At 39.7% G+C, this 144,179-nt stretch overlaps 1 protein-coding gene and 1 pseudogene across 3 annotated transcripts; both read right to left on the bottom strand.

Annotated features, from left to right (window-relative positions):
- On the bottom strand, nucleotides 48,710-52,935 carry Gm14698 (predicted gene 14698; annotated as a pseudogene).
- Nucleotides 69,467-112,189, bottom strand: Fmr1nb (Fmr1 neighbor). 3 transcript variants are annotated; one of them, NM_174993.2, is made up of 6 exons: nucleotides 111,797-112,189; nucleotides 110,019-110,096; nucleotides 104,935-105,072; nucleotides 101,887-101,983; nucleotides 70,335-70,423; nucleotides 69,467-69,602 (listed from the first exon to the last, which is right to left on the bottom strand). In NM_174993.2, the coding sequence occupies exons 1-6, from the start codon at nucleotides 112,092-112,094 to the stop codon at nucleotides 69,586-69,588; spliced, it is 717 nt and encodes a 238-aa protein (NP_778158.2). In that variant the 5' UTR covers nucleotides 112,095-112,189; the 3' UTR covers nucleotides 69,467-69,585. The 3 variants fall into 3 exon arrangements, with proteins under 3 accessions (NP_778158.2, NP_001160091.1, NP_001160092.1); NM_001166619.1 differs by lacking the exon at nucleotides 104,935-105,072; NM_001166620.1 differs by lacking the exons at nucleotides 104,935-105,072; nucleotides 110,019-110,096.
- Between the last annotated feature and the right edge of the window lie 31,990 nt (nucleotides 112,190-144,179).

Raw genomic sequence — 144,179 nt, 5'->3', positions numbered from 1 at the left:
GGTGGAACAACATTATGATCTAACCAGTACCCCGGAGCTCTTGACTCTAGCTGCATATGTATCAAAAGATAGCCTAGTCGGCCATCACTGGAAAGAGAGGCCCATTGGACTTGCAAACTTTATATGCCCCAGTACAGGGGAAAGCCTGGGCCAAAAAGGGGGAGTGGGTGGGTAGGGGATTGGGGGTGGGTGGGTATGGGGGACTTTTGGTATAGCATTGGAAATGTAAATGAGCTAAATACCTAATAAAAAATAGAAAAAAAACCGAAAATACCTAATAAGAAAAATAAGAGTAAAAAAAAATAAAAAAAGAACTAGATCACTTAACCATAAAATAGAAAAAATACATGATCATCTCTGTGAATGCACAAAAAAAGCATTTGACAAAATCCAAACAAAATTCTTTTAAAATGCTATCTAAATGGGAGCAATTCTTGTACCCTAATAAAAATTATCAATGACAAACGTACTATATAACCGTTATCATCATCCTACTTTTGAGGTACCTTTCTTTTCTTTTTGTTAAACAAGGTTTATATACCCCTAAGCCTGCTACAAGCTTAGTATATACTTAAAAAGTCAACCTTTTACTTGTGATATCCCTGCCTTCATCTGTCAAGTACTAAGATTATGGATGTGTACAGCATACCTTGTTTTAGTGTCTGAATTTCTTGTTGTTTTCAGCAAAATCTCGTTTGTTTAAGTCTTTACCATAAATGTTCTTTCTTGGTGTTGAACAAGGACTGAGGTCACCATTTCCTGCCAATGGCCTTATGCTCTCCCCGAGCCTCATGCTCACGAGCTACAACATGAGAAAAACAGATGTAGGGATATAACTGTAGCCAAGATATACATATGCCCTACCCACTACCCATTCTTTTGTTTAGCCAGAAATGGACTGACAGGCTAGACTCACTGTTGCATAGGAGCAGCTTTCCATCTTGGAGTTATGCCCAGTGTTCAAAGGCAGCAAGGTTTCGGAGAGTCTCCTCTTGCCTATGGTTTGTCCAAACAGCAACAGAACTCTCTGTACTAGTAAGTCAAGAAAGTGGAGGGATCAAGAACACACTCAAAAGTGTTAGTGCAATAATGCTATAGTGTTATGCAATAGTTTCTTTCTGAACCACTTTTCATTCATAAATAAATAAAGTATTTATACCACTTTATATCATCTGATTTATACATATTAATCAACTTCTCTACCATAACCCTCATTATCATTTTGTTTCAACTGATATTGACATGATCCTTTTTAAATGTGACTTTCTAACTTCTTTCTGTACTTCTTTGTATTTTAACATTATTAAGACGGGCATTAACATTATTCATAAGTAAAAATTAGAATCTATGTCAAAATAATTCCAAACCATCACTGGAAACATTCTTAAAGTCAGTGAGGAAGTAATTTTGGGAACTATCTAGTATTTCATTTTTCGAACAAGAAAATAAAGCCCAGACCTGCTAAGACACCAGCTAAAAACTATACAATGAGTCAAGGCGAAGCTACATTCTAACAAGTTTTCCTACCTTCCATTCCTAGTTTACTTTACCGCATTCCAATGCTGAACAGTGCCCAGGTTTATCATACAAAGAAAAGGCAGGATCCTTCCTCCCCCAGTCCTTCCAATTTCCTTTTAGCTATACCTGTTTTAAAACACTCTGATTTCTGTTGGCTTCAGTTTTATGCCTTGCTAATCTTCAGCATGAATCCATTTGTAAACTGTGAGAGTGAAGGAAGGGGTTTTTAAGGGAAGGAGAAAAAAGGAAAGTAAACAATATGGCATGAAAGCAGAAGGGTAGGATACTTGGAGGGAAAAGGACAAGCAAGAGGGGCCAACAGCAGCAGTGAGGAAGGACAGTGGAAGAAGGGGATAAATATAAACAAGAAGAGTGAACATGTTATAACAAAGCCCATTACTTTATGTGTGACATTTAAGCAAAAATAATTAAAAATTTAAAAGGTCTCCTTTTAAAAGATTTTGCTTTTTAACACTCAAATTATAACTTGAAAGATTATCAAGGAATGTCTCTCAGAAAATAAACAACTTACAATATTTTACATATAAATATCTAGACCTGGGAAGCCCATATAGGATATCCAATTGATCATTCTGAAACTGGTCTCAGTTCATACCATGCTCCATGCTTTAGAAATCACTTTCAAGGGTTGAAGATACAGCTCAGAGGTAGAGTGTTCGCCTTAAATGCCAAGGCAGTGGGTTCATTTCCCAGTATTGGCAAAATAATGCACTTTCATTTTAATTATCTCTGGGCTCCTTACCAGTCCTGATGTGGGTAACAATTGCTATTGTCCCATAATTGGATTAGCTGGGCATTAATGAGGCAAATATGTCTTCTTATACCCAACTACATTTTGTAATTTTTAAATATTTATTTATTTATTTATTTATTTATTTATTTATTTACTCTGTAGGAATCTCCAAACCATATAAAGGTAGGCCCTACAAAAATAAATCTGAGTCTATCCTAATAACTTGCATTTTACAGTAAGAAACCAAGGCTTAATGAAATTAAGTAACTTTATTGGAACATTAGAATTTTCCAAAACTTTACAAAGTATAATTCAATTCCACATAGTTGATAATGAAATCTAGATTACTTTGTGTTATAATATTCTAAAATATTCATTTCACATTTTTCTATACAAACAGGCCCTATACATCAAGGGCAAACAGTACCTTACACAGAGCGGGTGGGGGGATGTCTACACACATACAGTGCCTTCACCTGACACAGAGACATAGAGAAGTGCTACCACAGCACAGGCGCCTTAAAGATAGGTGCTGGAGGTGATATGGGCAAAGTGGAACTCTGAAATAAACCCAAATGGTGAAGAAGACAAGGAAGATTTCTGACTACTACTTAGAGAAAGTTACTGGATTCAGCCCAAAAGATTCTTGATGTGAGAAGAGGATGAAGGAGCATGAAGCCAGTGGGGAAACAGCTGTGTCAAAGGATGCCATATAGGAAGTAATGGTGGACAAAGACTATAAAGGTTGGTGTATGCCACATCAAAGGGTGACATCACTTTACCTTGCTCATTCTACCGCATTAGGTAAGCCTGCTTGCATGATAATTTGGGGAAGAGAATGGGAAAAAGAATCTAGATATAAACTACTATTTGAAATAGATGGCTTGAAAACAACCAGGATTATGTTGTGTACCATCTAGGAGACTCGGGACTTAAGAAGCTACACTCTCAGCTCCAAGGGCAGCTGACACTTCTGGACTCCATAGGGAGGGCCACTCAAATGTGCATGCACACATAAACATAGTTAAAATAAAGAAAATTTAAAAAGAAGCTACACTCACAGAAATTGTAGACTAATTTATACAACACTGTTTTATCAGATAGTTTGTACCTACTCTATAATGATTTTTAAATAAATTATTTGCTAGAAGAGCTGATTTAGTAGGAAAGGCTACTGTTTAGAACTGGAAACTCCAACTTTGAGTCCAGGCAGGAATTGAATCTGCAGTCCATTTGCCTCAGCCTCTCAAGTAGCTTGGATTTTAGGTAGTCTTCTGACTTCTGAACTGACTCGGCCAAATAATTTAATGTCTGTGAAATGCAACTTATCCAGGAGATATGGTCACTGTCTTGTCTTCTCCTTTATTCCTCTATTAAAAAATGAACTAAAATCATTAGGAGAAACTATTTTGTGAAATGTAAAGCTCTCTATAATATTAGGTATTAGTAGTAATCATATGTTTATTTTCAGTCATTTTATTGGTTTTAAATATTTATTTTTTATTATTTTTATTATTATTTTGTGTTGGAAGAATATCCGTGTATAAGTATGTTTGTGAATGCCATTGATGTTGGAGCCTAGAGATGTTGCACCCCTGGAGCTGGAGTCTTAGGCAGTTAAGACTCCTTGGCATGCGTGCCAGGAACTAAACTCAAGTCCTCTAGAAGAACATTATGTGCTCTTATGTGCTAATCCACTTCTCTGGCCCCTATTTTCTTTTTTTATTTTGTACTATATCTTTCAACATATTATTATATTTACTATTAGAGAATCATCGATCTTGGAAATATTTTTATGCTATTTTATAGAATGAGTTAATGTTCCATTGCTGAGACAAATTTCTGCTTGCCATTGCTACATTCCTTCACTGATCTCATAACCCAGTTTCTTTAAGGCTCCAATATAGGCTGAATAACAGTGGCTTTTCAGGAATATTCTGGCCTTCATTGTCACAATGGAACTGCTGAGACATCAGCTTTATGTATTGAACAACTACTGGATTCTCAGTCTCTCCACTGTGAGACAGTCAATACTCAGATTGTATTCTGTACGGCAATCTAATAAAACCCTTTTTAATATATACTTATTCTGTTTGTTCTGTTCTAGAACACCATAACTAACAGAATTAGCGTTGTCAAGTCTGTCAGACTCCATTCCTCTTGCTTCCCTCTTATAGAGTTTGTTGTGATTACACTGAGCCTTCCCTGATAAACCAGGAAACTTTCACTATGTCAAAGGTTTTTATACCCTGATTCACATCAGCCAAAGTTTTTGTTGTTGTTTTGTTGGCCTTTATTTGTTGGTGGTGGTGGTGGTGGTAGTCATGGTTTTGTTGTTGTTGTTATTGATGATGTTGTTTTGTTTTGTTGTTGTTTTATTTTTACCATGCATATTCTTTTCAAATAGCATTAAAGATACATTGTGACATAACAGTAATTCATTAAAGATACATTTTGACATAACAGTAATTCATTCTTTCACAATTATAGAGACTAGTTATATGGCTGTGCTCCATCCAAATGCTCTACATACAAACTGAGCTACATCTTAATCTTCTAGTATATGTTATTGATATGTCAGATAGTCACAGACTTGCATCATGGAATCTGGAAAGCTAGGTTGGAAAGTGAATATTAGTCAATAATCAGATTATATAGATAAGCCTCAAAATATAAAGTGGGTTTCTTAATGCTTGCAATAGCTTCAAGAAGCAGAGCCAATATGATTCCAGGTCTTGCTAAAATGTCAATGGAAAATTCCTTTCTACTGAATTTCTTGCCAGAGCCCTTGTCTCAATGGCCCTGAAGGGCAACATGGTATGCTGAATGGACCCATTGCAGAATACATATATGTGTGGCCAAACAATTCCCCTACCACAGAAGTCTACATCCTAAGCCCAGAACCTGTGTGTGTTCTACTTTCCATGATATTACAGGCTGAATTGAGCCATCCCCAAAGATATGCTGTTTGCAAAAGACAATCTGGCTGCATGACTAGCAGTTCTTCCAAAACAGAATAAGTTAAATTAATAAAGAAGTAGGACTGACTACAGCCTTTATATGAATTCCTGCCAAACATCTCCTGGTTCCCACTGCATTTTGCTTTCCTCTGTCTACCTTGCCCAGACATGGTACTTGGAGAGAATTCTAATGCGTGGGGGACACTGAAGTTAATTTGCAGGAGAACTGTAAATGTGTCTAAGCCCTGTAGTGAACATTTTCTTAGTTTCATTTGTCTTATTTCTTTAATTTCATACAGCCTTCTTTAGGTGAGATTGACAAATAACATGGTGGTGTGGTTTGAATGAGAAATGTTCCCAATAGAATTGATTATTTGAACACTTGGTTCCAAGTCGGTATCACTGTCTGGAGCTTTAAGTGTCACAGCCCTGCTGAAGGAAGGGCATCACTAGGGCAGGCTTTAAGATTATATAGTCTCATGTCACTTCCACTTTATTTTGCTTGGTGCTATCAGGTAAAGCTGTGATCTCTCAGCTTTTTGCTCCGGCAGCCTTGCCTGATGCTTGCTGCCACGCTGCTTGACAAGATTACCTCTTACACTCTGCAACCATAATCCAAGGTAAACTCTTCTTCTAAAGTTTCTTTGGTCATGGTGTTTTATGCAACAGAGATATAACTAGTATCAACTCTACACACTTAAGATGTATCAAGTACTGTTTGGATATATGCCTACATTGTGGAACAATTAATCATATGAATTCACCTATTCATCTCTTCACATAGGTTTCAGTGTGTCTGTGTGATAAAGACATGAGTTCTGTCTTAGCACAAATTCCATGTACAAAATGCATTATTAACTAGCATCACCAAGTTGCACTGTTCCCACAGTTCAGCTGTGTTGCTCAGCAAACATTCACCATTTTACCCACTTATTGGCAACATCATCTTCTTTCCTTCTACAAATTAAATGGTAATATGTCTGTCTTTCTGTGTCCGGCTTATTTCTTTTAGAAGAGTCTTGCAGATACTTCCAAATGGTCATAGATAACAGAATTTCCTTCCTTTATGTGAGTGAATACTACTACAGTTCATATACCCCATGTCTTCTTTGTTCATTTATCAGTTAATAAACACTTAAGTTGTTTCTATGCCCTGTTTATGGTTTTAAAAACCCTTGCAATGAATACAGGAGTCCAAATATCTATTAAGTGTAGTGATTTTAAATCTTCTGCATGTATGCCTAGAAGTAGGATTAAAAACATGGATTTAATACTTTCTTACAAAAAGATATAAGATGTCAAATATCACTAATCATTGGGGAAATTTATCTCAAAACCACAATGGAATATCACCTTAATCCATAAGGATGGTTGCTACCAAGAAGACAACAGATAACAATAGTAGTGAGGAAATGGAGAAAGGCTACAAAACTGCAGGTAGGAATGTAAGGTGATGTAGTCATTATGGGAAACAGTATGGAATTTCCTTAAAAAACTAAATATAAAACTACAATAGGATTCAGGCATAAATTTTAACAAAAAGGAAATTTAAAATGCCATTGGTCTCTTTGAATAACTTTACATCTTTCCTTTTCTCCTTGTGTCTTTTGAACTTCAGAAGGACAACTTGTAAGATTTCTCCCGTTCCACCATGTAGGTTCAGGGCATTGAACTCAGGTTGCCAGGCTTGATGACAAGTGTCCTCATCCAGTAAAGCCATCTCACTGGGCCCCATGAACCACATTGTTCAGGAATGAAAACTGAATGAAAGGAAACATCCAAGGCAGTTGAGATTCCAACTTTGCTACTGTTCGACTCTAAAGTATAAAACAATGCTTTGTGCTTGAACATTATGCTTCTCATAGATCAATGAAGAATGCTTTCTCCACTATTCTTAAATACTGGAGTTAATTAAAGAATGAAAGAAGATGCAGAAGAGGAAAAAGGAACGGGAATGTATAATGTATAAGATTGTGCTGGGTTTACAACCTCTAATGGATGGCTCACAGAAATAGTCCACTTGAGGGAATAATTGACTTAAAGAGAGATAAGAAAAGAGGTTCAGTCTGGAAATGGCCAGCAGGCTTCTCTCTGATTGCTCCAGAGAGTCTGGTGCTATGGCTCAGTAAAGCAATCCTAACAACCACCTCATTTCCTATGTTTGGTGACAAATAAACTTTAGCAAAGAGATTATATTAATTTGTTTAGATTGCAAGAACAAAGTATAGCTGACTGTGCAGCTTAAACAACAGGAATGTTCTGCGGGCTCAATGCACAAAACCAAGGTGTTGTTCTACACTTTCTCTTAGCATGCTCCTGTCTTGCATTGTTTGTCATTTGCATTATTCAGTACAATATGCCTCTGTCATCACATAGCATTCTCCCTACATGTGTTCACATAGCCACCTTCTTATCAGAACACTAGTCAAGCTGGGTTAGGCACCATCCTATACTAGTACAGCCTTACCTTATGTATTGATATGAACAAAGGCATCACTTCCAAATAAGGTCAGATTCTGAAAGGCTGCAGACTAGGACCTCACCAGATCTTGATGAGAAGTCACAATTCACCTGTAACACAGTATAATTAGGATCAGTTGATACCAAAAATCCCAAATGCAATCTATTAAAATGTCCACCACGTGCTCTACTGATGGCTTTCAATTGGGCTTAATTTGCAGACCCTAGGTATCCCCAGGGACATTTCAGGCATATATGGGGATACTTTTGTTGTCTAACCTGTTGTTGTTGTGAGTAATTTTGATTATCAATCAACGTTGATGAGAGTTAGACTTACTATGGACAAAAACCTCTAAGCATGTAGATGAAGAAAGAGTAGGTTAGTTAAGGTGGGAAGGCCCACATTAAATGTAGACATTACCATTGCATAAGCTGTGGTCCTAGACTTAATTGGAGAGGAGATAAAAAGATAAGGGGATCTGAAAACTAGCATTCCACTCTCTCTGATTGCTGATTGCAGAAGAAATGTAATGAGCTACTTAATGTTCTTTGTGCTTTTGTCAGGCTTTTTTTTTTTTTGGTAGCAAAAAGAAAAGTAACTAATGCAGGGTTGCTACTGTCATTTAATGGTAAAGAATCAGAGGCACTGCTAAACATCCTGCAGTGCAGAGAACTCTGAAACAAATAATCATCCTGACCAAAATGACCATTATGTCCACATTCAAACTTCTTCTGCCTCGTACAGTATCCCATAGGAAGAGCGTCTCTCTCAATGCAAACTGCTCGCGAAGGATGTTCTCTTTCACCTCTGACTTGGAGCCTGGCTTATCCCCCTACCTTTCTGACGTGCCTGTTCAAGGTAGGCTCTTCAAACTGATGATTTCCCAGGTTTCTCCCTCTCCTGACTGCTTGCTTCCTGCTGACCTGCTGAGCCAACAGATGAAGTTGCAGGGCTGCTGGCTTCTCTGCATCTAATCCTGAGCCTCTGCAACAGCAGGGAAGGTGGCAAATGTTCAATAGCAGTTGTTGGCAAAGAAGCACAGCAGTGGCCAGACCCAATGATATCCCTGCATGTGCAAAAGCCACTTTATCCAATTTTTCCTACGTGGTCAGATTTGCAACCAGGACAAAGCTCTCTGCTGTGCTTTGAGGACAAAGATGCAAAGTAACATTTTCATTCTTTGCTGATTAGTTTGGATGACTGGCTAGGATCCTTTTTAATTTAACTTCTGTTATTAATATTGGTAGATTAATCTGATCCATGAGGTGCAGCCGAGGGGGTGAATATATGTGACAGTAGGATATAAAGCAGAATGTTTCCACAAGTGTGGTTTTAGCTCAAATAAAATGGTTTCTGCATTGATTAGACTCTGGTCAGCAAACCATAATAAAAGGCTGTCCAGTTTGCTGATTTACACTAATTAATTAGTAATTAGGTAATATTCAGAAACTACGAAATGCTGAATAATTTAAACGTTTCTGGTTAGGAAGAAAAGTTATTTCTCCAAGTTTCTATCATTGTCTTCGATTGTGATTATTGCCTTTTTAGTCAACAGCTACATTTTTGAATTTAGTACTTTATTCCACAGTTCCTAGTTGGTAACGCTAAATAGTTAAGACAGTCTTACATTTAATTCCAGAAGGAAATTCTACTCTCAGGATATATGGATATATGGTTGTGCATCTCCCCCTCATTATGGATCTGCCTTGTGTTTGGGACTACAGAACTGGCAGGAAATTCTTGTCATTGTTTGATTTTCAGGCCTGCTGACTAACTGAGCAGGCATTTGCCTCACCTAAATGTCAAAGGGCCTAACAGTCATAGCTTGACGGGACTATCAACCACTTGGAGACTTTGACAAGGGCAAAATACTCTTCCCCAGCAGCCTCTTTTAAGGACCTAACTGGAGGAATTGTGTTATCATGAGGCTGGAGCTTATCATCAGAGCCCATCTCTGGTTCCATTTCCTACAGCTTGGTCCCAACCCCTAAGGGATCCATGACCTTCTAAAAGAGTCAGGGAACAAGTATGCAAATAAATGAAATGGTAGGAAATATTTCACATTCAAACCCTAATACACTTTAAGCTCTAAGCTCATGCCTTTTCCCTCATGCCTTCTTCTCCCTAAAGTAACTGCTCTGTGGAAGCTGTCATGTTGAATGCTGATTTTTTTCTCTATGTGTATGTACTATATACAATATATAGTATTGCTCTAGGTAGTTGTACTTGTAGTTAGTATGAAATTGATCACTTCTACATGTCTGTGCTGTTGTTCATACTTGTGCACAATAATATATGAACAATACAGAACTATTAGTTGTAGTACTATTTATAATATACCCCAAATTAGTGACTATTTATATAAATAATGGGTAAATAAAAGTGTGGTTGGTTTGTGTACAAGAACAGCGTGTAGATGTTAAGATAAATAGAAGAGCAACCCTAGAGGAACAACAATATGAACTAACCAGTACCCCCAGAGCTGTGTCTCTAGCTGCATATGTAGCAAAGGATGGCCTAGTCTGCCATCAATGGGAGGAGAAGCCCTTGGTCTTGCGAAGATCATATGCCCCAGTACAGGGGAATGCCAGGGCCAGGAAGCAGGAGTGGGTAGCTTGGGGAGCAGGGCAGGGGGGAGGGTATAGGGGACTTTTGGGATAGCATTTGAGATTTAAATGAAGGCACAGGAGAGCACACAGGCTGCAGGACCAGGTGAGATCTTGAGATCTCCATCTTGTATCCCCAGTCCCTCAGACACCAGTCTACACAGGAAAGCACACTGGCTGCTGAAGCAACATAGCTTCTTAGACAGGATCCCTTTCTGGCCTTCATCTTCAACCAAGAGGCAGAGCAGAGCTCCAGACCTCTGTGTACTTCCCCCCAAGAGGAGAGCTTGCCTGCAGAGAGTGCTCTGACTGAGACTCAGGAGAGAGTTGGACTCCCAGGAGTGAGGAGAGAGGCTAAAGAATCACAGGATTAAACAAGCTCCAGCCAGAGAAAGCTAGAACAACTAACACCAGAGATTACCACATGGCAAAAGGCAAATGTAAGAATCTTACTAACAGAAACCAAGAACACTCAGCATCATCAGAACACAACACTCCCAACACAGCAAGTCCTGGATACCTCCAACATAACCGAAAAGCAATATTTGGATTTAAAATCATATCTCCTGAGGGTGGTAGACGATTTTAAGAAGGACATTAATAACTCACTTACAGAAATACAGAAGAACACTACTAAACAGGTAGAAGTTCTTAAAGAGAAAGCACAAAAATCCCTTAAAGAATTACAGGAAAACACTGCTAAACATGTAGAAGGGCTTAAATAGGACACACACAAAAAAATACCTTAAAGAATTACAGAAAAACACAAAAAACACATGATGGAATTGAACAAAACCACCCAAGATTAAAAAAGAAAATAAGGAAGTAGAAACAATACAGAAAACCCAAAAGTAGACAAGTCTGGAGATAGAAACCCTAGGAAAGAAATCAGGAAACATAGATGCGAGCATCAGCAACAGAATACAAGAGATGGAAGAGAGAATCTCAGGTGCAGAGGATTCTATAGAGAACATGGACACAACAATAAAAGAAGATGCAAAATGCAAAAAGATCATAACTGAAAGCATCCAGAAAATCCAGGACACAATGAGAAGACCAAACCTAAGGATAATATGTATAGATGAGAATGAAGATTTTCAACTCAAAGGACCAGTAAATATCTTTAACAATATTATAGAAGAAAACTTCCCATACCTAAAGAAAGAGATGCCCATGAACATACAAGAATCCTATGGAACTCCAAATAGACTGGACCAGAAAAGAAATTCCTCCCGACACATAATAATCAGAACAACAAATGCACTAAATAAAGATAGAATATTAAAAGCAGTAAAGGAAAAAGGTCAAGTAAAATATAAAGGCAGACCTACTAGAATTACAACAACTTCTCACCAGAGACTATGAAAGCCAGAAGATCCTGGAAAGATGTTATAAAGACTCTAAGAGAAAACAAATGCCAGCCCAGGCTACTATACCCAGCAAAACTCTCATGGAAAAATCAAAGTATTCCATGACAAAACCAAATTCACACAATATCTTTCCACAAATCCAGCCATTCAAAGGATAATAAAGAGAAAAGGACAACACAAGGACAGAAATTATGCCCTAGAAAAAGCAAGAAAGTAATCCTTCTAATAAGAACATATGCTCCACTATGTTCATAGCACCCTTATTTATAATAGCCAGAAGCTGGAAAGAACCCAGATGTCCCTCAAAAGAGGAATGGATACAGAAAATGTGGTACATTTACATAATGGAGTACTACTCAGCTATTAAAAACAATGAATTTATGAAATCCTTGGACAAATGGATGTAACTAAAGGATATTATCCTTACTAAGGTAACCCAATCACAAAAGAAGTGATTAGATATGCACTCACTGATAAGTGGATATTAGCCCAGAAACTTAGAATACCCAAGATACAATTTGCAAAACACAAGAAAATCAAGAAGAGGGAAGAACAACCTGTAGATACTTCATTCCTTCTTAGAATAGGGAACAAAATACCCATGAAAGGAGTTACAAAGACAAAGTTTGGAGCTAATACGAAAGGATGGACTATCCAGAGACTACCCCACCCAGGGATCCATCCCATAATCAGCCACCAAAGCCAGACACTATTGCATATGCCAGCAAGATTTTGCTGAAGGGACCCTGATAATAGTTGTCTTGTATGAGGCTATGCCAGTGCCTGACAAATACAGAAGTGGATGCTCACAGTCATCTATAGGATGGAACACAGGGCCCCCAATGGAGAAGTTAGAGAAAGCACCCAAGGAGCTGAAGGCATCTGCAACCCTATAGGTGGAACAGCAATATGAACTAATCAGTACCCCCAGAAATCGTGTCTCTAGCTGCATATGTAGCAGAAGATGGCCTAGTCAGCCATCATTGGGAAGACGGGCCCCTTGTTCTTGCAAACTTTATATGCCCCAGAACAGGGGAACACCAGGTCCAAGAAGTGGGAGTGGGTGGGAAGTGGAGCAGGGTGGGGAGATGGTATAGGGAACTTTCAGGATAGCATTTAAAATGTAAATAAAGAACATACCTAATAAAAAAAAGAATCAAAGAAGGAAAAATGATTGAAAAAAAAGAAAGTAATCCTTCAACAAACCTAAAAGAAGACAGCAACAAGAACAGAATCCCAACTCTAACAACAAAAAAAAACAGGAAGAAACAATTACTTTGCCATAATATCTCTTAATATTCATGGACTCAATTCCCAAATAAAAAGACATAGACTAACAGAATGGCTACACAAACAAGATCCAACATTTGGCTGCTAACAGGAAACCCACCTCAAAGAAAAAGACAGACACTACCTCGGAGTAAAAGGCTGTAAAACAATTTTCCAAGCAAATGGTACAAAGAAACAAGCTGAAGTAGCCATTCTGATATCAAATAAAATTGCCTTCCAACCCAAAGTTCTCAAAAAAGACATGGAGGGGCACTTCATATTCATCAAAGGTAAAATCTTCCAAGATGAACTCTCAGTTCTGAATATCTATGCTCCAAATGCATGGGCAGCCACATTCATTAAAGAAACTTTAGTAAAGCTCACAGCACACACTGCACCTCACAAAATAATAGTGGGAGACTTCAACACACCACTTTCATCAATGGGCATATCCTGGAAACAGAAACTAAATGTAGACACAGTGAAACTAACAGAAGTTATGAAACAAATGGATTTAACAAATATCTACAGAACATCTTATCCTAAAACAAAAGGATATAACTTTTTCTCAGAACCTCATGGTACCTTCTCCAAAATTGACCATATAATTGGTCACAATACAGGCCTCAACAGATGCAAAGCTATTGAAATCATCCCATGTATCCTATCAGATCACCATGGACTAAGGCTGATCTTCAATAACAAAATAAATAATAGAAGGCCAACATTCACGTGGAAGGTGAACAACACTCTACTCAATGATACCTTGGTTAAGGAAGAAATAAAGGAAGAAATTAAAGACTTTATACAGTTTTATGAAATTGAAGCCATAACATACCCAAATATATGGGACACAATGAAAGCAGTCCTAAGAGGAAAGCTCATAGCTCTGAGAGCCACCAAAAAGAAACTAGGGAGAGAGAGCACACACTAGCACCTTGACAGCACACATAAAAGGAAGCAAATTCAACAAGAGGAGTAGATGGTAGGAAATAATCAAAGTCAGGGCTGAAATCAACCAAGTGGAAACAAAAACCTATTCAAAGAAACTACCAAACAAGGAACTGGTTCTATGAGAAAATCAACAAGATAGATAAGCCTTTTTTTTTTCCTTTTCCATTTTTTATTAGGTATTTAGCTCATTTACATTTCCAATGCTATACCAAAAGTCCCCCATACCCACCCACCCCCACTCCCCTACCCACCCACTCCCCCTTTTTGGCCCTGGCTTTCCCCTGTACTGGGGCATATAAAGTTTGCAAGTCCAATGGGCCTCTCTTTGCAGTGATGGCTGACTAGGCCATCTTTTGATACATATGCAGCTAGAGTCAAGAGCTCCGGGGTACTGGTTAGTTCATAATGTTGTTTCACCTATAGGGTTGCAGATCCCTTTAGCTCCTTGGGTACTTTCTCTAGCTCCTCCATTGGGAGCCCTGTGATTCATCCATTAGCTGACTGTGAGCATCCACTTCTGTGTTTGCTAGGCCCCAGCATAGTCTCACAAGAGACAGCTACATCTGGGTCCTTTCGATAAAATCTTGCTAGTGTATGCAATGGTGTCAGCGTTTGGGTGCTGATTATGGGGTGGATCCCTGGATATGGCAGTCTCTGCATGGACCATCCTTTCATCTCAGCTCCAAACTTTGTCTCTGTAACTCCTTCCCAGGGTGTTTTGTTCCCACTTCTAAGGAGGGGCATAGTGTTCACACTTCAGTCTTCATTTTTATTGAGTTTCATGTGTTTAGCAAATTGTATCTGCCAGACCCACTAGAGGTCACAGAGACAGGAATTAATTAACAAAATCAGAAATGAAAAGGGAGACATAACAACAGAACTTGAGGAAATCCAAAACATCATCAGATCCTACCACAAAGGGCTACACTCAACAAAACTGGAAAACCTGGATGAAATGGACAAATTTCTAGACAGATACCAGGTAACAAAGTTAAATCAGGATCAGATTAACAATATAAACAGTCCTATATCCCCTAAATAAATAGAAGCAGTCATTAATAGTCTCCCAACCAAAAAAAAGCACAGGACCAGTTGGGTTTGGTGATGAGTTGTATCAGACCTTCAAAGAAGATCTAATTCCAATTCTCCTCAAATTATTCCACAAAATAGAAACAGGAGGTACTCTACCCAATTCATCCTATGAAGCCACAATTACTCTGATATCTAAACCACATAAAGACCCAACAAAGAATGAGAACTTTAGACCAATTTCCCTTATGAATATCAATGTAAAAATATTCAATAAAATTATTGCTAAAGGAATCCAAGAACACATCAAAACAATCATCTATCATGATCAAGTAGGCTTCATCTCAGGGATGAAGGGATGGTTTAATATAGGGAAATACATCAACATAATCCACTATATAAACAAACTCAAAGACAAAAACCACATGATCATCTCATTAGATGCTGAGAAAGCATTTGAAAAAATCCAACACCCATTCATGATAAAATTCGTGGAAGGATCAGGCATTCAAGCCCCATATCTAAATATAATAAAAGCAATCTACAACAAACCAGTAGCCAACATCAAAGGAATTGGAGAGAAGCTGAAAGCATTCCCATTAAAATCAGGGACTAGACAAGGTTGCCCACTTTCTCCCTACCTATTCAATATAGTACTTGAAGTGCTAACCAGAGAAATTAGACAGCAATAGGAGAACAAGGGGATACAAATTGTAAAGGAAGAAGTCAAATTATCACTATTTGCAGATGATATGTTCGTACATATAAGTGACCCTAAAAATTCCACCAGAGAACTTCTAAACCTGATAAACAGCTTCAGTGCAGTAGCTGGATATAAAATTAACACATCAGTGGCCTTCTCTACATAAAGGATAAACAGGCTGGAAAAGAAATTAGGGAAACAACACCTTTCACAATAGTCACAAATAATATGAAATACCTTGGTGTGACTCTAAGGAAGAGAAATATCTGTATGATAAGAACTTCAGGTCTCAGAAGAAAGAAATTGAAGAAAGTCTCAGAAGATGGAAAGATCTTCCATGCTCATGGATTGGCAGGATTAATATAGTAAAAATGGCTACCTTAGGATTAATATAGTAAAAATGGTTATCTTGTTGAAAGCAATCTACAGATTCAGTGCAATCCCCATCAAAATTCCAACTCAATTCTTCACCGAGTTAGAAAGGGCAATTTGTACCCCGGAGCTCTTGACTCTAGCTGCATATGTATCAAAAGATGGCCTAGTCGGCCATCACTGGAAAGAGAGGCCCATTGGACACGCAAACTTTATATGCCCCAGTACAGGGGAACACCAGGGCCAAAAAGGGGGAGTGGGTGGGTAGGGGAGTGGGGGTGGGTGGATATGGGGGACTTTTGGTATAGCATTGGAAATGTAAATGAGCTAAATACCTAATAAAAATGGGAAAAAAAAGGGCAATTTGCAAATTCATCTGGAATAACAAAATACCTAGGAGAACCAAAACTATTCTCACCAATAAAAGAACCTTTGGGGGAATCACCATGCCTGACCTCAAGCTGTACTACAGAGCAATTGTGATAAAAACTACATTGTACCGGTACAGCAACAGACAGGTAGATCAATGGAATAGAATTGAAGACCCAGAAATGAATCCACACACCTATGGTCACTTGATCATTGACAAAGGAGCTAAAACCATCCCATGGAAAAAAGACAGCATTTTCAACAAATGGTGCTGTCACAACTGGAGGTTATCATGTAGAAGAATGCAAATTGATCCATTCTTATCTCCTTGTACAAAGCTCAAGTCTAGGTGGATCCAAGAATTCCACATAAAATCAGAGACACTGAAACTTATAGAGGAGAAAGTGGGGAAAACCCTCTAAGACATGAGCACGTGGGAAAAATTCCTGAACAGAATAGCAGTGGCTTGTGCTGCAAGATCGAGAATCGACAAATGGGACCTCATAAAACTGCATAGCTTCTGTAAGGCAAAAGACACTGTCAATAAGACAAAAAGGCTACTAACAGATTGGAAAAGGATCTTTACCAATCTTAAGTCAGATAGGGTACTAATATCCAATATAGATAAAGAAGTCAAGAAGGTGGACTCCAGAAAATCAAAAACCCCTATTAAAAATGGTGTACAGAGCCAGGTGGTAGTGGCCCACACCTTTAATCCCAGCACATGGGAGGCAGAGGCAGGTGGATTTCTGAGTTCAAGGCCAGCCTGGTCTACAAAGTGAGTTCCAGGACAGCCAGGGCTACACAGAGAAACCCTGTCTCGAAAAACAAAAAAACAAAAACAAAAAATGAAAAAACAAAAAAACAATTGGGGTACAGAGCAAAAGAAAGAATTCTCAACTGAGGAATACTGAATGGCTGAGAAGCACCTGAAAAAATGTTCAACATCCTTAATCATTAGGGAAATGCAAATCAAAACAACCCTGAGATTCCACCTCACACCAGTCAAAATGGCTAAGATCAAAAATTCAGGTGACAGCAGATGCTGGTGAGGATGTGGAGAAAGAGAAACACTTCTCCTCCATTGTCGGTGGGATTGCAATTCTGGTACAACCACTCTGGAAATCAGTCTGGTGGTTCCTCAGAAAATTGGACATAGTACTACTGGAAGATCCAGCAATACCTCTCCTGGGCATATACCCAGAAGATGTTCCAACTGGTAATAAGGACACATTCTCCACTACATTCATAGCAGCCTTATTTATAATAGTCAGAAGCTGTAAAGAACCCAGATGTCCTTCAACAGAGGAATGGATGCAGAAAATGTGTACATTTACACAATGGAGTATTACTCAGCTATTAAAAACAATGAATTTATGAAATTCTTAGGCAAATGTATGGATCTGGAGAATATCATCCTGAGTGTCATAACCCAATCACAAAAGAACACATGATTTACACTCACTGATAAGTGGATATTAGCCCAGAAACTTAGACTACCCAAGATACAATTTGCAACACACATGAAACTCCAGAAGAAGAAAGACCAAAGTGAGGATATTTCGTTACATCTTAGAATGGGGAACAAAATACCCATGGAAGGAGTTACAGAGGCCAAGTTTGGAGCTGAGAAGGATGAAAGGACCATCCAGAAACTGCCCCACCTGGGGATCCATCCCATATACAACCATCAAACCCAGACACTCTTTCATATGCCAGCAAGATATTGCTGAAAGGCCCTGATATAGCTATCTCTTGGGAGGTTATGCCAGTGCCTGGCAAATACAGAAGTGGATGCTCACAGTCATCTATTGGATGGAACACAGGGCCCCTAATGAAGGAGCTAGGGAAAGTACCCAAGGAGCTAAAGGTGTCAGCAACCTTATAGGAGGATCCACAATATGAACTAACCAGTACCCCCCAGAACTGTGTCTCTAGTTGCATATGTAGCAGAGGATGGCCTAGTCGGGGAGGAAAGGCCCTTGGTCTTGTGAAGATCTTATGCCCCAGTACAGGGGAATGGCAGGGCCAGGAAGAGGGAGTGGGTGGGTTGGGGAGCAGGGCAGGGGGAGGGTGTAGGAGACTTTCAGGATAGCACTTGAAATGTAAATGAAGAAAATGTCTCATAAAAAAAGAAAAAAGATAAATAGAAGAGTCCTTCATATACCAACTCTAATAATTAGAAATACAGTGTTGCATTAGTAAGACAAGTGGTACAAAAAATTATATGTTCAACTGAACTGAAAGTTTAAATGATGTATAAAATTTACAGATCCTATCTAACTTTAATCAGCCAAGTTTGTACAAATCTAACTGAAAATTATAAAATGAATGTAAAAAGCGGCTTTAAAAACATAAGTGCAGTGCCCATTATGTACTACATAATGACAGTCTACCTTAAATGATACTATTTAATATATACTTGTATCAAATACTTTTTCTAGTTTGCAAGGCATTCTTTTTTATTATTTTTTATTAGATATTTTCTTTATATACATTTTAAATGCTATCCTGGAAGTTCCCTATACCCTCCCTCCGCCCTGCTCCCCTACCCACCCACTCCCGCTTCTTGGCCCTGGCATTCTCCTGTACTGGGGCATATAAAGTTTGCAATACCAAGGGGGCCTCTCTTCCCAGTGATGGACGGACGGCGAGGCCATCTTCTGCTACATATGCATTTTCATGAATGTAATTCCATTAATAAGGACCAACAGCAAACTGAAGATTTTGTTGTTAAAAGTGCTTTTCCAGGTTATAAGCTCACTCAATCCTAAAGACCCAATGCTAGGATCTGCAAATAAGAGGGTATGTAGTATTTATCTTTCTTGGCACGAGTTACCACATCCAATATTCTGAAGTCTGCAAAGAAGCCAGCAATGTAGACTAGAGTACAATGGAAGGAGGGTTGAGAATGAACTTGATAGATGACAGTAGATGGCAGGTGCTACAGAGGGAGCAATGTGAATACTGACTGTCTCATAGAATTGGAAGGTGCCATGAGAACTGCCAAGAGAAAAATTGGAAGTAAAGCCTATGAATCACAACAACAACTAGACCAGCAAGATACCCACAATGGAACAATAGTAGCATTTTTATCTTTGTAGTAACGAACAATTGTTTACTTGTGCTTAAGGTGGAAAGGGATCTATGTCTGGCACTGTAAATTTAGTTAACTGCCCATAACTGGAAAAGTCATATACCTGAGAGAGAAACCTACAATTGTCACTTCCTAAAACCATTATCATTTCTAATTTTATTCTTAATACTTGTGGTTATACTCCTCATCAAAGAAGACTATTACAGAGATACACAACTAGTCCACATGCAAAGAATAATTGATTGTGGAGTGCCCAACCTCAACTGGTATACCTGCAATGAGACCCCTAATTCTAAGGCTCACAGAATATGATGGGAGAGGATGTAGAAGGATTTTAAAAGCCAGAGAACCAGGATGCTTGCTGCTAGACAATGCACCATACACAGGACAGGAGAAATGACCCCATGAAATCTCAATAGTATGATTTCTTTAAAAAGGACAGCATTATGACAACAGTAGTTAACATGGAAATGTGAACCAGGAAATTTCTTCAATGCCACACCCCTTGTACTGGCTAGTTTTGTGTCAACTTGACACAGCTGGAGTTATCACAGGGAAAGGAGCTTCAGTTGAGGAAATGCCTCCATGAGATCCAACTGTAAGGCATTTTCTCAATTAGTGATCAAAGGGGAAAGGCCCCTTGTGGGAGGGACCATCTCTGGGCTGGTAGTCTTAGGTTCTATAAGAGAGCAGGCTGAGCAAGCCAGGGGAGGCAAGTCAGTAAAGAACATCCCTCCATGGCCTCTGCATCAGCTCTTGCTCCCTGACCTGCTAGAGTTCCAGTCCTGACTTCCTTTGGTGATGAACAGCAGCATGGAAGTATAAGCCGAATAAACCCTTTCCTCCCCAATTTGCTTCTTGGTCATGATGTTTGTGCAGGAATAGAAACCCTGACTAAGACACCCCTAGAAAAACATTGTCAAGTGGCTCCTTTGTAGTTTGTCTAATCCCAGTAGTCAGTGTTGATATATGTACATACCAGCAAGATTAAATTGACCAAGTGGGTCGTGTTTGTGTGTGTGTGTGTTTTGTGTGTGTGTGTGTGTCTGTGGTGTGGTATGTGTATGTATGTATGTATGTATGTGTGTGTGTGTGTGTGTGTGTGTGTGTGTATGTGTGCATATATTGAAGAAGAGTTCACGAATTTGGGAAGAAGGCAGAGAAGCAGGAAATAGGCAATATGGAGGGAAGGGTGGGAGTGATGTAGACATAGTACTCATATATGAAGTTCTCAAAAACAATTTAAAAAGAGAAATTACAACCTTTGCAAAGAGATAAGACATTTGTTATTATGATAGTAGAGACATTTTAGTGCCTGCGATACAATTAAGATAAGTTCATTTCATTTCATTTCAATGCAAATACATTGGATACCCACAAAATATACCCTTTCAATGCTGAATCCATGAACTTCTTATTTGTAGAAGTATGCTATTTACTTAAGAAAGCTATTTGGATGATCTATGTTCTTATCTCTTAGATCATTCTAATTAATATTGAAACGCATTAGCTGACATAAGTACTTACTTAGTTGAAGCTTATAATCAGCCCTCCATGAACCAGTGAAGAAGTGAAAATAGAACTGAAGCCCAGTAAGACGCTCTCTGCACTAGCTTATTAACCTCTCACTCTATGAAGCTACTGGGCAGTTCTTCAGGACTCCTGAAAGAAAAGTGGAACAAACCCTTTGTCAAATTCCTCTAGAAGATAAGCTGATTCAGCCTTTTAAAAATATTTCTAGGTGGGCAGTGGTGGCACACACCTTTAATCCCAGGTCTTGGGAGGCAGAGGCAGGTGGATTTCTGAGTTCGAGGCCAGCCTGGTCTACAGAGTAAGTTCCAGGACAGCCAGGGCATACACACACACACAGAGAGAGATAAAAATGCTACTATTGTACCATTGTGGGTATTTTGCTGGTCTAGTCTTTGTTGTGATTCATAGGCTTTACTTCCAATTAATTGTTTTTTTCTCTTGGCAGTTTTCATGGCACCTTCCAATTCTATGAGACAGTCAGTATTCACATTATGCCCTCTGTAGCACTAGCACTTGCCATATATATGGTTTTTGAGATTATAATATAATCATATCATTTCCCCTTCCCTTTCCTATTCCTAATTCTACCAGGTACCTTCCTTGCTCTCTAAGGACACAGAAAACCCTCAGAAAAGATACTGCTACTCTGTTTTCTGTTATCATTCAAAAGGCAAATCACTTAAATGATGAAAATATATCAGTCATATCTTTTTATTTTTGCATTCTCTCAGGCACATTTTTCATGAATGTAGGTTACCCAGCAAGTGTGCAACGCAACACAGAACAGTTAAGAGCAAGCTGGCCCTGAAGTCTTACTAAACAGTTCTGGCTATGAGCCATTAACCTACCACAAGCAGTTCACCTGCTAATTCACCTCAACTAGTCACTGATTCTTTGTCAGATTTCCACAAATAAAAGGCAAAGATACCCAGTAAATGGAAGGTAAAATAGTTATACAAAAAATAAAAATAAAACTTGCTCAGCGTTTATCAGTAGTTACTATTCAGCCAGGCCCTCTGTGTTTCAGCTTGTGATTCACACTGAGAAACTTATTTGCCTGAGCTGTAGAGACTTTTTGTCTGGAGAAATATGGCAAAGGAAAGTATCATTTCCTATTCTATCATGCCAAAGATAGGGTGGGACCCTTGCCTTTCCCCCTTCTCCAGATGAGACCAGGCTACTAATCCTAAATGCCTTAAACCTGTTCAAGCAACATCAACTAGCCCTTCACACACACACAGACACACACAGACACACACACACACACAGACACACACACACAGTCCCTTCCAAACATTAAGCATGCTTTGCTTAAAAATCTCTATCAAAGTCTGAAGGGAAAAGGTGACCATGTTATTCTTATTCTTGAATTGGTTATTTTATACTGACTGGGAATTGTGCTTTGCCCCACTTATTTTGACTATTTATGGCCCTGTCCTACCTTTAACACTGGAATGATAAAATGAGGGGTGACTACTTGATAAATGAACAGTACTCACTCTAACTAAGATGCCATCATCCAAATGTCAGGCAACAATTCTTATAATTCCATCTTCTTGGTTTTCTAAGAAGCTTTGTCTGGGTTAAAACCCAGTCCAGGTTCAGAAAGTATAGTGAATAAATACATATTTACCTGTCATATTTTTCTTGCTTTAATACATTTCTCTATTTAACCTCTAAGTGGGCAGTGAGCTGTAGATTCCCTTATCGTTTCTGGCTTTGACTTCTCCCAGGCAGTCCTGAAAATGTCAGACTGAAGTCACAACATTGATAAGAATTGCTTTAGGGACGAGTTCAATGGGGAAAACATGATTTGAACATACCCCCCTCCAAAAAAATTCTCATATAGAGAACCTACAACAGAAAATCTAGTAGAATTAAATGTTTCTTCAACAAGAAATATTGAAAGTTCAATCCACCTTCAAACAACATGAGGATATATGAAACCATATTGAATATCCAGTAGTAAGGAGCCTGTCCTTCTCGGCTAGCTCTGCCTGCCTCTAATTAGTAATGTGTCCCAAAACAGTCTGTAGAACTGGTATCAACAACTTACCTTGAGTACCAGCGGAGAGAAAATGGAGGTTTGAGACTCCAGAAAAATGCATATAGTGAACAAAACGTATGCCCTAATACGTCATGTGAGGCCAAACTGAAGCTATATTCCAAGAAAGGCGAGGAACTGGCAAAGCGTCAGAACCTCAAGAAAGTTGCAGCATGTGTAGTAGAAGACTAATATACTTAAAGATGGAACTCAGCTTAAGAGGCCATTTTGGGCAAGAATCGCTGCAAGACTCCTTTATTCCAGCTCTGGGAATTGCTGTCTACTCCCCAGTTCCAAAAAGGCCTTTTTGCTTCAAGCCTGTGTTGTCAAGTTGGGTGTGGTCTATAGCTAAGCACTTCTACAGATGTGACAGCCATTACCTGCAGCTTTACAAAGTTCAGACCTGGCTCCTGGCACACCAAGAATGATTTCTCTCTTACTCTTACTAGCATGTGTTTTCCCATCCTTGGAAGAGAACAAACCGTTCCATGCCCCGAATGTGTCAAATGGAGTAAGATCAGTAACTGTAACAAGAAAGAGAAATACATTGCAGGAGATTACTATATACTACCCTGAAATCTGCCACCTTAATCAATGACAAGGTATTGTTCTAATCTGAAGGAAAATGGGAGAAAGCAACAAGAAGTTTTCTGTATTCCTTCTAGCCTAAAATCCCAGGGCATACATCTGTAGAATATATGCATCTTTTCTATCTCTACCGAGACAAGTGTCTGAGACCCCACAGACAAATCAGCATGCACCTGCTAAGTGCTGTGCAGAGTCCTACCCATCTCCAGTTTCACCTGCTGCTTCAAGTTGGACTTGTTCAGTACTTAGCCCTACAGAAAATGATTTCATTTAATTGGTTCGTTTTATTAGGGTTCATCTTTATAGATTTTTGTGAGAAGTTTGAGTTTCAAAATAGTTAAGCAGAAAGGAGAGTTTCATATACTCATCCAGTTTCTTCTGTTAAAATCTTATAGCTGCACAATAAAAAATGAATTCCAAGAACTACAGGAATATGCATAAGGTACTATAAACACACTCCACAGTCTAGTATTGATGGGTCATAACAAAAGGGAAGAATCAGGGGAATGCTGAGTTTGGTTTTGGGTTTTGTTATATTTTGAAATGGGATCTTCTGTAACTCATTCAAGCCTCAAAATTAGCATATAGCAGAATCTTGAACGCCTGATCCTCCTCCCTCTGCCCGCTGTATTCCTTAATCCATGCCTGTACCACCACACCCAGCTTTGAAAAGTTCTGCTCTGTGGAATTCCCTAGAATAGTCAAGTGTTCAATGACCATAATTTAGAGTCTAGTTGCAAAATTGTGATCCACAAGTTCCTATTTGAAAATATTTGTCTTGGATGTAAGTGCCAATAATAAATACCATTTGGGGCATGCCTTTGATAACAGGACTTCAATTAATTTGTCTGAACATGCCACGTCTAGCACAGCTCTGGGGACCAACCTGATGAAGGAACGGAAATGAAAAAAAAAAAAAAGACACTCAGACTCAGGTACAGTTTAGGGGGACTCTGCTCTCTCACCAAGAAGCTAGAGCACACCAGGTCATCATGTTTGTTGTATAACAACATGGGGAGATGATAGTGCTGAATACAGCAAACAAGGAAGTGAAGTTCATTATATAAGGGCTGAGTCAAGGACACAGGCTTAACTAATCTCCAGAAGAATGGTTTCTATAGAGACTAGTTTTCATGTTGCAAATATTTGAGAGAAGAAACTAAAATGGATACTTTCTGCACACACTATCAACACTCTCACTGTGACCCCTGAGGAAGGCTTTGCTGTCATTCTCAGTCTCACCTGGGGAAGGCTGCTTTCAGTGGGGTCCTTGATATGACAGTGCCCATATCAACAGTATACATTCACTCAAGACTTGGTTTACTCAGAACTTCCTCTATTTTCCACATGAAACTGTATCTAGGAAGAGTACTTCACTCTTCTGAAATAGACGCCATCATCCCAATGACTGGTGAGTCTCAGTGCCCTTCTTCAGCAGTTCCATCCTGAGCTTAGAACTTTGGATTCACTATTGTGTTTGATAGGATTTGTCCCTTGGTATTCCTACTGTTAGCATTCTGTCTGAGCTCCACGGTTACCTGGCAACAGCCAGGTAGGCCTGACCCACTATAAAAGGGGCTGCTTGCCCCCTCCTTGCTCTCTCTTGCTCTCTTGCTTTCTTTCTCCCCATTCCCTTCCCCTTCTCTCTCCACATGCTCATGGCTGTCCTCTACTTTTCTACTTCTCTTCCTTTTCCCTCCCTTAACCTCCCCTCCCCTTCCCTTCCCTCCCCTCCCCTCCCCTCCCCTTCCCTCCCCTCCCCTCCCCTCCCCTTCCCTTCCCTTCCCTTCCCTCCCCCCTCCCCTCCCCTCCTCTCCCCTTCCCTCCCCTCCCCTCCCCTTCCCTACCTCCTTACCCCTTCCCCTTCCCTTTCCCTTTCTCTGCCTCTAAAACCCTCTTGACTCCCCTCCCCATGTCCTGAATAAACTCTGTTTTATACTGTACTGACATGTGGCTGGTCCCTCACAGGCAAGGGATGCCTCAGCATGGGTCCACCGAGGCACCCCCTTCCCCATACCCGACTACACCTCCATAGAACATGTCTCCCTCTATCTTTTTATAAACACATCACCTACTATCCTCACACACAAGAAAGGAACTCCTTTTCTCAGTCTCTCCTGCAACTAGGATTCTAAATATGAATTCTCGTTGGCCCATGGCATGCCTTTGAACAGTGTGGAAAGGAGCTGGCAGGAGGAGAAGGCCATGCTCTTGCTGCTGCTGCTGCTGCTGCTGCTGCTGCTGCTGCTACTGCTGCTACCTCTTAGTCAAAAGTCATGATTATCTGTAAGTTCTGTAAACATGAGGACTAACAGCAGCAACAGCTATAGTGGGATAGGTTTAATTACAAGTATGTTGCTAACTACCAACCTTATTACCCTTCTAGGGGCTTTATAAGTACTGAACCCTGAATACTACATTTCCCTAGGTACATAAAATCCTTTCATGAAAATCCTCTAATGTCAGTGAAACAAACATAAATGCTACCTCCTCAAAGTCTAGGAATTTAGCTCTAAATTAACTCCTGCATACATTAAATTTCTAGAGCTCTCACTATTTTTTGTAGCATGACCCCAGCCAGTTCTGAGGCTGAGGCAGGTTTATTTTTTCCCAATCTGCTTTTATACCATTTTACTTACATGCAAGTAATAAGGTCAGGTCTAGGTTGAGCAATAAGCAAGACAATAAACACAGTCAAGGAACAAGCAAGGCACTAAACAAAGTCCCATGGTCACTCCTGTGATCACTGTTTCTAAGGGTTTATCAGGCTTATCAGATATCTGAGCCTACTTCCTGCCCTAGCCCAAAAGCTTATTCTTGCCTGAAGCCTACTTCTTTGTTCTATCCTAAAATTAGATGCTTGCCTGAACTTACTTCCTTGTCATGGCCCAATGCCAAATTCCTGCCTGAAGCCCACTTCCGTTTCCCTGCCCAATGTCAGATTCCTGCCAAGCAGCCCCAAAAAGCTCTCCACATCTCCCCCTTTTTTATTTCATAAACAAGACTGCACCTATCTTAGGTGGTTCTGACAAGAATGCCTTACTTACCCATCGTGAAATTCTGTCTTAGGTTGGTAAGACTCTGTGCAGAACTTACACATCTCTGACTGCCAGCCTCTTAAATTAATAACTGTCTGGGGGTCCATTTTTAGTTTCAAGCCATGTATTTTGACCGCCAACATGTTGATGTTGTTAAAAGCAATCTTTATTGTAATGGGCAGGAGTAAAAGTATTCCCAGGACAAGAAGAGCTAGCATGGTCAAGCCATATATGCCATTCTTGAAGCTTGACCAAGATGGAAATACTGACCTCAGGCCACGAATATCAAGTTTCCCTTACAACACCAGAGCACAATGACAACTTTGGAAAGCAAAACTCAACCAACAAACAATCCGGTCTTTCCAAAATCAACACCAAGTACATCAGCCCCATGCTACAAAGTTTGGTTCCTGCACACGAACGTATGATGATGCAGCCTCCAATATCTCACCAAAGAGATACTACCCTAAATTCTATCTTTTATAAGTCTCATTTCTATGATAAGAATTACATAAAATATCATCCCAATTTAGACATATCTTTAGAGATTTCCCTGGTTGGCTCACACCACGTGTTGCTGTCTAGAATGACTCCAACCCTGATTTACCAGTTTTAAGCCAACTTTCTGTTACCAGTGTTACAAATTTGTAATCATACCCAATAACTTATAAGCTAATAATCTATAGCCAAGACATGAAGGACATACTTATATTTTTTAAATCAGTCAGAAACAAAAACGAAGTAGCTACACATTTACTTACTTAGACCAGACAAAGTTTTCTTACTTTTTCTCGCTGTAATTTCAAGAGAGGAGCACCTTGTCACCTGCTAAACCCAATAATCACAGTCACAGAGATTAGTGTAGGAGAAATGGCCATCAGCTCCCTTACCATAGAAGCCGAGAAACTGCTGGCCCCTTTAAGAGTGACTTTTACAGTCAATCAGCCCCTGGCAGGGCTTCTCCAGCTGTGCTAGACTCCTAACTACAGGTGCAGGGTTCCAAAGGCCAATTGAGACTGGTTTTTTGTTTGTTTCTTTTTTGTTTCTGTTTTTGTTTTTGTTTTTGTTTTAACAAGTTAAAACTAAATCAAGGAGTGAACAGCCAGCAGATAAAGTCTTAACCTTTTTTTCTTTTGAACATGAAACACAGAACAACATTCAAGCAACAAAATAAAAACACAGATATCAACTGACAGACATGGACAGATTGGTACACTAAGGACAGACAACAGACAGAGGAAAGAGAATTAGATGTCCTGGAGGGACCCAGATATCCTACCTAACGGACCCAGAACTAAGCAATCCTCCAGTATTAGCCAGAGAGGAATTAGGACATCTCCTGACCTTTTCCTGTCCCTAGTAGAGCTCTGAAACAGCTTATATTCATTTTCCTTCTCTTTCACTAAAGCATCCCCTGATAATCAGGGACTGCTTTTCTCAAACCTACTCTCTCATGTCTCAGGGTGTAAACTATCTCTAGTCAGGGTCCAAAGACAAAAAGCATCTATGAGAATTATCTTCTCTTCTCTAGATTTTAGCATAACTCTAAACACAAACACAAAAACACTACCATTACCTTGCCCCATTCCTTTTTTTTCCAATTTTTTATTAGATATTTTCTTCATTTACATTTCAAATGCTATCCCGAAAGTCCCCCATACCCTACCCCCACCCCCACTCTCGTACCCACCCACTCCCACTTCTTGGCCCTGGTGTTCCCCTGTACTGGGGCATATAAAGTTTGTCCTTGCCCCATTCTTATGAGGTTTATTCTCCTTTGGCCCAAATCTTCTTTTACTTTCCTTTGCACAAGCTTCCAATTCCTGCAGCATCCTTCACTGTACCCTGCTTCCTGGAACTCCAATGTTGAGGCGCCATCTGACCAAGCCAGCTCAGTCAGTCAACAGGTTCTTCGGGGCAGGAACAAGAATGCAAAAGACACCATTGCACACACTAGCAAAATTTTGCTGAAAGGACCCAGATATAGCTCTCTCTTGTGAGATTATACCGGGGCCTAACAAATACAGAAGTGGATGATCACAGTCAGCTATTGGATGGGTCACACGGCCCCCAATGCAGGAGCTAGAGATATTACCCAAGGAGCTAAAGGGAACTGCAACCCTATAGGTGGAACAACAATATGAACTAACCAGTACCCCGGAGCTCTTGTCTCTAGCTGCATATGTATCAAAAGATGGCCTAGTCAGCCATCACTGCAAAGAGAGGCCCATTGGACTTGCAAACTTTATATGCCCCAGTACAGGGGAACGCCAGGGCCAAAAATGGGGAGTGGGTGGGTAGGGGATTGGGGGGGGGGTGGGTATGGGGGACCTTTGGGATAGCATTGAAAATGTAAACGAGGAAAATACCTAATTTAAAAAAAAGTTAAAAAAAAGAATGCAAAAGAAAAAAGACAATTAGACAACATTGTAGCATGACCCCAGCCATTTCTGAGGCTGAGGCCTAGAGCTCACATTCTTATTAAATTTATTTATTTTGTGTTGTGCATGTGCCACCCTAGTGCATGTGCCACCCCTAGTGCAGGTGGAGGTCAGAGGACAACTTGAAAGAGGCACTTCTTTCTTTGCTTCATGTAGTCTTTGGAGATTGAACTCAGGTCTTCAGGCTTGGAAGCAAGTGTTTTAACACACTGAGCCATCTCTTCGTCCCTAAGGCTCATATTTTATTTCAAATTTTAATGTAAATGGAACATGTTTCATAATTCATGGCCTTATTAAAATGTTTTAATCTACTTAAATACAAATAAAACATATGCTAGAAAAGACTATGCTTATTGTTTATAAACCTAAACATTGTTTAAGAACATGCAAGCCCCAAGAGCAGGCAAAGGACCATTTGTAATTATAGGTTCTCCAGCAACATACTGGAGATACATTGTGATGCATAAAATCTAAATTTCTATTTTTAATTGAAAATAGATACTTCTTTCATACAATACATCCCAAGCACAGTTCCTCCTGCCTTTACTCCTCCTAGACCCCTCCACCACCTCATCTCTCTCCTGGATCCAGTCCCCCTCTGTCTTCCTTCAGAAAAGAGCAGGCTTCCAAGAGACAACAACCAAACACAATACAATAAGACAAAGCAAAAAACCTCATATCAAGGCTGGACAGTGCAAACCAAGAGGAGGAAAACAGCCCCAAGAGCAGGCAAATGAATCAAAGATGCACCTACTTCCACAGTTAGTAGTCCCACAAAACAGTAAGCTAACAGTCACAACATATACACAGAGGACCTGGTGCAGACTCCTGCAGACCCCATGCTTGTCACTACAGTCTCTGTAAGCCCATATGCACCCTGCTAAGTTGATTCAGTAGGCCAAGTTGTTCTGCTGTCTTCCATCACCTCTAACTCATACACTCTTTTCCTTCCCTCTTCCACTGGAATTCCCAAGCTCCAAGGGGAGGGACCCAATGGAAACCTCCAATTTAGATTCCCTCTCTCTCTCTCCACGTAATGTCTGACTATGGATCTCTGCATCTGTTCACATCTGCTGCCTGAATAAGCCTTTCTGATGACAACTAGACAAGGCACTGGTCTATGAGTATAGCAGAATATCATAGAAATTATTTCACTGATTTTTTTAGACCAGTCATGTTTGGTTCTCCTCCATTACCATTTTCTTCCTTGTATTGGAGTTTTCCTTCTAGCACCTTTTGTAGGGCTGGTTTTGTGGAAGGATGTTGTTTAAATTTGACTTTTCATGGAATATCTTGTTTTGGTTTGGTTTTTTCCATCTTTGGAGATTGAAAGTTTTGCTGGGTATAGGTGTCTGGGCCAGCATCTATGGTTTCTTGTGATATAAAAGACACCTATTCAGGCCCTTCTGGATTTTAAATCTCCTTTGAGAATCAGATAAAATTCTGATAGGTCTTCCTTTATATGTTACTTGGCCTTTTTACCTTTCAGCTTTTAGTAGTCCTTTCTTCTGTTAAGTGTTTTGAATATTATGTGACAGGGGAAATTTCTTTTCTGTTCCAATTTATTTGGTTTTATGTAAGCCTCCTCTTATACCTTTATGGACATATTCTTTTTAAGGTTAGGAAATTTTTCTTCTGCTGGGATCTCAGCCCCAGGCTGCATCCTCTCTGAAGCATCCAGGTGGGGGGTAGTTCATTGATGGGGCCAAGTCTTCTTGCAAAAGAGAGTAAGGTTGCTTTCTGTAATAATGTGTGCCTATCTTGACTTGAAGCTACTCTGAGGACAGAAGCTGCATGTCTCTGGATCTATTGACACTCGTTGCTAATAGTGGGGAGCCTGGGTAAAGGATTTATTGCTAGGGCTCACTTTTCTGGCTAGGCAGCCAGAAGCCTTTCGCTGGCCAGGCTGGGAAAGTCTTTGTGAACCAGAAGGGAAAGAAAGTAAAAGAATTAAGATGTTTTATACAAGCAAATATGCACAGACACATATACATTTTCATTTTCATTTACATTCTCATTCACATATTAACACATTCACATTTTCATTGGACCCAACCACCTGCTGGGAGAATACTCTCCACAAGTATTCATACATGCTTACATATACACATAAGTCTACACACATACATATAGACAAACAGACATATACATATTGATGGATGGTGTTTAGATAGATGGGGCAGAGATCCCCAAGTCAAACCATCCAACAAACCAACTTTGTCTTTTCTCTGGCCTTTTTATAACTTTTGAGACAAAATGTCCTTCAGAAAATAACCTCAGAGTTAAAATGTTATATAAAATGGGAATTACAGAAGGATGTTGATATAAAGTTCAAAGTAGTGTTTCATTCTATATGCTCATTATAAGTTCGAAGCAGTTTTCACATGACCTTGTCTTATCATAGTGCACACTATGACTTTAACCTTGGACCTAAATGTTTTTCCTTGGACACAAATTTGTCCTAAGCCTATTTCTCTTTTTACTGTAATTATGAAAGCTCATTGTATTTCTTATTATTCAGCCTTTACTTACTATTATAAGGAACTAGGCACATTCTATTCTTGATTCTAATTTTATTACATCTTTCTAGCAAAGAAACTAAGGCCATCTCTTAAAACTTTCTTTCTTCCTCCTCCTCTGCTTCTTCCAGCTTTTTCCTAATTCAACCATAGGGGTCAGCAGTTTCTGTCCATTGGTTGGGTGCAAATATCTGCATCTGACTCTTTCAGCTGCTTGTTGAGTCTTTCAGAGGGCAGTCATGTTAGATCCCTTTTTGTAAGCATCAGAAATAGTATCAGGCCTTAGAGTCTCCCCCTAAGCTGGATCATAATTTGGGCCGGTCTCTAGATCTCCTTTCCCTCAGTCTCTTCTCCATTTTTGTCCCTGCAGTTCTTTCAGACAGGAACAATTCTGGGTCAGAGTTTTTGACTGTGGGGTGGCAACCCCACTCCTCCACTTGATGTCCTGTCTTTCTACTGGAGGTGGACTCTACAAGTTCCCTCTCCCCACTGAAGGGCATTTCATCTAAGGCCCATTCCTTTGAGTCCTGAGAGTCTCTCACCTCTCAGGTCTCTGGTACACTCTGGAAGATCCCTCCCATCTACTACCTCCTGAGGTTGCATCTTTCCATTCTTTCTGCTGGCCCTCAAGGCTTCAGTCCTGTTCCAGCCTCCCAATACCTGATCATGTTCCCCTCTTCCCATCCCTATCCACTTTCCCACCCAGATCCCTCCCCCATTTCCCCACATTGTGATTGCTTTCTTCTCCTTCCCAAATGGGATTAAGGCATCCTCAGTTGCGCCCTTCAGCTTGTTAGCCTTCTTGAGTTCTGTGAATTGTGTCCTGGATATTCTGAGCTTTTGGACTAATATCCACTTATTAGTGAGTACATATCATGCATGTCCTTTGCAGTCTGAGTTACCTTATTCAGGATGATATTCTCAAGTTCCATCCATTTGCCTGCAAATTTCATGACGTCATTGTTTTTAATAGCTGAGTAGGATTCCATATGTAAACGTACCATATTTTCTGTATGTATTCTTCTGTTGAGGGACATTTGGGTTGTTTTCACTTTCTGGCTACTATAAATATAGCTGCTGTGAACATAGTGGAACATGTGTCTTTATTACATGTTGGAGCATCTTCTGGGTATAAGTCCAGGAGTGGTATAGCTGAGTCCTCAGGTAGTACTATGTCCAGTTTTCTGAGGAACTGCCAGACTGATTTCCAGAGTGGTTGTACCAGCTTGCAATCCCACCAACAATAGAGGAGTGTTCCTCTTTCTCCACATCCTAGTCAGCATCAACTATCACCTGAGTTTTTGATCTTAGCCATTCTAACTAATGTGAGGTGGAATCTCAGGTTGTTTTGATTTGCATTTCCCTGATGATTAAGGATGTTGAACATTTTTTCAGGTGCTTCTCAGCCATTCAGTATTCCTCAGACTAAATTCAGCCTACTGATTTAGATGCAAATCTTCTCCTGGGAGATCTGCATAGGCACACCCACAATCACATGCAAGCAGCTATCTGGGCACCCCTTTGCCCAGACAACACATAAAATGAACCACCACAACTCATTTTTCCTTTATTCTCACAAACATTTCATGTTTACATGATCTGTGGTCTTCCTTGAAGATTTCTGTCACTTCCCTAGAATGAATTACTTCTTTTCCTTCCTTACTTTCTATTTTTCATTTTTAAAAACTTCTCTCTTTTAACAAATGTTTATAAAGAGAAACTTTTATATTGCACACATATCTAATGAACTAAACAAAAAACCCTTTTTCCTCTGTAAAGGAAAACCAACCAACCAAACAACCAAACAAAAACCACACAGGGAGACCAATGATTCTTTTTGTTATGGAATTGCTTTATGCAACTATAAATATACAGCTAAGTACTTTTTAATCATATCTTTGTGTGTGTGTGTGTGTATTTGGGAAAAGGTTAAAACAGAGTGCAGAACTCTAATTCGCATCATTCTCTAATTTGCATAATTTGTTATTATTTCTAGCCACTTAACAACTCATCATTGCCAGGATGCTTCATTGATCTCAACCAGTTTCAAGAATGTATTTCAAAATAAGGAAGTCTGATGTGCCACTTCCTTGAGCCCCTCAAACATGCCAGTTAGCATCATGCCAGACACCTTAAGATGTGGTAGAAGCTGTGGGTGTTTTTAGTAGAAAAATGTTCAGTAGTACATTTTGGACCTGCTTCAAGACAGACCAAACTGATCAAAATGATACTTATTTCAATAAAAGCAGTTCATTGAGCCATATGACTAAGTTGCAGGTGTGTTCATACAGTTGCATAACTGTTCAGAGAAATGTGTTCGGAGAGTAAAAACATTCCTTTGTTGGATTTCACATTTCCTTTTCAAATCAGAAAATAAGGTCATTGTATAAAAAGGCCACACAAACCCATTCAAAGAATGTGCCTCTACTGCCATCTTGTGGATTTGGGTAAAAAACGAAAATCAGTAATCAAAGGCCACAAAGGATTTTCTTTCTTTTCTTTTTCAGTAATTTATTTATTTGTTCACTTTACATCCTTATCGCAGCCCCACTACCTCCCCTCCTCCCAATCCCACCCTTACAAGTCCCTTGACCCATGACCCCCTCCCTTTCTCTGAGGAGAAAGGGAAGCCTCTCTTGAGCATCACTCCTACCCAGGGACATCTAGTCCTAACAGGACTAAGCACACCATCTCCCACTGAGTCTCAGCCAGACCGTCCAGTTAGGGGAATGTGATCCAAAGGCAGGTAACTGAGTCAGAGATGGGCTCGGCTCCAAATGTTAGGGTACCCACATGTAGATCAAGCTGCACATCTGCTACAAATGTGTAGCATTTGAGCCTACATGCTCTTTGCTTGGTGGCTCAGTCTCTGATGCCCCATGGGTCCAGGTTAGTTGACTTTGTAGGTCTTCTTGTGGTGTCCGTGTCTCCTGCTGCTAGTTCACTTCATCGGAGGTCTGAGGGAGAGAACAAAAACCAGAGGGCAGGGTGGGGCGGGGCTGGTAACTAGCTGGAGACTCTAGCTGAGATTCCTACCATCAGGGTATATGGAGACTGAAGTGGCCACCTCCTTGAAGTTGCCAGGCAGGACTTCCAGTGGAGGGAGGGTGACATCAACTCACCCACAAAACCTTGAACCCAAAATTTCCCTGCCTACAAGATGTTCAGGGGAAAAGATGGAGCAGAGACGAAAAGCCAATCAATGTCTGGCCCAATTTGAGAGCCATCCCATGTGAAAAAGCCAACCCCTATTATTAATGATACTCTGCTTGCTATGCTTGCAGACAAGAGCCTAGCATAACTTTCTTCTGAGGGGTTTCATCTAGCAGCTGATGAAAACAGATGCAGAGACCCACAGACAGACATCAGGCAGAGCTTGTGGAGTCTTGTGGAAGAGTGAGGGATTTTCTTTTTTTCTTTTCTTTTTTTTTTTTCCATATAAGCCCAATAAGGATTCTTGGAGACCTGAGGTTAAAACCTGAAACCTGGGTGATACTGGAGAAATCAGGTGCAGGTTTTAATTCATTCCCCTAACTGGACTGCCTTGTCTGGCCTCAGTGATATTATGTGCCTAGACCCGAAGAGACTTGACGTGCTAAGGTGTGGGGATACCCAGAGGGCCCCACCCTCTCAGAGGAGAAGGAGAAGGTAGAAAGGACTTTGTGAGGGGGGCAGAAAGGGGGGCAGTGATCAGGATATAAAGTGAATAAATTAATGGGGAAAATGTAATGAATAGGTACAAACAAAAGATAGGAAATGAGGCTTTGTCACTGAAGCTGAAATCTATAATACAAAGCCACATGTAACATCTGGAAAAGAAAATAAATAGCTAAAATTAAAATCTCAATAGGTGGATATAAAAACTCATTGGGCAAAGCTGGAAATGGGGTTAATACGCCAAAACAACAGCTGGCAGATAATATCTATGGAGTGGGAAAGGAAAAGGGGAAGGCATTCCAAAAAGAGCAGACAGGCATATGAAAATGGTGAGGAAGTCAAATGTAACTGTAGGAAGAGGACTCAGAGAAAAAAGATAGCAGGGCATGAGCATCCCTCAGGGCATCAGATATAGTCCTTGAGGAATATAAGTCTATAATGTTGACATGAATATTCCTATACTCTTGAAAAAATAAAATCAATTATTTAAATACTTGCTACATGAAAAAGCTAGGTCTAAATGGCTTCATATAATACCCAGAAGAAAACTAATGAAAAAAAAATAGACATGCACTAACAAAGTGAACAGAATGTGCTTCAAAAGACACTAGTAAGATGCTGAAATGGGGCCTGAAGAAATGGTTTAGTGGTTAAGAACACGTGTTGCTGTTGGAGAGGGTGCAGGTTTGGTTTCCAGCACCCACCCATGTGGTAGTTCCCAGTCATCCATAGCTCTAGTTCTAGGAGATCTGATACCCTCTTCTGGCCTCTATAAGCACCAGGCACACATGTGATATATGTTTGTGTGTATGTATGTATGTATGTATGTATGTATGTATGTGTATATACAATCAGGCAAAATATTCATACACATAAATTAAAATTTTAAATGCTACAAACAGTGTAAAGATACTGAAACAACAACCCATACAAAGGAAGAAAATTTTGGCTCATACAGTATCTGATAACAGATTTTCATTAAAAAATACATAAATAATTCTTACAACAAGGCTTGATGACATATACCTCTAATTCCAGAGTTTGGACATCTCAGACAGAAAGATCACAACTTTAGAACCAGCTTGATGTAAACAGCAATCGCTATCTCACAAAACAAGAATTCTTCTAAATCAACAATGAGAAAACAACTCAGACTCCAGACAGAGGCTTTTAATTTCCTCCAGCCCAAAGTACTTAAGATGTTCAACATCAGTAACTATTAGGAAGATGCAAATAAAAAACAAAATGTAATGCCTCTCTCTACTTATTATAATGGCTAGAATCGAAAGAGGAAAACAAGTGTTGTTGGGAACTTGGAGAAAATGAAAGTTTTACACAATGCTAATTTTTCAGATCTCCAAAACATTAAGAATAGCAGCATCATATTATCCAGCAAGTCCATTCCAACTAATATATAGCCCAGAGCTATGAAAACATGTTCATAAAAAATGTCTTGTACATGAATGCTTATAGAAGTGATATTCACTGAGATTAGAACAAACACAATTAACTATCTAATGAATTAACAAAAGTGCTATGTCAATATGGGGAAATGTTACTGAACTCTTAAATGGAGAAGTAATAGTTCTATAACATGAATGGCTTTGGAACTTTGTGTTAAGGGAAAGAAGCCAGGTACTAAAGACCATATATCATATGGCTTTCTGTATATGGAATGTCTAAACTGATGAATTCATAAAGGAAGCAGAATAGAGGTTAAAAGGGGTTTAAGAAAAGAGGAAAAGGATGAGGCACTTATCAGTGCAGTATAAAAATATCCTCACAGACTCATCCACAAATGTGAGAATTAGCTAAAAAATTGCTAGCCTGATCTGGATGTGTGTGGAACCATTCACCAGAGAGACAGGTCCAGATGGGATAAAAAGAGAAACATGAGAGTGGCTGACTGACACAGGCGTTCATTCTCTCTGCTTCTCAGCCATGATGTGAGCTACCATGACTGGCTGAAACCTCAGAATTACTGACCCCAGATAAAGTCTCCCACACTTTTAAGTTGTGTCAAATATTTGTCACAGTGATAGAAAAGTATACCGAACACAATGGTTGTCCTCAATGTAAAACTGAAAATCCAACGCAGTATTCCACTGAATTGTGTTCTTTTTAAATTGTCATATTTTAGCCAGCAAGATGGCTTAGAGAGGAAAGTCACCTGCCACCAAGTTTGACAATCTGAGTTCCGTCCCAAGAACCCATATGGTGGAAGGAGAGAACTGCCTCCAGCAAGTTGTCCTCTGACCACTGGGCATTGTGCTGCATGTGCACTCTCATATGTACAAAACAAACCAATAATAGAAAGATTTTAAAAAATAAAATGGCCATCTTAATGGATTGAAGTGTACTTACAAATACTGTCGCAGACAGTTCCTGAGGGACATCAGAAGCCCCTAGTCTGTACACTATTCCTATTCACCTCCTTTATTCAATCATTTTCCATCAACTTTGGTTTATCTTCCAGTATTTTTTTTTTGTAAAATAAGCAACACTCTCAGTGCTTTTTCTTATACAAAACAATAAATAACATACCACAGAAAGTCCTTTATCTTGCATGTTTCATCTGTTAATACAGCAATGAGATTATGCTCCATTAGCACACAGAGACTACACTTCCTCTGTAGAAGGCCACATAGCACCCCATGCAACAGTTTCATATAAACAGTCATTTAGATTATGATATTTCCTTATTAAGAATACTGCTGCACTAAATAACTTTGGTGCATATGTTGCTTCATTATTTGTGGAGAACTATGTTCTGGCTAATTTACTAGGAATGAGATTGCTCTGTCAAAGTACAAAATATTGCTAAATCTCTCTCCTTAAGAGTCATTATTAATTTCAAGCTCCGATTAGCAATATTCCAAACTCCTCTTGTCCCACAGAATATGTTCTCAAGCTTATGAGACCTCCTCCACTCTCGGCTAACAATTTTGCTTCCTGTCTGCCTGAGAATATTGGTATAGGAACCTTCCTCAGAAATCTACTGATATTCATGACTCCAGTATTTTTATGCCCATTCTTCCTTTGTATATTATTATACTTTTACCTTACTATTTGATTTCTCCTATTAGCATTCAAGCATGTTTCTAGTTGTCCAATAGAATGAGAGACTTAACCCTAAGGAGACTCTTGAACCTGGGAAGCATACTTTCTGTTCTCCAATAAAAGCGGGAGCTGTTCTCTGACCATGATTTAGAAGGAAATGTGCCTGATAAGGGTGCTCTGCACCAGTGGCTCTCAAGCCTTAGTGTGCATTAGTAGCCTGTGAAGAGCTTGTTAAAACACAGAGCTTCAAATTCACTACATTTGGAGTAGGCTCCCCTGAATTTGCATTTCTAATATATCCCCAGGTGGTTTTGATGTAGCACTTCTGAGACCCTTATTTGAAAACTACTGCTTTTTACATTTAACACATCAAGTCTGAACACAATCTGCATTAAGGGTGCATTTGTCAATCAATTTTAAAAGTGGAAATTATTTCCGTTTTAAGATTACAAAATACATTACCTTAAAACACACACGCACGTGCACACACATTTTTTGATCTCACTCTATCCACCAGCTACTACTTGGTTTCTTTGTTCCCTCTGAAAGAAATCTCCTCAAAGGAAGGCCTATCCCAGCAGCCTCCAATCCTTCTAGTCTCACTTAACCTCCCTGCAGTCAGGCTTTCATTCTGACTACTCTATCACCACTGTGCTCAGTGAAATCTACAATGACTTCCATATTGAGAGATCTACCTTCAAGTTTCCACTCTCATCTAATTGAACAATAGGCAGCATTTGACAATGAATCACACCCTTCTCCTTTCTCCTCCTGGCTTTCAGAATACCATACACTTCTGGATTTTCCTCCCATTTCATTTGAGTCTGTCTTCTATGTTGGCTGTCCTTTGTTCCCACCTCAGTATTGGTCCTTACTTCAATAACTTTCCCAGTCACTCAATTGAATGACTTGAAATCTCATTGTTAGGCATATAATCAACTTTAAATTAATCTATAGCCTGACCCAAGACTTCAAACACAAGTACTTACACATCTAATAGTCACATCAAATCCAACGTCACCAATTCACTTTTAAAGTTCTAATGACTGAGCCAGTGAAATGGCTCAGTGGGCAAGAGTGCTTGCCACTAGGCTTAATGATCTGAGTTTAATCTCTGGGCCTCACAAGGAGAGAGAGCAACTCCCCATAATTCTCCTATGACTTTTGCACATGTGCTGGCATGCATAGGCACACAAGCATGAATGTACATGTAAACATATGCACACACACAAAATAAATAAATAACTTAAAATTTAAAATCATAATTATCAATTCATATTGTTTATAATAATGGGTTTTGTGTGACATTTCCGCACTTCTGTATAGAACACTTTGATGATATCCACCTTAATACTTTCCTTTGCCTTGCATTTTCTTTTTTTTTTTTTTTTAGGTATTTTCTTCATTTACATTTCCAATGTTATCCCAAAAGTCCCCCATACCCTCCTCCCCACTCTCTTACCCACCCACTCCCACTTCTTTGCCCTGGCGTTCCCCTGTACTGAGGCATATAAAGTTTGCAAGACCTGTGGACCTCTCTTTCCAATGATGGCCGACTAGGCCATCTTCTGATACATATGCAGCTAGAAACACGAGCTCTGGGGGGTACTGGTTAGGCACACAATTCATATTGTTGTTCCACCTATAGGGTTGCAGACCTCTTTAGCTCCTTGGTTACTTTCTCTAGCTCCTCCATTGGGGGCCCTGTGATCCATCCAATAGCTGACTGTGAGCATCCACTTATGTGTTTGCTAGGCCCAGGCATAGTCTCACAAGAGACAGCTATATCTGGGTCCTTTCAGCAAAATCTTGCTAGTGTATGCAATGGTGTCAGTGTTTGAAGGCTGATTATGGGATGGATCCCCGGGTATGGCAATCTCTAGCATTTTCAACCTCTTGTTCCCTTTTTCTTCCTCAGGGATGGCTCTACTACTTTCAGGAACCTTTATTATAAAAATAACATTTAGCTTCTACATATGAAGGGAAATTTAGTTTGCCTTCTCTGTCATTTATTTTACTTAACATGATGACCTCTAGTTTTCCTTGAAATTAAATTAAGTCATTCTTATTATGGTTAAAAATATCCTGGGCATATACCCAATAGACACACCACCTACAACAAGGACACTTGCTCAAAGATGTTCATAGTAGGTTTATTCATAGTAGCCAGAAACTGGAACCAACCAAAATGTCCCTCAACTGAAGATAAAGAAAAGGTGGTACATTTACACAATGGATAACGACTCGGCTATTTAAAAAATAGCATCATGAAATCTGCAGGCAAATGGATGGAACTAGAAAAAAGTCATCCTTAGTGAGGTAACCCAGACCCAGAAAGGGAAACATGGTATGTACTCACTTATAAGTGAATAGTAGCTATAAAGAACAGGATAACCATGCTATAATTCACAGACCCAAAGACGCTAAGTAACAGAGGACCCAATAAAGGATGCTTGAATCTCACTGAGAAGAGGAAATAAAATAGCCATTGGGGGTGAAGGGAGGGAGGTATCAGTCATGGGGGTGGGGGAGGATGGATAGAGAGTACAGGGAGAGGCTATTGGAATCAGAGGGCATCTCAGGGATAAGCTAGAAACCTATTGCAATGGAATCTTCCAGGAATCTGTGAGGGTGACCTTAGCTAAGACTCCTAGCAATATGGAGCCTGAACCTCCCATCTCATGTAACCAAACAAGACTTCCCACTAGGGCACTTGGGATATGCACCCAGACAGTAACCTTCAACTTACAATTTGTTCCTCCTACAAGACATGCTGGGGTAAATATGGCTCAGAAATTTTGAGAGTAGCCAAGTAATGTCTGCTTAAAATTGAGGCCCATGCCACAAGGCCCATGAAATGATTCCTAATGATATTCTGCTATGCTCATAGATTAGTGCCTAGCCCAATTGTTATCAAAGAGACTTCACCCAGCAACTGATAGAAACTTATGTAGAGACCTACATCCAAACATTAAGTGGAGCTTGGAGAATCCTGTGGGAAATTGGGAGGAAAGATTGAAGGAGCCAGAGGGGTCAAGAAGACAAGAAAATCCGCAGAATCAACTAATCTTGGCTTATAGGGGCACACAGAGACTGAACCACAAACAGGGAGTCTACATGGAACTGACTAGGCCCTCTGCACATATGTTACAGTTGTGTAGCTTTATCTTCTTGTGGGACTACCAACAATAGGGTCTCTGACTCTGCTGCTTGCCTTTCCTCCTGCTGGGTTACCTCATCTAGTATCTATAGGAGAGGAAGTGCCTAGTGTTACTGCAACTTGATGTGCTATGGCTAATTTATATCCATAGGGGACCTGCCCATTTCTGAAGAGAATCAGAAGAGGAGCAAGTGAAGAGGAAATAGGAGAAGTTGGGGGATGAACTTAGGGGAGAGGAAGGAGGGGAAACGGTGGTCAGGATGTAAAAAAAAGTTAATTTTTTTTCAAAGAAGAAATATAATCTCATATATATATATATATACACACACACATATATAATCTGATTTTTCTTATACGTTCATCCATGATTAGACACCTAGGTTGATTCCATAACTAAGCAATCATGAGTAGTGCTGTGCTGAACATGGGTACACAGAGTCTGTACTGTTTGCTAACTTTGAATCCTTTTGGTACATACCCTAGGAGGGTATAAGTGAATAATACAGTAGTCCTGTTATTTTATTGAGAAACCTACAAAGTGAGTTCCATAGTGCTTACTCGAATTTACATTCCTACCAGCAGTGAATAATGGCTCTTGTCCACTACTGAATATTTAATGTGTGTGTGCACACATTTATGTGTATTGAGGATTGTCACTGTATTTGTTACAAGATGAAAATTCAATGTAGTTTTGAACTGTGTTTCTCTAATTGCTACAAAACAAAACAAAATAAAACAAAACAAAAAAAATAGAGCAATTTTATATTTCTGCTTTTGGATAGTATCTGTTCAGTTCACTTGCCTAGTCACCAATCCTTGTTATTTCATTGTTGAAGTTTTAAAAACTTCTTTTATATATTCTAAGTATTGGTCCTATTGAAAGATAAATAGCTATAATTAGTTTTGTTTTGGTTTTTTGTTTTTCTTTTTCAGATGGGCCCCACCCTGTAACCTTGGCTACAGAGATGCACGTGCCTCGTCCTCAGCCTTTGAATGCATGTATTAAAATCATGTACCTGCAGGCCTGGCTTAGCAGAAGACTTAATGGACATAATGCACTCCTGTTTGTCAATTCATATTTTAATTTTCTGAGCTTTGCAGTTCTATTCTGGAAACTATTGCATTGGCAATATTTTAATGAGTTTCTGTCTCCATTTAGTAGGTTCAAAGTCTCAGATATTACCTTGAGAAACTTTATTTTAAATTATTATTATTCTTGTAGAGGATAAAAGATACGGCTCTTGTGTCAATTCGACTGGATTACACATCTTTTTTTTTGTTGTTGTTGTTCCAGGACTATGCTGTGATTATGATGGTTCTGTAATACAGTCTGAAGTCAGGTACTGTGCTACACTCAGCATTTTTCGTTTTTCGTTGCTATGACTTTTGGTATCTTTTGAGTTTCTATACTTTGCTCTCCATCTCATCTGAATTCATTTGATGGAGAACACAAGAAATAAGGAGCTAAGCAGACAGCAGGCACACCAGTAGTGTCTTTCTCAATTTCACTCTGAAGCCTTTTCAGCTCTACTTTTACATTTTCCATATAATTTAACTCATTAAAACACAATATATAACTTACTTATGCCAATTGTTCCATCTTTCTTGTTCTTCCAAAACAGTATAAAGTAAGTTCTTAAAGGACAAGGCTCTTTATGTTTTCTTTCTTTTTTTTTTCCTTTTTTTATTACATATTTTCCTCAATTACATTTCCAATGCTATCCAAAAAGTCCCCCATACCCTCCCCCCCCCACTTCCCTACCCACTCATTCCCATTTTTTTTTGGCCCTGGCGTTCCCCTGTACTGGGGCATATACAGTTTGCGTGTTTTTTTTTATTAGATATTTTCTTTATTTACATTTCAAATGTTATCCCCTTTCCTAGTTTCCCCTCCTAAAATCCCCTATCCCGCGCCCACCTGCTCCTGCTCACCAACCCACCTACTCCCATTCCTAGTCCTGGCAATCCCCTATACTGGGGAATAGAGCCATCACAGGACCTCTCCTCCCATTGATGACTGACTAGGCCATTCTCTACTACATATATAGCTAGAGCCACAAGTTCCACCATGTGTTTTCTTTGATTGGTAGTATAGTTCCAAGGAGCTCTGAGGGTACTGGTTAGTTCATATTGATATTCCTTCTATGGGGCTTTAGTCCCCTTCAGCTCCCTCAGTATTTCTCTGTCTCCTTCATTGGGGACCTTGTGCTCCATGCAATGGATGGCTGTGAGCATCCACTTCTGTATTTGCCAAGCACTGGCAAAGCCTCACAGGAGACAGCTATATCAGGCTCCTGTCAGCAGGATCGTGTTGGCATCTGCCTAGTGTCTGGGTTTGGTGGTTGTTTATGGGGTCGATCCCCAAGAGGGGCAGTCTCTAGATGATCGTTCCTTCTGGCTCTGCTCCGAACATTCTCTCTGTAACTCCTTCCATGGGTATTTTGTTCCACATTCTAAGAAGGAATGAAGTATCCACACTTAGGTCTTCCTTCTTCTTGAGTTTCATGTGCTTTGCAAATTGTATCTTGGAAAGTCTAAGTTTCTGAGTTAATATCCACTTATCACTGAGTGCATATCATGTGTGTTCTTTTGTGATTGGGTTACCTCACTCAGGATGATATCCTCCAGATCCATCCATTTGCCTAAGAATTTCATAAATTCATTGTTTTTAATAGCTGAGTAGTACTCCAGTGTAAAAATGTACCACATTTTCTGTATCCATTCCTCTGTTGGGGGACATCTGGGTTCTTTCCAGCTTCTGGCTATTATAAATAAGGCTGCTATGAACATAGTGGAGCATGTGTCCTTATTACAAGTTGGAACAAATTCTGTGTAAATGCCCAGGAGAGGTATTGCTGGATCTATCAGTATTACTATGTATACATTTTCTGAGAACCTCCAGACTGACTTCCGAAGTGGTTGTACCAGCTTGCAATCCCACGAGCAATGGAAGAGTATTCTTCTTTCTCCACATCCTCACCAACATCTGCTGTCACCTGAATTTTTGATCTTAGCCATTCTGACTGGTGTGAGGTGGAATCTCAGGGTTGTTTTGATTTGCATTTCCCTGATGATGTTGAATATTTTTTTCAGGTGCTTCTCAGCCATTCAGTATTCCTCAGTTGAGAATTCTTTGTTTGGCTCTGTACCCCAATTTTTAATAGATTTATTTGATTTTCTGGAGTCTAACTTCTTGAGTTATTTTTATACATTGGATATGAGTCTCCTATCTAATTTATGATTGGTAAAGATCCTTTGCCAATCTGTTGGTGGCCTTTTTGTCTTATTGACAATGTCTTTTGCCTTACAGAAGCTTTGCAATTTTATAAGGTCTCATTTGTCGATTTTCAATCTAACAGTAAAAGCCATCACTGTTCTGTTCAGGAATTTCTCCCCTGTGCCCATATCTTCGAGGCTTTTCCCCACTTTCTCCTCTATAAGTTTCAGAGTCTCTATTTTTATGTGGAGTTCTTTGGTCCACTTAGACTTCATGAATCAATTCTCATTCTTCTATATGATAACCTCCACTTGTGCCAGCACCATTTGTTGAAAATACTGTCTTTTTTTCCACTGGATGGTTGGTTTTAGCTCCCTTGTCAAAGATCAAGTGACCATAGGTGTGTGGATTCATTTCTGGGTCTTCAAATCTATTCCATTGATCTACCTATCTGTCGCTGTACCAGTACCATGCTGTTTTTATAACAATTGCTCTATAGTACAGCTTTGGGTCAGGCATGGTGATTCCACCAGAGGTTCTTTTATCCTTGAGAAGAGTTTTTGCTATCCTAGGTTTTTTGTTATTCCAGATGAATTTGCAAATTGCCCTTTCTAACTCGGTGAAGAATTGAGTTGGAATTTTGATGGGGATTGCACTGAATCTGTAGATTGCTTTCCGCAAAATAGCCATTTTTACTATATTAATCCTGCCAATCCATGAGCATGGGAGATCTTTACATCTTCTGAGATCTTCTTCATTTTCTTTCTTCAGAGACTTAAAGTTCTTATCATACAGATCTTTCACTTCCTTAGTTAGAGTCACACCAAGGTATTTTATATTATTTTTGACTATTGTGAAGGGTGTTGATTTCCTAATTTATTTCTCAGCCTGTTTATCCTTCTCTATATAAGAAAGGCCACTGATTTGTGTATTTTATATCCAGCTACTGCACTGAAGCTGTTTATCAGGTTTAGAAGTTGTCTGGTGGAATTTTTAGGGTCACTTGTAGATACTATCATATCATCTGCAAATAGTGATATTTTGACTTCTTCCTTTCCAATTTGTATCCCCTTGATCTCCTTTTTTTGTCGAATTGCTCTGGCTAGGACTTCAAGTACTTTGTTGAATAGGTAGGGAGAAAGCCTTATCTAGTTCCTGATTTTGTGGGATTGCTTCAAGTCTCTCTCCATTTAGTTTGATGTTGGCTACTGGTTTGCTGTAGATTGCTTTTATCATGTTTAGGTATGGCCCTTGAATTCCTGATCTTTCCAAAACTTTTATCATGAATGGGTGTTGGATCTTGTCAAATGCTTTCTCAGCATCTAACTAGATGATCATGTGGTTTTTTTCTGAGTTTGTTTATATAGTGGATTACGTTGATGGATTTCCGTATATTAAACCATCCCTGCATCATTGGGATGAAGTCTACTTGATGATGATGGATGATTGTTTTGATGTGTTCTTGGATTCTGTTTGTGAGAATTTTATTGAGTATTTTTGCCTCAATATTATAAGGGAAATTGGTCTGAAGTTCTCTTTCTTTGATGAGTCTTTGTGTGATTTAGATATCAGAGTAATTGTGGCTTCATAGAATGAATTGGGTAGAGTACCTTCTATTCCTATTTTGTGGAATAGTTTGTGAAAAACTGGAATTAGGTCTTCTTTGAAGGTCTGATAGAACTCTGCACTAAACCCATCTGGTTCTGGGCTTCTTTTTTTGGTTGGGAGACTATTAATGACTGCTTCTATTTCTTTAGGGGATGTGGGATTGTTTAAATCATTAATCTGATCCTGATTTAACTTTGGTACCTGGTATCTGTCTAGAAAATTGTCCATTTCATCCAGGTTTTCCAGTTTTGTTGAGTATAGCCTTTTGTAGTAGCATCTGATGATGCTTTGGATTTCCTCAGGATCTGTTGTTATGTCTCCCTTTTCATTTCTGATTTTGTTAATTAGGATACTGTCCCTGTGCCCTCTAGTTAATCTGGCTGAGGGTTTATCTATCTTGTTGATTTTCTCAAACAACAACAACAACAATAACAGGTTCTTGTTAGCTTGATTCTTTGTATAGTTCTTTCTGTTTCCACTTGGTTGATTTCAGCCCTGAGTTCTATTATTTCCTGATGTCTACTCCTTTTGGGTGAATTTGCTTCCTTTTGTTCTAGAGATTTTAGATGTGCTGTTGGGCTGCTAGTGTGTGCTCTCTCTAGTTTCTTTTTGGAGGCACTCAGAGCTATGAGCTTTCCTCTTAGGACTGCTTTCATTTTGTCCCATATATTTGGGTATGTTGTGGCTTCATTTTCATTAAACTGTACAAAGTCTTTAATTTCTTCCTTTATTTCTTCTTTAACAAAGTATTATTGAGTAGAGTGTTGTTCAGCTTCCACGTGAATCTTAGCTTTCTGTTGTTATTTATGTTGTTATTGAAGATCAGCCTTAGTCCGTGGTGATCTGATAGGATGCATGGTATAATTTCAATACTTTTGCATCTGTTGAGGCCTGTTTTGTGACCAATTACATGGTCATTTGTGGAGGAGGTACCATGAGGTGCTTAGAATAAGATATATCCTTTTGTTTTAGGGTAAAATGTTCTATAGATATTTGTTAAATCCATTTGTTTCATAACTTCTGTTAGTTTCATTGTGTCTTTGTTTAGTTTCTGTTTTCAGGATCTGTCCATTGGTGAGAGTGGTGTGTTGAAGTCTCCCACTATTACTGTGTGCCCCTCCTTGTCTTTTTTGAAAACGTTGGGTTGGAAGTCAATTTTATTCGATATTAGAATGACTACTCCAGCTTGTTTCTTCGACCATTTCCTTGGAAAATTGTTTTCCAGCCTTTTACTCTGAGGTAGTGTCTGTCTTTGTCCCTGCGGTGGGTTTCCTGTATGCAGCAATATGGTGGGTCCAGTTTATGTAGCCAGTCAGTTAGTGTATGTCTTTTTATTGGGGAATTGAGTCCATCAATATTAAAAGATATTAAGGAAAAGTAATTGTTACTCCCTGTTATTTTTGTTGTTAGAGTTGGGATTCTGTTTTTGTGGATATCTTCTTTTAGGTTTGTTGAAGGATTACTTTCTTGCTTTTTCTGGGGTGTCATTTCCCTCTGTGTGTTGGTGTTTTCTTTTTATTATCCTTTAAAGGGCTGGATTAATGGAAAGATAGTGTGTGAATTTGGTTTTGTCCTGGAATACTTTGCTTTCTCCATCAATGGTAATTGAGAGTTTTGCTGGGTATAGTAGCCTGAGCTGGCATTTGTGTTCTCTTAGGGTCTGTATAACATCTGTCCAGGATCTTCTGGCTTTCATCGTCTCTGGTGAGAAGTCTGGTGTAATTCTGATAGGTCTGCCTTTATATGTTACTAGACCTTTTTTCTTTACTGCTTTTAATATTCTATATTTATTTAGTGCATTTGTTGTTGTTCTGATTATCATGTGTCGGGAGGAATTTATTTTCTGGTCTAGTCTATTTGGAGTTCTGTAGGCTTCTTGTATGTTCATGGGCATCTCTTGCTTTAGGTAAGGGAATTTTTTTTTCAATAATTTTGTGAAGATATTTACTGGCCCTTTAAGTTGAAAATCTTCATTCTCATCTATACCTATTATCCTTAGGTTTGGTTTTCTCAGTGTGTCCTGGATTTCCTGGATGTTTTGAGTTAGGATTTTTTGCATTTTGCATTTTCTTTGATTGTTGTGTCCATGTTTTCTATGGAATCTTCTGCACCTGAGATTCTCTCTTTCATCTCTTGTATTCTGGTCCTGATGCTCGCATCTATAGCTCCTGATTTCTTTCCTAGGGTTTCTATCTCCAGCATTGTCTCACTTTGGGTTTTCTTTATTGTTTCTACTTTCATTTTTAGATTCTGGATAATTTTGTTCAATTCTTTCCCCTTTTTGGTAGTGTTTTCCTCTATCTCTTTAAGGGGTTTTTGTGTTTCCTCTTTAAGAGCTTCTAGCTGTTTACCTGTGTCTTCCTGTATTTTTTTTTTTTTTTTACAATGGCACAAGAGTTTTAATACAACCACCAGTCTTCACAAAATAATTTTAATACTTTGTGCCCAGGCTAGCAGCATCTTGCACTGTGACATTCCTATACATACATAAGCATTTTATCTGAGTACAAATGTTAAAAGTAGAATAACGTAAGCAATTGCCTATACAGAGGTAAAGAGACACATATGTTACTGTTCTTGAGTCATTTTTGCTGCATAGTAAATTGCAATTACATGTCAGTATCATGTTACTGATTGAGAAAACACTTTGAACTGTGAGGTATGGTAGCTCCCTGTAAGAGAGCAGAACATGTAAACCTGAATATTTTGAGTGATTTTTTTTTTTAGCTGCCATGGATGGGAAAGACAAAAGAATTATCCAGCACTCAAGACTCTAGAAACTTATTTTCCTAATAAAAATAAATAAACAAAATCCTTGAGTAATTCTCAGCTATTTCCTACTATTTGCTCATTGGAGTGTTGTTGAATGGACAAAGATACTGTAAATACTGACGTGAAGTTATGCTTTAGGATTGTGAATTAAACCGGTTATTTAAAAAGATCCATCAGGTAACTGCTCATTTACTTTACATCAAGTTGACATCCTAATATATACATCCAACTTCATAATTCAAGATTGCACTTAAATACTTCTAATTCATGTGAATTCCATAGCAGTTAAACAATTAAGAACCTTATGTTTTATTACAAAGGACATGCTTAGCATTTTCTGACATTACTTCTAGACTCAGATTAAGTAGATTAAGTACAGCCCTACACCCCTTCAAATGAATATTCTGTTCTACAGGCGGTTGAAAGTTGGTAGCAAAGTTATCACACTTGAACATTCCTACTATAGAGTTGGTATAACATCTAATAGACAAGAAACTAGCATGAATCAGTTAAACTAGGAGAAGACTCCCTTCTCCACTCCAGTTTCCAGGAGCTGTCTCAAACTTTCAAATGGGGAGTAATGAAGTTCCCTAAGTTTTGATAAGAAAATGTATAGTTTTAATTATGAACCCAGCTTTCATATTTAATACTGAAACTGGGTGGACATTCATACATTATTCAAGTTGTCTAGAGAATAAATCATGATTGGATAAATTTATCATAGTTAACTTACAAAACATCACTAGAAATGGAACCTAAGACAGCTACTGACAGTAAATACAGAGGAAGAAAAGAAACTTGGAGGCTTCTTATGAAAGGACAAACTTCATCTGTCCACATCAACTGTGCTCAACATGGTGGCAGTCCCTAGTGTCTGAGACTGTCTCCAGTATATCGTGCTGGATAGGCACTTTATGTGAGAAGAAAAAAATGACAGTGGATAGAAAAATGGAAAATTACCAGCTACAAATGAATGTCAATAACCTCTGTTTTTGGACAGACTCCTATTTAAAGAGGAACATGTATTTTTATAAAACTTATTTTAAAAAGTTACTTCACATGTCTCATCTTGAAAATCCAATTTTTTTAAAATAGAGATTGCTTTAATCACAATTTCTGTTCAGTGAGCCATGGATTATGGGTTGACTCCAAGAGAGATCTTTGTTGGCCTGTATGTATACAGGGATTTTTGAATACCCAATGTAATCTTGGCTCTGCTAGACCACCATGCCTGTGACACAACAGAATTAAAAGCAATGCTTTTTTTCAGAGCTGAAAGATAGGAGATGGGATGGGAAACCAGAAGAGGCTAGAAATCAAGGTAACAGTAATTCTGGTTTATATTCAGGCTCCTACTGTGAAGGACAAAGAACCTTTCTATACTGTTGATGTCATAGGGTGGTGAGCAAAGCAAGGAACTTAAGTGCAACCTGTTACCTTACACAGTGCCTCATGGTACCCTGGGAGTGTGCGGGCATCATTCCCAACCGTAAAGCACCTCGAAAGAGGGCTGAGACACGTGAGCTATATATATATAAAGGAGCTGTGTTTGTGCTACCCTAAAGTCATCATGTACAAAAGTTAAAAACACTTCTCTCTTCTGCACATCACATTTACAGTAGTAAAATGTTTTTTGTAGAACAACTTTTATACATATAGATAAAAACATGGAAAACTAAAGAGCCATAAAATGATTTTGCTAATGCAAATTATGGTACAAATTTGAATTAATTTAGGAACAAGTTAAAAGAGTAATCTACAATACACTGAAGCCACCCACAAATTGCTTTCCCCAATGGATACATCTTCAAAGCAAAGCTGTCAGCTGAACCTCAGAGAAATAATTAACAGAAAATAGAAGGAAGTGTCTCATTCCAAATAATTTACTTTCTTCAAGCATCAGATTTAATTTATGATTTTAAAACAAGAAATTACAGAAAAACGTTAATAGCTGTTCACTGCTTTATATACTAATTTAGAAGTCATGAGGATTTGCTTGTTTGTTGATGCAAGGCACTTTTCTTTTGGGGGTTTCATATTGAAGAAACAGTGCTACATTGGTTTGGTCTACTTTGAACCATTTTGGACAAAAGTTAGAAGAGCTCAGCAACTCTGAAAAGACCAAGTCTACATTTGGCTTAAACAGCAAAGAGAAAAAAGTCATGTGGAAAATATAACACTATCCTTATTTTTTGGAGTATCTGGTTTTAGAAAGTAAGACCTCTTTCTTTAATCATTTCAACTTTTCTCATTTAGAATAAGGGAGGCAATTAGAAAGGAAGTATTAACTGTATTAAATTGTAAAGTAGGCTAGTTGGCTAAAGTCATGATTTAAAGATACGGGACCAAGAAGTTTAAAAAAATGGTAATCAAGTTACTGAATTATACTAAAAAATGTGGACAAGTTCTACATTTTGTTAATGTTTTTGTAAGAGGCTTCATCATAAAATTGAACTGTAAAATTACCTTAAATGTAATATATATAACACAAAATGAGTTTTTAGGAAACATTAGGAAATTTTTTTGTTATAAATTATCCAAAATCTATAAACAAATCCCCCTAACTTGTATTTTGTTTAAAGTAATAACTTTATATCATACAAATAAATTTCAAGTATGAAAAGTGCATTATTGCAATAATACCTCTTTGCAAGTCCAAAATTCTTGGTTTATAATAAAACCATAAAGGTTTTTTTGTTTCTTTTTTTCTCTTTTTTTTAAGTAAACCCATCACCCATCAGTGCCATCTACTGCATAAGTCCAACATCTTAAAGTGTTGCAGAGAAACATGTCTGGAAGCAATGTATAATTGAAAAGAAAGTATTTGTGAGTTTACCATTTCACATTATCATCACTAGGATCCTCTCCTTTCCAGATGGAAGCTCACACCCATGTAACAGTCCTCACAGGTCAGCCGTTCTGTGCGGTTGCCACTTGCATGTTTCCAAAGTCGTCATCTTCCTCATGTGTTCTCTTCACACTACCTGTGGTACCAGAATGAACAGCTAAGGACCTTTCTATTTGGAGTGGTGACATCATCTGTATTGTTAATTTTGCTAAGTAGATGGCTTCATATTCCTGAAGTTGGTGGACAAATCCAGCATTAGGATTAATACAAAATCTCCTTTCTTGGACATAAGCAAATGCATCTCTGTATTTCATCCCAAACGTCTCCATGATGTATGCAATGACAAAGGCAGCACTTCTAGAGATACCTGCATTCCCATGGACAAGAACTTTTCCTCCATTTTGTAAGCTTCCATCAATAAACTCTTTAGTCATAGGGAAAAAACGTATTATGTTTTCAACTGGATTATCAGCAATATCCAAAACTAAATATCTAAATAATTGTTGAAAGTTTGGTTTAATAAAGTTTGCTTCAATATTTTGCCGTATGCAAATTATATGAGTTATGCCATGTTTCTGAAGTATAGGTAGCTTGCTTTTCATAGCAGAAGAGTATGGGCCTAAGAACAATCCAGGCAAAACTTCCTGCATCTCTCGTCTCATAGGGTAAGTCCACTCCTCGGCGTCGTCTTTGCACTGCGGGAGCGAGGGGAACTCCAGTTTCACGTCCTCCATGGTCCCAGGGCCCCGGTGGGTGGGCGCGGTGCGCCCGGCCGCCCTCCGGGCTGGCAGAGGCGACAAGGGAAGGAGGGCGGGCGGGCGGTGGGGGGGCTGACGCGCGGCAGGCTCACAGCAAGCACTCGCGGACCACAGGATCCAAGCGGCTGTGACAGGAAGGCGGAGGGCAGGGCGGTGCGCTGCCGGCCGCCATGCTGCGGCCGTGTCCCTCCCGCAGGTCTCCGCGCCCCTCAGAGAGCCGGGATCCGGCCTCCTGTATTTCTTTAAGGGAGTTATTTATTTCCTTCTTAAAGTCCTCCATCATCATCATGAGATCTGACTTTAGATCCATATCTTGCTTTTCTGGTGTGATGGTGTATCTAGGACTTGCTATGGAGGGAGAGTTTGGTTCTGATGATGCAAAGTAACCTTAGTTTCTGTTGTTTTTGTTCTTATGCTTGCCTCCTGCCATCTGATTATCTCAAGTGCTTGCTGCCCTCAAGATATCTGATTGAATCCTGTCCTTCCTATAATCCTGGTTGATTAAGGACTCCTCAGAGTCCAGATTTCTCTGTGATCCTGTGATTCTGGGCTCCTGTGAACCTGAGATTTTGGGTATAACAGAGTTCTTGTCAGTCATGCATCCTCTAAGACACTGAGATCCTTGTGTGACCGAGCTCCTGTTATCCTGTGATCCTGGAATCCTAAGAATGTGGGTGTGTTACAGCTCCTGGAATTGGTGTCTCCTCTGGGGACCATGGGGCTGTCTGGTGTGTTTGAAACCAAGGTAGATCAGCACTGATCAGAAGGAACCTGAGCTGCTGGTCAGGCAGGGCTCCCGTGTCCTTGCTCCTGCTGTGACAGGCCTGTCACAATTGGTTTGGAACAGATGTTGTGTTCCACTCACCAGTTTTCCTAAGATCTAGTGGAGAGTCCTCTGGGAACTGTGGGACCGTCTGCTGAGTTCACGCCCAAGGTGACCTGGAGCTGGTGTTGACCTAAATGGTCTTTATGTTTTCTAATAATGAATTGCAAGCACTCAGATCTGTGTCTGCAATCTAATATGTCCTAAACATATATTCATTGAATTAGGAAATTTGCTTTTTTCTCTTTGAAGTCATTGTTACCACTGCTCACCAACCTACACCTTCCATTCAGCTTTCAGTGTACCTAGCATACACTGTGTTCTGAGAAGAAATGGAAATAGAAATATCTTTATAACCCCAGAGCTCCCAGGGGCTAAACCACCAACTGAAGAGTATATATGGAGGGAGTAAGGACTCCAGATACATATGGAGCAAAAGATGGCCTTATTTGACATCAATGGAAAGGGAGGGAGGCTTGATGTCCCAGCATAGAGGGATGTTAGAGGGGTGATGTGGGAGTGGGTGAGTGGGTGGAAAAGCACCCTCATAGAGGCAAAGGGGAGGAGGCAGAGGAGGATGGGAAGGGGGGGTTGTGGTAACTGGGAAGGGGGATATCATTTGAAATGTAATATATGAATAAAATGATTAATTAAAAAAAGAAAAATGTATAAAGTATAATACAAATTAAAGCATTAAAATTTTTTCTTTTATTTTGACAAAACAAGAATTCCAAAAGAAAATCCATGAAGACAATCAAATGAGCTGGCATTTTGCTCACCTATAAATTACCAGGATTTCCTCTATGAGTCAGAAAGTAAGCCAGAGGCCTGAGGGGGTGAACCTATGGAAATATACACATACATACATCTGAATGTTAGGCTTTGCTTAGACATTTTATTACTGTCTATTAATAATATATATGAATTAGTTTCATTGTGACATTTCTGAATGCGAATATAAGTAGCTTGATCACCTTTACCTCTAGACCTTCTCTTGCATTCCACTCACCTATTGATCCCCTTCCTCTTTCTAACTAGTCTCCTACTTCCACGTCTTTTGCTTACAGGAGCAGGATGGGAGGTTAGAGATGCATGTACAATTTATCATTAGCTGTATCACTAATAAAAAGATTTCCTTTTCCCCTGCCAGTAATTAATGGCCAATAATTTCTCAGAGAGGGATATGAGCGACCACATGAGCCCCTCCCAGCCCAGGTGTTAACCTATAGAAATCATCAAAGAGGGGGAAGCAGGGGGAAGCAGCATAAGCTCCTCCCCCTTTCCTAGATTATGTTGCTACACAGAAAACAATGGCCCCAAGTGTAACTCTGTGATAATGAAACAGTGGGGGAATACTTGTCTAGTGTGTGTGAGACATTGGATTTGATCCTTAGCACTTAGAAAAAGTAGGCAAGATAATTGTATAATTCTTGTAGTTTCTAATTCAAAATGGTCTTGTAACATTTCAACTTAGTTTTAATGGTTAACATGAATTTTAGAATTCTTTTACATTAATTATTTTAATGCTTCTTTGAAAGATGATATTCTGTTTTAAAGGTCATAAGTCAAATTGTAAGTAAATGATGCAAACATTGCTCAGTGTGCTGCCTTACAATGAGCATGCATCTTGTACTGAGTAAAGGACTTGACATTTCTGATTATCCAACTTCTCATGGGGTATTTTCCCCTTCTGGTGAATGAACTAGTCATTTGAACTGTCTAGATAAACCATTGTGTAAGAATGCTTAGCAAAGGAAGTTCTCTAGCTGCAGATGATACTGTGACCTATAGAAAAGGAAAATGAGCAAAAATCTTCAGACTATATTTAGCTTTCCCTAGTCTAACACATTATTAGACAAGGCATATAGGCATCAGTCAGCGCTAGCCACTCCTCAAAGGTTGGTACTGAACTAACACAGAGAAAGCAAAATATTCAAGGAGTCCTTTTCACTTTTCCTAAAAATGATAAATGAAATCTTTTAATGTTGTTTCTATACTTTCTAAAACTGTATTTTGAAATAATTATGCATTAATAAGTTACAAAGATAGAAAAAAAGAAAAAAAATCAAGTTTTTCCAGTGGTTACACCCAACAAACCTACAGTAAAATATTTTTTAAAAAGCTGTAAAATTGTCAGCAATACAATGTGTACTTGCGGTCATACTCCATTTGATCATGTGTAGAATTACATCTTCACAATTCAGATACAGACTCATTCTGCCACTAAAATAGGTTAGCCTCTCCCTCACCTTCAACACAAACTATTTGGGGCTGTGGTGCCTTGGATCACTCTTGGACTCTGACACAAATAGACCTAAAACCTTCAGTAACTGTCCAACATTATTTTCATAGCTACACACTTCTGACAACTTGTCAAACCTGTGTGTGGAACCTGGGCTTTTCTGACATCTGCATTTTACATGTAAAGTCCTTTCTTTGACACCTCTAGTACATGTGAGCCACACCTGCCTTCTTCCCACTTTAACTCTGCTTCCCTCTTTTCCCATACTTCCCTCAGCCCACTCCTTGCTGGCAGGTCCAGGCGAGAGGAGAGCAGGGGTCTCTCCAAGGCTGAGTGATCCAAAAGAAACACAACAAGTGGAGCTGGGAATCTTGTCGAAGCAGGAACTCAACTTTATGGCATCAGCCTCTTGCTTCTGTAAGTTCAGAACATGGGGGGTGGGATTTTTTGGTGGGGTAGGGAGGTGGGGAAAGCTGACAGAGCGTACAGAGTGACTGACAGGGCCAATGGCAAAGGTCTACATCAACAAAGGTGGGGCAGAGACAGGGCCAAACAGGTCTTTCTGAGTCACCCGGATACAGAAGTGATGAGACAGGTCTCAAAACTCGAGCCAGCCTTAGGCTCTCCCACAAGGCGCAGAAACTCGAGCCAGGCCAAACCAGGGCCAAAATGGGGCCCAACAGTAAATAATACTACTCTTTGTTCTAAAAAAAAAATCTACAAACTGAGGTTGAACAATATCTTTGGCAGTTAAGAACACTTATTGTTCTTGCAGATTTGAGTTCGGTTCCTACCACCCATGTGACAGTTCACAACTGTCTATAGGGATCTGATATCCTCTTCTGGCCTTCACAAACACCAGGCATACACGAGGAATATATACATATATGCAGACAAACACTCACACACATAAAATTAAAATTAAAATTAAAAGCTAAAACAGATCTACAAACTCCATTATCTCCACTTAGTATCTAACAGCACAATCCTGGAAATGCAATGCAACAAGAGGACTAATGATAAACTATTTATGACAACTACAACTTGTAGTTGTAGTTGAGTAATTTGTGCTAACCACCCAGCCACAGCAGCACAAGTTCCTCACTACCCACCCCAATGTTCTGGATTCTCGAATGAAAGACACCCATTGCAGCCTTATATTTAATATGTCTTAATCAGCTCACAGGCTGCCAGTGGCCAATGGCTGGGTAGGGAGACAGAGACAGGACTTTACGATTCTCATGCAATTTTGGAAACCAAACTAACATAGTACAAACATTAAATCAAATCCACAGCAACAACTGCCTTTGCTCTAAATAGAAATAAGGAATATAATTCCAAGTGAAGACAATTCACTGTAAGGGTTCGTGTAAAATAAAACACACAAAAAATGGATAAGAGAAAAAACAAAATAACCAAAGTTCTGTCCATCCCAAATATGCAAAACACAGATGCACAAAACACAACTAAGAAAAGGCAAATATCTGAGGTAAGATTCCACTGCAGCAGCACCTCCACAAGTGCACAGCTCCTCACTAACGGGAACGTAAGGCACTGAGACGGCTGAAATGACAAAGAAAGTATTCACTGACTCCTATTGCTTAAAGGATTAATAATCATATTGAGGATTCACATGAACAGATGGAAGACGTAAGGGAAACAATAGAAGATCTAGAAAATGGATGCTCTGTAATTGGAAAGAGAAACTCAAAACCACAAAGGAAACAGTTAACAAGAAATTCAAGACTTAAAAACAAAAATTTCCTTAAGTCACCAAATGTAGTTAATGCCTTAGGCCTGCATAGGTAGGAAGCTAGCAACGGATCAGTGGCTGCACCCCTCCAATTGCTCATTGCCAGTAGACAACCAGGTGGATGTGGGGAGGATGCTAGACAGACAGGTCTTGTTATATTTCTTGTAAGTATCATTAGCTTATTATGATACTTACAGTATATTAGTTTCACAATGATGGGGCTAAATGTTAGATTTACCCAGACTTTCTAGTAAAGGCTGGTTGGATGGGGGCAGAAGTGAAAGATCTTTGGTTTTTTTGACCATTTTGTAATTTCTGGTTTCAAATCTCAATTTGTGCAGTTAGGGGGAGACTGCTAATTCCCAATGTAATATAGTTACATTAATCCAGTTAAGTTCAGCATCACAGCTACTTCTCATTTAGCTAATGTCTTTTCACTTGGATTAGATACAGTAACAGCATGAGCTAAATGAATGTTAATGTTTCTGCATTAATGACATACTTTGGATTTCTCCATCTATCTCTTGCAAGGCTTGATCACATGCAAGACACGATTAGGTGTCAGGGTTGGAGACAGCAGTCTGAATAAGCTTGTTCCATTTCCAATTTTCTGAAAGTCAATTTAGCTATAATTTTTAGTAACAGTGCAGTTACTAAAATGCTCAACCTCTCATCTCTGGTCTGGCATTTGTTAGATGTCACTAATAGTTAAACTTCGATCTAAGACCACATTTTTTGCCCACTACTTGGTTATCTTTGTGAGTATAACCAGAAACTTAGCTTTTAATCCATCAGAGAACAGTGGTAAATGTTCGTTTCTTTCTATCTGCATTTCAGTCTATGCATATCATCTCAGATCACACTGCTATTACAATTTAGGTCTTAAAAAGCACTTTTCCTAAAATAGTTGTTTCACTTAAATCTGCCAAGGAACATTTCTGTTACTCTTTTTCATGTAGTTTCCCATAAGTGCCATTCTTAAAATTTATAGCAGCAATGTCAGAGTCTGGTTTTTTTTTTTTATTATTATTATTGCTTTACTTATTCACTTTATGTTCCACTCACAGCCCCCTCCCAGTCACCCTATCCCACAACCCTTCCTCCATTTCCCTCTCCCCTTCTCCTCTTAGCAGGTGGGGGCCCCTTGGTATCCCCCCACCATGGCACATCAAGTCTCTGCTAGGCTATGCTCTTCCTCTCCCACTGAGGCCAGACAAGGCAGCCCAGCTAGAAGAACATATCCCACATACAGGCAACAACTTTTGGGATAGCACCCACTAAAGGTGTTCAAGAGGACCCACATGAAGAGCAAGATGCACATCTGCTACATGTGTGCTGGGAGGCCTAGATCCAGCCCGGGTGTGTTCTTTGGTTGGTGGAGTTTCTATACCTTTAGGGGCCCCAATCCTTCCTCCTATTCTTCCATAAGAGTCCCCAAGCTTCACCCACTGTTTGGATGTGGGTGTCTGCATAATTCTGAGTCGGCTGCTGGGTGGAGCCTCTCAGGACAGCCATGCTAGACCCCTGTAACAGAGTATCATTAATAGTGTCAAGTATTTTCTGTATCCATTCCTCTGTTGAGGGGCATCTGGGTTCTTTACAGCTTCTGGCTATTATAAATAAGGCTGCTATGAACATAGTGGAGCATGTGTCCTTCTTACCGGTTGGAACATCTTCTGGATATATGCCCAGGAGAGGTATTGCGGGATCCTCTGGTAGTACTATGTCCAATTTTCTGAGGAACCGCCAGACTGATTTCCAGAGTGGTTGTACAAGCTTGCAATCCCACCAACCATGGAGGAGTGTTCCTCTTTCTCCACATCCTCGCCAGCATCTGCTGTCACCTGAATTTTTGATCTTAGCCATTCTGACTGGTGTGAGGTGGAATCTCAGGGTTGTTTTGATTTGCATTTCCCTGATGATTAAGGATGTTGAACATTTTTTCAGGTGCTTCTCTGCCATTCGGTATTCCTCAGGTGAGAATTCTTTGTTCAGCTCTGAGCCCCATTTTTTAATGGGGTTATTTGATTTTCTGGAGTCCACCTTCTTGAGTTCTTTATATATTTTGGATAATAATCCCCTACATTTACACAATGGAATACTACTCAGCTATTAAAAAGAATGAATTTATGAAATTCCTAGGCAAATGGATGGACCTGGAGGGCATCATCCTGAGTGAGGTAACCCAATCACAAAGGAACTCACACAATATGTACTCACTGATAAGTGGATATTAGCCCAGAAACTTAGGATACCCAAGATATAAGATACAATTTGTGAAACTCATGAAACTCAAGAAGAACGAAGATCAAAGTGTGGACAATTTGCCCCTTCTTAGAATTGGGAACAAAACACCCATGGAAGGAGTTACAGAGACAAAATTTGGAGCTGTGACTAAAGGATGGACCATCTGGAGACTGCCATATCTGGGGATCCATCCCATAATCAGCTTCCAAACGCTGACACCATTGCATACACTAGCAAGATTTTGCTGAAAGGACCCAGATAGAGCTGTCTCTTGTGAGACTATGCCTGGGCCTAGCAAACACAGAAGTGGATGCTCACAGTCAGCTATTGGATGGGTCACATGGCCCCCAATAGAGGAGCTAGAGAAAGTACCCAAGGAGCTAAAGGGATCTGCAATCCTATAGGTGGAACAACAATATGAACTAACCAGTACCCCTGAGCTCTTGACTCTAGCTGCATATGTATCAAAAGATGGCCTAGTCAGCCATCAGTGGAAAGAGAGGCCCATTGGTCGTGCAAACTTTATATGCCTCAGTACAGGGGAACGACAGGGCCAAGAAGTGGGAGTGGGTGGGGGAGCGTGTGGGGGATAGCATTGGAAATGCAAATGAAATAAATAACCAATTAAAAAAATAAAAAAACAAAAATACCTGAAATTGTGTAATATATATAGTGTCAGATATTGGTGCTTGTACATAGGATGGGTCTCAACTTGGGCTAGGTTTTGGTTAGCCATTCCCTCAGTCTCAGCTCCATCCCCAATCCCTTTATTTCTTATAGACAGGATAAAGTTTGGGTCAAAAGTTTTAAGTGGTTTGGTGTCCCTCTCTCCATATTGGGCTTCTTGCCTGGCTAGAAGGGGTGGCCTCTTCAGGTTCCATATCCCTAACGCTATGAGTCACAACTAAAAACACCCCCATTGATTCTTGGATGCCTGAAGAAACCTGAAATTAGGCCCTCGGGAAGAAAGCAAGTGCCCTTAACCATCTCTCCAGCCCAGTATGCTACTGATCTATTTTTCCTTGTTACTTTTCTTGAACTTTGTTATGCCATGTAAGAAAGGTATTTTTTGTTGTCTTTTTGTGATGGTGGTGGTGGTGGTTTTGCTTTTTTCTCTTTACTATGTTTTGTTACTTTCTTGTGGTTTGAATTTATAATATCCACCATAGACTTACATATTTGAAGACCTGGTTCTCAGCCAGTGGTGCTATTCCCAGATACTGTGCCTTTATAAACCTTCACTTTATAAGACCTCTTTAACATCATTTTATAAGCAACCTCTGGATCTATATGGAATTAACTTCAGTTTCTATAATTATAGCCTTTCCCCTTTGTAATTAACAAAAATCAATATCTGCTGGAGAAATGCAATCTACTCAGATTACAATGAATCTTGGTAAACTTGAGTGTCAATCCCTTTCAGTTGTCATTGTCCAGGTAACTCCTAGTCTAATATGTCTCTGTTGTTTTCTTCCAAACTTTGTTTTCGGTCAGAGTTACTACAAAGACCTCCATCTAAATCCACATGGTCTAAAGGAATTACTAACAAGCATTTTGATCCCTGCTCCCACCCTGGCACTGCTGATATGGTGCCACCAAGTCCCTATGCTTCTTCCCTTTCTGCTCTACTTTTGGGGTTTACTTTTTAAGCACATCCCTGCCTTCTAGCAATACCACCCAAGAAAAACTCGTGCGCGCGCGCACACACACACACACACACACACACACACACACACACACACTGAGAGGTTGGGAGTGCGGTGGAAAAGATCTGCCTGCTACAGCAAATGGCCAGCAGCTGTTGTGTGGCAGAACAGGCTCCTTGCCGCAGACCTTCTGGGTCCCTGTGTCTGCTTGGAACGGGGTCTCTCGACACGGGTGGGCAAAGCGTGGATGAATAACAGACAGACGCACACAGGAGAGTTCGTGTGGAATCTGAATGTAATTTTTCAAATCGAACATCAGACTTTTTATGCAGAAGACAACAAGGTAGTTGGGTGACATACCCGCAAGGTACAAATGAGGTAACCGGATGCTTAATGACTCTTACACAGAACAGAGGAATGAAAACGCAAAGACTGGCAGGAACTGGGCAATAAAATAACTGAGACAGAGTCAGCCCTATCTAAGGTCAGCTGTAGTCTTAGAAGCCAGGTGTGAGAACTTTTCACTCCTAGGGCAAGGGCTTTCACACCCAAGTCATGGTTCTAACTAGGGAGTTCCGTTCTAGTTAACCATCTCATGAATAATGCAATACTCTAAAACCACAACCCGATCTGCTTCTTAAACCATTGTAAATTCCTGTAAATAGGTGTAACTCAGCTATAATTCTAAGCATCTATTCTGGTTTCCCCTACGGTCAGAAACTTCTTTCTTTCTAGGTGATGGTAAATTCCTGTGAAGGGCAGTGACCTAACTTTTACTCAAAGAGATAGTGTAATACCAGGGGCAGTACTGAATTCCAAGCCCAAGGTCTTGCTAAGGACGAACTCGGACTGTTGGAACACTGGCAGACGGCTTTAGCTATGTCAGAATTCAATCTTAAAAGGCACTTATGATAGGAAAATATTGAAAGAGAGCACGTGGATCCATACACTAGACTAACGCGGGAATGGAACGCGGGAATGAAAAATTACTGTATGGGTAGGGAACGCTAGACTCCAGGAGGAGAGCTTCCTTGAAACTCTTTTGCCTCATGAGTGACTTTTTTTTTTTGTTTTTTTGTTTTTTTTTTAATTAGGTATTTTCCTCGTTTACATTTTCAATGCTATCCCAAAAGTCCCCCATACCCACCCCCCCAATCCCCTACCCACCCACTCCCCCTTTTTGGCCCTGGCGTTCCCCTGTACTGGGGCATATAAAGTTTGCAAGTCCAATGGGCCTCTCGTTGCAGTGATGGCCGACTAGGCCATCTTTTGATACATATGCAGCTAAAGACAAGAGCTCCAGGGTACTGGTTAGTTCATATTGTTGTTCCACCTATAGGGTTGCAGTTCCCTTTAGCTCCTTGGGTAATTTCTCTAGCTCCTCCATTGGGGGCCGTGTGACCCATCCAATAGCTGACTGTGAGCATCCACTTCTGTGTTTGCTAGGCCCCGGAATAGTCTCACGAGAGACAGCTATATCTGGGTCCTTTCAGCAAAATCTTGCTAGTGTATGCAATGGTGTCAGCATTTGGAAGCTGATTATGGGATGGATTCCTGCATATGGCAATCACTAGATGGTCCATCCTTTCATCACAGCTCCAAATTTTGTCTCTGTAACTCCTTCCATGGGTGTTTTGTTCCCATTTCTAAGAAAGGGTAAAGTGTCCACACTTTGGTCTTCGTTCTTCTTGAATTTCATGCGTTTGGCAAGTTGTATCTTATATCTTGGGTATCCTAAGTTTCTGGGCTAATATCCACTTATCAGTGAGTACATATTGTGCGAGTTCCTTTGTGATTGGGTTACTTCACTCAGGATGATACCCTCCAGGTCCATCCATTTGCCTAGGAATTTCATAAATTCATTTTTTTAATAGCTGAGTAGTATTCCATTGTGTAAATGTACCACATTTTCTGTATCCATTCCTCTGTTGAGGGGCATCTGGGTTCTTTCCAGCTTCTGACTATTATAAACAAGGCTGCTATGAACATAGTGGAGCATGTGTTCTTCTTACCGGTTGGGACATCTTCTGGATATATGCCCAGGAGAGGTATTGCGGGATCAAAAATGGGGCTCAGAGCTGAACAAAGAATTCTCACCTGAGGAATACCGAATGGCAGAGAAGCACCTGAAAAAATGTTCAATATCCTTAATCATCAGGGAAATGCAAATCAAAACAACACTGAGATTCCACCTCACTCCAGTCAGAATGGCTAAGATCAAAAATTCAGGTGACAGCAGATGCTGGTGAGGATGTGGAGAAAGGGGAACACTCCTCCATGGTTGGTGGGATTGCAAGCTTGTACAACCACTCTGGAAATCAGTCTGGCGGTTCCTCAGAAAATTGGACATAGTACTACCGGAGGATCCCGCAATACCTCTCATGAGTGACTTTTAAGCCTCTCGGCTTGTCCAGTTGACTCGACCAGAGAGCGTAGCAGCTCCTCCCCCTCCATCTAGGTGAACTGAACCCCACAAACAAAACAAACTGGATGAGATCTTGCTGCTGAAAATTCGGAAAAAAAAAAAACACGCCTGAAATCCTTAACACCAAAATGTTGCTCATGTTTCTCTGTTTAAAACCTTGTTCCTAGCTGGGAGTTTTGGCGCACGCCTTTGATCCCAGCACTCGGGAGGCAGAGGCAGGTAGATTTCTGAGTTTGAAGCCAGCCTGGTCTACAAAGTGAGTTCCAGGACAGCCAGGGCTACACAGAGAAACCCTGTCTCGAAAAACCAGAAGAAGAAAAAAAAAAAAGCCCAAAAACAAAACCAAAAACAAAACAAAACAAAAAAAACCTTGTTTGTCACCCTGGCAGGAACACCTGAAACAATGTTCATGCCTTTTAACCCAAATTTTCCACACTTTTGTTTAAATTCTTATTTTTCTTCTTTAATTCCTGTCACCCTGGCAGGAATACCTGAAACAATGTTCATGCTTTTTAACCCAAAATTGTTGAGATTTTTCAATTTGTTTAAAATTTCTTTTAAGCTTCAAATATCATAGTTAATCTACCTCCCACAGGTCAAACCAACTATGTTAATAACCTTTATTTATTTATTTCCTTTGTTTTTTTTTTTTTTGAGACAAGGTTTCTCTGACTGTCCTGGAACTCACTCTGTAGACCAGGCTGGCCTCAAACTCAGAAATCTGCCTGCCTCTGCCTCCCAAGTGCTTGGATTAAAGGCTTGTGCCACCACTGCCCTGGCCCATTATTTAATTCTTAATTAAAAAAAATACTATCTACTTAAGGCAGTTTCTTTTTACAGAAAAACTATTATTGCCTTTCCCAGATATATAATTAGCATGGTGTAGTGGACAATCCAGAATTGGAATGCTTACCAGTCACCCTTATCTGGAGGCTTGGAGATAGAAGTTTATGATCTGGATCTTGGTATGGAGATCTTGAGGCACAGTGGCTATGGATTCCAGAAGATTAAATCTCCGAGTTCAAGGTCATCTGGGATTAAAGGTGTGGTGGAACACAGCTTTAATCTGGGCTACACCTTCTGCTGGAGACAATACAAGGACATTGGAAGACAGGAGTCTTGTTCTTGCTCCTTCGCCTGCTTGCTGTGTGAGACTGGGTAACTGCTAGATCCTTGGACTTCCATTCAGATACTACTGAACCATTGTTGGGAATTGGGCTGCCGACTGTAAGTCATCAATAAATTCCTTTACTATATAGAGACTATCCATAAGTTCTGTGACTCTAGAGAACCCTGACTAATACACATGGTATTTTCTTTCTCAGCTACCTAAAGCAGATAAACTCTGAACTCTTCCTTCTACTTTACTTAATACAACACAGGTAACTCCCCACTTAAGGATTCCTTCCAGGACTAAAATTTCTTCAACACCCTTGCCTGTTTTCTAGGACCACAGCAAGAGACCACTGATGGGCTCTGTACTGGCTGGTTTTCTGTGTCAACTTGACACAGGATAGAGTTATCACAGAGAAAGGAGCTTCAGTTGAGGAAATGCCTCCACGAGATCCAACTGTAAGGCATTTTCTCAATTAGTGATCAAGGGGGCAAAGGCCCCTTGTGGGTGGGACCATCCCTGGGCTGGTAGTCTTGGTTCTATAAGAGAGCAGGCTGAGCAAGCCAGGGGAAGCAAGCCAGTAAAGGACACTCCATGGCCATTGCATCAGCTCCTGCTTCCGGCCCTGTTTGAGTTCCAGTCCTGACATCCTTTAGTGATGAACAGCAATGTGGCAGTGTAAGCTAAATAAACCCTGACTCTGACTAAGTCAGACGCCCAATCAAACTGTTTTAGACTCAACATATACAGACATTACCCTGCTAGGGTTCTGTTCCCCTGTTATAATTATCCTACTACATGCTTTTTACTTTTCAGCTTCTTTCTCTTTTTTTTTTCATTTTTATTGGTTATTTTATTTATTTACATTCAAATGTTATCCCCCTCCCCAGTTTTTCCTCCACAACATCCTAGCCCCTCCTCACTCTCCCTGTCTCTTTGAGGGTGCTCTCCCACCTGCCCACCCACTCCTGCCTCAGTGGCCTAGCGTTCCCCTATCCTGAGTCATCAAGCCTCCACAAGACCAAGGGGCTCCCCTCCTAGTGATGCCAGATAAGGCCATTTTCTGCTACATATCCAGCTGAAGCCATGGGTACCCCCTTGTGTACTCTGCTACATGTGCAGCTGGAGCCACATCCCATCCCGTGTATGTTCTTTGGTTGGTGGTTTACTCCCTGGGAGCTTTGGTGGGGGGAGTTGGTTGGTTAATATCATTTTTCCTATTGGGCTGCAAACCCCTTCTTCAGCTCCTACAGTCCTTGCCCTACCTTCTTCATTGGGGTCCCCACACCCAGTCCAATGTTTGGCTGTGTTTATCTGCATCTGTATTGGTCCAGCTCTGGCAGATCCTCTCAGGGGACAGCTATACCGTGCTCCTGTCAGCCAGCTCTTCTTGGCATCTGCAATAGTGTCTGGGTTTGGTGTCAGCAGATGGGATGGATCCCTAGGTGGGGCAGTCTCTGAATGGTCTTTCCTTCAGTTTCTGCTCCACTCTTTGTCTCTGACTTTCCTTTTGACAGGAGCAATTCTGGATTAATATTTTTGAGGTGGGTAGGTGGCTACATCCCTCAACTGGGGCTGTGCCTATCTACTGAATATGGTCTCTACAGGTTCTGTCTCCCTTTTATTGGGTATTTCAGCTAAAGTCCTCCATGTTTGGTCCTGGGAACCTCATGGGTCTTCGTCATCTAGGACATTTTAGTGGCTAGCCCCAGTTCCCCCTCCCCCACTGCTACACACCTCTGCTAAAATTCCTGGTCCTTTGTACTTCTCCTCTCTCCACCTGAATCTGACCCTGCACCCTTTTCCCCTCTCCCTCTTTTCTCCCTCCCAGAGCCCTCTCTCCCTCTACTTCCCAGAGACTAGTCTCTTCCCCCTACTGAGTAGGACTGTACCATTCACACTTTGGTGTGATCTTTCTTCTTGGGTTTCATATGGTCTGTGAGTTGTATCATGGGTATTCCAAGCTTCTTTTTGGCTAATATCCACTTAGTGAGTGCATACCATGTGTGTTTGTGATTGGGTTACCTCACTCAGGATGATATTTTCTAGTTTCATACATTTGCCTAAGAATTTCATGAAGTCATTGTTTTTAATAGCTGAGTAGTACTCCATTGTGCAAATGTACCACATTTTCTGTATCCATTCCTCTGTTGAGGGACATCTGGGTTCTTTCCAGCTTCTGGCTATTATAAATAAGACTGCTATCATCATAGTGGTGAACGAGTCCTTGTTATATGTTCAAGCACCTTTTGGGTATATGCCCAAGAGTAGTATAGCTGGGCCCTCAGGTAAAATTATTTCCAATTTTCTGAGGATCTGGCAGACTGATTTCCACAGTGTTTGTACCAGCTTGGAATCACACCAGCAATGGAGGAGTGTTCCTTTCTCCACATCCTCACCAGCATCTGCTGTCACCTGAGTTTTTGATCTTAGCCATTCTGACTGGTGTGAGGTGGAATCTCAGGGTTGTTTTCATTTGTATTTCACTGATGACTAAGGATGTTGAACATTTCTTTAGGTGCTTCTTGGCCATTCAATTTTCCTCAGTTGAGAATTCTGTTTAGCTCTGTATCCTATTTTTAATTAGGGTTATGTGTTTCTCCGGCATCTAACTCTTGAGTTTTTTGTGTGTTTTGGATATTAGTCCTCTATCAGATGTAGGGTTGGTAAATATATTTTCCCAATCTGTGGATTGCTGTTTTGTCCTATTGACAGTCTCCTTTGCCTTACAGAATCTTTTCAATTTTATGGGTCCCATTTGTCAATTTTTGATCTTAGAGCATAAGGTTCAGCCTTTAAAGGCTAGGCTCACAACCAAAAATATCCTACATGCTTATCTCTACAAAAGGGGAAAGATAGCACTGCTACAGGCCAGAAGGGGACAGACCCACCATCTCCTCGGATCTGCCTTGGGGGATGAAACTGCCTTTGTCCAAAAGCATCCTCTGACTATAGACTTTTGAGACAAGCACGTGCTGAGATCCACAAATTACAATCTTGGGTCCATTCAGTAACAGATGAACTCTCTTCAGTAGCTTGAGGAAATTTCCATGATAGTAGGGAAAATGTTATATCTATTCATTCCAATGTTGTTTAAGACCAATGTTAATAACCTCACAAACTCTGTACAAAATCTACTGAGCAATTAATTGGTTCAATAATCCCTTGGCTTCCCAGCCACCACCCCTCACTAACCCTCTGGCCTGTGTTATGTTTTATTTTACACCCCACCCACTCAAAATTTGTACTACAAATAACATGAGATAGTCACTCCAATGAAACCTCCCCTTTATAAAAAGAAAAATGAGGAGTTGTGGGGCAAGTGGAACCATGTCACCAGATAGAAAAACTGGTAAGGTCAGGCACATTAAGGAATCCCAGCAGCTCTCATACTTGAGAACAATAGGCTTGGAATCTGCTCCCTACCAGGCTCCATGATACCCTAACTAACAAGATCATGTCAACTGGTCACATAGCATGGAACCCAGAGTTCTCCATGCTAGTGAGGTATCTTGAAGATGCCCCCCCACCCCCACCCGGCCCCAGTGTTTGGCCAATAAGCTTCCCTTCCTGGACATTCTTTCATGTAAAAAGGTATTTAATCTCTGGTCCACCCTGAGTAAGTTGTATGCACCCATTTTTCATGATGATTAAACAGTTTGGACAAGCAAGGACTGTCTTTCTTATCAAGAACAGCCATGGGGAGAAAGCCTTTGTGTGACAGAGGCCCCCACCTACCTAAGTCTCCAGCAGAAGGGCCCTCTGACACTCACCCACTCACCCTGAGCTAAACTGGATTTCCTCCTCCCCCAACGCTGGGATCATCACCAGCCTGAGTCCCCCACCCCCATTCTCTTCACTGTTCCTAGCATCTGGGTGTCCTCAGCCTCAACCTGTGACATTACTCATCTAGAGAGACAGGGGCTGGAATCCCCATCCTAGGCTGTGTTCTGCCTCCCCTGAGTGGTATGTTAGCATGTCCCACAAGCCCAACATCCTGATGGCAGCAAGGATGGAATGTAGCCTAGCACCTCTGCCCCATGTCTGCCCCAGGGGCACACACACCCCAGCAGCCAGGCAAATCACAGACCCACAGGTTACAGTTAATTTTATAAAGAAGAAAATGATCTTCTAAAGTTTTATTTTGTGTATGTGTGAATGTGTGGTATATGTGTTGGGGGTGTATGGATAAACACACCCTATGAATGTGAGGAGGCCAACAAAAGAGTTTCAGGTGTCATGTTCTGTCACTTCTGGCCTTATTCTCTTTAGGCAGGGCCTCTCAGTGAACTTGGAGCTAGACTTACAGCCAGCGGGTTCTAGTGACTGTCTCCAAGTTCCTCCCTCCCCAACAGAGCTGAAGTTAGCATGTGCAGCCAACCATATTTCTGAGTGTTGGGGATTTAAACTCAGACACTCATGCTTACACAGTAAGCGTTTGAACCACTGAGACATTTCTCTGGTCCCAGATGGAGTACATTTTTTTTTAACAAAAAGAATCCAGATTCTGATTTGATGCATGCAATGGAACTTTAATTTGATTTGAAACTACAATAAAAGTTGCCTTTCAAAATTTAATTAGATTTGGATGACAAAGTCTCCTCTCTTCTGCCATGGCAGATCTGCATTTTCAATGGGACAGTAAAGCTATGAGAGAAAAACAGAACAGAGTTAAGCAACTTGAAAGGACTAATAGACACATATATCATAATGTATTATAAAAGTAAATGACCGCAACTCAAGTTTCAAACTAATAAACTGTATATAATGATCAACATGTCTGATAAACACATGGATCTTATTTTGCACTTTTACCTGTTTTTTATACTACTGCTCCTTAAATATGCACAATGCAAAATTAAAAGGAGTAGAAAAAGGGGACCTCACCTCATAATTATTTTCCATGAACTCACATAAAGTCTTAAAGATGTGCCAGCCTTTCCTTCGGTAAGTATTATGCTCAAGACATATTGGTAACTGTGGCCATGATAAGTTATTGAATAGCATGGAGAATTAAGAGTCAAAACAGACAATTCCATTTCTTTATTTACTGCGAATAAAGTATTCTTTAGCAAAGCAGCACCCAAACACTTGGTACTTCTATTCACTATTTTACTGTCATCAAATATCCCTAGTTGTCATACAGTTTCAGGTGATAAAACTTTCTGAAATATTTGCCTGTAAAAATAAGTGTAAGTTCCAGGACAGTCAGGACTACATAGCATAGAGAAACCCTGTCTCAAAAAAATAAATAAATAAAATAAAAAATAAGTGTCAGTCAAATATATTAATCATAGACATAAAAAAGTTAGTAACATCAGTGAGCACTTATATGTTCCTGTCAGTTAACTCCGACCTCCTGCCTCCTCCTATTATTACCTCTCTCTTCTGACGCCTTCCTTCCTTTAGGCTTCTTCCCTTTTGATTTCTGTTTCTTCAAAACCTTCAACATCCTGTTCATCCTCTTCCTTAAAGGATTAAAGCATGTTACAATATGTAAACTTCAAGGGCACCTTTACTCTTGAACAGTACTAAGAGAGCAACACTATTTGCCCACATTACAAAACTTTCCTGTCTGATATTTTTTTTACTTCATTCTAAAAAGAAATATACTTCATTTGGCTCCTTCAAATTTATCATTACACACTATCATTCTCACTAGTCATTGTGGTCATATGATCCTCCACAATCAGTGTGGCATCAAATTCCTCTGTAGCATGAATGGTACCTACTCAAAAATCTCCTTACATATTCTCTAATCTAGGACAGCTTCCTTTTCACTCCTCCTCCAGAGAGAATTCCGTCCTATGACTGTCAAATCAATAGTAATGGTTTATACTGCATCACTATTACAATTTTTCAATGCATTTTAACTTACTTTTGGGGTCATTTGTGCAACGAAGACATTGTGTGTCAAGATCTTGCCCAGAAACCTCATATAGTTTATCTCACTTAATTCTCACAAAAATCCTAGAAATACTGGATTTCCTATTTGGAAATTATCAAACTAGCACTTATACCAGGTATCACTGTACTGTCACACCAGCTAGTACATGCTACCCTCAGGCATGCTACAGAGTATATCACTAATGCCTTTATGTGTATTAATGTCCTTATTTAACTTTTATTATCTTTTTAAATTAAAATATAATTATATATCTCCCCTTTCTTTCCTCCAAAGCTCTCCCATGTCCACCCCCTCACATCTGTGATCTTTAAATCATATAGTCCATATAATAGTACTTGTATCTAAAACCTCATTTAATTTTCCTGATGACAAGCACAGGCACTAGCTTTGTCATTTCCATTTTTTAGATAAAGAAACTGAGACACCAATAAGGAAAGTAACTGCCCTAAGGTTGCCACATTATTTAATGGGCCAGGATTCATGTCCAAACCTAGAACATGTAAAGTACATTTTTTTCCCTATCTCTCTGTTAAGCTATAACTTTCTCCCCTCTGGGCATGTAATTCCTTTAGAATAGAACATTACCTCAGAAATAATAGTTGATTTGTATTAAGAAATGTTGATTATGGTTTATAAAACTTTCAGTTTCTAAAGAACCAAACATACATGAAATGGGGGCAATTTTCATGGCAGAGATTATGTAGGGAAACCCAAAGAAGAGAGAAAGAAGGTTAGCATATAAGATTAGAAAGAGAAAGTAACAGATTTCCTATCTTTTTAACTCAGTGCTAAGCAGCATAAGGAATAGAACGTCAAGCCACCCCAAACTGTCCAGAGCAGCGTGGCTCTGAGCATGTGGGAGCTAGAGATAAATAAGGCTGCCTTTGAAAGGGTGGTTTTGCAGGTAATACTCACTTTTCTTTGCTAAAACTACATTACTGGGCTGTCACTGAGCTCCAATAGGTAAGACAGATGTGAAGGGAAGAAACACTTTTCCCTCAATTAATCATCAAAACATCTCCAGGCATAAAATAAAATAGTGAGTGAAGGCCAAAAATATATTTATATGATTTACCTATTACCTCTTTATGTTGTTATGTTGTTAACTGCAGTCTTGGGGGAAGAGAACTAAAACTACATAGTTCTCAATCTATTAGAGCCAGCTATGGATCAGAATACAAAGTTTTTTTTAAGAAGCATGATGTAATTTACTGATTACTTTTTGACACTTCCAAGGAGCCTTGGGCAGCATTTCATAATAAAATATGTTAACATTTCTATAATAAAATATATGCATATTCAGTTTAAGCAGTAAATAAGGCTAGAAAAAACTCAGATCAGATTAGATCAATAGCTGTTGCTTAAATGATTTAGAAGAAATATTTAGGTTTATAAAATTTTTAAACATCAAAAATTATAAATAAGAAATTAAGTAAGTTAAGGCTTATTTGTATAAGCCTCCTGATTCTGTAACATTAATATATCTTACTTTTCATCATAAATGGCCAGGTGTCCTTTATTCATGTGGTTTATTTTAAAATTGGTGGTATACATTTCACATTTACTACCAATTAAAAATATGGCATAGTCATATTACTTTGAAGCCTACTGTGGGCTGAGGAGTTGGCTAAGTCAGTTGAAATACATACCACGTAAAAATAAAGAGAGCTGAGTTTTGATCCCCAACACCCACATAAAAGAGCCAAGTGTGAAATCCTAACAATATGGTTGTCTAAACAAAACCTGGACAATGATAACACCAGATGGCATTCAAAAGTGGACAGAGGGAATATAGCAAGGTCCCACAAATAAAAAACACAAATAAATAAACAAACAAACAAAGGTCAATTCATTGTTCCCTGGTGAATCAGTCTTCTCCAAAGAAAAGCCCTGATAGGTTATCCAGTCCCAAGTGTTCAGCTCTAAACACAAATATACAACAGTACACTAAATGCACTCAGAAGGTTCTATTTGTGTGTGTGTGTGTGTGTGTGTGTGTGTGTGTGTGTGTGTGTGTGACTTATAACAAGTTATAATAAAAAAGAAGTCATAAATTTGGGTGGGAGTAGGGGAACAAGGAGTGATATCAGAAGGGGAGAACGAAGGGTGGAAATTACACCACAATACTCATGGATGAAAATCTCAATAAAGATAAAACATATTTTTAAGGCCAAATATGGTCTCTTGTATGTGTAACACTAGTGGGGGGAGGGGAGATAAGTAGATTTCCGGAGACTTCTACATGCAGTGAGACACTGGGTCAAAAGATAATCTGATGAGGGATCAAAGCACACTGATCTCTGTGTGTGCTTTGATATACACTCATATGCACATGGGTGCATACACACATGAACATGTACACAGAAAGAGAGACACACACACACACACACACAGAGAAAGAGACAGACAGACAGAGTGAGACAGAGAGCAAGCACATGAGCACTAACTCATCTAGATTTCAAAGGACTTGATTTTCAGTTCATCCTTATCACTAACTTGTCATACTATGACTGAATAAAAGACAGAGTATGCATGATTAAAGCCCTGCATGATTAGAGCGCCATATCCTAGAGTGTAATTGGAGCCTCTTGCAAGCTAAGAAACAATTCCAGCACAATTACCATCTGCTGTAAAGGCTGCTGGCATAAAGCTAATATTCTTTCCATATATAGGTATTACACACACATATTGGCTATAGGTCCTTACTTTCCCAAGCATTATCTGAAACTCTGAAATCCTTCACCTTGTTTACCTTCCTGTATCTCTGTGTGCTAGACTTTTACCTTATTAACTTTTATCCTACCAGAGGCCCGTTAGAAACCACCCAGTGATAAGACAGTAACTTTGAACCCCATCAAAACAATACTATATATGACTACTGTAAAAAAAAAAAAAAAAAAAAAAAAACCTTGCCTTGCTGCTACATGATGCATTTCCATACCTTTAGTACCAACACTCTAGGGGCAAAGACAAGTGGATCTCTGTGAGTTCAAGACTAACTAACCTGGTCTACAAAGCTATCAAAGTCCAAGTAAGTCAGGACTATATAGTAAGATCTTGTCTCAATAAATAAATAAATAAATAAATAAATAAATAAATAAATAAATAAATAAAAACAGAACACAAACCAACCCCAGAACCTTTATGGAATGGATGCAGAGATGCTATGCTGTCAGGTATCTTATGTCTTACTTTCTTATCAGCACTGTTTCTTCTTGTCCTGGTGCTTAAACCTATATTCAAATTATCTTTAATAAAAATCCATAATTCTGATGCATAAACTATTCTGTCCTGAAATTCTTTCCAGCATCGAAGCCACATATTCTGGTTTGGCTGCATTATGGTTCTAAAATCTTTTGTTAAACTTTTCAGGCTGCTGAAGGTAGTAGTATCAGTATGCCTCCTTTCCCTCTACCCCCAAAACACTGACAATATAACTTACATTGATTTCTGATGTTGAAAGTTAAATATTCTATCTCATATTTATTGAAAATGCCCAAAAGAGAAATTAGGAGTAAAATGATTTGTTCTGTATACCCTAAGGGGCAGATTCATAAGCTGATAATTTCAACAAACTGAAGTCAGTCACTGTAGAGGTAGGTAGACAATGGTAGAAAATAACAGAAAGAAACCAAGTCCAGTATGGGCAAAAGACTTGGACTAATCTTCCTAAAACAAGTGATATCTAATCGGAGTTGAGCTAGAGAGGAAGAGTGAGAGCGAGGAGAAACATAGCAACAAGTCAGTCAGTGACTGAATGGTGACATGCCATATAGTCTGGGAACATCAAAGTAGAGCGGTGTAGCTCGAATCACTAAGAAGGACCACAAGTCTTTGCTAGTGTGATGGTTAAAACTTTGGCTGTTAACTTGATTAGATCTGCAGCTAACTAAGAGCCAAGCCTCTGAGCAAGTCTGAGAGAATATTGCCTGGAAGAATTAACTGAGTGGGTAAAAAATGTCTCCCAGAGTAGACAGTACTTTCTGGAAGTGATCAAGATACAAAAATGTTCTGAGGAAAAAAATACTGCTGCTGTTCTCTGCTTGCCTTTGCTCTTTATTGGTTGAGTGACTTGTGGCTGCCATTAGTACTGTCACCCTTTACTGACATCAGAACACAGCTTCCTTACCCTTTCATTGTGGATTGAAAAGCAGCAGTTCTGCAGAAATCCTCCAAGCCAATCAGACTAAGCAACTATCAGGTTCTCAGCCTCTACAGCATGCAGAACGCCATTCAGCTATCCAAACTGAAACATTTAAGACATTTAGCAGACTCCCTTTGTAATACACACTCTATTGGTTTTGTTCCTCTAGTAAATCCTAACACAGGAAGCTATAGGCATTAGCAGGCTTAGATGCCACTGGAGATCAACTCCTCTTCTCATGACATCCTTCGAAACTCACCTCTTATTTCCCTAGTAACAAACCAATTTTAAGAAGGAGATGGAGGGGTTGGAAAGGTAACCCAGTAGTTAAAACTGTGTCTTGCTTTTCTAGAAGGCCTTAGTTCAGTTGCCAGAACTAGTAACCAGCTCCAGAGAATCTAACACCCTTTTCTAGCCTCCATTAGCATCTGGATACATATGAAATACACTTACTCAGACACATACACAGAAATAAAAATAACCTTTAAAAAGGAAAAAAAACAATGAAAGGGAAGCATTGTAATTGTCCTTCAAGGCTTAAAGCACCCAGTCCTGCTGGGACTGGATGTCACAAGGTGGGGTGTAGAGGAGGAAGGAGTGATATTTGTGTAGAGGAGGAAGGAGGGGATATTTGTAACAGTGGGACTGGAAAAGTAAGAGTGAGAGGGGCTGTGATTGTGATGCTTTTTTTAAAAAGACTTAGGGGGCTGGTGAGATGGCTCAGCAGTTAAGAACACTGACTGCTCTTCCAGAGGTCCTGAGTTCAATTCCCAGCAACCACATGATGCCTCACAACCATCTGTAACGGAATCCGATGTACTCACATATATAAAATAAAATGATGAATCTAAAAAAAAAAAAAAAACAACTTAAAGCACCTTATGAGAAAATAAAGGTAGCTGGGTTTCCTGAGGTCCGTTAAGGGAAGGCTAAGTTTACCTTTGACCTTGGGTGGAGTCATGGCACTATAAACAGCCTAAAACATTATACACTACTGTACTCCCCCTTAAGAGTCAATTCAACTATGCCTGTCAATCACCTGATCAGGAAAACATCTCTCAGAAAAGCTGAAATACTTGAAAACATGTCTTCGACATGTGAGGAATAATTATCCTCTTAATGGGATAATATACTTACACATCTATGCCAGTTAGTTTTCTGTTGTTTTTTGTTTTGTCACCAGAGCACGCCTAGTGCCATCTAAGAATATCCTTAATTAAGAAAATGCCCCCATCTGATTGCCTGTAGACAAACTATGGAAAAATGTCTTGATTAATGATTGATGTAGTGGTGGGACCGGGGTGGGTGGGTGGGAGTACCCTCTTAGAGGCAAAGGGGAGGGAGATGGATGGGGGCTTTGCAGAAAGGAGACTGGGGAGGCGGACAGCATTTGAAATGTAAATAAAGAAAAAAAATCAATAAAATGAATAAGTAAGGCCTTCTGCCAAGGCAGCTCATCAGCTTGTCTGCCCCTATGAAGACCCCACAATCTGACTGCCTCCCAGGAGATCTGCTGGACCCAGGGCAACAGACCTCACAGCCTGAAGGCCTTCCAGAAGATCTGCTGCAGGCAGGGCAACAGGCAAGGGACCCTCCCAAATAATCGAAGTAGCTGGGACCCCCCCCCCCAAGGAGCCCAGTAGACTTAGGATCCATCCTCCCAGTTCAAATTCCACCTTCCCTCCAGCCCGCCTTCTACCAGGGAAGATCAAAATCAACACCCCTTCATGTTCAAAGTGTTAGAAAGATCAGGAATTCAAGGCCCATACCTAAATATAATAAAAGCAATCTACAGCAATCCAACAGCCAACATCAAACTAAATGGAGAGAAACTTGAAGCAATCCCACTGAAATCATGGACAAGAGAAGGCTGCCCACTCTCCCTGTATCTATTTAACATAGTATTCTAAGTTCTAGCTAGTTCAAGGGGATACACATTGGCAAAGAAGAAGTCAAGGTATTACTATTTGCAAATCAGTTACATTGTATATATAACTGACCCCAAAAACTCTACCAGAGAACTTGTACAGCTTATAAACAACTTCAGCAAAGTCACTAGATATAAAAATTACCTCAAACAAATCAGTAGCCTTCCTGTATACAAATGATAAACAGGCTGAGAAAGAAAATAAGGAAACAATACCCTTTACAGTAGTCAAAAATAATGTAAAATTTATTGGGGGGGGGTAACTCTAACCAAACAAGGGAAAGATCTATATGACAAGAACTTCAAGTCTCTCAAGAAAGAAGTTGAAGAAGACCTCAGAAAATGGAGAGATCTCCTATGTTCATGGATTGGTAAGATTAATATAGTAAAAATGGCCATCCTACTAAAAGCAATCCACAGATTCAACACAATCCCCATCAAAATTCCAACACAGTTCTCCACAGACATGGAAAGAGTAATTCTCAACTTCATATGGACAAACATAAAGCCAAGGATAGCCAAAACAATTCTCAAATAAAATAAAGATAAAAATAAAAGAACTTCCAGGGGAATCACCATCCCTGAGCAATAGTGAAAAAACTGAATGGTATTGGTACAGAGACAGACAGATTAATCAATGGAATAGAGATGAATACCCAGCAATAAAACCATACACTTATGGACATTTGATCTTTGAAAGAGAAGCCAAAAGTATACACTGGAAAAAAGAAAGCATCTTCAACAAATGGTACTAGTCTAACTGTCAATTGGTAAGTAGAAAAATGAGAATAGTTCCATATTTGCCACCTTCCACAAAGCTCAAGATCAAGTGGATCAAGGACCTCAACATAAAACCAAATACACTCCCCTTCCAGTCACCGCCAGCTCCGGACCACCTTGGGCGTGAACTAGGTGGACAGTCCCACCTGCCCAGAGGACTCTCCACACCACAGGCACCCTAGCACGCCAAGGACCTTAGGATCACTGGTGAGTGGAACACAACACCTGTTCCAAGCCAATCGTGACAGGCCTGTGACAGCAGGAGCAAGGACACAGGAGACCTGCCTGACCAGCGGTTTGGGTTACTTCAGATCAGTGCTGGTATAACTTGGCTTCGAACACACCAGACAGCCCCACAGTCACCAGAGGAGACACAAATTCCAGGAGCTGTAACATGACCACAATCTTAGGATTTCAGGATACCATGAGCTAGGTCACACCAGGATCTCAGGGTCTCAGAAGAAGCTTGACTGCCAAGGTCTCTGACATACCTAGAATTTCAGATTCACAGGATCCAGGAATCACAGGATCACAGAGCAAGCTGGACTCTGAGGATTCCTGAATCAACCAGGATTATAGGAAGGGCAGGCTCCAATCAGATATATTGAGGGCAGCAAGCACTTGAGATAATCAGATGACAGGAGGCAAACATAAGAACAAGCAACAGAAACCAAGGTTACTTGGCATCATCAGAACCAAACTCTCCCATTATAGCAAGTCCTGGATACACCATCACACCAGAAAAGCAAGATGTGGATCTAAAGTCACTTCTCATGATGATGATGGAGGACTTTAAGAAGGAAATAAATAACTCCCTCAAAGAAATACAGGAAAACACAGGTAAACAGCTAGAAACCCTTAAAGAGGAAACACAAAAATACCTTAAAGAGATAGATAGAGGAAAACACTACCAAAAAGGGGAAAGAATTGAACAAAATTATCCAGAATCTAAAAATGGAAGTAGAAACAATAAGGAAATCACAAAGGGAGACAACTCTGGAGATAGAAATCTAGGAAAGAAATCAGGAACCATAGATGCGAGCATCAGCAACAGAATACAAGAGATGGAAGAGAGAATCTCAGGTGCAGAAGATTCCATAGGAAACATGGACACAACAATCAAAGAAAATGCAAAATGCAAAAAGATCCTAACTCAAAACATTCAGGAAATCCTGAACACCATGAGAATACCAAACCTAAGGATAATATGTATAAATGAGAATGAAGATTTTCAACTTAAAGGGCCAGTAAATGTCTTTAACAAAATTATAGACAAAAACTTCCAAGCTGGGCGTGGTGGTGCACGCCTTTAATCCCAGCACTCGGGAGGCAGAGGTAGGCGGATTTCTGAGTTCGAGGCCAGCCTGGTCTACAAAGTGAGTTCCAGGACAGCCAGGGCTACACAGAGAAACCCTGTCTCGAAAAACCCAAAAAACTTCCCTAACCTAAAGAAAGAGATGCCCATGAACATACAAGAAGCCTACAGAACTCCAAATAGACTGGACCAGAAAAGAAATTCCTCCCGACACATAATAATCAGGACAACAAATGCACTAAATAAAGATAGAATATTAAAAGCAGTAAGGGAAAAAGGTCAAGTAACATATAAAGGCAGGCCTATCAAAATTACACCAGACTTCTCACCAGAGACTATGAAAGCCAGAAGAGCCTGGACAGATGTTATACAGACCCTAAGAGAACACAAATGCCAGCCCAGGCTACTATACCCAGCAAAACTCTCATTTACCCTAGATGGAGAAAGCAAAGTACTCCATGACAAAACCAAATTCACGCAATATCTTTCCACGAATCCAGCCCTTCAAAAGATAACACAGGGAAAACTCCAACACAAGGAGGGAAATGACACCTTAGGAAAAGCAAGAAAGTAATCCTTCAACAAACCTAAAAGAAGATAGCCACAAAAACAGAATCCCAAATCTAACAGAAAAAATAACAGGGAGTAACAATTACTTTTCCTTAATATCTCTTAATATCAATGGACTCAAATACCCAATAAAAAGATATAGACTAACTGACTGGCTACATAAATAGGACCCAATATTTTGCCGCATACAGGAAACCCACCTCAGGGACAAAGACAGACACTACCTCAAAGTAAAAGGCTGAAAAACAATTTTCCAAGCAAATGGTCCAAAGAACCAATCTGGACTAGCTATTCTAGTATCAAATAAAATTGACTTCCAACCCAAGTTCTCAAAAAAGACAAGGAGGGGCACTTCATATTCAAAAGTAAAATCATCCAAGATGAACTCAATTCTATGCTCCAAATGCAAGGACATCCACATTCATTAAAGAAACTTCATTAAAGCTCAAAGCACACATTGCACCTCACACAATTGTAGTGGGAGACTTTAATACTACATTCTCATCAATGGGCAGATCCTGGAAACAAAAAATAAACATAGACACAGTGAAACTAACAGAAGTTATAAAACAAATGGATTTAACAGATATCTACAAATCATTTTATCCTAAAACAAAATGATATACCTTCTTCTCAGCACCTCATGGTACCTTCTCCAAAATTGACCATATAATTGGTCACAAAACAGGCCTCAAAAATACAAAAATATTGAAATTACCCATGCATCCTATCAGATCACCACAAACAAAGGCTGATCTTCAATAACAATATAAATAATAGAAAGCCACTGTCGACTAGGAAGCTGAACAACACTCTACTCAACGATAACTTGGTAAAGGAAGAAATAAAGAAAGAAATTAAAGACTTTTTAGAGTTTACTGAAAATGAAGCCACAACATACCCAAACTTATGGGACACAATGAAAGCAGTCCTAAGAGGAAAACTCATATCTCTGAGTGCCACCAAAAAGAAACTTGAGAGAGCACACACTAGCAGCTTGACAGCACACTTAAAAGCTCTAGAATAAAAGGAAGCAAATTCACCCAAGAGTAGATTGCAGGAAATAATCAAACTCACTGCTGAAATCAACTAAGTAGAAACAGAAAGAACTACACAAAAATCAACCAAACTAGGAGCTGTTTTATTTGTTTTGTTTTGTTTGTTTTGTTTTGTTTTGAGAAAATCAACAAGATAGATAAACCCTTAGCCAGACTAACTACAGGGTACCAGGACAGTATCTTAATTAACAAAATCAGAAATGAAAAGGGAGACAAAAGAACAGAACCTGGGGAAATTCAAAACATCATCAGATCCTACTACAAAAGGCTATACTCAAAAAAACTGGAAAACCTGGATGAAATGGACAATTTTCTAGATAGATACCAAGTACCAAAGTTAAATCAGGATCAGATTAATGGTCTAAACAGTCCCATATCCCCTGAAGATATACAACCATTCATTAATAGTCTCCCAAACAAAAAAAGCCCAGGACCAGATGGGTCTAGTGCAGAGTTCTATCAGTCCTTCAAAGAAGACCTAATTCTAATTCTCCTCAAACTATTTCACAAAATAGAAACAGAAGGTAGTACTCTACCCAATTCATTCTATGAAGCCACAATTACTCTGATACCTAAACCACATAAAGACCCAACAAAGAAAGAGAACTTCAAACCAATTTCCCTTATGAATATTGATGCAAAAATTCTCAATAAAATACTTGCAAACCGAATCCAAGAACACATCAAAATGATCACCCATCATGATCAAGTAGACTTCATCCCAGGGATGCAGGGATGGCTTAATATATGGAAATCCATCAACATAATCCACTATATAAACAAACTCAAAGACAAAAAACACATGAACATCTCATTAGATGCTGGGAAAGCATTTGACAAAATCCAACACCAATTCATGATGAAAGTCTTGGAAAAGATTGTAATTCAAGGCTTATACCTAAATATATTAAAAGCAATCTACAGCAAACCAATAGTAAATAGCATCAAAGTAAATGGTGAGAAGCTTGAAGCAATCCCACAAAATCAGGGACTAGACAAGGCTGTCCACTCTCACCCTACCTATTCAACATTGTACTTGAAGTCCTAGCCAGAGCAATTTGACAACAAAAGGAGATCAAGGGGATACAAATTGGAAAGGAAGAAGTCAAAACATCACTATTTGCAGATGATATGATAGTATATACAAGTGACCCTAAAAATTCCACCAGAGAACTTCTAAACCTGATAAACAGCTTCAGTGCAGTAGCTGGATATAAAATATACAAGACAGTGGCCTTTCTTATGTAGAGAAGGATAAACAGGCTGAGAAAGAAATTAGAAAAACAACACCCTTCACAATAGTTACAAATAATATGAAATACCTTGGTGTGACTCTAAGGAAGTGAAACATCTGTATGATAAGAATTTCAAGTCTCTGAAGAAAGAAATTTAAAAAAAAATCTCAGAAGACGGAAAGCTCTGTCATACTCATGGATTGGCAAGATTAATATAGTAAAAATGGCTATTTTAGGATTAATATAATAAAAATGGCTATCTTGCCAAAAGCAGTCTACAGGTTCAGTGCAATCCCCATCAAAATCCCAACTCAATTCTTCACCAAGTTAGAAAGGGCAATTTGCATATTCATCTGGAATAACAAAAAACCTAGGATAGCAAAAACTATTGTCAAAAATGCTGTACTACAGAGCAATTATGATAAAAAACTGCATGGTACTGGTACAATGACAGAAAGGTAGATCAATGGACTAGAACTGAAGACCCAGAAATGAACCCACACACCGATGGTCACTTGTTCTTTGACAAGGGACCTAAAACCATCCAGTGGTAAAACGACAGCATTTTCAACAAATGGTGCTGGCTCAACTGGCAGTTATCATGTAGAAGAATGAGAATTGATCCATTCCTATGTCCTTGTATAAAGCTGAAGTCTAAGTGGATCAAGGAACTCCACATAAAACCAGAGACATTGAAACTTATAGAGAAGAAAGTGTGGAAGAGCCTTGAAGATATGCACATAGGGGAAAAATTCCTGAACAGAACAGCAATGGCTTGTTTTGTAAGATGGAGAATCGACAAACGGGACCTCATAAAATTACAAAGCTTCTGTAAGGCAAAAGACACTGTCAATAAGACAAAAAGGCCACCAACAGATTGGGAAACGATCTTTACCAGTCCTAAATCCGATAGTGGCCTTATATCCTAATATATATATATATATATATCTCAAGAAGTTGGACTCCAGAAAATCAAATAACCCTATTAAAAAATGGGGTACAGAGCTAAACAAAGAATTATCAACTGAGGAATACCAAAGGGCTGAGAAGAACCTGAAAAAATGTTTAACATCCTTTATCATCAGGGAAATAGAACTCAAAACAACCCTGAGACCCCACCTCACACCAGTCAGAATGGCTAAAATCAAAAACTCAGGTGACAGCAGATGCTGGTGAGGATGTGGAGAAAGAGGAACTCTCCTCCATTGCTGGTGGGATTGCAAGCTGGTACAACCACTCTGGAAGTCAGTCTGGCGGTTCCTTAGAAAATTGGACATAGTACTACCGGAAGATCCTGCAATACCTCTCCTGGGCATATACCCAGAAAATATTCCAACTTGTAATAAGGACACATGCTCCACTATGTTCATAGCAGCCTTATTTATAATAGACAGAAGCTGGAAAGAACCCAGATGCCCTTCAACAGAGGAATGGATACAGAAAATGAGGTACATCTACACAATGGAGTACTACTCAGCTATTAAAAACAATGAATGTATGAAATTCTTAGGCAAATGCACGTATCTGGAGGATATCATCCTGAGTGAGGTAACCCAATTACAAAAGAACACACATGATATGCACTCACTGATAAGTGGATATTAGCCCAGAAACTTAGAATACCCAAGATACAATTTGTAAAACACATGAAACTCAAAAAGAAAGAAGACCAAAGTGTGGATATTTCGTTCCTTCTTAAAATGAGGAACAAAATACCCATGGAAGGAGTTACAGAGACAACGTTCGGCACAGAGCCTGAAGGAACAACTATCCAGAGACTGCCCCACTTAGGGATCTATCCCAGAAACAACCAACAAACCCAGACACTAGGCATATGCCACAAGAGCCTCCTGACAGGAGCCTGATATAGCTGTCTCCTGTGAGACTCTACCAGTGCCTGGCAAATACAGAAGTGGATGCTCACAGTCATCCATTGGACGAAGCACAAGATCCCCAATGAAGGAGCCAGAGAAAGTACCCAGGGAGATGAAGAGGTCTGAAGTCCCATAGGACAAACATCAATATGAACTAACCAGTACCCCCAGAGCTCCTTGGAACTATACCATCAATAAAAAAAACACATGGTGGAACTTGTGGCTTTAGCTATATATGTAACAGACGATGGCCTAGTCGGTCATCAATGGGAGGAGTGGCCCTTGGTCCTGTGAAGGCTCTCTGCCCCAGTATAGGGGAATGCTAGGGCCAGGAATGGGAGTGAGTAGGTTGGGGAGTAGAGGGAGCGGGGAGGGGATAGGGGATTTTCAGAGGGGAAATAGGAAAGGGGATAACACTTGAAATGTAAATAAAGAAAATAATCTAAAAAATAAAAAAAATAAATAAAACAGATACACTAAATCCAATAGAAGAGAAAGTGGGAAAGAGACTGGAACTCATTGGCATGGAGTGGGGGACATTTCCTAAACAGACCTTCCATGGCTCAGGCTCTAAGATCAAAAATTGATAAATGGGACCTGATGAAACTGAAAAGGTTCATTAAGGCAAAGGACATAATCAGTAGGACAAATCGGCAACCTACAGATGGGGAAAAAAAATCTTCATTAACCCCACATCTGATAGAAGGCTAATATCCAAAATGTATACAGAACTTAAGCAGGAACCCCAATGAAAGAGCTAAGGGAAGGACTGAAGTGGCTGAAGGAGATTGCAATCCCATATGAAGAACAACAATATCAACTAACAGGACCACCAAGAGTTCCCAGAGACTAAACCACCAACCAGAGAGTACACATGGAGGGATCCATGTCTCCAGATAGATATGTAGCAGAGGATGGCCTCATCTGAAAGCAATGGAAGGGAAAGCCCTTGGTACTGTGTAGGTTTGATGCCCAGTGTAGGGGGATGTTAGAGCAGTGAGGTGGGAGTGGGTAAGCAGGTGGAGGAGCACCCTCATAGGAGGGAGAGGGGAGAGGGAGGAAGTGGGAGACTGTTGAGTGGTAACCAGGGGCATATCATTTGAAATGTAAATGAATAAAATGACTAATAATAATCTTTAAAAAGAACTGAAGAAGCTAACACCTCCCCCCCCCAAAAAAAAATCAAACAACCCGATCAATGCTACATCCACTCCATTAGTGACATGTGTGACAGGAGTAGAAACCTGGACACAGTCCTGAGGTGAAAAGTTCACGGAAACTTAGTCTCCTGGAACTGTGCCATACCATATAACGAATGTTCCAAACTTGTCCTTGCGAATACATCTGTGTGCTTTCTTTCAGTATTGCTTTATTATGCGTGCCTAAAAGCAATGACTTGCCAAATACCTAGGCAAAATTGAACTTTGCTTCCTGGCCTTCACCAATGCCCTAGGTAGTCCTTGAGCCGACCATGGGCTTTGAATTCAATAAGAATGTTGCCTATTCAGTGACATACAGAACTGCCTCTAGTATTGTAAGAGAGATAGTGAAAGAAATCAGGCATTACTATCCACTACATAGAGTTAGAAATCTCAGGGCAAGCTTAGCAAAGTAAGTTTAGAATTCTTATTATAGTTATGTATGGCTTAGCAAAATAAGTTTAAAATTCTTATTATAGTTATGTTTGGCACACTACATTACTTATTAGTAGAAAGTCCCCCCATACTATCACTTAGAATAAAAGCCAAGTTGCTCCCATATACAGCAATTTACAATGGTTTAGAGAGTAGATCAGGCTGTGATTTTAGAGTATTGCATTATTCTTGAGAAGTTAGCTAGAGCGGAACTCCCAAATTAGAACCATGGCTTAGGCATGAAAGCCCTTGTCCCAGGAGTGTAAAGACCTCACAACTGGCTTCTAAGAATATAGCTGACCTTAGATAGGGCTGACATTGTCTCAGTTGTTTTATTGCCCAGTTCCTGCCAGTCTTTGTGTTTGCATTCCTCTGTTTTGTGTAAGAGTCATTAAGCATCCAGTGACCTCATTGTACCCTGCCTATGTGTCACCTAACTTCCCTATTTTCTTCTGTATAAAAAGTTTGATGCTCGATTTGACAAGTTACATTCAGATACAGCACACTCTCTTGTGTCCTGTATTTGTTTGTCATTTCTTGCCAACTCTTTGCCCACCAGTACCGGAACCCCGTTTTCCTGGTTATCGAGGACCCAGTTGAGGTCTGTCTTCAGCAGATCAAAAAATGGGGTACAGAACTAGACAGAATTCATAACAGAGGAATCTGGAATGGTGGAGAACCACTTAAAAGTTCAAAGTCCTTAGTCATCAGGGAAATGCAAATCAAAATGACCCTGACATTACACCTTACACCCATCAGAGTGGCTAAGATCAAAATCTCAGGTGATAGCACCTGTTGGCCAGAATATGGAGAAAGAGGAACACTCTTCTGTTGCTAGTGGGATTGCAAACTGGTACAACCACTCTGGAAATCAATCTGGACGTTTCTCAGAAAATTGGAAATAGTTCTACCTGAAGAGCCAGCTATACCACTCTTGGGCATATACCCAGAAGATGCCCCACCATGCCACATGGGCACGTGCTCTACTATGTTCATAGCAGCCTTATCTGTGATAGCGAGAAGCTGGAAACAACCCAGATGTCCCACTATAGAAGAATGGATACAGAAAATGTGGTTCATTTACACAATGGAATACTACTCAGCTATTCAGAACAAGGACATCCTGAGTTTTGCAGGCAAATGGATAGAACTAGAAAGTATCATCCTGAGTGAGGTAAGTCAGACCCCAAACGACATACATGGTATGTACTCACTGATAAGTGGATATTAGCCAAGAAAGTACAGAAATACCTAGGATACATACAATCCACAGAACTCAAGAAGGTTAACAAAACAGAAGGCCCAAGTGAGGATGTTTCAATCCCACTTAGAAGAGAGAAGAAAGCAATCATGGGAGGAAGAGGGAAGGGAAGGACCTGGGTGGGACAGGGTGGGGAAAAAAAGGAACATGATTAGGTATTAGGGGCCAGGAGAGAAGCCCTGAGGGCCAACAGAATCACTGGATATATGCAACCTTGAGGGGTGGGGTGGGGCTCTAGAAAGTACCAGAGACCTGGGAGGTGAGAGCCTCTCAAGACTCAGAGGGAGGGACCTTAGATGAAATGTCTAACAGTGGGGAGAGGGAACTTGTAGAGTCCACCTCCAGTCAAAAGCCAGGGTGTCAAGTGGAGAGATGGGGTTGCTATCCCACAGTCAAAACCTCTGACCCAGAATTGTTGCTGTCTAAAAGAACTGCAGGGACAAAAATGGAGAAGAGACCGAGGGAAAGGCAGTCCAGTGACCTGCTCAACTTGGGATTCATTTCAAGGGGAGGCTCCAAAGCCTGACACTATTACTGATGCTATGATGTGCTTGCAGACAGGAGCCTAACATGGCTGTCCTCCAAGAGGCTCAACAAGCAGCTGACTGAGACAGAAACAAATACTTACACCCAAACAATGGACTGAAGTTGAAGACCCCTGGGACTGAATTAGGGAAAGGCTGGAAGAAGCTAAGGAGATGAGTGACTCATAGTAAGACCAGCAGTCTCAAGACCCCTGAGATCTCTCAGACAGGGAGCCACTAACCCGGCAGCACACATTATCTGGTGTAAAGCCCCAGACACATTTCAGCAGAGGACTGCCTGGTCTGTCCTCAGTGAGAGAATAAGCACCTAACTCTAGAGAGACTTGAGGCCCCAGGGAGTAGGGAGGCTTGATTTGGGGTGGGGGGAGAGACAAGTGGGAGGGGGAATGGGATGAGGAGCTATGAGATGGTGGACTGGGAGGGGGTAATGCTGGACTGTAAAATATAAAAATAATCTTTAAATATAAATAAATACATAAATGATTGATGTCGGTTAGCCCATTCCAAAGTAGGTAGTGCTAACATGGGTGGTCGTCAGGTGGTCCTAGATGGTAATAAAAAGCAAGCTGAATGAGCCCTGAGGAGCAAACCAGTAGCCAGCATTCTTCCTTGGCCCCTGCTAAAGTAACTCCATGTTTTTTATTGAGTTGCTGCTCTGATTTCCATCACTGACCTAGATCTGTAAGCCAAATAACTGCCACCCAAGCTGCTTTTGGTCATGGTATTTTATCACACCTTATAGAAAGTTAACTAAGACAGCACACTCAGACACAAAGCAAGCTCCAACAGATAGAAGAAAACTGAAATAACATTCCACATTCTAACTAAAGCTGGCTATCAACAATAGAAAACAACAGAAAGTATACAACCTCATAGAAATTGAACAACTCGTACTTAATAAAAAAATGGGTCAAGACAGATTGAGAAGGAAACAAAAATTTCTTAGAATTGAATGAAAATGGAAATACAACCTACCCAAACCTATGAAACATAACAAGGGTGATTCTAAGAGGCAAGTTCATAGCATTAAGTACCTACATTAAATATCTCATATTGGCAACTTAATGACACATCAGAAAGCTCAAATGCAAGTAGTTTCGGGCAAGAAATAATAAAATTCAGAGCTGAAATCAATAAAACAGAAATAAACAACTACCACCACCACCACCACCACCACCAAAATGAAACAAAGAGAAAAATCAATGACCTTAATAAACCCTTAGCAAATTAACTACAGGTATATAAAAAAATATAAGCAATCTTAAAATCTGGTATAAGCTGCCCCCTAAAAAGTAAAAAGTAAAAATAAAAACAGCTTATTTGCTGGGACAAAACATACACAGATGGAATATTAGAAGACATTACCATTACAGATTTTTTTCCAGTAAGACAAGTTTGAAGGCCACAGCCCTTTCAAAAGAGTGGGTACATTTCTGGTGGCTTGACTGGCGCGGTACTGCTATTCTGAATGTACACACTTTCCTTCTTTTTTAGTGCAGTAGCTTAGCAAGAACCTCAGAAAAATGGTGTGTGATCACTGCTTTATCAGCATGTTTGTAAACACTTGACTATTTGTTCCTGACGGCATTGAACATGGCGTCTAACTCCCACATATATTGAAATGCATTGGATAGTCACAGAAATCAAATAATAGTACTGCTTTTAAGAGATCAATCAGAAGGACAGTTCGGGGTTAGACTAAAGAAGAGTAGATGAGCATTACAGGTAAATCCAAACTGACTTGCCAAGCAGCCTTTCTCCCTCTTTACCTAAGGGCAAAATCAAAGTGTTTCACTAAAAACCAGGACACCCCTACCCCCACCCATCTTCCACAACCTACTTGCAGCCTCATTCTAGATACTGTGTCTCTAGTAAGAACACCTTGAGTTGGATACATTCCAATGCCCTCTCTGGGAATCAATCCTGGTTTTAGCCTTTAGATGAGATCCTTGCCTCCCTTTTACTCTTCTGAAACTATCTGCTTATGACAAGAGAGCAGTCAAGATTTGGACTATACTGCCACTGTAACCCCAAAACAGACAGGAAAAACACTGATTTCATAAGAAAATTAAACAAAATCATTGGCAGTACAAAGGTGGTTTTGCCCAGATCACAATGGAAACCAGGATGGTAATCATGAAGGAGTGTTTCCTTGAAGGAGGAAATAGCTGTTTTCTGCTCAGATGGCCAGGAGTGGATATTGTTAATACCTGGTGACCTTTTTGCTATCTGTACAAGCTGAGCTCACTCAGGAAGTTTATGCTAGACTCTTCCCTTCCTGGACCATTATCTTTAGCTCCTGGTTAATAGATCCCATCCTTAGAGGAGATGACATATGTACTGCTGACCTCTAGCCTATCTCTGTCAGGGACAATATTAGATTCTATGCCTTTTAGCTACAGAACTCACCATCATGGAGCACTAGCGATGTAGTTCAGTGACAGAGGGCTAGCATTGCATGAGCAAGGCCCTGAATTTGATGCCCAGCAACAGAAGGAAAAAATTATAAAAATAAAACCAAAGGAGGAAAGTTTTAAGAACAAAGCAGTCAACAGTGGTAAATAAACAGAAGGTCAGGAAACATGGAGTTTGGGGAAAGGCCACTGCATTCTACAAAAATGTTATTAGTTTCTTGGCAACAGATTATCAGACTGTTCTTTTAATAGTATCTATTACTCCAGAATTCTCAAAAATACTGCTTTGGGATTCCTTGTGATAGGAATATCTTACCCTTGTAATCCTCATATAATGAGGTTATATTATTGCTTCAGAACAATTTATTCTGAACACCTTGCAAAAGAACTGACTTTATACAATTTCTATACCATAGTGTTACAAGAGTTTCATTTCATCCACACTGACATATTTTAACAAAGTTCCTACAGAAGAATCATCCTTTTAAAATTTATAGATTGCCTCCCAGATTCTATCTGTGCCCCAGAGCTAACCCTGTTCCACAGCTCTCCATAGCCAAATTCTGCCCAGAGAGAGCTGATCTCCCAGGAGTGAGAACATAGGTGAGACCACCACTTCTGCTCAAATTCCTGGTCCAAGAGGGACCCGCCCAGAGCCATGAGGACACAGGAACTAAGGAATAGCCAGGATCAGGATCCTTCTGGTTTCTGTCTGTACCTCAGAGCTGACCCTGTGCCACAACTCCCAAATTCCTCCCAGAGAGAACTGGTCTCCCAGGAGTACTGACTGACACACAGGCTTGCAGGAGTTACAAGCCAAAGTGAGAGACAGCAAGACCAGCTAATACCAGACATAACCAGATATCAAGAGGGAAGTGCAAGAACACAAGCAACAGAAAGAAACCAAGGCTACATGGGATCATCAGAACCCAGTTCTCTCACCACAGTGAGCCCTGGATACCCTAACACACCGGAAAAGCAAGGCTATAATTTAAAATCACATCTCATGATGACCATAGAGGACTTTAAGAAGGACATAAATAAGTCCCTTAAAGAAATACAGGAAAACACAGGCAAACAGGTAGAAACCCTTAAAGAGGAAACACAAAAATCCCTTGAAGAATTACAGGTGAAGGAATTGAACAAAACCATCTAGGATCTAAAAAATGGAAATAGAAACAGTAGAGAAATCACAAAGGGAGACAACCCTGGAGGTAGAAAACCTAGAAAAGCGGTCAGAAGTCATAGATGCAAGCATCACCAACAGAACACAAGAGACAGAAGAGAGAATCTCAGGTGCAGAATATACCACAGAAAACTGATGCAACAGTCAAAGAACATGCAAAATGCAAAAGGCTCCTAACCCAAAACACTCAGGAAATGCAGGACACAATGAGAAGACCAAACCTAAGGATAATAGGTATAGAAGACAGTGAAGATTCCCAACTTAAAGGGGCAGTAAATATCTTCAATAAAATTATAGAAGAAGATACTTGAGCTCTGCCCACTGTGAAACCAGTCCTCTTCTGCTGTATATACAGAGTGTGTGAAGGGCCCCAATGTGGCTGCCATCGTAGGGGGCACCGTGGTAGGTGTCGTACTGATTGGTGTCCTCCTCCTGATCATCTGGAAGGCCCTGGCCCACCTGACTGACCTCAGGGAGTACAGGTGCTTTAAGAAGGAGAAACTCAAGTCCCAATGGTGCAATGACAACCCCCTCTTCAAGAGTGCTACGACAACGGTCATGAACCCCAAATTTGCCGAAAGCTAGAGCATGAGTTATCATAATCAAGCATATGTGAGCCCCCCAGACCAAGCCTCCTCCCCTCTGCAAACACAACGTGGCTTACAGCTCACCCCAGTGCTGCCAAGGATCCAAAAGTCTGCTCAGTTTCTTTATGCCATTATATCAAGTCTGACAGGGTTTGCAGGGACTTGTCTTCTGACCTGCACAATCTTGCCGCAGAACCTTAAGAATTGTCCCGAATCACAGGGCCCCCAATGGAGGAGCTAGAGAAAGTACCCAAGGAGCTAAAGGGATCTGCAACCCTATAGGTGGAACAACATTATGAACTAACCAGTACCCCGGAGCTCTTGACTCTAGCTGCATATGTATCAAAAGATGGCCTAGTCGGCCATCATTGGGAAGAGAGGCCCATTGGACTTGCAAACTTTATATGCCCCAGTACAGGGGAATGCTAGGGCCAAAAAGTGGGAGTGGGTGGGTAGGGGAGTGGTGGGGAGGGTATGGGGGACTTCTGGGATAGCATTGGAAATGTAAATGAGGAAAATACCTAATAAAAATATTAAAAAAGAAAATATTCTAGAAGCAGGTAGCAATATGTTGTATTTGTACAGGATGGGTATTCCAAACATCATTGAATTTTGTCCTATAAGACTGTTAGCTCAATGTCTGTTATTAAACTGAAAATTAATTTAAAAAAAAAAGAATTGTCCCGAGTCCCAAGAGGTCCCTCCCACATTTTCTTGCATAAAGGAAGACAGCAGTCTCAGTAAAGGTGGCCCCAACTTATTTATATTTAAACTTGTCAGGGTATAAAACTCCTATTATATTGTTAACATTCTGCCCGTTGTATTATATGTGAGTATAAAAACTCTATCCGACGTATTATATCATAACCATGTATGTAAAAATAATAAAGCTTCCATCCATGCTGTCCATGGAAAAAAATTATAGAAGAAAACTTCCCTAACCCAAAGAAAGAGATACCTATAAATGTACAAGAGGCCTACAGAACCCCAAATAGATTGGACGAGAAAAGAAATTCCTCCCATCACATAATAATCAAAACACCAAATGCACAAAACAAAGAAAGAATATTAAAAGCAGTAAGGGAAAAAGGTCAAGTAACATATAAAGGGAGACCTATCAAGATTACACCAGACTTATCTCCAGAGACTATGAAAGCCAGAAGATCCTGGGCAGATCTCATACACACCCTAAGAGAACACAAATGCCAACTGAGGCTACTATACTCAGCAAAATTCTCAATTACCATAGATGGAAAAAACAAGATATTCCATGACAAAAACAAATTTACACACTGTATCTCCACAAATCCAGCCCTATAAGGATAATAGTGGAAAACTCCAACACAAGGAGGGAAACTACACTCTAGAAAAAGCAAAAAAGCAATCTTCTTTCAAGAAATCCAAAAGAAGATAGCCACACAAACATAATTCCTCCTCTAACAACAAAATAACAGGAAGCAACAATCACTTTTCCTTAATATCTCTTCACATCAATGGACTCAGTTCCCCAGTAAAAAGACAGAGACTAATAGACTGGATATGTAAACAGGAACCAGCATGTTGCTGCACACAGAAAATGCATCTCAGTAATAAAGACAAATGCTAACACAGAGTAAAAGGCTAGAAAACAATTTTCTAAGCAAATGGTCCTAAGAAACAAGCTGGAGTAGCCATTCTAATGTTGAATAAAACTGACCTTCAACCAAAAAGTTATCAAAAAAAGATATGGAAGTACACGTCACACTCATCAAACGAAAAAAATCTACCAAAAAGTACTCTCAATTCTGAACATCTATACTCTAAATGCAAGGGTCCCCGCATTTATAAAAGAAACATTACTAAATTTCAAAGCACAAATTGCACTTGACACAAAAATAGTGGGAGACTTCAATACCCCACACTCATCAATGGATGGATCATGGAAACAGAAACTATACAGAGACACCATGAAACTAACAGAAGTTATGAACCAAATGGATTTTACAGATCTATAGAACATTTCATCCTAAAACAAAAGAATATACCTTCTTCTCATCACCTCATGGTAACTTCTCCAAAATTGACCACATAATTGGTCACAAAACAGGCCTCAAAAGATACTAGAAGACTGAAATAGCCCTATTCGTACTATCAGATCACCAAGGACTAAGGCTGGTCTTCAATAACAAACAGAAAGTCCACATACACGTGGAATCTGAACAACACCCTACTCAATGATAACTTGGTCAAGGAAGAAATAAAGATAGTAAAGACTTTTTAGAACAATCCAGATGTCCCTCAACAGAGGAATGGATACAGAATATGTGGTACATTTACACAATGGAGTACTACTCAGCTATTAAAAACAATGAATTTAAAAATAACGTCTTCACAAAATTCACATGCAAATGAATGGATCTAGAAAATATCATCCTGACTGAGGTAACTCAGTCACAAAAGAACACACATGGTATGTACTCACTGATAAGCAACTATTAGGCAAAGAGCATGGAATACCCATGATACAACTCATGGACCACATGAAGCTTAAAAGGAAGGAAGACCAAAGAGTGGATGCTTCAGTCCTACTTACAAGGGGTAACAATATAATCAAGAGGAAGCAGGCGGTGGGAGGGACTTGGAAGGAAGGGAAGTGGGGTAAGGGAAAAAGAGGGGCAGAGTCAGGTATGGAAGGAGATGGAGGAGATATACAGAGATGTACAGGTCAGGAAACTAAACAGAGGTATGAGGAATGGGGGATAGGGAACTGGGGCGTAGCAACCAGAAAGCCCCAGAAAGCCAAGAAAGCAAGAGCTTCCCAAGACCCCACAGGGATGACATCAGCTGAAATACCCCGACAAAGGGAAGGGAGAACCTGTGGATACCATATTCAGAAGTCAGACATGGTCCCCCAGTTAAGGGATGGGGCTACCCACCCATCTCCAAAATTTTAACCCAGAATTGCTCCTGTCTAAAGGAAATACAAGGACAAAGAGTAGAACAGAGACTGAAGGAAAGGCCATCAGAGACTTCCCTACTTGAGGATCCATACGACATGCAGACACCAAACCCAGATACTATTGCTGATGTCAAGAATAGTTTACTGACAGGAACCTGATGCAGCTGTCTCCTGAGAGACTCTGCCAGTGCCTGACCAATACAGATGTGGATGCTTGCAGTCAACCATCAGACTGAGCACAGGGACCCCAATGGAGGAATTAGGGGAAGGTCTGAAGGGAGCTGAAGGGGTCTTATCTATCATCAATGGGAGGGGAGGCCCTTGGTCCTGTGAAGGCTTGATGCCTCCAGTGTAGGGGAATGCTAGGGCTTTGAGGCAGGAGTGTGCATGTGTGGGAGCACCCTCATAGAAGCAGGGTAAGGGGGAATAGGGTAGGGGGTTTGCTGAGACGAAACTGGGAAAGTGGTAACATTTGAAATGTAAATAAATAAAATACCCAATTAAAAAAATAAAATGTATAGATCTAATTTCTTCTTCAGAATTTATGTGAATGTAATGCTAAGAACTCCAAACCTTCCAAATGCTGCATAGTTATTTCATAAAGCTTATCAAAAAAAGCACTACTAATAATATTGTATTGTAAAATGAAACATAAAGTCACAGGGATTAAATACATAAATGTCTACTTTATACAATGATGTAAAACAATCTTTGGTATATTTATTCCCAGTTCTTTATGAACCATTCTAAGAAATTAAGCAGTAGTTAGACTATAATCACAATGAGAAGCACATTAGAATGTGAGACTCCCACAGCACATCCGTCTACACATGAATATTTTCGGGATTTACTTGGGATTCGTACTCCATACATCACTTATGAGATATAGTCTTTTAAAAAACTTTTATTAGTTGTCAGGAAAAGAAAATGTCATTTTCAGACTAAGTACTGAATTTTTTAATGTGAAATTACAAATCTAATCCAGCATGAAGAAAAATATGAAAATGTGCTTTATCTGAATTTGCCTGGCGTGGTACTGTATCTGAAAGTTCACCTTATGAACTTTAGGTATAGCTACAAGTGTCATATACTTTCTAACAGAAATAGTTAGCACTTTGCACATAAATTTAAACTAAAAACAGTTCAAGATTAGGAAGTGAATTTGTTACTTCATACTACTGTCATTTGTCACTTAATCTAATGGCTGTGATTTAAGTATCCTCTGCTCACTCCTCCCCCACACACACCCTCTACCCCTGCCACCGTTAGAGCTCTCCTCCTGTTTCTCTCTGTCCCCATCCAGTTGGTCTTTTCCTTCCTCTTCATGTAAGGCATTCTTAAGCCTATCAATGGCACTTAAACCTACTGAAGCTTCTGATCCCTATTAATGAGGCTAAGAATAGATGTTATGCAACCTTCAGGGTGCAGGGAATTTCAAAACACATCGTATATGCAAGTTTAACTAAGCTATTCAGCAGCAAATTCTTAGAAAGATTTTCATTTCTGTTCTGTCCTCCCTATGGCACTTGCAACCACTTCAAGCAGGCTTGAATTTTTGTGTACTTGGATTATATCAAATCTGACCTCAAGTCTAGAAGTAAACTAGAGACTCAATGCCAATGATACCAATTATTCAGCACCCTCTGCTTAAAAGTGACAAGAGGCAGTTAAAAGGCCTATACTAAGGAAATCTCCTTCTGGATGTAAGGAATTCTGTGGAAAGGCACCCTCCCCATTTAAATCTTGTCTTTTCTTCAGCACTGAGTTCAAGTTGCACCCCTCCACACACACTCTCTATCCCCACTTACTTCTGTGTTTTGTCTAAAATCCTGAGGACAGGAGTTCCTAACTCAGCTCCCACATCATAAGCCAAATGTCCCTCAAAATATTTGTAACACCAGCTCTGAGATAGGCAGAGACAGGAAGATTCATGGGGCTCATTGGTTTCCAGGCTATCCAAGAAAACATGAACCCCAATTTCAGAGATAAAGCCTTAACTTAAGGGAATAAGCAGAGAGTTAACTCAGAGGACTTTTAGTGCCATCTTCTGGCCTCCATGTGCACACAAATGCACACACACAAAGACATACACATATAAACACATATTTTATATTTTAAAATGGCATCCATCTTCAACATCACTGGACACTGTACATTACATAACAAAGCAAGTCCTGAAGTAATATGCTTGGTTCTGGAGAATGCTGTAGTCTTCAACACTGCTTTCACCTCTCCCACCTGTTCTCATTTTCCTTGCTCCAGTTGCTCTCTTGGTGGTATATAAATAAAAAATACTGCTCAAATTTAAAAGCCAAGAAAATATCAAAACCTTGCTTGTTTTGGTTTGCAACTGAAGACTTGGAGAGGTGTTTCAACAGTTTTCTTCCTAAGGAACATTTTACTGGCTCATATGTAAGGAAGAATGTCATAAAAATGAGAACAAGGGTATTCTAAGTTTCTAGGCTAATACCCACTTATCAGTGAGTGCATATCATGTGAGTTCTTTTGTGATTGGGTTACCTCACTCAGGATGATATCCTCCAGATACATTCATATGCCCAGGAATTTCATAAATTCATTGTTTTTAATAGCTGAGTAGTACTCCATTGTGTAAATGTACCTCATTTTCTGTATCCATTCCTCTGTTGAGGGACATCTGGGTTCTTTCCAGTTTCTGACTATTATAAATAAGGCTGCTATGAACATAGTGGGGCATGTGTTCTTATTACCAGTTGGAACATCTTCTGGGTATATGCCCAGGAGAGGTATTGCTGGATCTTATAGTAGTACTATGTCCAATTTTCTGAGGAACTGCCAGACTGACTTTCAGAGTGGTTGTACAAGCTTGCAATCCCACCAACAATGGAGGAGTGTTCCTCTTTCTCCACATCCTCGTCAACATCTGCTGTCACCTGAATTTTTTTATATATTTTTTTATTAGGTATTTTCCTCATTTACATTTCCAATGCTATCCCAAAAGTCCCCCATACCCACCCACCCCCAATCCCCTACACACCCACTCCCCCTTTTTGGCCCTGGCTTTCCCCTGTACTGGGGCATATAAAGTTTGCAAGTCCAATGGGCCTCTCTTTCCAGTGATGGCTGACTAGGCCATCTTTTGATACATATGCAGCTAGAGACAAGAGCTCCGGGATACTGGTTAGTTCATATTGTTGTTCCACCTATAGGGTTGCAGTTCCCTTTAGCTCCTTGGGTACTTTCTCTAGGTCCTCCATTGGGGGCCCTGTGACCCATCCAATAGCTGACTGTGAGGATCCACTTCTGTGTTTGCTAGGCCCCAGAATAGTCTCACGAGAGACAGCTATATCTGGGTCCTTTCAGCAAAATCTTGCTAGTGTATGCGATGGTGTCAGCGTTTGGAAGCTGATTGTGGGATGGATCCCTGGATATGGCAATCACTAGATGGTCCATCCTTTCGTCACAGCTCCAAATTTTGTCTCTGTAACTCCTTCCATGGGTGTTTTGTTCCCATTTCTAAGAAGGGGCAAAGTGTCCACACTTCAGTCTTCGTTCTTCTTGAGTTTCATGCGTTTAGCAAATTGTATCTTATATCTTGGGTATCCTAAGTTTCTGGGCTAATATCCACTTATCAGTGAGTACATATCATTTGAGTTCTTTTGTGATTGTGTTACCTCACTCAGGATGATGCCCTCCAGGTCCAACCATTTGCCTAGGAATTTCATAAATTCATTCCTTTTAATAGCTGAGTAGTACTCCATTGTGTAAATGTACCACATTTTCTGTATTCATTCCTCTGTTGAGGGGCATCTGGGTTCTTTCCAGCTTCTGGCTATCATAAATAAGGCTGCTATGAAAATAGTGGAGCATGTGTCCTTCTTAGCGGTTGGGACATCTTCTGGATATATGCCCAGGAGAGGTATTGCGGGATCCTCCGGTAGTACTATGTCCAATTTTCTGAGGATGTCACCTGAATTTTTGATCTTAGCCATTCTGACTGGTGTGAGATGGAATATCAGGGTTGTTTGATTTGCATTTCCCTGATGATTAAGGATGGTGAATATTTTTTCAAGTGCTTCTCAGCCCTTCGGTATTCCTCGGGTGAGAATTCTTTGTTTAGCTCCCTACCCCATTTTTAATGGGGTTATTTGAATTTCTGGAGTCCAGCTTTTTGAGCTCTTTGTATATATTGGATATTAGTCCCCTATCAGATTTAGGATTAGCAAAACTCCTTACCCAATCTGTTGGTGGCCTTTTTGTCTTATTGATTGACAGTATCTTTTGCCTTACAGAAGCTTACAATTTGCAAAACACAAGAAAATCAAGAAGAAGGAAGACCACCTTGTGAATACTTCATTCCTCTTTAAAGTAGGGAACAAAATATACTTGGAAAGAGTTACAGAGACAAAGTTTGGAGCTAAGACGAAAGGATGGACCATCCAGAGACTACCCCACCCGGGGATCCATCCCATAATCAGCCACCAAACCCAGACACTATTGTATATGCCAGCAAGATTTTGCTGAAAGGACCCTGATATAGCTGTCTCATGTGAGGCTATGCCAGTGCCTGTCAAATACAGAAGTGGATGCTCACAGTCATCTATAAGATGGAACACAGGGCCCCCCAGTGGAGGAGCTAGAGAAAGTACCCAAAGGAGCTGAAGGGGTCTGTAACCCTATAGGTAGAACAACAATATGAACTAACCAGTACCCCCAGAGCTTGTGTCTCTGGCTGCATATGTAGCAGAAGATGGCCTAGTCGGCCATCATTGGGAAGAGAGGCCCCTTGGTCGTACAAACTCTATATGCCCCAGTACAGGGGAACACCAGGGCCAAGAAGTAGGAGTGGGTGGGTAGGGGAGCAGGGCGGGGGGGGTGTGGGGGGAGGGAGGGTATAGGGGGACCTTCAGGATAGCATTTGAAATGTAAATGAAGAAAATATCTAATAAAAAATTGAAAACAAATGAGAACAAGTGTACCTTCCAATGCTAAATGGGCAGAAGGATTCTTTCAACAGAGACCCAGATAATGTTACTGCAGATCTGTTCTTGGCTTTTAGTTTCTTTGATTTAAACAATTGTGTTTGGCTTCTTTTCCTTTCTAAAGATTTAACTTTCAAATGTAACTTTGTGTGAATGTATGTGTGGGAGGGGGGAGTGTGTGCATTCGACTTCAGGTACCTTTGGAAGCCTGAGACCTCAGATATCTCCAGAGCTGGAATTACAGGTTGTTGAAAGAAGGGCATTAGGCATTTTAAATTGCTGAACCCTCTCTGCACTCTCTCTTTTCATTTTTAAATAGCTATATATGGATTTTACTGTTACATCCATTTTCATTTCATGGGGTTATTTATTTTGACTAATTTAACATCTTATGTCTCATATTATTTGAAATGGAGACAGGGAGTGAACAGGGTTATCCTAAGGAAGTAGAATGCCCTTCAAGGGGAGTTTTGAAACCTTTGGCTTCCATTTATCTCCTGGATAAATGGAAGTGCTAGTCTATCCAGTCTACCAAGAGAAGCTGACAGTGTCCCATTTACCCTCAACTATGGGCCCTAGAAACTGAGCTAAATACCTAGGCTAAAGTGTCACCTGTTCTGAGGCCACAGTAGGCACCTCAGAATGACAGGAGCATACTCCTCTTATACAAAATAGTACCTCAACAGCTAGGAAACCAAAGCATATGCACTTCATGATCTTATTCTCAGTGACAGAGTCTCTCAAATAGTTTGTACTATGTAAAAAAATAAAGTATGTTCTTATCAGAGGATAATCTTTGCATTTCATTTTAAATAGAAAAATCCAATGGGTGTGAATGTCTTCATAAAACTCATTGGTAAATGTGTAATGGATGACTCAAATGAAATTATACCAATCTTACTATTGAGACATCTCTAAATTGTAAGGCATAATTCTATCCATTGAATTCTAACAAAGATTTCACTTTTATTCATAAGGTATTTTCATATATAAGCAAGCTTTGAAAGAAAGAATGGAACAAAAATCTCCACTCTTACTCCAGATTACCTGGGGCAGAGCATGAGAAAAGAAAACAAGAGGTTGGAAAGATGAACCTGTGTTGGCACTGGCTGCTTTTCCAGAGGACATGGGTTTGATTCCAAGCACACATAAGGTGGCTTGCATCCATCTACAATGCTGGTCCTAGAAGGTTTGATGCTCTCCTCTGGCCTCCTTGGGACCTGCCAAGTACACGGTGCAGGCATGCACGCATGCAGATAAAACACCCACACAACTAAACACATAAATATTTCTTTTTTTAAAAGAAAAAAGATGACATGAGTTTGCTTAAAAGAAAGAGAGAGGAAGAGATGGAGACAAACAAGGAGAGGAAGAGAGAGGTTATGGAATAGAAACCATACACACAAATAAGATTACTTGGTACCCAACCATGAGGACTTGGATTGGGTTATTAGCAACAACAACAACAAAAAAGCTAGACACAGCTTTGTGTACCTGTAACCTCAGCCTGTCTCAAATGAATAAAGTATAGAGTGACAGGCCAGAACATCTAGCATTCTCTGGCCTAGTCCCAAGCACAGGCACATGGAACGTCATATGCACAAACATATACCACAGACAAAATTATCCACTCAAAATCTGAAGCTAAATGAAATCTGAGAAAAAGAATGGCCTTGAATGCAAGCAGGAATAGTAGAAATGCTGTGACTTAACAGAAAAACTCCAAATTATGTGTTAAAGTTGCACCTGTGCAGAAGCTGAGGAAGAAAAACTGAAAGTACAAGGGCAGCCTGACCTATGCGGTAAATTCCAAGGCAGACTGGACAACTCAATGAGACCCTGGCTGGAGAGAAAAAGAAAAAAGGCAAGGCTGGCGACATAGGAGATACGTGCCGTCAGTCACGCCTGTGCTGACGCTGTACTTGAATCTGAATATGTGACTTCCCTAAACACTATGCTTCCAGCTCCCTAGGATTCTTTTCAGTGCCAGGCATTGAACATCCGAGCCCCATGCAAAGGAAGGACTACACTCTTAAGCTCTATTCCCCTGCCTCACACTTTCATACTCATTCTGGCTACACTATGTACCTTCACACCCATTCTGCTGCAGGGGCTGGAGATCTACAAAAAAATGAACAAATCTGAAAACATCAAGTGCTAGTTTACCATTGAGATTTTGTAGAAGTCTATGACAAACATCTGGCATGACTGCTTGTAAAGACAGACCAATGTTTTACGACCAAGGACAGAAGAACAAGGCAGCTGAACACTTCCAGGAATCCCTTTCATTTGCAGTTAATAACTACTCCAACTCCATACATCTCCAGCTTGCAGAGTTCTTTTTCCTTTGAATTGGGATTTTGTTTTATGATGAAATATACAAAGCCTATTAAATGGTACATCTTGTACTTGTGGGGGAAAAATAACCAAAGAAAAATTTGGTAATTTTATTTTTAGGTTTTCTCAAAGAGAGAGAGAGAGAGAGAGAGAGAGAGAGAGAGAGAGACCCAACCATAATCCTTTCATATTTAAAGCACTGAAATAAATATGCACATATAGTTAGCAATTAGCAAAGAAAGGGTTATGTTTCCTACCTCCTCCAGCACATGGAGCAGCAGCACATAGGCAGAAATCCCAGGACTAGAATGCTGATCGCAGCAAGGCCAAACACCCGTAGCACCTGTGTAGGCTCTGTTGGTTTAATTATATCCTGTTACTTTTATGACCAGGCAAGAGAAGCAAATCTGAAGTATGTCAAAAACTGTAACTTAATAAAGAAAAATAAAATGTGAGTCTCGTTATGCTTCAGGTAGGAGTTCTTGAAATGCAACTAAATGCTACTTCCAAAACATGACCCCCACAGTATCATAACAAAACAATCAGGCTGCTTTCTTTGGCAACTTATGATTCATAATACTAGATTCTTTGTATGGCCCTAAGTGTACTTGTTCTAAGGCCATATGTTCTGAATCCTAGGGCATCTGAAGAACAAATCAATCTATGAACAGTTAACTTAAGGAAGAAATGGCTTCTTCAGTGTTTACTTCCAAATTACACAGCACTCAATTAAACATGGCATCAAAAATTTGCAGGCAAATAGGCATACTTTAGACCCATATGCACTGGGAAATGCATTCTAATGTGATTGGGGAATTGTAAGTCACGGCTCAATTTTTTCCACTAAAAGAACCAACTGTTTCTTCACACATAATAGAAACAGTAAACTGATGAATGAATTCTAAGTACCATATGACACATTAAAACTGCAATAGTATATTCATGATCAGGCTTTAGTTTTCATCTATAATATTAGATATACAACAAAGAGCTCTAAATTGAATAGGGATTTATAAATCTACGATATTGTTCTGCATGGATCCTGTTATTATTCCTTCGTGCTCTATCACATCAAATCCATCCACCAGCAGACCTGCAGATAGTGTGTCCCCACTAGCAAATGAAGGTAAGGAAAAAAGGTGGTATAATTCTTTTTCTTCAGAAAGAAATAAAAATCTTTTTAAGGTTTATTTATTTATTTTGTGTATGTGAGTACACTGTAGCTGTCTTCAGACACACCAGAAGAGGTATCAGATCACATTGTAGATGGTTGTGAGCCACCATGTGGTTGGTAGGAATTGAACTCAGGACCTTTGGAAGAGGAGTCAGTGCTCTTAACCCCTGAGCCATCTCTCCAGCCCTAAGAAATAAAAATCTTAAGGGGTAATTTTATGTTGGATCATTTGAAAAGAGAACAAAGGGGCTGGCGAGATGGCTCAGTGGTTAAGAGCGCCGACTGCTCTTCTGAAGGTCCCGAGTTCAAATCCCAGCAACCACATGGTGGCTCACAACCATCCATAACGAAATCTGATGCCCTCTTCTGGAGTGTCTGAAGACAGCTACAGTGTACTTACATTTAATAAATAAATAAATAAATCTTTAAAAAAAAAAAAAAGAGAACAAAGAAAAGCTAATAAAGGCACCTAACAGGAAACAATCACATCTACTACTACATGCCAAGTTGTTGAACACAAAATACATGGGAAAATTTTTACACGGGATGAGAACCTGAAAATAAAAGGTTACGCTAAGTCATGCTAAACTGATATTATTAGGGCTAAACAGGAAGCGATAAGCCCAGAAGAAAGGCCTCCCATGTAGCCTTGGAGGCCCAGAAGCTGGTAAAGTGCTTACTTAGTATACATGAAGCCTGCGGTATGATCGTTAGCACCATGGCTTAAACTAGGTGTAGTAGTACATGCTTATAATCTCACTGCAGATTCAAAGTCACATCTGCTACAAACAAAGTTCAAAGTCATACCAGAAGTCAGAAAAAAAGCATTCTGATTTTCTCCTGGCTCCATATCTCCTCACTCCCCTCATGACAGGTCAGAGAAAGCAAAAGTCCTTTTCCCTAAAGCCAGCCATGAGCCCCAAACTGTTCCTCCTAAATTCAATCTTGGAGATGAAGAAATCCTCTGACCAGCTGGCTGCTATGGCACAGGACTGTAATTTGAACATCTGAAGGTATGATATAGGAAAATGAAAAGTTCCACATTTTCCTCAACTACACAGCAAATTTGAGGCAAGCCTGAGCTTCATGAGACCACACTTTAAGAAATAAAAGCAAGCAATCAAACAAAAAGCAAAATCCACAGACAGGAAGAGAGAACAGAAAGAAAGAAATTCCTGACTTAGTAGGTCATGGGGCTTCTATTTCAAAAAGGCCCTGAGGTAGATACCGGAGAGGAAGGAATACTATGCAGAAATGTCATGTCTCCTCAGTTAAATCTCTTTTGGTCCAATCATTTCCACATGTGCCCATGCGTCATAGAATCTAAGTATATTCAATGTTGCCTTACATCATCAACTCTTAACTCAAAAAAAGGTTCAATGTCACATAAAATTATGATCAAATACATTTGTGAGATTTTTCCTCCTGTTACTCTCTTTTGGTATAGGTATAGGTAGCATCTACGACTCTTTACATTGAGTGAGAAGGAATTACACAAGTGTTGACTGGCAACTGACCAGCTTCAGAAAAAACAGAAAGATTAAGTGATTCAAACCACAGAGTGTATTTTTAAGAAAATCTCCAGACAGATTAGATCCTGAAAGCTCTCCTGCAACTAATGAATGGCTTAATCACTTGCTAAATTTATAGTTTACTAATGGCATGGTGGGGGGGAGTTAGTGAAAATTAGAAGCAGGGCCCAAGTAGAACATCTTGCCAAGACCTTCTCCCTGCATTCTCCACCTCTGCTTCCTAGTTGGTCATGAAATGGCTTACACTATACTCTTTTTCACACCAAGATAGTACTGTCTCTCAGGAAAAGGGTCACACCTCATATAAAAGCTTAAGATGCTTTGGGGGAAAAATGGAGTAACTGAACCAACTGAACAGGTTAGATTAATTCTGAATGGTTAGTTATTGTCTAGGGACTAAACAGAAACTTCAAGGGAATTCCTTCAGAATTTGTATTAATGCTGTTGGTCTTGGGTTGGCGGTTCCTTAGAAATGTTAAGCTGGGAAATATATAAAGATATACTTGAAACCACACCACCTAGTTATTTAAATGTTTTTATACTTAGTTTTTCTTTTCATTATTTAAAGCAAATAAAGAAATGAGATAGGATCTACTTACTGTCCCTTACTGGGGCATAGCATTTGATTATAGTCCCAGATGTTGAAGAACAGCACTTGGATTTTAAACATTCACTCTCGCTAAGATACGGCTGGTTATTACATGCCACCACCACCTGGTTGTCCCTTATGATGCAGGCTTTCAGAGATAGGAATCCAAGAAAGAATAGTTAGCTTGATTAATAAGCACGTTTTACAAATCAATACAAAGCAGGAGAAAAAAGACAAACATGTAACAGTATATTAAAAAATATAAATAATGATGAATGCTAAAGTTAAAATTAGAAAATAAAAGTTACCACAGTTATTTTAACAGTACACTTTTCATCCTGGGTAAACTGTTGAAATATACAAATTGCTAACTAATGGGATATCTTTTTGAGACCAGGTCTCCAGCCACAAATACCCTTGAACTCTAGAGTCTCCTGCCTCAACCTAGGATTACAGATGTATACCACATGCCCAGTTTCATGTCGTGCTGTGGCTCAAACTCAGAGTTTTGTGCATGCTGGGCAAACATTTTACGAATTGAAATAAGTCCCTAGCCTGGTAAGATAGTTTTAAAAGACCTATAAGCCACAAAGTGGCTGGTAGTGACCAAAAAACAACAAAGAAGGAACTAAATAATACTTAAGGATAGTTTCTGTGATTCTGAAATCACATTTACAGAAAAATAGAGGGAACTAGTAATTATTCTTTTAAGTAAAGCAACTCAAACTCAGAAAAACAAATGCTACATACATGTCACCTCTCATACACACATCCTATAATTTGATCTTTGTATCTGTGTCATCTCTCACACACACATCCTATAATTTAATCTTTATATCTGTGTGTGTTAGCATTCCTTCTAGGCTCTGCCCCACAGTTTACCTGGCAATAGGCAGGTGTGACTGACTTACTAGCTGTCTCTTGTGAGACTAGGCCGGGACCTAGCAAACACAAAAGTGGATGCTCACAGTCAGCTATTGGATGGATCACAGGGCCCCCAATGGAGGAGCTAGAGAAATTACCCAAGGAGCTAAAGGGATCTGCAACCCTATAGGTGGAACAACATTATGAAGTAACCAGTATCCCCCGGAGCTCTTGACTCTAGCTGCATATGTATCAAAAGATGGCCTAGTCGGCCATCACTGGAAAGAGAGGCCCATTGGTCTTGCAAACTTTATATGCCCCAGTACAGGGGAACGCCAGGGCCAAAAAGTGGGAATGGGTGGGTTGGGGAGTGGGGGGAGGGTATGGGGGACTTTTGGGATAGCATTAGAAATGTAATTGAGGAAAATACGTAATAAAAAATATTTTTAAAAAGGGACTGTTTGCCCTCTCCTCACTCTCTTACTCTCTTATCCTCTTAGTCTCTTACCCTCTGTCCCTTCTCTCTCCATTCCTGTCCCCCTTCTCTCTCCACATGTTTCTGACCTGCCTCTCCTCTTCTTTCTCTACCTCCCCTGTCCCTCCCCCACCTTTCTCTGCCTCTACTCCATCCTCAACTCCTTTTCCCATGTCCTAAATAAACTCTACTCCATACTGGTACCTCAGATTAAAGGGATGTCTCAGCATGGGGCAGAGGAGCACCCCCTCCACCTCACTATATCTCACTTTATCCAACATATCCTGGCTCTTTCTTTCTTTTTTTATAAAACACAACAGTGTGAGTACATGGTGAGTATGAAAGGAGACTTATGTCAAGGGGTAAAAAGTCTTAAGGGAATCGGAAAAAAGAAGGAAAAAGTAAGTTGAACATATGTGAGGGACTGAGATGGCTCAGAGGTTAAGAGTTGCCGCAGGCCCTCTGGTCCCCTGTGCCCGAATAGGAAAGAGTCTCTAGAGTAGATGGGCAGAGATTAGGATGAAAATGACAATCAGTCAAACACACAAGAGAGGTGTTGAATCTGAATGTAATTTTCCAGTCGAGCATCAGACTTTTATAATACAGAATAAATTGCAGAACAAGGCACATTGAATTTTTCCAGGTGCAAAAGGAGTGACTTCAAAAGGAACCAGATAAATGTATAACACTAGAGATTAGCACAGATGCAAGGGGAGTGACTACAAAGGGAATTTGTAGGGACCAGATAAATGTTTACATTAGAGATTAGCACTTTCTGCCAGGCAAGAGTTTTACACTTAGAGTTAATAGCCCCAGGGTAGTTAACTCTTGACACGCCTCAAGAATAATGTAGTGTCACTGACCCCAAAATTCTCTAGGCCTCGTTAATTCTTATCTATATCTGAAGACTATCCATTTTCAGTATGGTATACAAATTTTCTCTTGGCATGGAATGTAGTCTATAATACGAATTTCTATCTCAGTGAGAATTTTAGACTCTGCAGACAACTGAATTAATGACTGTGCTTTATTAGCTACTGAATGGGTTAAGCTCCTTGCTGCTATCTGGAGTCTAAGAATACTGAGAAAAGGCTTTAGCTATGTTAGACTACAATCTTAAAAGGCATTTACTATAAGGTGATGCTTAATAGAGTGCACGTGAATCTATACACTAGACTAATGTGGTGGAAATTTGAATATAATGGGTTAGGGAAAGAGATGCCATAACTCTGGGAGGAAAATTTCCCTGGACTCTTATCCTCGTGAAACAGCTTCCAGGCTTTTCGCCTGACAAACCGATCCAAACTGGAGAGTTGGCTTTCGCCAGAATATCCAGGAGGAGAGTCCTAGAAATTTATTTCTCATGAGCAGCTTTTTGGCATTTTTGCCTCACAAGCTGACTCCACCAGAGTACCCTGACAAAGAGTAGGTCACATCCAGATGACCAGAGTTTGATTTCTCACGTCCATGTCAGGTGGATCACAACTGCTTGTAACTCTAGCTCCAGAAGAATCTAATACCTTTGTTTTCATTGGGCCCTTACACACATACATGTACATAATCACATACTAACATACAGATACATTATTAAAACAATAAAAATCAATGGTTAAAAATACTATGACCTGAAGCAAAAGCGGGTTACTGAGAGAAGGAGGAGGACAAGGAGGAGACAGGCAGAGGAGTAAGGCCAGCCAGAAAAGAGCAGCAAAAACAAACGAAGTACACAAATGCTAGACTGAAACCTAGTCCTTTGTATGCTACTTTTAAAAGGCTAATTTAAGAAACACATATATGTAAAACTCATTTCAGAATCACAAAAATGTATCCTTAACTGACACACAACAATTGTATATATTTATGGGCTTGGTGACCTTGTAATAAATCTATACTTATATATGTATATAGTGTATGCATAATGCTTATTTCAGAGTAATTGATATATGTATCATTCATATATATATACATACATATATATATATATATATATATATTATATGAAATCTTAAACATTTATCATTTCTTTGTGCTGAAAATACTCCAATCCTTTCCATTGCATAGTTCATAATTATTGTTTTCAAAACAGGTAACATGTACAATTGATAAATATTAATCCTGCATTTTCAAACATGCAAATCAAAGTAGGTCAAATGTTTCTTATTAAAAAAAAAAAAAGAAGCAGGACTGGGAATGTGGCTTAGTTGATAAAGTGCCTGCCTAATATACATGTGACCCTGGGTTGGATTCCCCAGTACCACATAAAACCCAGGCTTGATGACATGTGGCTCTAATTATAGAATTTGGAAGATGGAAGCAAAAGGAACATAAGTTTAATATCATCCTTGACTACATAAAGAATTTGAGGATTACCTTTGGCTATGTCGGTCCTTGTCAAAAATAGTAAAAGGAAGAAATGTAGGGAAGAAGGGGAAAAAAGGAGGAAAGAAGAAGAAACTATTTGATTTGAGGAAAAACAGTTTTATATGCCAGGCATGGTGGCGCACGCCTTTAATCCCAGGACTCGGGAGGCAGAGGCAGGCGGATTTCTGAGTTTGAGGTCAGCCTGGTCTACAAAGTGAGTTCCAGGACAGCCAGGGCTACAAAAAGAAACCCTGTCTCGAAAAAGAAAAAAAAAAGTTTTATACAATTGATTTTGATTAAAATTCTTGTGTTAGGTTAGGAAAATTAAAATTAAATAAATAAATAATTTTTATTTGAAGCATTTTCAAGGTCACTTTTTCAGTGTTTGTACTACTGCAACCATCCTAGGCAAGTGTTTGACAGTTTATTCCTCATTGTTTTCAAAGCTCTAAAGCTTAAACTATCATTTATTTTTGTTATACTCAATAAGCCCTTCTTTTAGCCTATCCAACAATAACACTTTCCAGACTTATTTTCTTGTTCATTCAACTTGGCTATGGCAGTAGCTTTAATTTAAGAATCATTTATTTTGCTATTCTCACAGGTAGTAAGTGTTACAATAGCTATTTTATACTTGATGAAACCACTAGAGAAGTTTAAAGAGATTTTTTTTCTACAGGAAAGTTGAGTGGTGAGATATGGAATTCAACAATGGATTTAACTTTAAGTACGCTGGATTTTCTTAGAATAAATTCTACATAGGTTTTAGTAAAATCATGACAATTTATGAGAAACGTCACTTTGAAAGGGGACCACATGCTGCAGAAAATAAAGCATGTATATTTGTGGTTAATAGTTCTCAAAGGCCATCATATGCTTGATTGAAAACTAAACAAAACAAACAACAACAAAAACCACCATATACAGATCACAAAACGATGTGACTTGAAACCTGAACTCTTTATCATTAACACAGATGGGAAAAACATCTGGTATATTCCATAACAACAGAGCCACTGTTTAATGCCACAGAAGACATCAATTTCACAGTACTGGGTCAGTGACTAAATTAGGCCATGTCACTCAGGTAATTCATAAAGGCTTTAAGTATTTCTAAAATAAAACTATTTTAAGCTAAATTACAAATTTAAGCCTTTATCTGCCACATTTGCCTTGTAATTATTGTCCCACTTTATCTTCCCAATTCTTGGGGTAAATATTTTCATTATAAGATGAAAACACTAATTCCAGAGAGATTATCTTGCCTAAGGCAAAGGGCAGAGTCTCAAATGTATGACTGTTTCACTCCAATATTGAGAAAGTACACTCCTTCCTGAGTACTTAATTGCTATTTTAAAACAAGGACATTAAGTTTTAAAAAATCAAGAACTTACTTGTTGGAAAGAAAAAGTCCAACATATTTCCCAAAGGGGGTTCAAGTTCTGCAGCTTCAGCAAGAATGGGCAATTTCGCTTTTGGAGACAGAGAAGTGTTAATAAGTAAAATTATTAATCCCAGTACATAAAAACATTTGTCATTTTTTTCAATGAAGTTTTAATAGTAATTAACCTTTGCTTAAACTAATTCTGGAAATATAACAGATGTTGCGTTTTAATCTGTAAGAGCATAAGGAGCATTGGTAATCAGATTGTGATTCTGCAAGAAAACTGAAAAAGTATTAAAATTAGCAAATATTTAACATGCTGTCTCACACATATTGTTGGCCTTCTGAACAATGATTTAAATAACAATTTTTGCCTAACAAAAAGCTTAGTGTTTAAAGGCCTACCAATGGAAAAATCAGGAACAAAAAAGAAAAGAAAAATCAGAAACAGTAGGCATTCCAACTAAATTAGAACCTATGACCCAAAGTCTTGAAAACTGCTGATGTCCTTACACAGGGATACAGAAAGTCTTCCTCAGCCCTCTTTTGTTCTACTACAGAGAACCCAATTTTAGCTTCACTTGCATAATTCTCTCCCATGTAAGAAAAACCACTCTCCAACCATCTCTTTAATTATGCCTCAGTTATTCCTTTATATGGCTCAATTATTATTTAGGAAAACATTTATGTTTTTAACTCATTTTTATTTCAAAGAACATTCCAATGATTATCATCTGCTTAGAATATTAAAGCTATATACTTGCTAATATTTTAAAATCTTTTTGATAAATTATTCATTATCTTGTTATTATTAGTTTTGTTTGGTGATTTTTTTTTCTTTTTGATGCTTCAAATTAAACTCAAGAAGGGCCTTGCACACTGTACCACTGGGTTATTATGTTCCAGTAACACCCTGAAGCATACCTGTGACAATAGTACAACTAAATGCCACTTTGCTTGTACCCTCACACCTTTTGTTATTATTAGCCAATCTGAGAGCCAAAAGTAAAATAATCTGATCTGGTGCTAGCAAGATGAGTCATTGAGAAAGCACTTGCCAAGCAAGTCTGACAACCTGCATTTGATCCTTGGAAGATACTTATAAAGATAGGAAGAATAGAACTGATATGACTCTACAAAGTTGTCCTCTGACCTCCATATGCAGTCTATGGTATACATAAACATCCATTTACTCACACAAACATATATCCCCACATAATAATAACATTATTACTTTTTATTATTCTATAATATTGTGTCATTATTAATTATAGTTGGCATAATATAAAATAATATAAAATATAAATACTATAATTATCATAATTGTATTGATATTATTGATATTGCTAGTGAGAAATAATAAGAACAGCACATTTTAATAATGTATAATATGTTTAGAATTATAATTATTAATAAATATTAATATTTGTATAATATTGCTAACTTCTATAATTACTATAATAACTACGATTATAGGTGCTAGTGAGATGCTCGGTAGTTAAGAGCAATTTTGTTTCAGAGGACCAGAATTTGCCACTGAATCCCCAGCACTGCCTTATAGGCTCCCGCTGCATCAGCCCAACTCCTGTGCCTCATCCCCCTCTATCCCTGCCTCACTACCCCCCATCAACCTCCCTCGCTCTCGGTCTCGCCCTGCCACCTTTGGCCCCCTTACCCTTGCTGACTAGCACCCCAATCACCCTCCTTTTACTCCAATCCCCTCCCAGGCCCTACCTCACACTTCCCAAGTCCCTGTCACCCCTTCTCTAGCCTAGAACCAACACTCACCAGTGTTCACAGGACGGAACAGGATCACCAGCGTCCAGAATAAAAGTAGAAGCAGGCCCAAGTGCCTCCTGGCCCACAAGTATTGCAGACACTGGCTTACTGAAGTCCAGAAGCCAAACCGAGGGGCATCCGCCATGTTGTTCCCCTGGTCGGCACTCGGAGGCCCCTGATACATACTGAGGGCAAGAGTATCGTCTCTGTTCCTCGTATCAGCTCTTGTTACCTTTGACCGTGCACCACGATAATCACGGCTCTTAGATCTATTCCTTCTCTGACTTGGCCTTCGATCCGAAGGCATGTTGGAGGTCTCTAACCAGCCAACCTGAGGTGATAGTGACGCACCACCGCTTGCGAGCAGTCCAGAACCTCCTGGGACTTAAAACTCTCAGGGAGGGGCGCGGAAAAAAAAACTCTCAGGGAACTTTGAGCTCTCGTGATAGCTGCTGATCTCGCGAGATTTGGGATTTTTCTCAGTGGCGGAGTGTTTACTTAGCAAGCATAAGGTCCTAGGTTCACTCCTCAGCTCTGAAAAAAAAAAAAAGAACAGGCTAATTATTGATGACATTTTTCTGTAGCCTTCCATACACTTGCCGATTTTAACCCTTTGGATGGATGACATTTTATGTACTGACAGTCTACTTACCATGTTATTCATGTGTATAAATGTTTACTTAATACATGCAGTTTTACAGTATATATACTAGAAGCATTGCTACGTATTGTATATCAACAAAAATAAATAAGTAAAATAAATTTCATCAGGCTTCTAATTCCTCTTAACATTCCTATTTGTGCTGTAGTTGTTACAGTCACTATAAATAGTCACATGTAGTAAACATTAGCCAAAAGTGGTTTTCTAAACATACTTTTTAATTATTTAAAATTCAATGAACTTAAGATATCAGTTTCTTACCAGTTGGGGCATCTTCTGGATATATGCCCAGGAGAGGTATTGCGGGATCCTCTGGTAGTACTATGTCTAATTTTCTGAGGAACCGCCAGACTGATTTCCAGAGTGGTTGTACAAGCCTGCAATCCCACCAACAATGGAGGAGTGTTCCTCTTTCTCCACATCCACGCCAGCATCTGCTGTCACCTGAATTTTTGATCTTAGCCATTCTGACTGGTGTGAGGTGGAATCTCAGGGTTGTTTTGATTTGCATTTCCCTGATGATTAAGGATGTTGAACATTTTTTCAGGTGCTTCTCTGCCATTCGGTATTCCTCAGGTGAGAATTCTTTGTTCAGTTCTGAGTCCCATTTTTTAATGGGGTTATTTGATTTTCTGAAGTCCACCTTCTTGAGTTCTTTATATATGTTGGATATTAGTCCCCTATCTGATTTAGAATAGGTAAAGATCCTTTCCCAATCTTTTGGTGGTCTTTTTGTCTTATTGACGGTGTCTTTTGCCTTGCAGAAACTTTGGAGTTTCATTAGGTCCCATTTGTCAATTCTCGATCTTACAGCACAAGCCATTGCTGTTCTGTTCAGGAATTTTTCCCCTGTGCCCATATCTTCAAGGCTTTTCCCCACTTTCTCCTCTATAAGTTTCAGTGTCTCTGGTTTTATGTGAAGTTCCTTGATCCACTTAGATTTGACCTTAGTACAAGGAGATAAGTATGGATCGATGCGCATTCTTCTACATGATAACAACCAGTTGTGCCAGCACCAATTGTTGAAAATGCTGTCTTTCTTCCACTGGATGGTTTTAGCTCCCTTGTCGAAGATCAAGTGACCATAGGTGTGTGGGTTCATTTCTGGGTCTATGTTCATAGCAGCCTTATTTATAATAGCCAGAAGCTGGAAAGAACCCAGAAGCCCCTCAACAGAAGAATGGATACAGAAAATGTGGTACATCTACACACTGGAGTACTACTCAGCTATTAAAAAGAATGAATTTATGAAATTCCTAGCCAAATGGATGGACCTGGAGGGCATCATCCTGAGTGAGGTAACACATTCACAAAGGAACTCACACAATATACTCACTGATATGTGGATATTAGCCCAAAACCTAGGATACCCAAGATATAAGATACAATTTCCTAAACACATGAAACTCAAGAAAAATGAAGACTGAAGTGTGGACACTATGCCCCTCCTTAGAAGTGGGAACAAAACATCCATGGAAGGAGTTACAGAGACAAAGTTTGGAGCTGAGATGAAAGGATGGACCATGTAGAGACTGCCATATCCAGGGATCTACCCCATAATCAGCATCCAAACGCTGACACCATTGCATACACTAGCAAGATTTTATCGAAAGGACCCAGATGTAGCTGTCTCTTGTGAGACTATGCCGGGGCCTAGCAAACACAGAAGTGGATGCTCACAGTCAGCTAATGGATGGATCACAGGGCTCCCAATGGAGGAGCTAGAGAAAGTACCCAAGGAGCTAAAGGGATCTGCAACCCTACAGGTGGAACAACATTATGAACTAACCAGTACCCCGGAGCTCTTGACTCTAGTTGCATATGTATCAAAAGATGGCCTAGTCGGCCATCACTGGAAAGAGAGGCCCATTGGACTTGCAAACTTTATATGCCCCAGTACAGGGGAAAGCCAGGGCCAAAAAGGGGGAGTGGGTGTGTAGGGGATTGGGGGTGGGTGGGTATGGGGGACTTTTGGTATAGCATTGGAAATGTAAATGAGCTAAATACCTAATAAAAAATGGAAAAAAAAAGAAATCAGTTTCTCAATCATAGTCTCTATATCAAAAATTCAATAACTGCCTGACTGGTTAAGATCATCTTGGACATGGAGTATTTCTGTAGTGTCAGAAAGTAGTGGTACTGAATATGATAGCTCTAGAGTCAATATGGCAGATACTCAACAGATAATTATATAGTAGGACATTATAAGTGAAATAAAATGGTATTTTCCTTCCAGAACCCCTAACATTGAGTTGCAAATAAGCAAAAGGACAGAAGCAAAATTTAGAAAAAATTATAGAATGATTAAAAATGTGTGTAGTTTATTACCATACTTAGAACTCAGGAACTTGAAATCGTTCCTTTTACTAGATCTGAATGTGTCATAGTGTCATATTTCAAATGGTATGCTTCACATGCTGTATATCTCCTTTTCTAGCTCTAGAATCTGTCTCATGGGCAACTCACATTAATTCTCTTGCATTTAGTCAAAGGACCTTTAAGGTGATACTTCAATTTGTATTACCCTAATGCATTTGTGTTTAGAAGGAATGTGAAAAATACTCCCCTCAATTACATTTTCATCTTTATCCTTCTAGAATATATTCACTTTCTATAAAATTTCTTCTATCACTCCTTGCAAAATTACTAAATATAGCATTAAAGGAGAAGTATGAAAGATTATTCAAATAATGATTAAAATTTATCACACAGTGCTCCCCACTCCAATGTCAGAAAATATTTCACAATGATCTTTAATTATAGGAGCTAACAAGATAATAACCTGCTTTCCTTTTTTTTTAATTTTTGTTTTTCTGTTTTCTTTTGCTTCACCATCACCATTACTATTTTAATTAGAACACAACTTTCCCAAAATACTTAAAAACTACTGAAATTATTGCTTGCAACTGGGAAGCCATAAAGTATCTGAGATTTTGCTCTCTACTTTCAAGTATCATGGTAACTGAAGTTTCACAGATGCCATCATAAAATGAAAAACTATTGAGTAGGTGATAAAGAGCAAAAACATTCTTTTCATACAGGCAAAAACTCAACAGACCCATGAAACACTGATCCACAACAACAAAAACCTTATTCATGTTACCGCACATATGAAAAATAAAAATAAATATATGAACAGGTACCACAAAACTACCCTGGGGGCTCAGAAGATCAAGCTAGAAGGTCGCAATTCAGTTCTGACTACTTCACAGGTTAAGCCCTTTTAGGCTTTGCTTTCCCCTGCACCAATTATTGGCTATGGACATCCTGACTGTGAAGATACCATCCACCTTTGGCATTCTATGAGTCATTAAATACAGCATTTGAGAGATTTTGTAAGCAGGTAAGGCCCGATGATCCTTATACATTGCAAACTGTCTAAACAACCTGCACCATACTGTTAGAAACATAGACTTGAGCATTTCCAGGGATTCACAACACTAATATAAGATTAGTGCCACAAAAAAAAACCAGTGCAGTTTCTATCTTTCTTGTCCATTTTTCAGTTCCATAAAAAATACTTTATGCCGTAAAGTTAAAAAGAGAAGATGCTTATTTAATTCACATTCAAGAACATGGCAGGACCATGTGTGCAACATCAAATAACCTTGTTTATCCTGCATCAATAACATAATCAGTAACATCATAGCTTGAAGGAAAGCAAAATCATAGCTCTGGTGGTTTGAATGTTTGGCCCAGGAAGTGACACTATTAGGAGGTGTGGCCTTGTTGAAGTAGGTGTGGCCTTGTTGGAGAAGGTGTGTCACTGTGGGTGTGGGCTATAAGACAATCTTGTCCTGAATACCTTGAAGCCAGTATTTTACTAGTACCCTTCAGATGAAGATGTAGAACTTATAAAATTCTTATAAAAACAACAAGCTGGAGTAGCCATTCTAATATCTAATAAAATCGACTTCCAACCCAAAGTTATCAAAAAAGACAGGGAGGCACACTTCATACTCATCAAAGTTAAAATCTTCCAAGAGGAGCTCTCAATTCTGAATATCTATGCTCCAAATGCAAGGGCAGCCACATTCATTAAAGAAACTTTAGTAAAGTTCAAAGCACACATTACACCTCACACAATTGTAGTGGGAGACTTCAACACACCACTTTCATCAATGGACAAATCATGGAAACAGAAACTAAACAAGGACACAGTGAAATTAACAGAAGTTATGGAACAAATGGATTTAACAGATATCTACAGAACTTTTTATTCTAAAACAAAAGGATATACCTTCTTCTCAGCACCTCATGGTACCTTCTCCAAAACTGACCATATAATTGGTCACAAAACTGGCCTCAACAGATACAAAAATATTGAAATTGTCCCATGCATCCTATCAGACCACCATGGACTAAGGCTGATCTTCAATAATAACATAAATAATAGAAAGCAAACATTCACGTGGAAACTGAACAACACTCTTCTCAATGATACCTTGATCAAGGAAGGAATAAAGAAAGAAATTAAAGACTTTTTAGAGTTTAATGAAAATGAAGTCACAACATACCCAAACTTATGGGACACAATGAAAGCATTTCTAAGAGGAAAACTCATAGCTCTGAGTACTTCCAAAAAGAAACTAGAGCGAGCACATACTAGCAGCTTGACAACACACCTAAAAGCTCTAGAACAAAAGGAAGCAAATTCACCCAGGAGGAGTAGATGGCAGGAAATAATCAACTCAGGGGCGAAATCAACTAAGTGCAAACAAGAAAAACTATTCAAAGAATTAACCAAAGGAGGAGCTGGTTCTTTGAGAAAATCAACAAGATAGATAAGCCCTTAGCCAGTCTTACTAGAGGGCACCGGGACAGCATCCTAATTAACAAAATCAGAAATGAAAAGGGAGACATAAAAGCAGATCCTGAAGAAATCCAAAACACCATCAGATTATTCTACAAAAGGCTATACTCAACAAAACTAGAAAACCTGGATGAAATGGACAAATTTCTAGACAGATACCAGGTACCAAAGTTAAATTAAGATCAGGTTAATAATCTAAACAGTCCTATATCCCGTAAAGAAATAGAAGCAGTCATTAATAGTCTCCCAACCAAAAAAAAAAAAGCCCAGGACCAGATGGGTTTAGTGCAGAGTTCTATCAGACTTTCAAAGAAGATCTAATTCCAGTTCTTCACAAACTATTCCACAAAACAGAATTAGAAGGTACTCTACCCAATTCATTCTATGAAGCCACAATTACTCTGATACCTAAACCACAAAAAGACCCAACAAAGATAAAGAACTTCAGACCAATTTCCCTTATGAATATCGATGCAAAAATACTCCATAATATTCTCGCTAACGGGATCCAAGAACACATCAAAACAATCATCCATCCTGACCAAGTAGGTTTCATTCCAGAGACACAGGGATGGTTTATTATACTGAAATCCATCAAAGTAATATACTATATAAACAAACTCAAAGACAAAAGTCACATGATCATCTTGTTAGATGTGGAGAAAGCATTTGACAAAATCCAACACCCATTCATGATAAAAGTCTTGGAAAGATCAGGAATTCAAGGCCCATACCTAACCATGATAAAAGCAATCTACAGCAAACCAGTAGCCAACATCAAAGTAAATGGTGAGAAGCTGGAAGCAATCCCACTAAAATAAGGGATAGACAAGGCTGCCCACTTTCTCCATACCTATTCAACATAGTAGTTGAAGTCCTAGCCAGAGCAATTAGACAACAAAAGGAGATCAAGGGGATACAAATTGGAAAGGAAGAAGTCAAAATATCACTTTTTGCAGATGATATGATAGTATATATAAGTGACCCTAAAAATTCCACCAGAGAACTCCTAAGCCTAATAAACAGCTTCAGGGAAGTAGCTGGATATAAAATTAACTCAAACAAGTCAATGGCCTTTATCTACACAAAGGATAAACAGGCTGAGAAAGAAATTAGGGAAACAACACCCTTCACAATAGTCACAAATAATATAAAATACTTTGGCGTGACTCTAACTAAGGAAGTGAAAGATCTGTATGATAAGAACTTCAAGTCTCTGAAAAAAGAAATTAGAAAAGATCTCAGAAGATGGAAAGATCTCCCATGTTCATGGATTGGCAGGATCAATATAATAAAAATGGCTATCTTGCCAAAAGCAATCTACAGATTCAATGCAATCCCCATCAAAATCCCAACTCAATTCTTCCACAAATTAGAGAGGGAAATCCGCAAATTCATCTGGAATAACAAAAAACCTAGGATAGCAAAAAAAATTTCTCAATGATAAAAGAACCTCTGGGGGAATCACCATGCCCAACCTAAAGTTTTACTACAGAGTAATTGTGACAAAAAAATGCATGGTACTGGTATAGCGCAGACAAGTAGACAGATGGAATAGAATCGAAGACTCAGAAATGAACCCACACACCTATGGTCACTTGATCTTTGACAAATGAGCTAAAACCATCCAGTGGAAAAAAGACAGCATTTTCAACAAATGCTGCTGGCACAACTGGTGATTATCATGTAGAATAAATTGATCCATTCCTATATCCTTGTACTAAAGTCAAATTTAAGTGGATCAAAGAACTCCACATAAAACCAGAGACAGTGAAATTTATAGAAGAGAAAGTGGGGAAAAGCCTTGAAGATATGGGCACGGGGCAAAATTCCTGAATAGAACAGCAATGGCTCATGCTGTAAGATAGAGAATCGACAAATGGAACCTCATAAAATTGCAGAGCTTCTGCAAGGCAAAAGACACTGTCAATAAGACAAAAAGGCCACCAACAGATTGGGAAAGGATGTTTACCAATACTAAATCCAATAGGGGACTAATATCCAACATATATAAAGAACTCAAGAAGGTGGACTTCAGAAAATCAAATAACCCCATTAAAAAATGGGGCTCAGAACTGAACAAAGAATTCTCACCTGAGGAATACCAAATGGCTGAGAAGCACCTGAAAAAATGTTCAACATCCTTAGTCATCAGGGAAATGCAAATCAAAGCAACCCTGAGATTCCACCTCACACCAGTCAGAATGGCTAAGATCAAAAACTCAGGTGACAGCAGATGCTGGCGAGGATGTGGAGAAAGAGGAACACTCCTCCACTGTTGGGGGGATTGCAAGCTTGTACAACCACTCTGGAAATCAGTCTGGCGGTTCCTCAGAAAGTTGGACATAGTACTACCAGAGGATCCAGCAATACCTCTCCTGGGCATATATCCAGAAGATGCCCCAACTGGTAAGAAGGACACATGCTCCACTATGTTCATAGCAGCCTTATTTATAATAGCCAGAAGCTGGAAAAAACCCAGATGCCCCTCATCAGAGGAATGGATACAGAAAATGTGGTACATTTACACAATGGAGTACTACTCAGCTATTAAAAAGAATGAATTTATGAAATTCCTAGACAAATGGATGGACCTGGAGGGCATCATCCTGAGTGAGGTAACCCAATCACTAAAGAACACACATGATATGTACTCACTGATAGGTGGATATTATCACAGAAAGTTAAAACACCCAAGATACAAGATACAATCTGCAAAACACATGAAACTCAAGAAGAACGAAGACCAAAGTGTGGACACTTTGCCCCTTCTTAGAATTGGAAACAAAACACCCATGGAAGGATTTACAGAAATAAAGTTTTGAGCTGAGACGAAAGGATGGACCATCTAGAGACTGCCATACCCGGGGATCCATCCCATAATCAGTCTCCAAACGCTGACCATTGCATACACTAGCAAGATTTTGCTGAAAGGACCCAGATATAGCTGTCTCATGTGAGGCTATGCCGGGGCCTAGCAAACACAGAAGTGGATGCTCACGGTCAGCTCTTGGATGGATCACAGGGCCCCCAATGAAGGAGCTAGAGAAAGTACCCAATGAGCTGAAGGGGTCTGCAACCCTATAGGTCGAACAACAATATGAACTAATCAGTTACCCCCCCCCCCCCAGAGCTCATGTTTCTAGCTGCATATGTATCAGAAGATGGCCTAGTCGGCCATCATTAGATAGAGAGGCCCATTGGTCTTGCAAACTTTATATGCCTCAGTACAGGGGTATGCCAGGGACAAGAAGTGGGAATGGGTGGGTAGGGGACTGTGGGGGAGGGTATGGGGGACTTTTGGGATAACAATGGAAATGTAAATGAAGAAAATACCAAAAAAAAGAAAAGAAAAAAGAGTTGCCTTGGTCTTGGTGTCTGTTCACAGAAGTAAAACCCTAAGACAAAAATTGGTACCAGGTGTGGGGTATTGCTGTGCTAGGCCTCTGACCATGCTTTTGTTTGGAAGAATGTGGCTTTGGAGACTTTAGATTTGGAAAGTCATGGAGTGTTTTAAGTGGGACTTAATGAATCATCCAAGTAGGAATATGGAAGACTGTTGCTGTGAGTGATTTCAACTATGTAGACCTGGCCCAAGAGGTTTCAGGGAAGAAGAACTTCAATATGTGGCTTAGAGGTTGTTTTGTGGTATTTTGGTGAAGAACTTGACTGTCTTTTGCCCTTGTCTAAAGAGTCTGCCTGAAGCTAAGGTGAAGAGACTCAGATTAATTACACTGAGAAAGGACTTTAGAAAAGCCCATCATAGATTTTGTTCTCTGGTTAAGTCTCATGAAGAGCATTTTGAATAAGCACAGCAAGCTTAGAAAAGAAAAATATAAAATATATGGTTTGAGTATTAAAGGGGTACTGGGAAATGAAATGGAGCTGAATCCTGTGTTCAAGGAGATTAAATTGAATTAAGGGAGTGGTAAACTTGGGGCAAGATCACACCCAGCTAAGTTTAGGTCCAGACATGGTGCTACACACCTTTATTTCCAGGAGACAAAGCTAAGCAGATCTCTGAGTTCAAGTCTGGGAAAGAGCAAGTTCTAGGTGAAGAAAAGCTTAAGTCCAGGCATGGTGGTACATGCCTTTAATCCCAAGAGAATGGGAAGTGGAGATCTCTGAGTTTAAGGTCAGACTGGGACAAAGCAAGTCCCTGATCCAGGTGTGGTGGTACACACCTTAATCTGGGCCACACCTTCTGCTGGAGGCCTACATAAGGACATTGGAAGAAGGAAGATTCACTCTTTTTTTGACTGCCAGCATGTCTTTTGAAAATTACCCCTACAGAAGACCAGCAACTCTTACAAACAAAACCATTTATTTGGTGTTGGCTTACAGTTTCAGAGGTTAGTCCATTATTAGCTTAGTGGGGAACATGACTGAAAGCATGGCTGTACATAGGCAGACATGGTATTGGAGAGGTAGCTTAGAGTTCTACATCCATATTCACAGGCTACAAGAGTGACACTGGGCCTGGCTTGAGTATCTGAAACTTCAAAACCCACCCCCAATGACACAGTACCTCCAACACGTATGCCAAGAAGGCTATACCTCCTAGTAGTGTCATGTCCTGGGGACCAAGCGTTCAAATCTATGAGCCCATTGCAGGCCATTCTTATTCAAACCATCACACAAACTCTAATAGAATCTTATAAATTACCAGATATAAATTAAAAATTAGTCACTGGCTTTCCTCTTTCTCCTTTTTATACCATTGTGTTGGTCAGCTTGCCATCACTGTGATAACATACCAAAAAAAAACTTTAATGAAAGAATGATTTATTTTCATTTATGATTTCAGAGGTTTCATCCTGAAGTTGACTGCAATGGTTTGAATAAGAATGACCCCATTGGCTCATATATTTGAATTCCTAGTCTTCAGGGAGTGGCACTATTTGAAAGGATCAGAAAGATTAGGGCATGGGGCTTTAATGGAGGAAGTATGGAGTTGAGGCAGATATTGAGGCTTCAAGGGCCCATATGGAGCCCAGAATATCTCTCTGCTATGTATCAGGAAGTAGCTTTTAGTTACTGCTCCAGCATCTGCCTACATGTCACCATGCTACCTACCTACCATGATGCTAATGAACTAAACCTCTGAAATTGTAAACAACTCCCCAGTTAAGTGCTTTCCTTTATAAGAGTTGCCTTGGTCATGGTATCTTCACAACAGTAGAACAGTGACCATGACAATAGCTAATTGCTTTCAGGAATTTGGTAAGGAATTTAAATGACAGAATGTGGTTGAGCAAAATTGCTTACTTTATAGCAGCCTGGAAGCAGAGAAAATGAAAAGAAGGGTCCAAAGAAAGAAGTCACTGTTCCATGTAGCAGTAATAAACTAAACCACTTTGGCTTCCAGTGAGTTATATGCACACACCCACCTAGGAGCTATTGGTATTGGTGAATGAAAGACAAACACACACACACACACACACACACACACACACACACACCAGTTAATTTTAATGTGCCTTGATTAGCTCAAAGGCTAGGCAGTTCTTATGCTTCCCACTGTTAGCAAACATTCCCCTCCAGTACTTCTGAGTTAACATCTTCTAAAATCTATATTTCATCTCAGCTACCCCAAACACAATTGGGGAAGTGGCCCATTTGGCCATTTTCACTGATTCTTACATGTGGATTGGCAATTCTTACTTTTTTTCTTATTTTTCTTTTATTGGATATTTTATTTATTTACATTTCAAACACTATCCTATTTTCCAGATTCCCCTCTGGAAGCCCCCTATCTCATCCTTCCTCCCCCTGCTTCTATAAGGGTGCTCCCCCACCTACCTGCCTCCTTGCCCTGGCATTCCCCTACTCTGGGGCATCTAGCCTTCACAGAACCCAGGGCATCTCCTCCCATTGCTGCCTGACAAGGCCATCTTCTGCTACATGTGTGGCTGGAGCCATAGGTCCCTCCATATGTTGTACTCTTTGGTTGGTGGTTTAGTCCATACTTAAACATAGCATAATACAAAATCCATTTAGTCCAACTTTCAAAGTCCTCATAGTCTATAGCAATCTCAACAGTGTTAAAAGTCCAAAGTTCAAGGTCTCTTCTGAGATTCATCCAATCAATTAACTGTAATCCCCAAAGCAAGACAGGAAACCAGCTAGGCAAACTCCAAACTCTGCATCTCCATGGCTGATGTCAAAGTGGTCTTCAGATCTCCATTCCTTTTTCATCTTTGTTGACTGCAACAAACTGCTTTCTACTGGGCTGGTTCCACTCCCTGTTAGCAGCTTTCCTCAGCATGTATCCCATGGCTCTGGCATCTTTAACATCTTTGAGTCTCCAAGGCAATTTCAATGTTACAGCTTCTTGTTTCAGTGTCTGGGATTCCACTTGATCTTTTGGGCTCTTCCTAAGGGCTGGCATCACTTCTCCAGCTCTGCCCTCTCTAGCACACTAAGCTCAGATTGATCCACTCCACTATGGTTGTTGTTCTTAGTGATCACCCCATGGTACTGACATCTCCAATACACTGGGGTGTTCCACTCCAACTAGGCTTCACCAATAGCCTCTCATAGGCTCTCTTCATGGTGCCAAGCCTCAAATCCTTTGCATGACCCCTTCAGTCCTGGGCCATCATCTACAGATGAGGCTATACCTTCTCCAGTGGCCTTCTATGACCTCTCACAGTGCCAAGCCTCAGCTGTTCTTCATGATGCCTTCATGCCTTCAAAACCAGTGCCACCTGGGTGATTCTTATACATTACCAAGTCCAGCCGAAGCACGAGGTACAACCTTGGCTATTTCTGGAACACAGCTTCTTTGTGCTCCCAGAAAACACTTCCCAGAAGATTTCACCTCAGTAATGCTGGTCTCTTTATAATCACTGCTAATTTCTTAGCTCCAGTTAACCAGCATCAATTGTCCGAGTAGTTCCTTCCATTCTTAACTCTAGAGCCAGAGCCACATGGCCGAAGCTGCCGAGTTCTGCTGCTTGCAGGAACTAGAACATGGCCCACTTGTACTATTACATTGTCACTGGCTTTCTGTTTTACAACTCCTTCACTGCCTAAGCTTGGCTATCCTGGATCTTGCTCTGTAGATTGACCTTAAACACAGCGATCAGCATGCCTGTCTCCTGGGGTAAAAAGTTTGTATCACCATGCCAGGTATCTATCACTTTTCACATATACTTAAGGAATTGTACACAAATATGTTTTCATTACAATTGAAAGATATCTCAGTTGGCAAATGAAAATAAGCCATGGTTAGTAAATACAAAACATAGCAGTAAACAGTGATCAAGATCAATCACTTTTGCCAATGCAGCAATTAGCTTTCATGTTAGTTTGCTGACTGACATGAAGTGACATCTAAAGTCCTAATTATAGCATCATCATTATTTTCCTAAGCTAAATATTCCCTATACTTGAATGATGCTATACTTTAGAAATCCCTCTAATGATCTGTAAGTCAAAGGCTTAATTGTTCTTTTTTGGTTTTTCTTGTCTTGGGTCTCATATGGTAAACAGGACATAACTGTCATGGACTCATACCATCATGTACTGTGTAGCAAAAGGTTTAAAGCATCAGAGCCAAGAAACTAAACACTAAAACTTCTGAAACCATGAGCCAGAAGAAACCTTCTTGTTTATATACTGATGGCAATATGTTAAAAGTAATATGTTTATAAAATAATAGAAGCCTTATTGTGGGAATGAGAAGCAAAATGAAAACAATTTTCAAGCAAAGCATTAGGTGACATGCTTTTCATAATCCCTTAGTTCTTTAGCCCACGTTGTTGAGGTTTGGTCTTGCTGTCTAATCTAATGCTACATGTGGGTCCCCAAGATCTGGACCCTTCACATAGACCCAAGTGTCACTATGTGGCCCTGCCCACGAGTTATTTCTGATTGATAAATAAAGGTGCCAACTGCCAATAGCTGGACAAAAGAGACATGGGTAATATTTAGGATTTTTGGGATTGGGGATGGAGGAGGACAATGAGAAGAAAAAGATGAAAAAATGGGGGAGAAGCTGACATGGTTTAGTGATCCATGAAAACATGACCCTGAGGACTGGCCAACTGGAGTTAACAGAAGCCCAAATAAAGCATCGTAAGTAATAACTAGGGAATATCAATAGGAAAGTAGATTCTAATAGCATAGAGTGTAAATATGCTCAGCTCCAGTGTTGATTAAATTTTATTGTAATTATAAAAGCTGTGTATGTCTTTTATCTGGGAACTAAATGGTCTAAGGTGAGGTAGAAACCCAAGATTGGGATTAAGTAATTTCTATAACACCATGTATTTTGCTTTCAAGAGAAAAATCATTATGCATTGATGTCTTGCTCTTGTTCACAGTATACACCCTCATCCTGCAAAACAGCATCTCAAACTCAGAGTGCTTTCTTCTAGGTTCTGTTATACTCGGTCTTCAGGAGTGATTGCATTGTTCTCGTAGGTCAACTGTTTCTAAGTGAGATAGAACACAGAAGCTCAATGAGACTGGTGTGATTCTGCAGTATTGCAATTCTATCAGGGAATGTGAATCTCTTTGATAGAGGCAATTTTGTGTAAGATATATTAGCAGTGTTTAAGTTATTAAGTAAGTATATAAGTGCTAGATCTAGGAGAGTTGTAGAAAGTAGGAAGATAAATCTATAGTAAGAATATATTTAGGAAAATTGGACTCAAGGAGCAATTAACGGGAGAAAAATCATTGCCTAGTACTATAAAACTAGCCAATTGCACATGGCCAGTGAAGCCATGGATCTTCAAAAATAATGTATTACTGTCATATTACTAAACCAGTATAATTCCTAACTGCACTCTAAATACTTATCCTTACACTCAGAGATAGCTGCCGCTCTCACACAGCATCAAAAACCTTTGTTTTGGTACAGCAGCAGACCATTACAGAAAGCCACAAGTAGTCAAAATGCAGAGAACTGACCATGTGATACCCAGCCCCAGTTGTTAGGTCTAAAATGTAGCCCCTAGCCCTAAGATAATATCATAGAATCTAAAAGCAAACTAGTGAAAAACATGGAAAATGCTTGTAGAAACTCTTAAAGACATACTGAAGGTATTACATGTTATAAGACAGACATGAGGCATTGGAAGGGAGTCACTTCTGAAATTTTATATTTTGGAACTTGTTTGAGCTTCTAGTCGACAAGAGATTTATTTCTAATGATCTACCTTGATTGTCATTGTGATGAACTTGAGAAGTACCTAGGAGATTAATAAAGTACACCTCAGGATGCACCTGTGAGGACATTTCTCAAAAAGATTAGCTTAGAAAGAAAGACTCATCTTGAATGAGGACATCATACCATGGGCTCAAATAGAATAAAAGGAGGAAAATGGTGAAAAACTCCTATAACATAGAAATTCTGTTTCCTGGCTACTGTGATATGGGTTTCTGTGCCCTTCATTACATGATGCACTAAAAACTCTGAAATCTGAGGTGAAATAAATCATTCTTCCTTCAAATTGTTTCTTTAAGATGATTTTCACGGGAACAAATATTTTTCATTATTATAGGGCATCAAGAAGCTAAAGATCAAAGGTAAATTCTTTTTTTCTAGGTATTAGGTAACGATTCCCTGAGTTTCTTGCTCCAGGCTCGTCAGCAAAATGGATACATTACATCTATTTTGCTATTTTCCTTTCCATGTGAAATTATACCTCCCTTTAAGTATAATATAATTTTGTCTGTCTGTCTGTACGTAAATCACACATAAACCTGGTGTGCATGAAAATCTCAGTTTTTAGTTTTCTAGGTTGTATAATATTTGAATGCATGTGTCTTAGGTTGGTTAGAGGCTGTGAAAGATATGTCACCTTTAATGAGTATACACCCACCTAATTCAGAGCTGTGTACATTAAAGTATATTCTATTTCTAGCTCTTACTCTAAGGGCTCTTTCCATCTTGTTCCTTAACTGTGGAGAAGTCAACCGAAATCTTCATACTTTCCTATGTCCCTTATTTCCCTTGAATCAGCTGAAGTTTAGCTTCATACTTATTAACCCAACAGCAAGATCCCTCTCCAAGATGGATATAGCTTCCCTTTCTACATCCAGAGGACGAGTAAGGGTCATTAAGCTTCTTAAAGTCTTTTGCTCTCCCAGACCATGGTTTTACTATTGTCATTCTCCTTTCTACTGCAGCATGTATTATCTAATTGCACTTTAGGGTCCTAATAAATACTCAAGTTTCCAACTTTCATGCCTTAGCACCTAAATCTGAATTCCTTTTGATCACAATTCTTGGCATTTATCATTTTGTTTGTTTTAAAGACATGGTCTCACTATGTAGCCCAACGGTCTGGAACTTAATAGGTGAGCCAAGCTGGCTTTGAATTTGTGTTCCTTTCCTCTGCCTCCAAAGTGGTGCGATTACAGATGTGAGTCATCAAAATAGCCTCTTGGTCTTTATGTTTGGAATTAAACCAGCCATATCATTTTCAATTTCTTTGCAACATTCTATTTCCTTTCTTCCTTCCTTCCTTCCTTCCTTCCTTCCTTCCTTCCTTCCTTCCTTCCTTCCTTCCTTCCTGTCTCGCTGTCTCTAGGTATGGGTGGGGTTCCATATCACAAGTGGAGGTCAGAGGACAACTTGCATGAAAAGCAGACTTAGGAGACAGAGATAGCATATTTTCAGGGCCTAAGTATTTAGTGATCCATATTAACTGCACAATAAATATGTTTTGTTAATTGCCAGGAAAAGCTTGACTATTTTGTCCTAATAATCTTTGTTCCATTTTCTAAATATAGACTTTCCCTAAGATGGCTGCTACCATGCCCATTCTTTGTGCTCTAGGTCCTCCAATACCAGATGTTATATTTATATATTTACTTCTTCTTTCTTCAAAGATCACATCTGTTTCAACAAGAATTTAATTGTTATCATTTAAAACCCCCTTTCCCCTGAACTTCAAATTGAATATCAGCTGAGCAAGTTCAACTTACGATTTCTAAAAGAATTAATGCTACTATTTCTGGGACCCTTCGCTTTGAGATGTCTAACATAGTGTAGAAAGAAAACATGTAAAATAAACTCAATACCATGAATACCATGTGATGATATATATATCCACACACATATACATGTGTGTATGTATGTATATGTATATATTTATAGAAAGGATATATAAGAACACAGATGGAAATTATGTAATTTAATCTGCCATTGTTAGTAAAAGATACGGAAAGATGATATTTAGTCATTGGTTATTGAGTAATATGTCTCAGCAAAAAACTAACATGTGGGCCAGTGATACGGTTCAGTGTGTATAGGTGTCTGCTGCCAAGCCTAACAACCCAAAATCCACAGGGTAAAAGGAGGGAACTGACTCCTGAAAGTTGTCCTCTGACTGCTATAACATGTGCAAATACACACTGTGGTAGTTTGAATGAAAATGGCCCCCATAGGTTCATAGAGAGTGGTACTATTGGGAGGTGTGGTTTTGTTGGCATAGGTATGGCATTGTTGGAGGTAGTGTGTCATTGAGAGGTGGGCTTAGAGGTTTCAGATGCTCAAGCCAGGCACCATATCACTCTCTCTTCCTGCTGCCTGAGGATCCAGATATAGAACTCTCAGCTACCTCTCCAACACCATATCTGTCTGCCTGAATGCTACTATGTTTCACAACCTGACAATAACGAACTGTAAGCCAGCCCCAATTAAGTGCTTTCCTTTATAAGAGTTACCATAATCATGGTGTCTCTTCATGGCAATAAAATCCTATGATACATGTATACACACACAAAAAAACATAAATTAAATAAAAATAATTTTTTAAAAAAAATCCCATTACCACAAATGGGTTACTTCTTTTATAGTTGTTTGTCAGTAGGGTCCTGTAGACTCCTTAACATATCAGACTATTTCAAGTAGTTTTCATTACCCTCCAGAAGTTGAAACTAAGACCCTATTGCTAAAGACACCACATGCTTGAATAGAACATGGAGAAATTAAGCTGGCACTGATCTGAAAGCTTCATTCCTGCTGGCTTGATTTCAAGGGGCTAGAAAATGTTATGTACATTACTAGAGGAGAAGAGCAATCACCAGTTTTACCCAGCTGTGGACTGAGCATGCTACAATAATGACTATCCTGGCAACTGGTATAAGTGTGACACAGATATCATAGGAAAAACCAATCACTTTCTGGCTGGATTTAAGGCTCGCTCGACAAGATGAAAGTCATACTTGGCACCGATACCAGACTAAGAACCTATGACTAGACAGATCCTACATGCTAAGAGAAAACCTAGTACTAATATTCTACTGAATTGATATGGCATTAAACTGATCCCCAATGACTTACCATTATACACATAGATTAATGTATCCCTCAACTCTCATCAAGGAAACTTCTTTACATAGTAGATGGTGATTAATACAGAGACACACACTGGCCACGGCACAGAAAGTAAGAGACCTCAGAGTGATCAGGCCTTAATGTATTATATATACTGCACCCCCTCCCCCAAACACACAAAAGCTTAGGGAATATTGGGAAAGAGAAAGGAAGAGCTGTAAGGAGGTAGTAGGTGGTTACAAGGAAACAATTTCTGCTAAATACATCAAGACAAAGCAGGGCAGCTGCACATATAAAACGCTCAGCAGTTATGACAGCATGGAAAAGCCTCATTCAAGCTCAAGTCAGACCTAATCCTAATATGGAAAGGGAAGGTGGATAGGAAATCCCACCTCTAGCGGAGGAGCTAAAGGCAACTCGCAGCTGCTGGTAGAGGGAGGGTCAGTTTTCTCTAAGAGGGTAGCCTTTGATAAGTTGACCATATGCCAGTGGAAGGCCACACATCCAAGAATATGTGGGCAGCACCAACTGGTCTTGATGGAAAAAGGGAACGCGAAGTTGGGTGGGTAGAGAAGGGGATGTAGCTGTGGGGAGAGTTGAAGGAGGGAGCATGAATGTAGTGGCTTGTGTTCCCAAGCTAATTATGTTACCCTAAAACCTACTTGCGCGTTCCTACATGTAGGACTAAAGGAAGTGTGTCTCCAGTTGGTTTTTGAGTGGTCAATAAAGTTACCAGCAGCCAATGGTTGGCAGGGAGACAGAGGTGGGACTTTTTCGTTTGTTTGTTTGTTTTGTTTTGTTTTGTTTTGTTTTGTTTTGTTTTGTTTTTGAGACAGGGTTTCTCTGTGTAGCCCTTGCTGTACTGGAACTCACTTTGTAGACCAGGCTGGTCTCAAACTCAGAAATCTGCCTGCCTCTGCCTCCCAAGTGCTGGGACTAAAGGTGTGTGCCACCACTGCCCGGCCAGAGGCTGGACTTTTAAGATTGCCAGGAAGGGACTGAGGAAAGTGGAAGAGGGGATTCTGTTATGCCAAGGGCTAAGAAGATGGAGCACGCTGGAAAGGTGCAGGAGTGAAAGACAGCTGACATGTAGGTACAAGGGGAAAGTGGTCCCAGGAGGGCTGCCCAGCAAAGTAGGAAGGTTCAGGGTAGGAAAGTTGAAATATAGATTTAATAATTATTAACTCAGGAATATCAGAGAGGGGTGTGTGTTAGCCAGGTGGAGTTTGGGGGTGGCCCAACCATTGAGCTGCTTAGGGTATATTAAAAATAAGGCTGCGTGTGTATATGTCTGTCATTCGTGAATCCAGAGCATTGGGTGGTAGCAAGAAGCATGGCAGGGAGAAGCTGATGGGAATTCAGAGAACAAACTACTGCTTCGCATGAATATAACAAAAGCATGTATAAAATGTTCAAAAGACTAATAAAAGTAAATGAAATTTAAAATAAAAAAAAGCATAATAGTATAAACCTGTAATCCCAGCGCTTGGAAGATGGAAGCAGAGGGACCATAGATTAAAGGTTATCATTCGTCCAAGCAAATAGAGGCTGTCCTCTATGGGAATATGTAAGAGGCTATCTCAAAAAATAAAGTTGAGGTCTGGGACTAGAGTTCAGTCCATCTGTGTTCTGAACAGAGTTCAGAGCATTTGTGTAAGAGGTGCAAGGTTCTGAGTTCAGTTCCCAGCATCACCAAAAGAAAAGGAAAACGTCTAAGCAAAGAAAATGAGAACCGTGCTTGTCACAGACGAAGCTGAAGAGAGACCAGGATGAACTAAAAAGTACGACAGATGAAACATTTTGGATTCAGATGAAAGATTTTGAACTTGGGGCTCACTGAGAACATGGATTTGGTTGGTTCTTTAGTAAGAAATTTACTAGAAGGGTTGTTAGTGCCACAGACAGAAACATGGCAGGAGCACAGAGGAGAGGTAGATTTGCATGGCAGAGGGACAGAGTAAGTTAGGGCCCCATATTGTTTTAGAGGAAAGGGATTGGATTGATGTGGATTGAAAAGTTTTCTATTATTGTTGTTCCTCCTATAGGGTTGCAGACCTCTTTAGCTCCTTGGGTACTTTCTCTAGCTCCTTCATTGGGGGCCCTGTGTTCCAAACAATGGGAGAAGAGGCCCTTGGTATTGGGAAGATCATATGTCCCAGTACAGGGGAATGCCAGGGCCAGGAAGCGGGAGTGGGTGGGTTGGGGAGCAGGGTTGGGGGAGGGTATAGGGGGATTTGGGGATAGCATTTGAAATGTAAATGAAGAAAATATCTAATAAAAATTTTATTTTAACATTAAAAAAAGGAAAAGAAACCCAGAAAACAAACAAACAAACAAACAAAAAACAAAGAAAAGCTTTCTCTACCTACCTGTTGCTGGAGTAAGCTGTGAGCAGCGTTTAGTGATAAGACATATCTTTCCTGGCTGGCCATTACTGTCAGTCTACAGGGCAAGAATCTAGACAAACAAGTTACTTTAGTTGTAGAAACCAAATGACTTCTGCTTGCAGGAATTGTCATAATTCATCCAAAATGGGAGAACTTTACAAGACCACATAGCCATGGCTAACAGCTTTGTAGCTTTGCAGAATGGATTGGCCCTGACTAACATCCAGCATGGTGTTTCTGGGGTTTTTTTGCTTGTTTGTTTGTCTGTTTGTTTTTTAAAAACAAAACAACAAAACAGAACAAAAAAAACCAAAAAAACAAAAAGTCTCAAATATTCTACCATACTTAGAAGTACTCCTAAACTTTAAACTTTATAATCTTTAAACTTTAATAATCTTTTCTACTAAACAGTGCCTTCTTTTCCTTTGTGGTACCTTCAATTCAACTATTTTTGGCTCTATATTACTCATACCAAACCAGACTTTGCCTATTAAATTTGCTTAAAAATTCTTCTCAAGCCCATCTTTCTCTCCTGTTCCTGTATCAGTAGCCCTAGATTAGGCCTTTGTTACTTCTCTTATATAGAAAAACTTCCTTAAATAATCTCCTCCCAATTTGCGATGTGCTAATTATAGCTTAAGTTTCTCTTTTCACTCTGACTTATGAATCCCCCCTACTTGAATTACTCATAAACACTTAAAATTGCTAACAGTCAAAATTTAATGATTATTTACCAAAAATATACTTTCCACTGCCCTCTATCTCTGTCATCAATATCTGTAATACAGTTTGCTCGAGTAAAGAACCTGACTCTTTCTCCGTTACTCTAAATTTTTCAAACCAATCAATCAATAAAACCTCTCTGTCTCTGAAACTACCCAAAGTGGTTAGTTTTGGGTACTAACTTGGCTAAAACATAGAGCCTTGTTATTTTTTCAGACATTAGCCTCTGTGCTGCTTGAGGGTATTTTCTAGATTTTTTTGAACATCTACAATCAATTGACTTTAATTAAAGAAATTCACTCTGCCTTCTCTAATTTCTTAGAAAACCTTAAGAGCAAAACTCAGGTTTTATTACAAACACACACACACACACACACACACACACACACACACACACATCACATCACATCACATTAAAAAATGAAAAAGTATTATACCGTAAGCAATCTTTTTTTTTAATTTCATTTTTCTTAGATATTTTCTTTATTTACATTTCAAATTTTATCCCCTTTCCTCATTTCCCCTCTGAAGACTCCCCTATTCCCTCCCCACTCTCCCTGCTCACTAACCCACCCACTCCCACTTCCTTGTCCTGGAATTCCCTACACTGGGACTTAACAAGATCAAGGGTCTATCCTCTCATTGATGTCCCATAGGGCCATCCTCTGCTACATATGCTGTTGGAGCCATGGGTCCCTCCACTGACTTCAAGCTATACTACAGAGAAATAGTGATAAAAACTGCATGGTAATGGTACAGTGACAGGCAGGTAGATCAATGGGATAGAATTGAAGACCCAGAAATGAACCCACACACCTATGGGCACTTGATCTTTGACAAAGGAGCTAAAACTTTAAGCAGTCTTCATCTGGTTGTAGCTTTTACTTATATATTAAACTTGATGTAGCGCTGCTTAACTACTTCTTACTGGGTTAATTCTGGAGAATACTGACTGAGTCATCTATCACACTGTTTGCATTGCTTCCTGCTTCTCAGTCCTCCTACCACACAGTGGTTTTTGTACACAGATAGCAAAAAAATGTGACTTTGTTAGTCTCTTGTTTAATGCCTCTCCACAGGAGGTAATCACCCTCATTGTATGATTACCCCAGGGAAAACAAAGACAAGGAGACATCAGATAGAGCACCAATAGAGCAGAGAAAGGGAGCCACCCAATTCGTCCTGGAATCCAAATGAGTTTCCTAGGTTTACTGACAGGAGCTGGACACACAAAAGCAGCTCCCCCTTGGGATCTGGCTGTGTGTGTCCTCTACTGGTTTATCCTTTGACTGCAATGCTACTGAAGACTCCCAACTTCCTGTCAGTCTCCCATCTACTACAGCACTCACAAGACTACTTGCAGCTGGAGCAGGGTCAAGTGGTGACCAGAAACTTTCCAGGGAGACTTTTAACAGCCTCCTTAGCGTTATCACAGGCCTGTCTCTCAGCAGTGTTGTTCTGTTTGTTTTGTTGTCTGAGAACCCAGGTGTTCTCTTAGCTCACCGCAGTACTCCTCATCCTTAATGGTGATGGCCTCACCAAGCTGGGAAAATGTAGCTTCTAAACAGCCCTGGTGATTTACATATCTTTACCTTGTTTATAAGAGCTTAGCATTTGTTACCTTCTTATTACTTCAGATGTTTAGGCCAAACTTCCTGAGATCTATAAATCCTACCTCCATCTTTCTGCACACTTTTCCCTCCTTTTGATTTAGCTAAATTTGCCTCTTCAGGACTCAAATATCTGTCTTTAACCCTAAAAGGAGGTTCAATGCCCTTCACATACTTTTCCCTAAGATCTGGTATCTAATGATTAATATTATTAATTTTATAGTTATTGACTATGAAAAATAGAATATGTAGTCATTTCCAGGAAAGCTGTGTTGAATGGTTGCCAACTTTTCTGTTCACTGGGAGCTTTTTCAAGACACTACATTCTTGTAAAGTAGTCCTAATCTAGCTGGCAGCTTTTGTGTCCATTGAATTGAAATGCCCCCTTTCAATGATTGCAATTAGAGTAATTACTGCTGCACCATAGGGGATTCCTATCTGATAAGAGAAATCCAGAAGGTCCAGAGGCAGTTGTACTATAAGGTCTGAACCCTCACCTGAGTATCCAGGCACTTTCCCCAACCAGTTGTGTGCAAATTTGCCCTAATCCCAAGTGTTCTGAGGGTCTCCGAGAAGGGCTAGAATATATAGGCTGGGAAAACTAGGAAAAGCAGGTTCCATTTAGGTGCTGGGTGCATACATATACATGTATGAGTATGTATGTATACACATTTCTGTATGTGCACCATGTGCATACCTCATGTCCTTGGTAATAAGAAAGGAGGTTTGTATGCCCTGGAAGTGGAGTTATGGATAGCTGTGAGTTGCCTCATGAGTTCTGGAAGCCGAACCCAAGTCTTCTGCAAAAGCAACAAGTGTTCTTCACCTCTGTCCCATCTCTCTAGCCTCTTTCTTACTGTTCTAGCCTTTCATTGCAAATTACATATACTCCAAACTACATATGCTCCTAGATACTATGTTGAGCCATGTTCCAATGATACCATTATGTGGTAAAGACATAACAATCCCCCAAAACCTTTAATATACTTAAAACTACAGACCTCTTAGCTTAATAAGCAGGTACATTTTAGAATATAGGTTGCTTACCTCAGTCACTACACGGCTGGCCAGGAACTGTGGTTAAGTCCTCTGAACAATATTATGAGAAAATACTATACTATATATCATGAGCCTGGGTAAAGAGAAATACTCAGAAATTTTACAATGTTGTTCCTATTGAATGTGCATCACTTTATACAACTGCAATTTACATAATGGGTCCAACCATCTCTAAATCAGGAATCATCTACTCCACTATGTATCTCTTAAAAGCAAGAGAGGGATCTTACACAACCACAGTGCAATTACCAAAAATAAGAAACCAGCATTGCCATCTTATGTAAGCTACAGGCCTTATTTACTAGCTCATTGGGCCAAGAATCCTTCAAAAGGAAAAACAAGATTCAATAGAGGATCATAACTTGTATTTAGCAGCATTTCTTTACTATTCTGTGATCAAAATGAGTGCCTCAGCATTTCTTTGTATTCTATGACTTCAAGAATGCCAACTCCTGCATGGCTGGTGCAGAAGGGATGGTGTGACGCAGTTCCTACCCCTGGAACAGAGCCAGCAGGGCATGGGCCTGTACAAGTGTTGACAGTTGCTAGGCATAAGGCTTGTTTCTATAATAATGTACATAATTTACTTAATGTTCCTCCTTTGGGAAACGTTCTCCCTGCCAAGGTTAATGACTCCATGATAAGTAGAGGTAGCACAAGTCTGGGAGAAGACCTTGTGTGTGCTTCAGCAAAATGATAAATACTATGACCTTAAAGACAGCTCTTAAGGCTGTGGGAAGAACTCTGAAACCACGAGTTCAAGAATGTATAATTTCTCAACTATGCAAAATATAAGGATGTAATATGAATTATATGAGGGCTTTCATGGACTTAAAACAACAGAGGCAGCTGCACTATGAGCCAGCTTGTCAGAAAGATATTGAGGAAGGAGATAAAGAGATTTGGGGAGTGGTGATTGCAAGGCAAGATCCCACCGAGCTAAGTTTATTGTTTGCTTACAAAGGCCGGCAGATTCCTGAGTTCAAGGTTAGCCTGGTACAGGCATAGTGCAAATGGTAATCTCAAAACAGAATCCTATCTTAGCTAAATGTATTGTTTGTGCTTACAAAGGCAGGCAGAATTCATTTGCTATGTTTAAAAGAAACCAATGTACTTGCTGTCTCTTTCTAAGAATCCAGGAGCTAAGGTCATAAAATGATGATTTGTGGCATAATCAAAAGGGAACCTGAAGTAAATGACTGAATGGATATATAAATAAAAGACTGGGCTTTGGTCTGCAAGAGAAAGCTATCCAGAGAGAATTGCCTGGAGAGTGAACACAGCTCTTCTATAGTTTTTTTTAGCAGCTTTCTGACTTTGATCAGAAAAAACATGAGCTATTCAAAGAGCTTTTAGATTTTTTTTTTTTTCTAGTAAAAGCTGAGCTGTCCGAATTCTCTAGAGAGCTGTCTGGAGCAGAACACAAGGCTGTCAGCTTGTACCCAGGATTGGCTTTAGAGTCATCCTTTTGACACTCCCAAACATCACTTCCTCAAAACCCTTCTCCAAGCTGAGGCTGGTCCTTGGCAATTGTAGAGTAATCATTTCATAAAATGTTTATCAGTCTAGGCTTCTCCAGTGCTTCCATTAGATTAGATTGCACTCATTTACTTTGTAACAGGAACAATATAGACATGATACTGCATCTTGTCCATGTACCCTATAAAGCACCACATATCTATTTGTCCTTATAATTATCTTAAATTTTATGTTAAATTTTGCCTACCTGTGTCATTTTCTTTTGTATTTACAACACAAATTCATGTCTCATTTGTGAAATAGGTGCAATACACACTATTTGAATACATTTATCTCCATTTCTCTAAAAGCAAGTAATTGCCCAAGCTCAGAATCTATACATCAGAAACCATACTTGCTTAGTTCTCCTATTTACATGGCAATCACCAAATGCCATTTGTTTTATCTCCTAAATATCAATATTTGTTCCTTTTGCCTTTCTCACTATTTTCATATTGGCTCACAGTCCTAATACCCTTGACTTCTACCATGAGTCCTGATCCATTCTCTTTGAAATAGGGTCTCACTCTGTAGGCATGGCTGGCATGAAACTTTCTGTATAGACCAGGCTGTCTCCTAACTGATAGAAATCCATTTTTTTCTGCCTCAGAGATGCTGGGATTAAAATCATATGCCACAACACTTCTTTCTTTTTTGCCTTTTTTATTAGATATTTTCTTTATTTACATTTCAAATGCTATCCCAAAAGTTCCCTATACCTCCCTCCCACTTCCCTACCACCCACTCCCACTTCTTGGCCCTGGCATTCCCCTGTACTGGGGCATATAAAGTTTGCAAGACCAAGGGGCTTCTCTTCCCAATGATGGCCGACCAGGCCATCTTCTGCTACATATGCAGCTAGAGACACGAGCTCCAGGGGGTACTGGTTAGTTCATATTGTTGTTCCTCATATAGGGTTGCAGACCCCTTCAGCTCCTTGGGTACTTTCTCTATCTCCTCCACAACACTTCTTTTTAATCTCTCTCTAGAAAAAATTGTAAAAGAAAATACCAATATCTGTTATACAATGGTCATATGAATAAATTTAATTGCACATTGACAATAGAAGTTACTTTGATGTTTTCAATGGTTCTGTAAGTTGCTTTTTCACTGTGACAAAATACCTAAAAGAATCCAAATGGAGGCAGGAAGGTTTGTTTCAGAGGTTTAGATCCATGGCTACTTGGTACTTGGCTTTGTTGCATCTCTGGGATGCCGATCACATTGGGGAGTATAAAGTGGAGAAAAATAGATTACCTCACATTGTATATGAGAGGCGGAGCAAGGATAAGAAATATCCTTCAAAGGCATATTCCTAGTAAACCATTTCTTCCACCCAGACCCCACCTCCTAATAATCCATTCAGTATGAACTCATTAAGGAATGAAATCATTGGTGAAAATAGTGCCTTTATGATCTAGTTACCTCGAAAAAGCACTACCACTTAAGGACTGAGTCCCCTACACATGAACCTTTCAGTCTCCTTAGATCTAGCCCATAGCATTTTATTCTTGCCTCACAATACTTGCCAATCTCACAATGCACACAAGCCACCTCCACGAGTCTTAAGTCCATTATTTCTTAGATACTCAAGGTTTCCTCTGATAGTCAAGGAAAACTCTTAGCTGTGACTGCCTGTAAAATTCAAAAGAGAATTAGATGTCAGCAACATATAATTATAGAACAGAGTATACAATCTCATTTCAAATATGAGGAATGTTGAAATCTGGAGCTCAGTAGGGAAAGCAATCAATTCTGTAACACTGTGGCTGGTATCCATGGCACGTAATGACAGTAATGACATAATGTGAAGTCTCAAGAACTTTGGGGAAGAATATCCTTATAGCCTGTAGCCTGTATGACTTTTCTATTGAGATGGTTCTATTGCCTTCCTGAGGATTTCTGGTTAGGTATTTCATGCTTCTGGTATCCCCACCTTCTTGTGGAATCACTATTTCAGTTTAGGAAGCATACAGCTTCAGTCATCACCCTCTTAGGAGTTGTTCAAGAGGGACCCAACATTGCCAAACTGCCTGGTCTGCATGACTTGCCTTTAAAATCTGGGCATTGGCTTTCACTTCTCCAATACTACTGAATTCTGCATATCTTGAAAACCAACTTCATTTAGACTACACATGATCATCTTGAGCAGTAGCCAAGGTCACTTGAAAAAAGACTGAGGTAGCCTCTGAATACCTGAATGAATGTCTAAGTCCAAAGAAATACTTGTCCCGGGTGTTTCTGTGCAAGCTCTGTAATGTTTTTTGCTTAGAAGAAAAGTTTCAAATAAGCTTAGACCTTTGTAATCTTGGCTTTCGATTACGTCCTGAGATGCTCTCAGGGTGGATTTGTTGTTGTGCAGTCTTAACTAGTGGCTTCATTTCATGAGACTCTACTTTCATAGCAACAATATCTTCCATGGTCCTAATATTAAACATGCATCTTTTTTGAGCAAACTCCAAGATTTTCCTTGTTGCTCCCCCAAAGATTTTCATTGTATATATAGATCAAAGCAATCATCAATAGCCCAAATGCTAGGCTTCCTAAATTTTGTTCACCATATTTATCTGTTACCTTTAAATTAAGCCTACACAAAGTCCCAGGGCATAGTCAAAATATAGATACATTTTGGGGGGCACAATACACAAGCAATGATTTTTAGCTCATTTCTCAACAGAGCACCTTTTGCTTTCTGAAACTTGACAGTTTTGTCTTTTCACGTTCCTATCAGCATTCTGGTCATTTGAACTGATAATAGAATCACCCACTAAGTTCTGTTTCACTGTAAGCATTCAAAGGTTGTTTTTTTTTCCCTCACTTGTTTCTTGAAAATTGTCTAATTTTCTCTGACAAATCAGATCCTAACACTCCTGAACACCTAGTTAGATACAGTTACAGTAACTGCCCTTCTTTTTCCTGTGACCAAAAAAAAAAAAAAAAAAAAAAAATCTGCTGTCAATAGCACAAAGAGAAGAATGATTGATTATCACTCACAGTTTCAGAGGGGTCAATCTACTTAGGGTTTTACTAGGAAACCTCATGTGTTGAATAGTTCTTTTCCAATTGATTTCCATAGATAGGATTTGGCAGAATTGATTAGACCATGACCTATTAAGTGCACATCCGTTTTGCATTTATAATTTGACATTCTTTTGGGGAGCCATAAAAACTAGTAACTATGGTTTGATTAGGGGACATAGATCATTGGGAACATACCCTTAAAGAGTTGAATTGTCCCAACTGATCTTCTTTGCTTCTTGAATACGGTGAAGTGAGCACAGAGCTCTGCTCCACTATATCCTTCACTATATTGTCTGCAATATGTTGCTCTGTTACATTACAGAAATGGAGGTTTCCTAGTAAAACCATAATAATGATGTTTACAGGGTTCATCAGTATGCCAAAGAATGTGTTGCCAAATGAGGGAAATAATAAATAGTGGCACAAAATTCACTATGTAATCTTGTAATGTTGCTTAAGAGCTCTATCCATGGAGCACAGGTCAAGTGATGGGTAGTAGAACCCAAAGCTTATACTGGGGGTAGTTTGGAGCCCTCTTACTAGCTTCAACAGTTTCTGATGTGTATCTCTTCTTGTGCTGAAGTATTGACCCAGAGTCAGGCAGGCTACAACACATATTGCATAGTTAGAAATAGTAGTATCCCTTTGTCTAAGATTTCACTTACTTATGTTTATCCCTAATCTAAAAATATTCCTATGACATAATACTGTTTCAGTATTTTAAGGAAAGGAGAAAGCATTCACATAAGTTGTGTGTTGACATAACTGTTTAGTGGTTATAATTGTTAACCTTATTTTATACATGGTTTATAAATTAAACCATATCAAATATAAGTGTATGGAAGAGTATAATACATAATTGAATTCGGTATTAGCTGTAGTTCAGGAATGTCCATGGAAGGATTGTGATGTATCCTTCATAGTTGACAAGGGGCTACTGGGATGCAAAGTCATACAAATATCCAAAATAATTTGAGGTAGATATCAAGAATATCTTAGTCAATAAGTCTTCTAGGCATCTCAGGCAGATGGATATCAATGCAAACAGGAAAAAAAAAGGTTATTTATGCCTTTATCTCTCTAGTTGCTTCTAACGGTTGGAAGTGTCTATGCACAACCAGGTGGAATCTATCAGCTACCCTTATAGGGCAGAAATTACTTTATTAGAGACATTTTTAAAAAAAACTGGGTCTCATTATATAGCACTGGCTACTCTGGAACTCATTAGGTAGACCAGGAAGGGCTCAAATCACAGCAGTTTGCTGTGCTTAAAATACCTGTGCCTGCAACTGGTGGTTAACATGTAGAAAAATGTGAATTGATCCATTCCTATCTCCTTGTACTAAGGTCAAATCTAAGTGGATCAAGGAACTCCACATAAAACCAGAGACAGTGAAACTTATAGAGGAGAAAGTGGGGGAAAGCCTCGAAGAAATGGGCACAGGGGAAATGTTCCTAAATAGAACAGCAATGGCTTGTGCTGTAAGACTGGGAATCGACAAATGGGACCTCATAAAATTGCAAAGCTTCTGCAAGGCAAAAGATACTGTCAATAAGACAAAAAGGCCACCAACAAACAGATTGGGAAAGGATCTTTACCTATACTAAATCAGATAGGGAACTAATATCCAATATATATAAAGAACTCAAGAAGGTGGACTCCAAAAAATCAAATAACCCCATTAAAAGTGGGGTGCAGAGCTTAACAAAGAATTCTCACCTGAGGAATACCGAATGGCTGAGAAGCACCTGAAAAAATGTTCAGCATCATTATTCATCAGGGAAATGCAAATCAAAACAACCCTGAGATTCTACCTCACACCAATCAGAATGGCTAAGATTAAAATTTTACTCGGGTGACAGCAGATGATGGCGAGGGTGTGGAGAAAGAGGAACACTCCTCCATTGTTGGTAGGATTGCAGGCTTGTACAACCACTCTGGAAATCAGTCTGGTGGTTCCTCAGAAAATTGGATGTAGTACTACCGGAGGATCCAGCAATACCTCTCCTGGGCATATATCCAGAAGATGTTCCAACTGGTAAGAAGGACACATGCTCCACTATGTTCATAGCAGCCTTATTTATAATAGTCAGAAGCTGGAAAGAACACAGATGCCCCTCAACAGAGGAATGGATACAGAAAATGTGGTACATTTACACAATGGAGTACTACTCAGCTATTAAAAAGAATGAATTTATGAAATTCCTAGGCAAATGGATGGACCTGGAGGGCATCATCCTGAGTGAGGTAACCCAATCACAAAAGAACTCACACACGATATGTACTCACTGAGAAGTTGATATTAGCCCAGATACTTAGAATACCCAAGATATAAGATACAATTTGTGAAACTCATGAAACTCAAGAAGAACGAAGACCAAAGTGTGGACACTTTGCCCCTTCTTAGAATTGGAAACAAAACATCCATGGAAGGAGTTACAGAGACAAAGTTTGGAGCTGAGACGAAAGGACGGACCATCTAGAGACTGCCATATCCAGGGATCCATCCCATAATCAGCCTCCAAACGCTGACACCATTGCATACACTAGCAAGATTTTGCTGAAAGGACCCAGATATAGCTGTCTCTTGTGAGACTATGCCAGGGGCCTAGCAAACACAGAAGTGGATGCTCACAGTCAGGTATTGGATGAATCACAGGGCCCCCGATGGAGGAGCCAGAGAAAGTACCCAAGGAGCTAAAGGGATCTGTAAACCTATAGGTGGAACAACAATATGAACTAATCAGTATCCACCGGAGCTCGTGTCTCTAGATGCATATGTATCAGAAGATGGCCTAGTCATCCATCAGTGGAAAGAGGCCCATTGGTCATGCAAACTTTATATGCCTCAGTACAGGGGAATGCCAGGTCCAAGAAGTGGGAATGGGTGGGTAGGGGAGTGGGTGGGGGGGGGGTATGGGAGACTTTTGGGATAGCACTGGAAATGTAAATGAAGAAAATACCTAATTAAAAAAAATACCTGTGCCTGAATTAAAGGTGTATGCCACCATGCCTAGACTGACATCTTTATAATTTTTATGATTTATTTTTATTATTTTAGTTATGTGTATGGTAATGTGTCTGAATGGAGGTGTGTGCACATGTGTGCAGGTACTCATGGAATCTAGAGGTGCTGGATCCACATTTTTCTGACCCATGCAGGAAAGAAGTTTAGGAATTCACCGTGGGCAGTAGGGATTCAAAAAGAAGGTCATTGTGAGACACATGAAAGTCTGTCACTACAATATGTGATGAAAACTACAACTGATTTACATGTAGTCCCAGATACTTTTCCTTCTGACTCCATTACTGTGTCTGAAACAAGATGACTCTTCCCGCATGTTACTTAAAGTCAACTGTTCCCTCAGTGGTGGTATTTGTACAGGTATTGCTATGAACATACTCTTTCAACAGTTGATTTTGCCTCATAAGAACTCATTAGCTTTGATGAACCTCACTTGGAACTCCTTGGCTGCTCTATAGTTTAAGTTCTTCCTTTCTGGTTCTCCTTTATGTCTCACAGTCTGAAATTTCTCTAGAAATTTTCTGACACTTACCACTTTGTCCGGCATAGGTATTTTTACCCTTGAGTCTCTGACACATCTACTTCTGTTTTGGAATCTCCCTCCCAGAGAAACTGAACATATAAAATAGTCGTAGGGGGACTTGGCTGGAGGTTGTTGACTTGGTTAATTATGCAGGGCTAAGGACTGAACTCAGGCTCTTAGACAAGTGCTCTATCACTTAGCTGTATCCCCAGCCACAGCCCTTGTTGACATCTCTCACGCAGTTGCTGCTTGAATTCACTGAATAGACTACCAATCCGTTGAATGTGCTGAATAAGAGTGGCAAGGAGCATGGCAATACCAATGAAATCTATGTAGGCACACTCATTGACCTATTGCTGAATTCCATTGTCATGTAGTACCACTTAAGGAAACTGCAGTGCATGCCAAAGGTAGTCAGAGTCTTTATGAGTGCTGATCAGGAAGGGTGGGGATTGCAACCCCTTAGTAGAGAGTAGATCCAAAGCAGGCAAAATCTACTATGTCTCCATGTAAGGAGAAGGAGCCTCTAAATTAATCTACTAACATAAGCCAGTAATGAATTTTCTGCTGTGTGATATTCAATCTGAAATACATGCTTGTGAACTTTTCAAGGAGCACAGGCTCTAGAATTATCAATGGCTTATTTGTATGTGAGGAAAAAAAAAAGCTTTTGTGGTGATTTTGTTACTATGGGAGAACTGAACATATATCGACTGGGTAGGTAGATATCATCATGAATAGGATGGATGGCAC

This window comes from Mus musculus, chromosome X, assembly GCF_000001635.26.
Source record: "Mus musculus strain C57BL/6J chromosome X, GRCm38.p6 C57BL/6J".
Taxonomy (NCBI): domain Eukaryota; kingdom Metazoa; phylum Chordata; class Mammalia; order Rodentia; family Muridae; genus Mus; species Mus musculus.
This window is presented reverse-complemented; position numbering and strand designations above follow the sequence as displayed.

Coding starts and splice junctions, on each gene's coding strand:
- Fmr1nb (NM_174993.2), bottom strand. CDS start 112,094: ATGCCTTCGGATCGAAGGCCAAGTCAGAGAAGGAATAGATCTAAGAGC. Junction 101,984..104,934: donor CTATGCCCCAGTAAGGGACA/GTAAGTAGATCC, acceptor TTAAACCAACAG/AGCCTACACAGGTGCTACGG. Junction 70,424..101,886: donor TGCTCCATGTGCTGGAGGAG/GTAGGAAACATA, acceptor TAATCCTTTAAG/GAAGAGGATGAACAGGATGT.